This window comes from Schistocerca americana, chromosome 1, assembly GCF_021461395.2.
Source record: "Schistocerca americana isolate TAMUIC-IGC-003095 chromosome 1, iqSchAmer2.1, whole genome shotgun sequence".
In the NCBI taxonomy this organism is placed as follows: Eukaryota; Metazoa; Arthropoda; class Insecta; order Orthoptera; family Acrididae; genus Schistocerca; species Schistocerca americana.
In genome coordinates, this window is record NC_060119.1 from 36,726,106 (window position 1) to 36,870,284 (window position 144,179).

The 144,179-nt window shown below is 42.6% G+C and overlaps 1 long non-coding RNA gene across 1 annotated transcript; it reads right to left on the minus strand.

The window, feature by feature from the left end:
• Positions 1 to 399: 399 nt before the first annotated feature.
• Positions 400 to 71,658, minus strand: LOC124623212. Its single transcript, XR_006980685.1, has 3 exons — positions 71,550 to 71,658; positions 6,469 to 6,762; positions 400 to 972 (listed from the first exon to the last, which is right to left on the minus strand). It is a non-coding gene; the product is annotated as an uncharacterized LOC124623212 (long non-coding RNA).
• Positions 71,659 to 144,179: the final 72,521 nt, after the last annotated feature.

Here is a 144,179-nt window from a genome sequence, read left to right on the forward strand (position 1 = left end):
TCTGCGACGTAGCGATGAAGTGCGGATTTTCCCTTACGACCATTTCACGAGTGTACCATGAATATCAGGAATCCGGTAAAACATCAAATCTCCGCATCGCTGCAGCCAGAAGAAGATCCTGCAAGAACAGGACTGACAACTGAAGAGTATCGTTCAATGTGACAGAAGTGCAACCCTTCCGCTCACTGCTGCAGATTTCACTGCTACGCCATCAGCAAGTGTCAGCGTGCGAACCATTCAACGAAACATCATCCATATGGTCCTTTGAAGCCGAAGACCCATTCGTGTACACTTGATGAATTCATGACACAAAGCTTTACACCTCTCCTGGGCAAGTCAACACCAGTGCTGTAACTAACAATTCGAACGTTTTTACAACACAACTTTTATTTACGTGAGTCTACGTGGAAATGACTGAATAACAACGAAAAGTCACAATCACAAAGCCAGTAAGAACTTCCTACTAGAGGCAACAAAAGATAACTTCTATGTTTCCCATAAGACTCCGTTGTAATACACACAGACACTTAAATTCCAAGTCCTATTCCGATGGCGAAGATGTAGTCTTCCGTGGAGACATCACTGAGGTCGGTATTTGGCATGAACTGATGTTCAGTGCTGGTTCTAGCCTTTAAATAGTATTGGTCAGCCAATCAGATGTTGGTGTAGTAATACTTTCTGCAGGCCATCTCGAACTCCCTGTGCAGTAAATAGTACACGGAATGTCTGTTTCCAAAACAGCTGATGTTTACCATTGCTTACGCCTTTGGGCATAGGCAACCTCGAACCTGTATCGTCTTAGATGTGTTGCCGGCCCACAGGGGCTACCTTGGCGATAGCGTAACACCCCTCCCCCCTTCGAAGAGCTGGAGTAGCACGGGCAAGTGCGGGGGAGAGAGCACCAATGTAGTCCGGTGCTGTAGGCCGATCGGCAGCTAAGCCGTCCTGAAGGAGGCAGTGGAAACCGGCTGCCTGTGAGTAAGAAAGAATTAACTATTAAATTCAATGGACAGGCTGATGAACACATATTTCGGAGCGACAATTAATAAAATAAACAGAAAAGTAGTGAAGAGTAGCAGTCATCAGAACAACACACAGATAAATATGAGGTACATCCTTTGGGAAATGTGATAAAGTTCTGCTGTACAGGATGGATAAATGAACAAAGCGTGTGAGAGTAAACACTTGTTAACAATTCTAAATTATATCCTTACTACTGCCTTCACGGTGAACAACGGCAAGGGTTTCATTGTAACTCTTGGTAGGCGCACTTTATTTCATTGGTTGGAAGGTCACTTGAATGTGCAACAAGGCTTCCGGCCGAGCGAAGTGCACACTGGTAAGACACGTTAGTTCTATCCGGGAGGGACCGCGGTTCAAAGCCCCATACGGACACCTGTGGGTTCACCAAATGGCTCAACGCAAATTCCGGCCGATTTCCTTCCCTTTCCTTCTCAAATGCTGCGTTTCTACTGACCTCGCTGCCGTCGATGGGACGTTAAACCCTAAAGTCTCGTCTATACGGAGACACTCAGTTGCGAAACTCGCTTCACAAACTACAATTGCGTAACTAGTTTCGCAAATGGCTATGTACATGGCGCCATCAGTTTCAACATTCTATGAGTACCGAAGCAGCAGTGTCAACTCTGAAATGAAACTTGTGGCAATAACATTAGAAGATACCATGTTCAGGCTTGTCTACTTGAAATCAGTACAAAAGAAAAGGAACAAACATGTTTAATTTCGTGACTGGGTAAACAGAAGACGCCAGGTCGGGTGGCTAGAGACGAAGCAGCTTACTCCAGAAGCAGCTTCAACCACCTAAGAATGAAGTCAGACCAATTCACGGATCTTAACAGAGCTAAAGATGCTTAAGGAAAGAAGATACACTAATGCATGAAAATTCGGAATTGAAACTGGATTGCACACACCGTGTTTTTTTTTTTTTTAGAGAAGAGGATATTTTTATTCCTCGTCACGTCGCGTTCCAAAAACTACAATTTGTCAAGTTTTGTTCCACATATTTGTGATGCTACCTATTTGCGGGAGCTTCCTGTTTTCGACTTCTGACACTGAACTTTTCGGTTTGCGCATATTAAGTTTTCTATTTGTACAGTTAGCTGAACATTGTATTGTTTGGATAAGTTCAGCAGTTGCAGGCATGTGCTTTAGGTAAAGTCAGTCTCTTCAGAACGGCTTCTTATTGAACCAGGAGCTCCTCTAGAAGTTTCCAAATGCTGGAAGGTATCGTCATGACTCTTAGATCTCTTGTTTTTTTCTTGTAGAACGTATTTTGGTCTGTAGCTCCGATGTCGTCAATCACTTAGATATTTATATCACGAAGAATTGTCACAAATTGTGTTGCATTTTTTTCTTATTGTGATTATCATTAACTCCGCTAAACAACCTACGCATAGCGTAACTGCTGAAAGATAGTTTTCTCAATTCCCTACTCCATGTCGCATCTACTGAATCGCCACCAAACCTAAAAACACGCGCAAAACCTGGGCTTTTATTCAGAAATGAAGAGGTAATCGGCAAAGCAGACGAAAAAAGTAGACCCCGGGAATGTGAAGGCTAGAAATTTCGGGTGGACTGGCACTATGCGCAAATTGCACTGCAAAATAACTTTGTCAGACGTATTTTAGAAACGACCTTCTACAAAATATTTGGTGAAGTACTGGAGTGCCTTTATTAGATCCTTTGTAAAAGTTGGAATGTGGTCGTAGCTTTCATAAGACAGCTGCATAGGGTAGCTGACCATCTAAGTACAAGCCAAATGGACAGGTACAGGACAATGAAACAGGCAAATAATCGCAAAAAAACATAGGTCCCAAATCCAGTGTTTCCCCCTTTATGACTTATGCACAACTACAGTCACGCCAGTGCTACAACAATGTTCATGTCAGGGCTACATTCTGGATGAAGGTCCTTATGTTAAAAGAATGTACGCGCTTGATTGTGCACTGGCACATTTTCGTGTGGCTGTTCGGGAATATGCAGTACGAAATTTCGAAAACAAGTATGTTGGTCGTGACTCGCCAGTACTATGGTGACTTCAACCCGTCGGATTTTTCGTGTGGTGATATTTAAAAGCTTTGATGTATTCGAACTCTCACTGATAGCGCTGATGAACACTGAAAACGCGGTGTGCGTGGTTGTCAATGCATTTGTGACACGCGTGAGGTTTTCAAACGTGTATAGGTATCGCTGAGTAGTCATGCTGAAGACTACCTTCACATCCACGTTGACCATTTGGAGCACTTGCAGTGTATTCGTCCTCAAGTGCAAAAGTGCAATTTGGATCCTTGCAGACCGAAAGATGTAAATGTACTCCGTCGTAATATACTGAAACGCCAAAGAAACTGGTATAGGCATGCGCATTCAAATACAGAGATATGCAAACAGGCAGAACACGGCGCTGCGGTCGGCAACGCCTATATTCGACAACAAGTGTCTGGCGCAGTTGTTAAATCGGTTACTGCTGCTACAATTGCACGTTATCAAGGTTTATGTGAGTTTGAACGTGGTGTTATAGTCGGCGCATGAGCGACGGGACACAGCATCCCCGAGGTAGTGATGAAGTGGGGATTTTCCCTCACGACCGTTTCGCGAGTGTACGCTGGATATCAGGAATTCGGTAAAACATCAAATTCCGACATCGCTGCGGCCGGAAGAAGATCCTCCAAGAACGGGACCAACGATGACTGAAGAGAAGTGCATCCCTCCCGCAAATTGCTGTAGATTTCAATGCTGAGCCATCAACAAGTGTCAACATGCGAACAATTCAACGAAACATCGCCGATATTGGCTTTCGGAGCCGAAGGCCCACTCGTGAACCATTGAGGACTGCACGACGCAAAGCTTTACACCTCACCAGGGCCCGTCAAACCTTTTGTGGCGGCGTTCGTAGCGACAAGCAATTCGCTGTAGAAACGGCTTACGAAGTCACCGCCACGCTTTTAATAGCGGGCCGACCGGTCCGCTGGAACAGTGAACAGAAAGATGAAAACCCAAACACTCTGATTAAATTAAAGTCGGTACTTATCTTTATTAACGAAGATACAGAAACACAGTGTCTACAGAAATCTGTCTAGTTCGAGTCGGAGCGGCTAGGTCAGCGTCGGCTGACGACAAACAACAACTCTGCTGCGATGAACACCCAACTGACTAGCAAGTACACAATTCGGTGGCGAGTATACAACTGAGCGGCGAATACAGAACTGTCCTAGCGCTCGCGACTCCAGCGCTTAAGAAGCCAGAAGCCAGCGGTGGCGCGCGCAGACTTGCGGCGATTTGCTGTCTCGCTGGCGCTGCTTATGCGGACGGCGTCCGGACTTTGATGCTGCCAACCTTTTGGCAGCGGGCTCGGGTGGCATTACTGGCTAGGATATAACAAAACCGACATAGGACTGCTGATGACTGGAAACATGTTATCCGATTGGACGAGTATTGTTTCAAATTGTATCAAGGGGATGTACGTGTACGAGTATGGAGACAACCTGATGAATCCATGAACCCTGCATAGCAGCAGGGCATTGTTGAAGCTGGTGGAGGTTCTGTAATGGTGTGGGGCATGTGCAGTTGGAGGGTTATGGGACCCCTGATACGTCTAGATACGACTCTGACAGGTGACACGTACGTAAGCATACTGTCTGATCACCTGCATCCATTCATGTCCATTGTGCATTCCAACGGACTTGGACAATTCCAGCAGGACAAGGACCCACCCCACAAGTCCAGAATTGCTACAGCGTGGCTCCAGGAACAGTCCTCTGATCTTAAACACTTCGCTGGCCACTAAACTCTCCTGATATGAACATTATTGAACATAATTGGGGTGCCTTGCAACGTGTTGTTCGGAAGAGATCTCCATCTCCTCGTACAGTTACGCATTTATGGACAGCCCTGCAGGATTCATGATGTCAGTTTCCTCCAGCACTACTTCAGCCATTAGTCGAGTCCATGCCACGTCAATTTGCGGCATTTCTGCGTGCTAGCTGGTGCCCTGCACGATATTAAGCAGCTGTACAAGTTTCTTTGGCTCTTCAGTGTACAACGTATAGGCGAAACCGTTGCTTTGCTGTCCTATGTTTATTAGGATTATTTCTTTGTTTCATTGTCGTCTACTCCCCCTTTTTAAAAGCCAGCACCGGTCTAAAGTGCACTCGGCAAGTTAATTCGTCCCAAAGGGAGTATGTAATGCCACTTCCCCGGACGCGAAATGAAAATAAATAATTAGCTCCAAAATTCCCAAATATTTCCCCAAAACGAGTTCCAGATTCCATGAAAAATGAACAAGCACACAAATTTCCAGTTAACACTATTATTTGGATATTAACCAGTAATTGAATCAGGAATCTAATACTTAGTAATTTATTAACATACGAAAGAAAGATAGAATTTCAGTAAAATCAAACTCAAAATTCAAAATCATAGCAAATCGCAAAATCATAATTAAAATTCGCAAATTAGGCTCAACGTTCCCAAAGAATACTCCGTGTGAGTACCCTTTGAGATTCGTGAGCAATGGCTAAGGATAATTGAATCCATTGTCACTACGTTACGAGAGTTAGCCGAAGCAGGTCGTACTTTTGAATGCTCGTATGTGCAGGCGCAATCATATTGTTTTTTTCTCAGAATTGATTATTGCGATCTACTATGACGCAGTGAAACGATACTTTGACTTCAAATATTACGTTATTTAGAATTCAGATAGAGCACTTGCATATATTAGACAGAAGTGACTTTATTAGATAACCTGCAGTTAACACTATTTAGGAAGTGCACACAGATAGACAATTTCATTCGTAATAACTAATGGACTGTAGAACTTGGCAATAGTTACGAAGCATATAATTTATAATTCCCCCAACACCTGGGAAAGCTTCTTCCTCACGGCTCTGTTAGGAAGTGACTAATATTGTGTAATAAACCAGCATATCGTGTCAATTCAAGCATTTATCATTCACGTTTTACAGTTTTATTTATAGAGATAATGTGCTGCCATATTATTTGATTGAAGCGCTCGGCGCTTATATAGAAACTCCTTGACGTTAGGAATTAATAACACTGCTACGACTGATTAAAGATTTGAGATTACAACCAGTCTATAGGGAATTTGGTGTCGCTGGAACTAATTTGAACTTATTATTAATATTTAAATAGCAACTGACAAACCATCGATTATAAACGATTTAATTACGACATTTGGTGAAGTAAATATCTCGCACAAGTCGCGAGTTCAGTTCATCAATGTTCTGTTTGTAACGTCGATACCGATACATAAGAAATAACAATCTCATTGCTCTGAGTGTTAGCCAAGACCGAAGATCTGAGAAGACGTTACAAGTACCAGAAGGAAATACATGTAGGTATCACTGATGTAGGACGGAAGGGACGTTAGATGGCACCAGCTTTGACTCTAGAACAAAAAAACAAAAAAATACTGTCACTTGCTTCGCTCACCGTGAAATAGCGGCGGTGCGACAAGCGCGCGGTTGCTCAACGAACGCGCGTGGACCCCCCGGCGGCTGCGGCGGTGACGTCACTGGAGAACGCGGCAGATAGGCGGCGGTTGCTAGGGGCTCGGCGCCGCGGGCCGCCGCTCCGGCAGGTCACGGTGACGCGACAGCAGGGGTCAGCCGCCGCGCCGCCACGAGCCGAGTCACGTCGCCCGGCTCCGGGAGCGACCCCGGCCGTGCAACGGACCGAAAAGGGCGTTCTCTTCCCGTTATGGCGTAGCAACCCGACAGCGAAGACCTGCACGGAAAGGTCAATAATGACGATCGTACTGCTCAGATATGTAAACTTCTTAAAAACAAGAGCCTGATTTAAACTCATGTGTGCGATCATTTATGATGGCCACACAGTAATTATAAAACCTACCACAAAATCTGAGTGCATTCTTAAGTGGTTCAGGGAGCGCCGATCGTTAAACGTATTTCCAGTTACCACATTTTTCGTAAAGTCCAGAAGGTCATGCGGGCGATTCGCTCTGAATCCCGGAAAGTGTGGAATGTTATACCGAACACGCGACTGGAGTCACGTTTTCCTATCAGACAGGACCTTGTGAGTCATCCTGAATCAGGAGACGTCCTCAGAGGCGAAAGTAAAATGAGCCGTTGTAAGATGCCCTAACCGAGAGCTGGAAAGCATCTGGACATAACGTTCCTATTAATTTCACGGTCGCTACCAGCCTAAGCCCTTCCTCAAGTTTAAAAAAAGTGAAGTGGAAAATTTTGAGGATTAAGTTTTTTAAAGACTAAATGCGAGAATAATTATTTAAGAATGAAAAAATTAGCCCCTTTACTGTCCTTAAGGAGACTCCCAGACCCAGTTAACTTTTTAATGAATCAGGGCGTCAAATATTAACTTTTAAAAATATAATAAGCAAGGTACTAAATTAGAGTGCGATAAATAACGTTGGCAGGCACAATGTGATCATTTACGAAACAATTTCTGTTCACACTTATATTAAGTGAGGAAATAATTTAACTACCAGGTGCCTGATCATCAAATTAAATTACTGTGTCTTGCATCAGTGAGATATCGCAAGATAATTTAATATGGAATGAATGAAAAAAAAATCTGGAATGAATGTGGAAAGCGTACACCCTATCTTTCACACTGGATTCATACAACATAAAATTAAAGACTGAGAAGAACAAAACACTACCATTCCTGACATGAGCTACTGTGCAGAAAATTTTATGCCGTTTGTGGAATTCTAAGCAGTAAATACTCGCAATGGCCAATCATGTACCCAGCGTGCACAGAAACTGAGTGACCACGTGGTGAAATCGATTACGCGCGAGTCCAATGAAAGAAAAGAAAGATTTCTCAAGCTACAAAGTAGGCGAAATTCCTAGTCAAAATCACAATAGCAAATGAAACAGAACAATTCAGAATTAAATCACCAAGGCTAAGGGCCTCCGATCATCCAAGGCACACGTGGCATCCACCGAACTAAACCGTTACAAAAGTTACCGTTTGAATCGCTAAGCTCGGGTAACTCTACAAATATAGCGCGCAGAAAACAAATTAAATGAGCAAGAAAGAAGACGCATTACGGTGCACTGGTATAATGTGGGGCTCTTTGATCGCAGGTACAAATTACAACCTGAAGATTAAAGCACACGAAAGATCGGTTCGAAAAATCGCAAAAGAACAGAGAAATAAAATCACACCCATACCAAGATTTAGTTACACTCACATTCACACTACAGACAGGTTCGCTAGATCAATCTAATCATGCTTGTGGTGGATCCTGCCCACCACGTGGTTCCAAAGGAACAAAGGAAGGTACGATCAATACAACTATCGAACGTAGTCATTAGCCTATACTGCAAATTCGTAGCCGGCCGGTGTGGCCAGGCGGTTCTAGGCGCTTCAGTCTGGAACCGCGCGACCGCTACCGTCGCAGGTGCGAATCCTGCCTCGGGCATGGATGTGTGTGATGTCCTTAGGTTAGTTAGGTTTAAGTAGTTCTAAGTTCTAGGGGACTGATGACCACAGATGTTAAGTCCCATAGTGCTCAGAGCCATTTTTTGAAAATTCGTAGCACAAACTGACTGTGAAATCACGAGGCTTCAGTTAAGCTGAAGAACTCAAGCGTTTCACCGAAATTTATCTTAGGCAACAGTGCCCGTTCCCCACCGAGCTTTCCGTAACTCCTGGTGCAACGGAAACTACCAGAGGGGCTCACTTCCTCTACATCAACATCTACATCTACATGGATATCTGCAAATCATATTTAAGTACCTGGCTGAGGGTTCATCGAACCACCTTCACAATTCTCTATTATTCCGATCTCGTATAGCGCGCGGAAAGAACGAATACCTTTATATCTTCGTACGAGCTCTGATTTCCCTTATGTTATCGTGGTGGTCATTTCTCCCTATGTAGCCAGCCGCGGTGGTCTAGCGGTTCTAGGCGCTCAGTCCGGAAGCACGGGACTGCTGCGGTCGCAGGTTCGAATCCTGCCTCGGGCATGGATGTGTGTGATGTCCTTAGGTTAGTCAGGTTTAAGTAGTTCTAAGCTCTAGGGGACTGATTACCACAGATGTTAAGTCCCATAGTGCTCAGAGCCATTTGAACCATTTTTTTCTCCCTATGTAGGTCGGTGTCAACAAAATATTGTCGCATTCGGAGGAAAAAGTTGGGGATTGGAATTTCGTGAGAAGATTCCATCGCAACGAAAAACGCCTATCTTTTAAGGATTTCCATCCCAAATCCTGTATCATTTCTGTGACACTGTCTTCCATATTTCGCGATAATACAAAACGTGCTGCCCTTCTTTGAACTTTTTCGATGTACTACGTCAGTCCTATCTGGTAAGAATGCCACCCCGCGCAGCAGTATTTTAGAAGAGGATGGACAAGCGTAGTGTAGGCAGTCTGCTTAGTAGGTCTGTTACATTTTCCATATGTCCTGCCAACAGAACACAGTCTTTGGTTAGCCTTCCCCACAACATTTTCTGTGTGTTCCTTCCAATTTTTGTTCGTAATTTTGATACCTAAGTATTTACTGGACTTTATGGCTTTTAGATTAGACTGATTTAGCCTGTAACCGAAGTTTAACAGAATCCTTTTAGCACTCGTGTGGATGGTCTCACACTTTTCGTTATTTAGGGTCAACTGCCAATTTTCGTACGATTCAGATATCTTTTCTAAACCGTTTTCCAATTTGTGACTATTAGTCGATAAACGACAGTGTCATCTGCAAACAACTTAAGACGGTTGCTCAGATTGACTCCCAAATCTTTTTTATAGATAAGGAACAGAAAAGGGCCTGTAACACTACATTGGGAAACGCCAGAAATCACTTCTGTTTTCTTCGATGACTTTCCGTCAATTACGACGAACTGTGACCTTTCTGACAGGAAATCACAAATCCAGTCACACAACTGAGACGCTATTCCATAAGCACGCAATTTCACTACAAGCTGCTTGTGTGGTACAGTGTCAAAAGCCTTCTGGAAATCTAGAAATACGGAATCGATCTAAAATCCCTTGTCAATATCACTCAACACTTCATGTGAATAAAGAGCTAGTTGTGTTTCACAGGAACGATGTTTTCTAAACCCATGTTGACTGTATGTCATGTTTTCTAAACCCATGTTGACTGTATGTCAAGAGACCGTTTTCTTTGACGTAATTCATGATGCTGGAATACAATATATGTTCCAAAATACTACTGCATGTCGACGTTAACGATATGGGCCTGTAATTTAGTGGATTACAACTACTACCTTCATTGAATATTCGTGTGACCTATGCAACTTTCCAGTCTTTGGGTACGGATCTTTCGTCGAGCGAACGATTGTATATGGTTGTTAAGTATGGAGCTAATGCATCAGCATACTCCGAAAGGAACCTAATTGGTATACAGTCTGGACCAGAATTTCTTGCTTTTATTAAGTGATTTAAGTTGCTTTGTTACTCCAAGGATATTTACTTCTATGGTACTCATGTTGGCAGCTGTTCTCGATTCGAATTCTGGAATATTTACTTCGTCTTCTTTTGTGAAGGCATTTCGGAAGGCTGTGTTTAGTAACTCTGCTTTGGCAGCACTCTCTTCGATAGTATCTCCATTGCTATCGGGCAGAGAAGGCATTGATTGTTTCTTGTTGCTAACATACTTCACATACGACCAGAATCTCTTTGGATTTTCTGCCCGGTTTCGACACAAAGTTTCAGTGTGGAAACTGTTATAAGCATCTCGCATTGAAGTCACCGCTAAATTTCGAGCTTCTGTAAAAGATCGCCGATCTTGGGGATTTTGCATCTGTTTAAATTTGGTGTGTTTGTTTCATTGTTTCTGCAGCAGTGTTCTAACCTGTTTTGTGTACCAAGGAGGATCAGCTCCGTCGTTTGTTAATTTATTTGGTATCAATCTCTCAATTTCTGGCAAACCATGCGAAATTACGTATGTTCTTGTAATCCCAGTGTCTGGAGATGGGTGTAGAAAAACAAGCAAGCAAGGACGTTGGGACCAGAAACAGTAGCGCGTTTTTGCTGAGTGGAGCTGACCCCGAATTTGTGCAACAGTTCTGAGAGTGCCTTCAGTTCACTGAGGGCGCTCTAGTCACGTGTTGGGGGTGGATGACTGCCCGACCTCGCGGGAAATATCTAATGCAGCGAGGAGTATATCTACGGTGCACGTGCTTATGGTTTCTGTCTTTGCGGTATATGTACTACTGTTTGGTGGTCGATAGCTGTATCAATGATATAAAAGGGGTGATTATGTATTGTGCAGGACAGGAATTGTATGTTTACTACATTGACATGGGACACAGTGATAAATTGCTGGGTTGCAGATCGGTTTCATGCTCTAATATTCAAGCTCCCACCCTCAGTGACAGAACGGTGTAATTTAATGAGTCTTTCCATATTTGACGATCTGCAGGCCACTTTGCAGGGTTTAATTGTCGGTGCAATATGGTGATCTGTAATAAATAGTTTTCTGCTGCTGAAAGTCACGTCTGCAGAAAGAAAAAAAAATGTCGACAGTGCTTCCACACCAGCGGCATCAGCGGGTAAATTCAATAAGAGCCAATCATAATGCTCCATTCATTCATTAGCCATCCTTTGTGCTGGGACGTAGGAGCCTCTACATAGTGGCGAGAACGTTTGCGTTTTGGAGATGTTTGTTGAAAGCAGGACTTAACGTTTTCCAGGAAGGATAATACATGATGGATGGAGTGTCACATTAGGACCATCAGGAGGAATGCATTCGGCGTTATTCTGTGCTATTTTCGTAAACAGGTTCTGTTAGGACAAGAATTTCCATGCCAACAAGCTGGGACATCGCGAAATCTACAAAAGCGACAGTTAACTTTTTCTGGGACACTGTGCAATTTCTGGGAGGACGACTTGGCTCTTATTTTACAGAGCCATGTGACATCAGTATGATATTGAAACCTTCTAGATGGTCTTTCGGATGCTCTTGCAATGGTGTGTAGCTACAGAAGCATTTTGCGGAAATGTGTCAGCCATGCTTGGCTGGTAAATGCGTGCATGGCTAGATGCAGCTTGCATGTCCTGTTAGGATCGCTAGGAACAATGCAGCCTTTGCTATTCTGGGAAGCAATGGTTCAAATGGCTCTGAGCACTATGGGACTCAACTGCTGTGGTTATCAGTCCCCTAGAACTTAGAACTACTTAAACCTAACTAACCTAAGGACATCACACACATCCATGCCCGAGGCAGGATTCGAACCTGCGACCGTAGGGGAAGCAATGGAACAGATTTCTGCAGTGTCTGAGAGGGTGAGTCGCTCGGCAATTAGGTCTTCATTGGATCGCAGGTAGAGAGAGGGCTCACACCAGCGATGGTGAACACATACTTGCAGTGTAGAAGGTGACGGTACTTATTTACATAGAGATGTGATGTCAGTATAACACTCGAAGAACTCTTAAGAGTATACCCGAAAATAAACGCGACTTTCACCTCTGTCGGCAGCAGCGTGTTAGCAACAGCTCGCGCTTCAACACTGGCTTGCATCTGGCTGGCCCTGCAAAGTGCATGTGCACATTGGAACTCTTTGCTGATACGTTATATTTTTTATGTGCACTGAGTGTTTGTGCATTACATTATTTTCGGGTGTTTAAGTGTTGTAAGTGTGTTTGAATAGTGTTATGCATGCATTATTTTTTGACAATTTTCGAGTTGTTTTCATGTCTGCTGCTTTATTTTGTGAACAGGTGTGCAGTCTTTGCAGTGCATGATTTGGACAGTTGACAATTAAGCAAGTGTGTTTGGAGAGCCTTATACATACATTATTTCGACAATTTAGGAGTTGTTTGCGTCCCTGTACTGCATTATTTCGGTGATCTACGAGTAGTTTGCAGGTCTGTAGACAGACAAGAGTAAGAGTTTTGTACCAATGTAATAAATAAACTATGTGAAATCCGTCCCTAAATAAATTGTATGGATTATTTCAACACTTTATAATTAGTGAGGGTATCTGCACATCACTGCACTGCATTATTTACAAGTAATTTGTTGGTCTGTACACTGTGTATTGTGACATCAAGTACATCACAGCGAGTGTTTTGTATCAGTTTAATAAATATACTATGTCAAATCTGTCCCTAAATAAATTGCTTCTCTCTCCAGCAGGCCAGAGCAGGCTGAGTCCTTTTCCCCACCACTTTTCTCCTCCAGACCACCCTGTTGGATTACATCATAGGAGCGACGACTGTGCCCTCTGGTGGCAGTACTGTGTACTATGTCAGTTGGACTCCAGACCTCATGGTAAACACACGGGATGGAGCTACTGCCTCAAATTGTTAAAAATAAAGACTGTTTAAATAAAGACTTATGTCCATGCTACCCAGCACAGGCTGAGTCCTGTTCCCACCAATTTCTAGGAAGAGTTGGCGGTCGGATGACATAGGTTAGTTGAGGTAACCCAAGTGACCTATTTTCCTGCCATTTTCTTAGGTTAGTGGAGGTAACCTTGATGTGTTGCATTGTCCTGCTTGAATTAGAACTTCCTGACACTTTCTCAGAGTGGGGGGGGAGGGGGTTAGGTTAGTGGAGATAGCCCATTTGACCTATCTTCCCACCAAAATTTGAACTTCCTGCCATGACGTCATTGCGATGTTGCCATATCTATGGCCGCCATCTTGTGTCCACTATCTTGAAAAAATTTAGCAACAATGGAGAAGGGGCAGAACATAGTCTGTTCTTCTAGTGACGATGACGGGGTTTCCATTTTGTGTATAAAAACAAATGGTTCAAATGGCTCTGAGCACTATGGGACATAACATCTGTGGTCATCAGTCCCCTAGAACTTAGAACTACTTAAACCTAACTAACCTAAGGACATCACACACATCCATGCCCCAGGCAGGATTCGAACCTGTGACCGTAGCAGTCGCGCGGTTCCGGACTGAGCGCCTAGAACCACTAGACCACCGCGGCCGGCTGTGTACCTCAACTTCCCATTTTCTTACCTTAAAAATGAGTCAGCATCCTCCTATAATGAATGAGATATTGAGCTCAGAAAGAGAATAAGACAATGGAATTATTCACTGCACAGCTTTGGTGTAAGGTTTTTCTAGAAAATAAAAGATAAACATTATAGTGCCAATGTTTCAAGGAGATGACGAGAAATGTGTTATTATTATATACTTTTGCTACATTTTTACCAAAACGATACTGTGTGTTATCTAAGCCATCATTTGCTGTATGGGAGGTATAGCTGTGCAGTACATTTTAACGATAATTTTTAACCGCCATTTTACGAGGGCGTGCTGAAAATAGCACCGCCGAATTTTTTATGAGAAAACTCTTAAGGAATTTTAAATACAAGTAATGTTATTAACATTCTGCATCTTTATTCTTCACGTCTATAAACTGGGTGGGGCAAATAAAAGTGGTCCAGAAGAGTGGATACAATTGGACGTGAATGTATGCCTATAACCTCACCCCGTAACGTGCGCATCTCATGTACGCACATCAAGTGATCCACACCGGTTCAGAGTGCAGTGATGGGGTGTCAGTTTGAATGGAGCAATGCAAAGGGGATGAAGGTATTCACAGTAGAGCAGCAGGTGTTCGTAGTGGAATGTTAGGTGACAACAATGTCGTGGAAAAAGGCGTGGTCAGACGTTTGCTGAGAAGTTTAATGGTGTCAAAGTACCAGCGAAGAGTGCTGTTCAATGCTTAGTCAGAAAATGGGGTCAAATAGGATATGTTGTTAACAAGTCAAAAAACATTCCGAAATGTACCTGCTCACCAGAAAATGTGGCTGCAGTTCACCAGAAAATGCTTCAGTCCTACCAGATCATCGGGACGCCTGTCGCAAGAGACCAGCATATCACGTTGATAATGCTACGAGTAGTCCACCTGGTGTTGAAACTTGGTCGCTGCCCTAGGTGGCCACCTAGAGCAGTGTGCGATTACTTTGTGGGGGGAGCCCTCAAGTCTAAGGCGTATCGGAACAACCTTTATAGTCTTCAAGAATTGCAGCACAACATTGTGGTTGAAATTGTAGCAATTCCAGCAGTTCAGCTTCGATCCGCCTTCAGTTACTTGCTAACCAGGGCCTGAAAATGCCAAGAGATGAACTGCGGTCACTTCCGACATCTGCTATAGTCAGGTTAGTACTGTATTTCGTTTCCTCTGCTGCGTTTCTTTGCACCCTGGAACTCGGCTCTCCGAACGACTTTTATTTGTCCCACCTTGTATTTGCAGCCATCTGCTGCTAGAGGGCTACGAATCGTAGCGTGTAGCGTGGCGATGTGTAACATACTCGTAGCTATGTCGGTGAAAATGTTCCTTTTCTTACAATGCAGTTTTACGTAAAAGTTAGCTAATAATACAGAGGTTAGTGCTACACTGTTAATTCATTTCTCACTTCCCATCACTGCACACACTACACACAGTAGACCCACTTTATTTCATAACATAACACTACACAAACTATCAGCTGATGTCAGGGTCATAGCGACAACGTCTGTTTTCATTTTGTATACCACAAAAAGTTCAAATGGCGCTGAGCACTATGGGACTTGACATCTGAGGTCATTAAACCTAACTAACCTAAGGACATCACACACATCCATGCCCGAGGCAGGATTCGAACCTGCGACCGTAGCAGTCGCGCGGTTCCGAACTGAAGCGCCTAGAACCGCTCGGCCACCGCGGCCGGCTGTATACCACAGCTTCCCATTTGCTAGCCTGAAAAAACTAAGTCAGCATCCCTCTATAATGAGTGAGATCTTGAGCACAGAAAGGGGATAGATAAGCAGTTAGTGTTATACGGGACCAGTCCCAGGCTCCTACAGTCGTCAGAGAGAGCTGGACAGGATGCAGTGGTGAGGACCTAGGTACGCTCGAGAGCACCAAGAAAATACTATTGACAATAACACATTCATTAGGCAGTAATGCAGGATTGTCTCCTGACGCCCCGCGCCACAGTTGGGCGGCCTCGTCAACAGGGGCAGGCTGGCATGCGCACTACTTGGCAGTTTCACTGGTGCTGCAAGGCGTCGCGTGGCAGTGGTCACGTCGCTGGGTGGACGTCGGCCTGTGGACGCCAGTGGCCTTCAGCTCTAGGTATCGATCTCTAGAGTGCTCAACTGATGGCGAAGATTCGCACTCGGAAGACACGCCTCGAGGTCCACCTGGAAACTCACTGTATGCAGAGGTCAGTCCGTAGCCCCCATTTAGGGGACTGAAGTCGGCAAGATAAATATCTGTCACAGGACCAGCATTAGCAACAGCAGCGGCCCTCCCTCGCAACACAGATGTCAGACAGCATCCAAGTCACGCAGGTCAAGCCTCCGGCACGCCTGCAGGGTGATGACAGTCCCCACGCCCCATCAGCCCTTCCGTCGGGACTGGTCACTCCACAGACAATCACAGACGCCTGGTGTACCTAGGGTCTACTGCCATAGCTTTCCCTCTCCCTATATAGCTGTAACTGAGATGTGGGCTGAGACTAGGCACTAGGCAGTCAGCAATCAGCACTCAGCGAATGAGATATTTGTTAAGAAGGGTGGGATATGTACGTTCGTGATTTTCATGTACTCTATGGCGGCGGGGGAGGCAATGTCACAAAGAGTCCTGGTTTAAAGTCGTTGTCAGCTCTCCTAGTGGTTTTAGGCTTTAAAAATTGCACTGTTCAGAGGCTACTTTCCGCTGATTAGGCATCTGAATACTTACTGTCGCGTTGTGCGTAAGCCTTCCTTATTACACTTTGCTTTGCCACCAGTATAAGGCGTCTATTGGGTACCACGATAACATTATTGCTTCTCTTGTAGACTTAGGTGCTCGGTGCTGCAAAAGTTCCATCTTTATCGCAACTCGCTCAGCATTTCCCCCCCTAGCTGGCAGTCTGCTGGTCACTCACACAAGTGGCTCAGCTTCTGGGAGTTGCCCCGCTAGAACTTGGACTAAATTTCAGGGTCTACTGAGGATATTATCCAAGGGCGTAACATTGTTATACATTGCATAGTTGGTATCCCTGGCCTCATTGCTTGGTGCCCTGTCCCGAATCAGCCAACTATTGCACAGATTTGGGAGTAAGGTTTTAAAGAAAAGAAAACGAGGAAAGAAAAAATAGTGTGAAAGTGGTATCTGAAATGATATATGTTTTACTATTGTCGTTTTTACATGTGCTGCATTTTTCCCAAACCTCTACTCCGTTAAAGCACTCCGTCTTCAGGCCACGAGTGGCCTACCGGGACCATCCGACCGCCGTGTCATCCTCAGTGGAGGATGCGGATAGGAGCGGCGTGGGGTCAGCACACCGCACTCCAGGCCTTTATGATGGTACTCTTGACCGAAGCCGCTACCATTCGGTCGAGTAGCTCCTCAATTGGCATCACGAGGCTGAGTGCACCCCGAAAAATGGCAACAGCGCATGGTGGCCTGGATGGTCACCCATCCAAGACTCTGTTATCTAAAGAATCCTTAAATGTACATATACTGCTTAACAGATACTTTTCAACTTATGTCGTAAATAAATTTGTTTTAGAATGTATTATAATCTCTTTGGGAAATTTATTATACTGTCTTATTTCTTGGTAGAAAATTCTGTTTTGAGTGTTACGTTTATTCTCTCTTGCTAAACATAAGTTCAGTCTAGCTCCTGTTCCAGCTGACCTGTTTGAGCAGGAATTATCAACGTTATTCTGATATCTACACCTGACTGACAAACGTATTCTACATCCATACTCCGCAAGCCACCTGACGGTGTGTGGCGGAGTGTACTTTGAGTACCTCTATCGGTTCTTCCTTCTATTCCACTCTCGTATCGTTCGTGGAAAGAAAGATTGTCGGTATGCTTCTATGTGGGCTCTAATCTCTCTGATTTTATCCTCATGGTCTCTCCGCGAGATATACATAGGAGGGAGCAATATACTGCTTGACTCCTCGGTCAAGGTATGTTCTCGAAACTTCAACAAAAGCCCGTACCGAGCTACTGAGCCTCTCTCCTGCAGAGTCTTCCACTGGAGTCTATCTATCGTCTCCGTAACGCTTTCGCGATTACTAAATGATCCTGTAACGAAGCGCGCTGCTCTCCGTTGGTCTTCTCTATCTCTCCTAACAACCCTATCTGGTACAGATCCCACGCCGGTGAGCAGTATTCAAGCAGTGGGCAAACAAGTGTACTGTAACCTTCTTCCTTTGTTTTCGAATTGCATTTCCTTAGGATTCTTCCAATGAATCTCAGTCTGGCATCTGCTTTACCGACGATTAATTTTATATGGTACTCAATTTTAAATCACTCCTAATGCCTACTCCCAGATAATTTATGGAATTAACTGATTCCAATCGCTGACCTGCTATATTGTAGCTAAATGATAAGGGATCTTTCTTTTATGTGTTCGCAGCACATTACACTTGTCTACATTGAGATTCAATTGCCATTCCTTGCACCATGCGTCAATTCGTTGCAGATCCTCCTGCATTTCAGTACAATTTTCCATTGTTAGAACCTCTCGATATACTACAGCATCATCCGCTAAAAGCCCCAGTGGACTTCCGATGTTATTCACCAGGTCATTTATGTATATTGTGAATAGCAACGGTCCTACGACACTTCCCTGCGGCACATCTGAAATCACTCTTACTTCGGAAGACTTCTCTCCATTGAGAATGACATGCTGCGTTCTGTTATCTAGGAACTCTTCAATCCAATCACACAATTGGTCTGATAGTCCCTATGCTCTTACTTTGTTCATTAAACGACTATGGGGAACTGTATCAAACGCCTTGCGGAAGTCAAGAAACACGGCATGTACCTGGGAACCAGTGTCTATGGCCCTCTGAGTCTCGTGGACGAATAACGCGAGCTGGGTTTCACACCATCGTCTTTTTCGAAACCCATGCTGATTCCTACAGAGTAGATTTCTAGTCTCCAGAAAAGTCATTATACTCAAACATAATACGTGTTCCAAAATTCTACAACTGATCGACGTTAGAGATGTAGGTATTGACATGGTGTATTTAAAATCCCCAGTACTTTGAACAGATATTTACAATGTGCGCGACTAATATTTTTGCTAAAGGCCCTATCATTCTATGGCGCCTTCCGTAGTCTGAAAACTGTTTTCATATTTTGTACGTTTGTTCCCTGTAAAGTAATTCCATAGCTAGGAACTGAACGTATGTTCAGCAGCTAACTAAAAGACACTGGATATTACACACCCATGAAAAGACTCTAAAAAAAAGGCCGTGACTTGCTGATGTCGTTTTGTTAGCAAGCATCTTTATGTGTACACACACCACTTCACCTGAGAATAAATATTCATTCCTAGAAATTTTGTGTTTCTTACGCATCCTATAGAGGTTCCATCTGCATTTAGTTTAACAGTGTCGCTTTTCCTATTGAACCTGCAATTCACTGCATTTGTTTTTCACCTTCACCGTCACTTTTTTGCGTATTGCTCAATTGTAAAATTCCTTGTGTTTCTCATTCACGTTCTCTGCAAGGAGCTCTCCTGTTTTCGCAGCGACTGTAAATCTGTGTCTATGGCGTAATATGACATCGAATCTTGCAAGTATGTGACTGTTAACAGACTGCAGATTTGTTGTACATACGGTTTTTCTCATGTTATAAGTCTGTTAGTACATTGTATTATATCTTTGTAGATGCTTCACAATGACACATAAATCGAAATTGTAATAGAACACTAAAAACAGTTGTAGCAAAATGCAGCAGATGACGTCATTTGAACAATTTCTAGAGGCTGTCTAGCAGCCTTACGAGAAGTAATATTTTATTTTGGTTGCATGTTTTGACGACCGATTCTCAAGCACGTGCATTGTCCAATGTAGCCTGCCCCAATGATTTCTTTTTGTTAATGAGCTCTAGTAAGTGTGCCTTTTGGAATAACGGAATGTACCTTCTGAGTATTTACTGAAGAGGTTTTTAAAACGATGGTGAAATTGTTTGGACAGACGAAGGTGTTATCCGAATTTATCCTAATAAACAGACGTTGCTCCTATCCACGATAACACGTGTTTGACCACGCATGGGCCGAGATCCACCCCCTGCACCTTCATGAATCTGCTGTACCAGTCTTCCCTTGCCAGTTAAAAGTGACCGTCCATTAAAAGTGACCGAGATAAGTATTCCCCGAATAAAGAGACGGGTCTGTATGGTTGACAACAATGACAGACAAGAGGCTGGCTGAAATCTGACACAGGCACACAGCGTATCCTCTCAAACAGCACCAAGGTGGCTGGCGAGCTTAATGTCCCCACACAACAAACCCTTGAGACACGGAGCACAGAAAACTCCTGCTCCCTGATGATTAGATTCTAGTGTTGCAAACATTCTGTATAAAATGGTGCAATGACTTGGTGCTGGTGGCCAATACGTAATATGAAGAAACCAGATTCAAAACCGAACTGAATATTTCCAATTTCATGTTGCACAACTCACATGATGTTTCTAGCACTGTATTCGATTGTGGTCCACTTACAGGACTGCACAATTTCTCGCACAACATCTTATTGCCACGGTTCCAAACAGCAACTAGGATGACGATCCAAGAAATAGTTATGTCCTGTCCGCATTGCGTAATAGGTGTATAAATAGCGGAGTGTTATCGGTTCTTACAGTTTCACTCTTGTGTGGGTTGTGACGTCTTGTAACAGATAAGATTTCATAATGGCAGTGTCAATGGTGAATGATAGCTAGAGTGGGACACTCCACTTCGTAAGTTGTCTGCAAATACGATATCGCTTGCTTAGCAGTCTCAAGAAGCTACAGGGTGTTCTTGCAGGCACCGCCCACAACGACAGGCAACGCAGAGGCCAATCATATTGCGTAACAACCGAAACCGCCGATGACTGAGAAGAAACGTAGCTTTAACACAAAACCTTGCGTTCTACACAGAGGAGGAACCTACGGAAGTCAAGGAGATAGTAACACTGTAGTGATATTTGGCGTCGGTGGTTTGTGTCAGCAGAAGACTGATGACAAAACCCAGACAGAAAGCCGGCAAAATCAGAGTCTCTGTTGCATGAAACCATTCCTGGAATCGCAAAATTGTGTACATGGCTGCACGTTCAGAGACCGTGAATAGTTACAATTGAAAGAAAAACAGCCCTCGGTCACTATTTTTAACGAATTAACCGGGATTCGACACTGCTAGGAGCGTCTTCCTCAGAATTTAAATCAAAGAATGGTCTATATTCTGTAACATGGTCACAGAATTATAACTAAAAACGTATGATACAGAGTATAAGTACAGAATCATCGTGAAAGACTGGCAGTACTTATATGTCATTTATAAAATAATAAATATGCCAAAAGGGCATTAGTCACAAAGATATTTAAGATAAAGAAAACTGTGATGGCGAGCCAGTAAGGGCTAAGAGTCCGTTTTGCAACCTGCACCACGCAAGTAACGAGCAGCCCTTAGTGGCTCGCCATCACAGTTTTCTTTATCTTAAATATCTTTGTGACTAATGCCCTTTTGGCATATTTATTATTTTATAAATGACATATAAGTACTGCCAGTCTTTCACGATGATTCTGTACTTATACTCTGTATCATACATTTTTAGTTATAATTCTGTGACCATGTTACAGAATATAGACCATTCTTTGATTTAAATTCTGAGGAAGACGCTCCTAGCAGTGTTGAATCACGGTTAATTCGTTAAAAATAGTGACCGAGGGCTGTTTTTCTTTCAATTCTCATTCCTTGGATCCTGGTGGCTGGAGGAAAACAACTGTAGTGTTTTTTGAAGTATTTTGAAAACATGTCGTATATTTTTGTTCCAATCTTTTACATTTGAATTCTGCCTCTCTCTCAAGATGTGGCCCTTAGATTACTTAAATTTTTCTAATTTTCTTTCACTCTTCGATCGAAATAAGGCTATGATTAAGTCAATGAACTCGCGTTCCGGGGAAAAGGAGTTCGAACCCCATCCCGGCCATGCAGATACAGGTTTTCCTGAATAGTTTAAGACAAACTGTTGAGTGGTACCTTTGAAAAGGTCACGGTCAGTTTCCAGCGCCATCTTTGTGCAATTCCCTTCTCTAATGACCTCGTCGTCCTCAGGACGTCAAAACCCAATCGACTTTTGTTTTCTTTCTGCCACAGAATCTCCATTGTGTTGAATAGTATCTCGATCACACTGAAGTGTGTTCTCAACAAGGAACTAATAAAGTTTACAATACCACAATACATTGGACTAGTGAAGTACGTGATACTTACTTATTTCATAGTTAAAAGCTTGTGCCGTCGATAAGTTTAGTATTTTAATGTGTTGTTGAGCACTGGGGTAACGTTTTTATTCGAATATATCTGAGAAGTTTTTGCCTATTTTGCAATTTCTGTTATTGGGAACTACAAGATTGTACACCATAATATACCTAAAAATCAATACTAGGATGATTGCGGGTATTGTCGAAGGCTCAGATAATGATCGAAATAATGTAACACCAGTCTACTGTAGTTTCACCTTTTTATACAAAAAAGATTATTATTTTCATAAAAGATTCTACATCATTAACTAATGATGGCCAGATTACATAATTTATCACAAAAATCTTTCGTAAAATTGTTCATTTGTAATAAACGCAATTGTAATTGAGTTCATAATAATCAAGTATTTTGAGTAATTGTTCAAGGATTATCAATAATCTCACGGGCGTGACTACATGGCTTTTTTTGTTGTTTAGTTTTAGTCAAGGTTGGTCATTATGCTACTGTAATTGATGCAGAGGAGTCTTTCGTGTGCGAAAAATAAATGGGGATGGATCAGTTTTATGCCTTGTTAATCATACGTTAAACCGTGGACCTGGCCGGTAGCCGTGGCCGAGCGGTTCTAGGCGCTACAGCCTGGAACCACGCGACCGCTACGGTCGCAGGTTCGAATCCTGCCTCGGGCTTGGATGTGTGTGATGTCCTTAGGTTAGTTAGGTTTAAGTAGTTCTAAGTTCTAGGGGACTGATGATCTCAGATGTTAAGTCCCATAGTGCTCAGAGCCATTTTTTGAACCCTGGACCTGAGGAAGGGAAGACACACACAAATGTTTACCTTCCTTTCCACATACATTGCGTGTAGTGTTCTGGTATCTTATGCACTTACAGTTTAATTTCAGTACTCACTGTTACTGAAGATTTTGGTGGGATAGATGCGTCAAAACACCCATCACCGGACACATTGTCCGTAAGTTGTTCTCTACCTGGAGGTATGAATTGTCATTCCGTACTTCCTTTCTTCATTGTTGCCAGGCATTGCATGTCGTGTCATCACACATGTAATTCTTATAATTAGTCAGTGAAGACCAACGACTTCTACAAAATATCGCCGTTCAAGGGTAATTTTTTTCAGCGAAGTTTCCCATATTCACAGAGCAAGCTATACTACTCTGAAGACCTGCGACGGGGCGTAGTAACCATGAATTTAGCTCAATGTATTTACTATGTATTACGATTTGACTATCCGACGAAAACTGAGTGATGTGAAACGAAGAACTGCCATAATTTTTCGAAACTAGCTGTTCTGCCTTAACTAAATTGACTGTGTCTGCCTCACGGACAGATTTAAGGCAACATTTTTAACCAGTAAAACATGTGTCAATAAAGAGCAATATTTTTAAAAAATGGTTGAAAATCTGGGTCTCGTCGATGATTGATATTTATGAAACTGCCTCCTGCCATCAAGGGTCAGTCTGATATTCTGAAACGTGTTCCAGCAGTAATAAACGCTTGTGAAACATATGTAAGTATTTTTCAGACGTTTCTGTGGCAAACTGATGAATGTTGTGGGAGATTCGGATAAGTGGTCTAGGATGTGATCATTATGGTAACCAAATTTTCACATCCATCCACAGCGATGTGAAAGTTAGAGGGCATTCAAACGAAGATTCAGCACTCTCGTTGTGACGTCAAAAGCCTGTCATCAAAACGTGTGTAGCCAGACTTCGTTTGCGGGCAACGTTAATACCCGTCGGCTACTCGGATGACCATAAACAGCTCGCGCTCCTTAGAATATTCAGACTGATAACCTGTCAGAAGCAAACTGTTTTAAACAATCGGTTAGCCGAGGTCTTGAAGAGACTGCCATCAGCAGAGCATCATTTCACGTAATTCTGAAAGCTGATGTGCAAAAGCATCATTATAAATCTCTATTTGTTCAGAGATTAGTGCTCACTGTTAAACCAGAATGCTTAGAGCAAGCATGTCAGATTCAAAGGCAAACGCCGGCCAAATAAACGAGGAGTAGTTTTGACTGGTCTACAGAAAAAAATGGAACTTTAATTGAATATACAGTGAACAAAAGGGGAAGACCAACGGTGAAATTAATGTTTGCCTCCTGACGCTTCGTACCACCTCTCTGGAACTAACTATCTTTCCTGCCCTGTGAGAAATTTTGTTTGCTGTGATTACCTTCCAGATTTACCCAATTTCTCTTCACGAATCTGAATAGCCGTTCACACCGATGCTTCCACGCATGGATTTAGGCAAATATTTGTAAAATCTAGGCAGCTCGGCTTCATAAAATTTTGCCTCTGAATCCTACTGAATCTCAGTTACCTCGATTTGTTTTTTATCAGTCATTGTTTCGATATTTGAGGAAAAAATCAAAGAACGTACAGAAAATTAGTTTAATAAAATTCTAAAATCTGCAAACCCTGTTTGCAATTCAGTTCTCGGTCTTACTATTCTTTTTCTGCAAACGGATATTGCAATGCATATGAGATATATCATAAATTGTACTTCGTTTATTTTGCAGAAATGACACGAGATCGTGCTCGTCCAAGTCATAGACCGACCTAATGATGGGACAGAGTTATGAGACATATTTCACTTCAGGAGAATGTGTACAGTTCACGTTAGAAAGTGGCATGACTTGTAAGGAAGGCGTCCCCAGTCAGAATTAGATTCAGCACGTTGTGTTCTAGAGGAAACCACTGAGTCACAATGAAGAGCACATTAAACATGCTTCAGATATTACATTGTCATTATGTCCGTGAATTTCAGAAGATGTCGCGTGGCGTTGGCGAATGGCATTTTCAGCACTTTAAATGAGAAATTTAGTACTGCAAATGTAACAAGCAAACGTCACATGACAACACGTGAAATTGCCGCACATTATCACAATGTGATATCTGAAGCACGAAAAATTCTTGCAATAACAACAAGAATTTTTTTTTTCAAACTTCAGCTAGACGCAGCTTACATGCCCCAGCAGGTTGCGATGAGCACGATACATTGTTGTTATGGTCTTTGCATCTCTCCATGCTATTCTATCCTGTGCGACCAATTTCATTTGCTCCTGACCACTGTAATAAGCACTATAACAGACATCCATTTCAACCTTCTTACTGTATTCGACCATTGGTTTACCTCGACGATCTCCTCCTCCTTCCCCTCCTCCCCCTCCCCCCACCCCTCGATGATATCTTCATGCCTTAGGTTGTACACTATAATCTGACTCTTTCTCTCAGTGAAGTTGTGCCACGAATTTCTTTCCTCCCCGTTGGATTCAGTATCTAATTAGTTATCTAACCTTCCACTATAATCTTCGGCATTCTTCTGTGGCATCACTTTTAAGAAGCTTCTAACCTCATCTCGTCTGAACTGTTTATCGTCCACACATCACTTCCGTATAAGGCCGCATTACAGGCAAATGCCTTTAGAAAACACTTCCAAACACTTAAATTTATTTTAGATGGCACTTCCTGTCTGCATTTTGTATCCTCTTTAGTTCAGCTTTCATCTACTACTTTCCGTTTCTCATATCCTATCCTAACTCCCTCAGCATCGCCTCGCCTGATTTAATTCGACTACATTCCGTCGCCCCTGTTTGATTTTTGTTGGTATTAATCTTATAACCTCTTTGCAAGAGGCTAGCCGTTTAATTCAACTGCTCTTCCAAGTCTCTTGCCATCTTTAACAGAGTTACAGTGTCTTCACCAAACCGCAAACTTTTTATTTGTTCTCCCCGAATTTTATTTGATTTCATTTCAAAAGTTTCCCTTACTGCAGTACAGGCTGAATAACACTGGGAACAGGCTACAACCCCGCTTCACTACCTTCCCAACTACTGCTTCATTTTGAGTTCCGTCAACACTTTTATCTGCACTGTGGTTTCTGTACAGTTGTAGCTCCCTGCATTTTATACGTGTTACCTTCAGAATTTGAAACGCTGTATTCCACTCAACATTGTCAAAAACTTTCTGTAAATATGAAAATGCTATTAACGCAGGTTCGCTGTTTATCAATCTACCGACTACGATAAGTCGTAAGGTCAGTATTGCTTCGCACGTTCCTACATTTCACTGGAACCCAAGCTGATCTTCCCCAAGGTCGGCTATTTACCAGCTTTTCTATTCTCCTGTAAATAACTGGTGTCAATATTTGCGTGAAACCATGATTTATTAAACTGATATTTCCGTAATTCTCGGCTGTCTGTACCTGCCTACTTTGACAATGGAGTTATTACATTCGTCTTGGAGTCTGAAGGCATTTTTGCCTGACTCATATATCTTGCATATCAGGTAGAACAGTTTTGTCCTGGCTGGCTCTCTTCTGAGGGCTGTCGCCTCCTTCTGCTGCCTTGTTCCGACCAGTGTTATACAGGGTGTTTATTTCAACCTCAACCAACTAAATAACTCGAAAACGACGCATCGTACGAAAAGAAATGTTCTAGTTCAAAAGTTAATATCAGTAAAGGGGACAAGTGTCTGTGCTACAGCTGGCCGCTTCCTAACCATCCCTCCTGCCAGGGCAGGGTCAACTTTGTATTTTCAAATGTGAGCTCTCCATTTTAGTGCATATTCTGATTCTACGCCAAAAAATGGGTACGGTTTACTCAAACCATTTTTTCCATTCACAGTAGATGGTGTTGTAACCGACAAGGGTCAAATGTGGTACTTTTTGCAATTAAGAACCGATACATTAGATTATACATTTCATTTACGATGTAAATGTAAACCTTCGTGTTGTAACAGTCGAGTTCAAGCGGTACTTGAGTGTTGCGATTGTACAGTACAAATAATATGGCTACAGACTGACATTTCTGACAAATAAGCTCCTTGTACGATAACGTAGTTTCCTGATCCCTACAGGGTTGATTGTGGTGAACCCCCAAACCATCTAAATGCGTGATTTCGGTGGCCGCCTTCGAACTCCTCCAGCAGGGTTACTGATCGCACCGTGTGTTTTCATCCAAAGCCGTAATCCTCGGGCTGATCGCTAAGCTGCTACCGGCGGAATACGAACCACAACCATTCTGATAAGGTAAGCTGTCCATGAAGCGAACTGCCACAGATACTCACCGAAATTCAGCGTCACAGTGGTGAGAGGTAAATGGCCCCACCGAAATCAAGCACTCCAATGGTGAGACGCAAGGGGACTCACCGATATCGCAAACAGAGCCGATGTCAAGCACCATGATGGGAACAGAAAACTATTGCATCCATGTCGTTGTTCCTGGAACACGCTAAACGTAGTTCCTAATCAGACATTGGAACGGCTATCCATATTGTGCTGTACAATCAAATTTCCAACGCTGAAGTAAATTTTGATCAGAAATGTCAGCCATTAGTGAATAAAGGTTTACATTGACATCGTAAATGAAATGTAGAATCAAATGCGTCGGATCTTAATTGCAAAAACAGGCACATTTTATATTTGCCGATTACAGCGCCATCTACCAGGAGTGAAAAAAAATGATTTGAGTAAATCGCACGTATTTTTTGGCATAGAATCGGAATATGCAATAAAAATGGGGTTTCGCTTTTGGAAATGCAAAGCTGACGCCGCCCACGCAGGAGGGATGGTTAAGAAATGGCCAGTTGGTGCACAGACCGATGTCCCCTTTAGTAATGACAACTTTTCACGTAGAATATTTTTTCGTACGATGCGTCGTTTTCGAGCTATTTAGTTGTCTGAAGTTAAAACAAACACGCTGTATAACACTGGTCGGAAGAAGGTAGCAGAAGGAGGCGACATCCCTCAGAATTATTGAGCTCCTTCGGAGAGCCACCCAGGACAAAACTATTATCTCTGATATTTAAGGTGCAGGGTGAGAATTATTGGACTGTATGAAAAAAAAGCGTAAATTAGTTACGAACTATGGCGTGCACACACTTTATTCAACATGTAAACATTACAGATATTCGGGTTTAGGTTATATCTGCCATTATTGGAGATGATGTGAAGCAGACGAATAGCGAAATTCTTTATGACCCACAGAAGTGTCGGAACATCGATGCTGTCGATGACCTCCTGAATGACTGTTTTCAGCTCTCAGATCCGGAAAATATGGCGGCCAATCAAGACTCATGCCAGTGGTCTCCGGGTACCACGTAGCGAGAATGCGGTCCCCAAAGTGCTGCTCCAGAACGTCAAACACTCTCCTGCTTTGATGGGGTCGAGCTCCGTCTTGCATGAACTACATGTTGTCGAAATCAGGGTCACTTTGGATTACGGGGATGAAATCATCTTCCAAAACCGTCACGTACCTTTCTGTAGTCACCGTGGCATCAAGGAATATTGCACTGGACGTTGCACACCTCACAGTCACCTGTTCAGGGTGAAGAGACTTCTAGACCGCAAAATTGGGATTCTCAGTCCCCCAAATACAACAATTTTGCTTATTCACGAATCCATCCGAATGAAAATGGGCTTCGTCACTAAACCAAACCGTGCATGCGTACACTAATTCCCATCATGGCCCGCAACCAACCGTGCAGTTTGGACATCCTAACGCAAAATGCTCAGAAGTTATGACGATTTTATTTCTTATAGTTTAATAATTGTTATCCTATATGTAAGTCAGGCAAAATGCTCTCAGACTCCAAGAAGAATGCATTGTCAAAGAAGGCAGCTACTGGGAGCCGAGAATTACCGAACTAACAGTTTAAAAAGTTATGGTTTCCAAATATTGGTACAACCTACTTACAGAAGAATGCAAAACCGATCTCGTGAAAAGGTTTTATCTTGTAATGGATCATGTAGTCCTGAATCAGACTTCATTGCGTTTACTGTACTCTCCAAAAACGTTACTGTTTCCGCCGTTACCTACAGACATGTTGTACGAGAACAATATTTTACGTCGCTGTGAAGTCTGTATGAGTTTTTTTTTTTAATGTCTGTGATAGTTTGCTGTGAGATAATGCATACCCGTGTGAAAGATCCCCCCTCATACTAAAGCCTCATAAATCTTTGTCATTATAGCTACTAGCCCGTAGAACGCAACACTGATCGATCCTGTTCACCCGGGATTGCATAAATAGAGATAATTTTACTGGGAAAGAATGGGTGCGCAGGACTTCCCCGTAACTGTTCTGTGCACAGTACTAGCCACCGCTGCTGGCGTCAGCTGTCGTAAAATATTGCCTCTGTGGTGAGGTACATGCTGTATGGAAGGCCTTCACCGCACAAACACCAGATAAACGCTTTCCCGTGTGCAGTGCCTTCTCCCAGGTCGCAGCTCGTAGAACCTCTTCCTTTGCTGCGAAGGAGACCCATTGTGAGACAGGTAAGCAGCCGCGTCCCTCAAACCATTTTTTGCTCTCAGCTTCTATTCGCAGCCCGTAGCAACGGAACTTCGCTGAACCCTTGGCTACGATATACCTGCGCTTTGAAGCGTAACCATGTAAATACCAGACGACGCCGTGACAAAGAAATGCTGTCAGCGGCTCTGTGAACACCAGCCCCTACGCACAGCCTACTCTACACACTACTGTGTGTGGATTCTCGTCCTCTCTTTTCCTCAGTCCTGCAGACTTCCACTTTTTTGTTGAAGCCACTACTGCGTAAGACATGTGTTACTTCTTACTTCAGTTGTCGCAACTATGGCAGAGCGGTTCTAGGCGCTTCAGTCCGGAACCGCGCTACTGCTACAGTCGCAGGTTCGAATTCTGCCTCGGGCATGGATGTGTGTGATGTCCTTAGGTTACTTAGGTTTAAGTACTTCTAAGTCTGGGGGACTGATAACCTCAGGTGTTAAGTCCCATAGTGCTTAGAGCCATTTGAACCTTTTTTTTTGTGGCAACTAGCTGACCATATTTTGTTATGTCTACGACTACTGAGCGAATCGCCACATTGGTTTACATCTACATCTGCATTTATACTCCGCAAGCCACCCAATGGTGTGTGGCGGAGGGCACTTTACGTGCCAGTGTCATTACCTCCCTTTCCTGTTCCAGTCGCGTATAGTTCGCGGGAAGAACGACTGCCGGAAAGCCTCCGTGTGCGCTCGAATCTCTCTAATTTTACATTCGTGATCTCCTCGGGAGGTATAAGTAGGGAGAAGCAATATAATCGATACCTCATCCAGAAACACACCCTCTCGAAACCTGAACAGCAAGCTACACCGCGATGCAGAGCGCCTCTCTTGCAGAGTCTGCCACTTGAGTTTGCTAAACATCTCCGTAACGCTATCACGCTTACCAAATAGCCCTGTGATGAAACGTGTCGCCCTTCTTTGGATCTTCTCTATCTCCTCTGTCAACCCGACCTGGTACGGATCCCACACTGATGAGCAATACTCAAGTATAGGTCGAACAAGTGTTTTGTAAGCCACCTCCTTTGTTGATGGACTACATCTTCTAAGGACTCTCCCAATGAATCTCAGCCTGGTACCCGCCTTACCAACAATTAATTTTATATGATCATTCCACTTCAAATCGATCCGTACGCATACTCCCAGATATTTTACAAAAGTATTTGTTCCACTATCATATAATCATACAATAAAGGATCCTTCTTTCTATATATTCGCAATACATTAGATTTGTCTATGATAAGTGCCTATCCGCTGCAGATATTCCTGCATTTCGCTGCAATTTTCTGATGCTGCAACTTCTCTGTATATTACAGCATCATCCTCCGCAAAAAGCCGCATGGAACTTCCGACACTATCTACTAGGTCATTTATATACAGTATATTGTGAAAAGCAATGGTCCCATAACACTCCCCTGACGCACGCCAGAGGTTACTTTAACGTCTCCAGACGTCTCTCCATTGATAACAACATGCTGTGTAATCATTGCCAATATATTGTACAAAATCTGTGTAAGTGAAGGAAATTAAATTTACAATAAATGATTATCAACAATTTATAATAATGAATTTCATTAGTTCTTAAAAAATCAAATATGTAACATCAAGTAAAAACTCGCAAAAAAAATTGAAATTTGTATCTGGGTACAAGGTAACTGAGCTATTTTTCTAAATGCTATGACCACAAATTATACATCAGAACATGTATTTTTGAGACACCTTTCCTTTATGTTCAGTCAGAAAAAAGCAAAAATTTATGAACACGGTGGATTAAACCGAAAACTGAAGTATGGTGAAAGGGGTCAGCATTTAACATTGGGGGTGTGTGTTTTCCTTCTGTAGCCCATGGCAATTTATTTCGTTTGAGTAGACTTCACAACATGTATCTAGGGTACATCAAATCCTGGTGCCGACCAAGTAAGCCACTTGGTTGGCTTCGGATCTGCAGCTCTCATCATTTCTAGGTGGCAGAGAGTGAAAGCTTATACATTCGCAAATGACAAGGACCTACTCAATTCATTCTGCGCTTTTACGAGGCGTGGACATTCAAACACTGACTAGCCTACGTGGTTTACCTAGTTCACTGTGACAGTTCATCAACAAGGCCACACTCGATTCAGCCGGGCATTAAACAGCTTCGTCCCTTCTTATTCCTCTTAAAGTCTTCTCCGGTGCTACAGTTTCCCGTGTGTGAGTGGTTTACTAATTCTACGGTATATGCATTATCTGGTACCCACCATGATCATAAAGATGCACCCCCATCAAGAGATCTTCCTATATCTACATACACAGGGAATGGACAAAAATACGGAAACACCGAATGAGACCCGTGCGTGAACATACAAGGGGCACTCAAATGAAAACGAGACAGGTGGGAAGAAAGTAAATAAACTGTTTACCATTTCTAAAGTAATCACCATAATCACTGTGATGTAAGTCGGTCATTACCTTCATGGAAAAATAGTTGCGGTTGCCTACGGAACAGTGACCAGGCGTATACCTCTTCGTTCGAAGTAAATCGATGTCCACGAACATCTTTCTGCAGGTCACGAGAAACATGGAAATGGCGTGAGGGAGGGATCGGAACTGTATCGACCATGCGTAAGAGCTTCCCAGAGAAACTTCTGCAGTGTAGATGAAGAGTTGCACAGATGGATAAAATCATATTTCCGTAGTCGACCGCAAACATTTTTCAATAAAAGCCTGATAGTCTTGTCTCTCAGTGGGACAAATATACTAACAGTTATGCTGATTGCACTTGTAATAATAAACAGTTTATTTCCTTTTCTCAATCAGTCTCGTTTTCATTTGACTGCCCATTAAAAATGCAACTGCTAGGGATCCCTGCAGGTTGTGCCGTTGTATTTGACGACCTCAACACATTTCAATTGTCAGTCGTACTCACAACAGTGTCGTGTATAGCTGCGAGTGCGTTATGTCGGAGCTGAGCGGTTCAGAATGTGGGAAAATCGTTGGTGCTCGTATGGTGTGTGGTTCCATAACAACTGAAGTGTTTGGTGTTCCAAGAGGCACCGGTTTGAAGAATGTTACTGCACACGGGGAAAACGGAAAAACATCATCCGCAAAGTCACAAGGCGGACGTAAGTATGTGTTGAGTCATCGTGACACAAGGTCACTGAAGAGGATTGTGACAAAAAATAAGAGGACGACAGCTGCGAAAGCCACTGCAGAACTGAATGTCGCACTCGCGAACTCTGTAAGCACCAAAACAACACGAGGGGAGCTCCGTTAGTAGGGAAATGTGGGGCGCGTTGAAATTCCAAAACCACTCGTCAGTGACGCAACTCCTCGTAGCGCGAAAACGTGGCGCAGAAGCCATAAAACCCGGACAGTGGAGCAACGGAGGAAAGTCTTTTAGTCGGATGTCTCGTTTCACACTGTTTCCAATTTCTCGCCGTGTTTACGTCCTAAGATTGAGATATGGCGGAGATTCGGTGATGATTTGGGCAGCAATGTCATGGTACTGCACGGGGCCCGTGGTTACACTGCAACGTCGCATTACTGCCAAGGATTATGTGACCATTTTGGATGATCGGGTCCATCCCACGGTACAACGTTTGTTCCCCAGTGGTGGTGCTGCTGTGTTCGGAGACGGCAGGGTCCCTGTTCTCACATCTCGCATCGTCGAAGACTGGTTTTGTGAACACGAGGATGAATCGTAGCATCTCTCCTGGCCATCACAGTCAGAACATCTCTATGTTTTTGAGTCTTTGTGATCTACTTTGGTGAAAGGGGTAACTGATCGCTATCCACCTCCATCAATGTTACCTGAAATTTCCACTATTTTGCAGGAAGAATGGTGAAAGATTCCCTTGAAAATCATACAGCATCTGTATTTATCCATTCCGAGACGACTGCAAGGTGTTTTGAATAACAGCGTGTTTCCTACAACTTATTCATCTACATCTACATGGATACACAACAAATCACATTTAAGTACCTAGCAGAAGGTTCAGCGAACCACATACGCAATAATTCTCTATTACTCCAATCTCGAACAGCGCGAACTTACTCTTATTTTATTATGTTGATCGTTCTCCCTATGTAGCTCAACAAAATACACTACTGGCCATTAAAATTGCTACACCAAGAAGAAATGCAGATGATAAACGGGTATTCATTGGACAAATATACTACACTACAACTGACATGTGATTACATTTTCACGCAATTTGAGCGCATAGATCCTCAGAAATCAGTACCCAGAACAGCCACCTCTGGCCGTAATGACGGCCTTGATACGCCTGGGCATTGAGTCAAATAGAGCTTGGATGGCGTGTACGGGTACAGCTGCCCATGCAGCTTCAACACGATACCACAGTTCATCAAGAGTAGTGACTGGCGTATTGTGACGAGCCAGTTGCTCGGCCACCATTGACCAGACGTTTTCAATTGGTGAGAGATCCGGAGAATGTGCTGGCCAGGGCAGCAGTCGAACATTTTCTGTATCCAGAAAGGCTCGTACAGGACCTGCAACATGCGGTCGTGCATTATTCTCCTCAAATGTATGGTTTCGCAGGGATCGAATTAGGGGAAGAGCCACGGGTCGTAACACATCTGAAATGTAACGTCCACTGTTCAAAGTGTCGTCAATGCAAACGAGAGGTGACCGAGACGTGTAACCAATGGCACCCCATACCACCACGCCGGGTGATACGCCAGTATGGCGATGACGAATACACCCTTCCAATGCGCGTTCACCGCGATGTTGCCAAACACGGATGCGACCATCATCATGCTGTAAACAGAACCTGGATTTATCCGAAAAAAATGACGTTTTGCCATTCGTGCACCCCGGTTCGTCGTTGACTACACCATCGCAGGCGCTCCTGTCTGTGATGCAGCGTCAAGGGTAACCGCAGTCATGGTCTCCGAGCTGATAGTCCATGCTGCTTCAAACGTCGTCGAACTGTTCCTGCAGATGGTTGTTGTGTTGCAGTCCCCATCTGTTGACTCGTGGATCGAGACGTGGCTGCACGATCCGTTACAGCCATGCGGATAAGATGCCTGTCATCTCGACTGCTAGTGATAGGAGGCCATTGGGATCCAGCACGGCATTCCGTATTACCCTGCTCAACCCAGCGATTCCATATTCTACTAACAGTCATTGCATCTCGACCATCGCGAGCAGCAATATCGCGATACGATAAACCGTAATCGCAATAGGCTCCAATCCGACCTTTATCAAAGTCGGAAACGCGATGGTACGCATTTCTCCTCCTTACACGGGGCATCACAACAACGTATTACCAGGCAACGCCGGTCAACTGCTATTTGTGTATGAGAAATTGGTTGGAAACTTTCCTCATGTCAGCACGTTGTAGGTGTCGCCACCGGCGCCAACCTAATAGAATGCTCCGAAAAGCTAATCATTTGCATATCACAGCATCTTCTTCCTGTCGGTTAAATTTCGCGTCTGTAGCACGTCATCTTCGTGGTGTAGCAATTTTAATGGCCAGTAGTGTATTTTCGCATTCGGAGGAGATAGTTGGTGACTGAAATTTCGTGAGAAGATTCCGCCGCAACGTAAAACGCCTATCTTTTAGTTATGACTACCCTAAATCCAGTATCACGTCAGTGACATTCTCTCCTCTCTTTCGCGATAATACAAAACGTGCTGCTCTTGTTTTAACTTTGTCGATGTACTCCGTTAATCCTATCTGGTACGGATCCCAGACCGCGGAGCAGTAATCCAAAAGAGGACGGACAAGTGTAGTGTAGGTAGTCTCTTTAGTAGCTCTGTTACATTTTCTAAGTGTGCCAATAAAACGCAGTGTTTGGATTTCCTTCCCCACAATATTTTCGGTGTGTTCTTTTTAGTTTAAACTGTTGGTAATTCTAATTCCTAGGTATTTAGATGAATTTACTGCCTTTAGATTTGACTGATTCATCGACTAACACAAGTTTAACGGATTCCTTTTGACACTCATGTGGATGACCTCACACTTTTCGTTATTTAGGGTCAACTGCTACTTTTCGCACCGTACAGATATCTTTCCTAATCGTTTTGAATTTTTTTTATCTTCTGACGATTTTACTAGACGATAAACGACAGCGTCATCTGCAAACAACCTAAGATGGCTGCTCAGATTGTCTCCTATATCGTTTATATAGTTAAGCCACAGAAGAATACCCATAACACTACCTCGTGGAACGCCAGAAATCATTTCCGTTTTACTCGACTTTCTTGAATTACTACGAATTATTACTCTGACAGTAAATCACGAATCCAGTCATATAACTGAGACGATATTCCATAAGCACGCAATTTCACTACAAGCCACTTGTGTGGTACAGTATTAGACATGTTGATGTGTTGTGTTCTTGCTGTTTCAAGATTTTTGTCCATCACGTGTACATTTATACTCTGCAAACGACTCTGAAGTGCACAGCAGAGTGTAAGTCTCATTGTACCACACAGTAGGGTTTCTTTCCGTTCCATTGCCGTATGCATCGCGGGAAGAAAGACTGTTTGAACATCTCTGTGGGCGCTGTTGTAATTACTTCAGCCTCATCTTTGCAGTACTTGTGGGAGCGATACGTAGGGGGCATTAACATATTTCAAGATTTCTCATCAAATACTGGTTATGGAAACGATTCGTGGGGTTCTTTACGTCTATGTATGCATTGTATGTGTTCAGTATTCTCCTGTGAGTCATGTTTGGTGTGGATGCCACACAACATGAGCAATATTGGATCTCACAAATGATTTGTGAGCAGTCCCCTTTTTAGACTAACTGCATTTTCTCAGTTCCTTACCAATGGACCGAAGTTTTGGCTCCTCTTCATCCAGGTCTCTGTTCCTCTCCAACTACGCCGGATCAACATTAAAAATTCTCCTGAATGTGTGATTCTCAGTCGGAATCTAATTTAAACCACGTATTGTTTTCGTGTCCCAAATCTGACTGTGAAAGGTGGGACATTTGCAAACATTGCGGAGTGTGGGATATCACGTTCCTCAAGCAACTTCTCTTTTATTTAGTAAGGACATTCGCATTTGTAAAGTAATTGACACTTTCCTTACAAGTGCTGGAAAAAATCTATAGTTTGTAATGGTATGTGTTTGTGCTTGTGATGAAATTTCCGTAATGGTGCGCACTGATGAACCACACCTGTATAATTTACTTCTAAATCTCTTTGTTATCGATTTATGGTGGACAAAACTGTAAGATTTTGAACTCTTATATCTATAAATATGAGTTTACGTATTTGTCTCATACAGTTAAGTGTACATTTTAACGATGTGTTTCCGATAGCTGTAAGCCAAATAAATAGAAAACTGTGAACCGAAGTATGCTATCTGCGCCGGCCGTAGTGGCGCGGTAACTCAGCATGTTCGGTCAGAAGGGTAAGCTGCCCTCAGTAACAAAAAAAAAAAAAACTGAGTTAATGGATCAACGACGAACTGAAACGGATGTCTTGCGACGTCCGCCAAAATGAGATTAATCGAGGAGGAAAAAAAAGCGGTTCTAGGCGCTTCAGTTTGGAACCGCGCGACCGCTACGGTCGCAGGTTCGAATCCTGCCTCGGGCATGGATGTGTGTGCTGTCCTTAGGTTAGTTAGGTTTAAGTAGTTCTAAGTTCTAGGGGACTAATGACCTCAGAAGTTAAGTCCCATAGTGCTCACAGCCATTTGAACCATTTTATGCCATCTGCTTTACCATCGTTTGGGACTAGTTGATAATTCCATTTCATATCCACACAGATCGTTACATCTTCGTATGAGATGACCGAGTCCAGCTGTGACTCGTTGATATTATAGTCATGGGATACCAAGTTATTTTCGTTTTGTGAAGTGCACATTCTTTCGTACACAGGGTGTTTCACAATTCATGTCACACACTTCTAAAGTTTGTAGATCAAGTTTTACATATGAACGGGAACGTCATCCAACGGCGCTGCAGAGCCTCGAAGCTATAGGCGCCGGCGCCTGTAAGTGTGTGTACATACATGGTGATACCGTGATGATGTTGCGAACTTGTAAGGATGATGGAGACGGATGAATGTATCAATCTGTGGTAAGAGTCCCTGGTTCGGAAACGAACAAGCTGAAAGTTACAAGCGAACATCTTTCTGATACATCTGTCAGTGGAATTCATGTGCCGGTACTGTCGTTGCTAAGACTGCAGGGAATGCATCTGTCAGTGGTCATAGTACAGAGCAAGTCAAGGAAAGATGTCTCGTTCTAATGGACTCTACCTGAGGAGCTATGAGTACTTGTTCATTTTCGCTAGTGTGAAATACATCTCCTCTGTTAACAAGTGCTTATAACCCTTAAGGTATGCATTCTAGAATCCATGTTTACGGAACAGTTTTATCTTGTTTTGATCCATATTACCATCTCTGAAAGTTAGCAACAACAGCACCGGTACATTATTCTAGTATAAGAGCTAGCAGAACGATTTTCGCTTATAACTATCGACATGTTAGTTTCCGATACAGGGACCCTTTCCTCAAATTGATACAATTTATCCTTCTCCATCATCCTAAGAATTTCGTAACATCATGACGGGCTCAGCCTGTATATACATACATTTACAGGTGCCGCGGCCTGTAACTTTGACATTCTGTAGCGACGTTTGATAACGTTTCCGGACATGAGTCTCTGTGTAAAATTTGATCTACTCAGTCCCCTCTGCAACATCTAGAAATGTGTAACATGAATTGTGAAACAACCTGTATGTCAAACTGTCAATATTTGTACCACTTTCAAATGTTATCAAGAGATGACTAAATGTCTGTGCAGTCTTTTTTTTCTTGTGGGGCACAACATGAGGCACAACATGAACACTATGGGTACATTTTCCTGGTGCACTCCTGAAGTTACTTTTGCATTTATTCGTGATCCTCCTTACAAAAGAAAAGGCTTAATCCAGTCACAAATTTCGTTTGATGCGCCGTTATGAATGTACTTTCGTTAATAAACATTGGTGTGGCCCAGAGTCAAAACAGCGCTGGAATCAAGAAATACTGCATCTACTTGTTCGCCTCGATCCACGGAATTCAGGATGTCACGCGTGTTTTGCACTTCGGTGTTTTCGGAATCCACCATGATTTGCATGGAGAAATTCTTTCCGTTCGAGTAGCTCATTACGTTCGAGCTCAGAATATGTTCGAAGTTTCTACAACAAACAGATGTCAACGACATTGGTCACTAGTAAACTTGCACACCTTTTCCCGTGCAACAAACCTTTCTTAAGAGGGGTGTGCGGTACATTATTACTCAGTTGTAAACGCTGTAAAGAATCTGACAGGAGTCACACCCGTCCCTGTGGCCTTATTCGATTTTAGCAATTTCAGCTGTTTCTTAATGCCACAGGACTAGTATCACCACTAACAGGATGAGAGAATTAAACCGGAACTGTAATCCTGTGTTCGTTTACACAGGAACATCTGGAAACGGTGTTTCGCATTTCTACTTTTGATTTGCTACCCTCAGTTTCAGTTCCTGTGTCATCCGTAAGTGTCTGGATGCTAAATTTAGTGCAACTAACAGCCTTTGGCCAACGACCTTGCCGCAGTGGTATGACACTGGTTCCCGTCAGATCACCGTTGTTAAGCGCTGTCGGGGTGGGCTAGCACTTGGATGGGTGACCATCCGGGCTGCCGGGCGCTGTTGGCAAGCGGGGTGCACTCAGCCCTCGCGAGGCAAACTGAGGAGATACTTGATTGAGAAGTAGCGGCTCCGCTCTCGTAAACTGACATACAGCAACCGGCCTCTGGTGGCCGAGCGGTTCTAGGCGCTTCAGTCCGGAACCGCGCGACTGCTACGGTCGCAGGTTCGAATCCTTCCTCGGGCATGGATGTGTGTGATGTCCCTAGGTTAGTTAGGTTTAAGTAGTTCTAAGTTCTAGGGGACTGATGACCTCAGATGTTTTTCAAGAGCCAACAAAGGTAAAAATCGCATGGCGTCTTATCGGTAACAACGTCGTTAAACCAATCGCGCAGTGAATTATGCCACAGAGGAGGCTCACCATCGAGCTGAAGGATGAAGTTATGTGGTTCAGCTTCTTCAAATTCAGAAAAGAGCTATAGTTCTAGTGCATCAACATAAGAACCCCCAGTAACACTTACTCCACCGAAGTAGATAGGCTCATAAACTTTCCACCGGGATATGACACGAAAAACATTCACTTTAGATTAGTCTCCCTGCTTCCAATTATGTGAACTGAAGAGGACACGATCCAGAAAATCATCGTCATGTAGCAACTTTCCGTTTGCAAAGTTCGCACGTAAAACGTAATCTGTAGGCTTTAGAGGTTGCAACAACTGCAAACGATAAGGACGTAGTTGTAGGAGTCTCCTCAAAACTCTCCATACAGACGTCACTGGAACTCCTCGTTCAACAGTAGCCCTCCGACCTGATTTCTTGGGGCTAAGCATGAAAGACTCCGTTCAACACGTTCTTCAGTCACACATGCTGCTCTCGTACTCTTCCCTTTGCAAATCGCACGTGCACAGGTATACAAACAAAACTGTTTGGGTTCAAAGGGTTCAAATGGCTCTGAGCGCTATGCGACTTAGAAGTTAAGTCATCAGTCGCCTAGAACTTAGAACTAATTAAACCTAGCTAGCGACATCACACACATCCATGCCCGAGGCAGGATTCGAACCTGCGACCGTGGCGGTCGCTCGGTTCCAGACTGTAGCGCCTAGAACCGCACGGCCACTCCGGCCGGCAAAACTGTTTGGGTTGCTCTTTCATTTGATGTATTATTTATAAGCTGAATGTAATAAATACTGCAAAGCCTTAAAACCCCAATATTCATTTTGAAACATGCGGTATATCTTTACAGTTATTAAAAGTATTTAAATTTGTCTGTACAACCACTAGGAGTTGCAAGGAACAGGTTTACATATCTTTAATAACTGTAAAACGAATCTTTATAACGGTTTTAGGTAATATCTGGCAAAATTTTTCGCAAAAAGGACCGAAGGGTATACTGCGCTTGTAGACCGAAATAGCAGATACAGATGATTTCTTCTGATCTGCTCTGCAAAATCAGGCAACGGGAGGAAAGCGTGCTGTGCTGGCAGTCTTCTTAGCACACTTGTCACTACATCTGCGTCAGTTTTGACCTCGAACTTTCCGAAGCAACATAATATTTTTTAAAGGATTCTAGAAGGCTGTGAAACGAGGACTATAGTCCACTTACGTACGGATCTCGTCACTTCGCTATCACGATAGTTGAAAAAGTTATGTGCAGTGACCTTGTGGCAAACTACGCATCCCAATTTGCGTACTGTCATTCTGGGAAACCGCGTTTCGGTGTTTTAGTCTTAAGGGGCTCACACACGGTGAATAATATTATCAAACCATCGATATATTTACCGTTTGAGGATGCGTACTGATGTACAGTCAGTAAGTGCTGAGAGGTGTGAGGTCGAGTATCGATGTTTTGCAGCATTCGTCGTTCAGATGCTGATACAGCTTCATGAACCAGCCACACGTCTTTGGTATGCACTGTTCTAAATTTTAACAGGCCTATGCAGCGGTAACCATTGCATTTCTTCCTGTAGAATGGTCGATGGATTCTCTAGGGCAATGCTTTCTTTATTACCAACTTATTACGAGTGTAAAAAATGTTTTACGTTAATTACCTGTCTATCAGCCGGCCGAGCGATTCTAGGCGCTACAGTCTGGAACAGCGCAACCGCTACGGTCGCAGGCTCGAATCCTGCCTTGGGCATGGATGTGTGTGATGTCCTTAGGTTAGTTAGGTTTAAATAGCTCTAAGTTCTATGGGACTGATGACCTCAGAAGTTAAGTCCCATAGTGCTCAGAGCCATTTGAACCATTTTTGAACCTGTCTATATCCTTGCGGGGAAGGTATAGTTGCCTTACGGATTACCATATCAATTTTTTAATTTTTTTTTGTTGGTATTACAGCTCTAAAACACAAGCATCCGAATGAGCTGCCTGTTGCCAGAAATCTCAAGTAATTCCCAATCTGTCGTCGACTGCGACTGCCTCTCATTAATAAATTTCTTTTCTCTATTTTATGTCGTATCAGCATTTATAATATGTTCTATGATGCACTCATCCGAAAATAGTTTATGAAACCTTTCGAGTACATACCCTGATTTCAGTCAGTAAATTGACAGACAACAAGTATCTCCTTTTTTCAGTCATTCTCGGATTCATTTTCTCTGTTTCCTTGTTTTCTGTTGCCTCTAGCAAATTATATCGGCACGCGCTTTCTTTTGGCTGTTGGGCATCTTAATTTTGTAAAAGTGTGATTCCAACTGAGAATGTTATTGATAATGTGAGGATTGCTTAAATATACTGAAGATCTGGCAACCTAGTATTGTCAATAAAGACTGATCGTGTGCGGAACGTTGAGAGGGGCGTCCATAGTGCACCCGTGGCACCAATAAGCGTTTGCCAGCCACAAACATAGGCGGCGTCGCAGCGCTGCTTCTGTCTGTTACTCATAGATGTCGCGGCGGTACGCTACACGTTGGAGAGCCTATGCACAGGTTCTCGCTACACAGTACACACGTACGGCTCTCCAGCCCATTGGATGTACGTTAAAACCGGCAGGCGCCCACGGAAACATAAAACACAAGTTATCGAAGAAGGTCTTGCAGATATGCCTGTAGTAAGCTGTTTCGCAACTGCGATTACCTGGAGAAGTATTACGCAGTACATGAATCGAAAGGAAATGTCTCGACGTGAACGTTTTTTGAGACTGAGTATCAGCACGGTTCATATAGGAAGAAAGAAGGAATGGACTATGTAGATACACTTTATGCGTTTCTATGTCAATTAATTCTCTCTACACATTCATCAACAAGTATACTTTCACGTCATTGGTTGGCCGAGGTTTTTTTTAAGTCTATAGACTGGTTTCAGGCAGCTCCCCACACTAGACTGTACTATGTTGTCCCTTCGTCTCAAACTATTCCATCCTAATTTCTTTCGAACCCGTGTACTGTATCGAAGTCTAACTCTCCCTCTACAATTTATGTCTCGCACACTTCCCTCGGCGATTCCTTGACGTGCCCCACAAATTGGTCCCTAAATTTCTTTTTCCTTAATTCGATTTAGTGCCGCCTGATATACCTAACGAACCCTCAGAATTCTTCTACAGGAGCAAATTTTAAGTGCTTACATTCTCTCTTTGTCGAAACTCCTTATCGTCCACGTTTCACTTTCGTACAACGCTACTCTCCAGATTAAAATAATTCCAAAAAGGAACTTCCCAACATTTAAATTTGTACTAGATGTTAACAAATTTCTTTTTTCCAGAAATGTTTTTCTTACTATTGCCAGTCTGCATTTTATGTCCACCCTACTGCAACCATCGTCAATTATTTTGCTGCCCAAATAATAGAACTCATATACTCCTGTAAGGTGCTCTATTTTCGGTTGGTTAAAAGTCAGCTGAAAGCTTCCGAAAATGAATGACATATATAACACAATAGATTTTGGTTATACACAACCTTTTATAGCGAAAGTCAACAGGTTACATTACATAATTTATGTCAAAGAAACTTGTGCATATAGGAATGTGTACTAGAAGTGTGCACATTTTCAGATGTTGTGACTTCTACTTATGGGTAGGGTTATTTCATATGGGAAATTCAAGATTTCATACCTGTAGACATATTGTTGTATTACAAAAACTACAAAAAGTAATGTTGAGACTTTCCAGTTTGATTACAATAATGGTACTTGTATACACTTATAACTACAATGAGGCTATCATTTTCAGTTTTCACATTTATTCGTCTCGCAGTTATGTTTCTCAGTCCCTGCACACTGTTCATCTACCCAACACAAACATCATAAACACCTTATCTAATCTTCTGTGTACATCATTTGTCGGGACAAGGAAACAAACTTTCAGAATCCTCAGCAGATAATAACTCACATGTCGATTTTCTTTGTCGCCTACTTATTTTAGCCACCTTTGTGTTTTCTGACTGGCCTTTTGGGTACTTTGATGTTTTCCCTTTTTTGAAGGTTCCCCTAGTTCTCGTAAATTGTCCTCTTGCATTTTAGCTTCTTTTGAGCTGAAGGTTGCGGACTTTCCATAGCACGCTATTCGTGATATGTTGAGGATGTGAACACGTTGGCTTTCCCCTTTGTAGAAGACTGAGATAAGAGCGGCGGTCAGAGCATTTGAAATAGTGAAACAACGGCAGCAGAATAATTTTCTACATTTTCGCAGCAGTCACCTTCATCTGTTTTTTTTTTCTGCATTGGCTTCCTGTGGGAGGAAACATGCGTTGTCAAAAATGTTTGGGTTGAATGGAATTATTCGACTTTTCTTCAAAACATTTATGGCTGTCTGCATATTTGCGGCTAGCACGCAGGCTCTCCTAAATACAGGGTGATTCAAAAAGAATACCACAACTTTAGGAATTTAAAACTCTGCAACGACAAAAGGCAGAGCTAAGCACTATCTGTCGGCGAATTAAGGGAGCTATAAAGTTTTATTTAGTTGTACATTTGTTCGCTTGAGGCGCTGTTGACTAGGCGTCAGCGTCAGTTGATGCTAAGATGGCGACCGCTCAACAGAAAGCTTTTTGTGTTATTGAGTACGGCAGAAGTGAATCGACGACAGTTGTTCAGCGTGCATTTCGAACGAAGTATGGTGTTAAACCTCCTTATAGGTGGTGTATTAAACGTTGGTATAAACAGTTTACAGAGAATGGGTGTTTGTGCAAAGGGAAAAGTTCTGGACGGCCGAGAACGAGTGATGAAAATGTAGCACGCATCCAGCAAGCATTTGTTCGCAGCCCTGGAAAATCGACTCGCAGAGCTAGCAGAGAGCTGCAAATTCCACAATCAACTGTATGGAGAGTCCACATTGGCACTTATCTGTCCGTAACTACCTGAACGTCAACTACCCGAGGCGATGGATCGGCCGCCAGGCAGCCCGTGACAGAGCACTTCATCACTGGCCTCCAAGAAGCCCTGATCTTACCCCCTGCGATTTTTTCTTATGGGGGGTATGTTAAGGATATGGTGTTTTGGCCACTTCTCCCAGCCACCATTGATGATTTGAAACGAGAAATAACAGCAGCTATCCAAACTGTTGCGCCTGATATGCTACAGAGAGTGTGGAACGAGTTGGAGTATCGGGTTGATATTGCTCGAGTGTCTGGAGGGGGCCATATTGAACATCTCTGAACTTGTTTTTGAGTGAAAGAGAACCTTTTTAAATACTCTTTGTAATGATGTATAACAGAAGGTTATATTATGTTCCTTTCATTAAATACACATTTTTAAAGTTGTGGTATTCTTTTTGAATCACCTGTATTTCTCCAACTTCAGTCATGGTCACAGCTTGAAATGGATGGTTGTCAAGCCGGAGATCAATTGTCTGTGAGTAAATCCTTCCGAATGGCCCCATGCAGCTGACTAGTGGCTCTAGCTCAGGGCTAGCTACAGTAGGGTGACAGGCACACCAGTATTACTCTGTGCCGTCTTCCTAATTGAATAATGTCCAGATTCCTTGCATGCACAACTCGATCCTGGCAGGATGGTTTCAAAGTTCCCATGAAATGCTGCAACCACTGTGTGAAGATGTGACCCTGTGTCCACCCAGATGAAAGGCAGGCCATTAGTGTCCCTGCTGATATGGCTTTCAAAGGTTCTGCCTTTATTCTCACTCGTATAAATACGATAAGTGGTGGAACAAGTGTCCCTACAGCATTGTTACAGGTAACAACTGAAATCAAGGAGTCCCTGTCTGCTGACAATAGCGTAGCAACTTGTGTTTTATCTTCCACTCTCAGTACTTCAGACTGAGTTCCCTGTACTACATGTATGCCGGTTTCATCCACACGATAAACCTATAAAGGGTCAAAGTTTACTATTTGTCCAGGGAGCAAACATCTGCCTATCCGGAAATAGGCCACCATTCGACAATAGGACATCTTACCCTACTTGTAGTGTATCTCTTCTTAACCTAATTCGACCACATTCCATTACCCTCGTTTTACAGCTGTTGATACTGATCTTACATACTCTTTTCAGGGCTGTCTCCATTACGTTCAACTAATCTTCCAAGTCCTTTGCAGTCTCCGATAAAATTACGAAGTTTGTTCATATATCCATCTTAAAATGGATAGTGGGACAGCAGCTGATAAATATATGTGAACCGACAACTGTGTGCCTGTATTTACTATTTTTTTAATTGCGACAGGTTTCGGTTGTCGACTCCACCGTCATAACGCCTATCCACGGCAAATAGTGGCCATGTAACCAACGGCAGTCAACGCTACAAAATCTAATAGCTATCAGTAATTGGTTGATGGGTTGGACGAGAGGCACCATACATGAATAGGTTTTTCGGACGCCGATGAAACTATATGATGAAGCGCACTAGACGTTCGCGGCCTCTCGCAAAATAACATTCGCGAAGGATAGTCAGATTTAATTCCTCGTAAAATATTATACACTACTTCGATTTCTGGCATTCGAACATTGAGTGCTACTGCAGCCGTGTATATTACATATATGTAATCAACCAACGACACGACATAAAAGTTTTCTGGGCATGGTACCGCGTCATAATGAATGTACCATACCCAGAAAACTTTTATGTCGACTGACTGGCCGCGGAAGCGTATGCAGTTATAATAAGCAGCGACTTGCGTACTCGCTGCACTCTAAAGAAATACCTGTTCTGCAAGTCACTTTTCCTTCTAACCGATATTCTTTCACTTCTCACCTTTTTGGTCAATGCACATAACGTCCCCTATTCAGATGAGACACCGCTAACAATCCCTGTTAATGACCCCCTACACAGCGGGTACAAAATTTGGAGAATAGCCTCGCACTCGATGTTAAGGGCTTTCACTTCTCTCTGTAGCTGCACCGAAAACCAAAGAAAGGTCACCAATAATTGCAAACTATCAACAGAGAAAAATTTTACCCTCTAGAGTATGCTTAGGAGGAATTTAGCAACTTCGCAAATACATTAGACGCACCACCAACGCTTCGTCTTCTAGCCCCAGGAGACTCACCAACATAACACTTGACATCCGTTCGTCCTGTCTAACTCAGTGTGTGAACGTATGTCTGGTCCGTAGAAGCTGGGTTTATTCTTAATGATTTCACCGTCTAGGACAACCTGAGAGCTGGCCTCAGTTGCAGTACACGATTTCCACAACGTTATTCACTACTTTTAAATTTGCGCTGACGCCAAAACTGAAGAAATCACATAGGAATCAAACAAGTGATGTTTCAATGAATGTATTTGTATTAGCCCAAAGTTCCATTATTCGACGAAGCCCACAACAGAAGCAAAATTAAACAGATATACAGGGTGAACATAAATAAAATCGACAGACCGCAGGGAAGGATTCCTGACAGGAAATGGAGGAAAACGTTTCTATGAACGGAAATGGACGGTGAGCATACAGCGACAACAAATCTTCCCGGAACACATTACAGAGATGTATTGTATCCTCGTCGCAACAGACATTCAAAAGTAGCCTCCGTGGGATTACTGGTGATAGTGGTATAGTTGCGGTTGTCATGGAGGATACACACAATGTTGGCGGGCCCCTTTCCTGGAGCTTCTACTAGGGTTCGTCTTAAAATCCTGTAGCACCTGGTCCCCCAAATTTAGTGCACCCACAGTCCGCCGCCTCCCTGCACGTTCGTCTCTCTGAGAGGACCCGTGATCGAAAAGGGCTTGAAATGTTGTGTGATGCGGTTGGTGTCTGCGAGGGTACTAGTTTTGGTTTAGCCACGCTTCCTGTCGACCGTTTCCATCTAACCGGCCGGAAACAATCACCGTCTCGCCTTGTACTCGACATGAATACCGGACCATTCTGCTTGAAATCTGCTATCGCAGGACAGAGCGGATCAGGTTGCGGAAAGGAGCTAAGATCAGTTACTGTTAGTTACACAAGAACACACAACTTTATTCCTCGAAAACACAATGCACAGTTATCTCTTTAAAACAACAAGGATCAATTCACGGCTGAGGACCCAAGTAACTTCTCAATAGTAAGGTTTAAATAATTCCTTTTAAAACACAAAGATTTAGAGAAACGGCTGAAGGCCTTACTTAAGTAAAACTAAAATATCTACTCGGCTAAAGTCCCAAATAATATTTTAGATCAACAAAGGAAATTCTTTAAAAGGCAAGCATTTACCAATTCTGGATAAAAGCCATATTAAGGAAAATTTAAATTAATTCCTCGGCTGAAAGACCAATAATATTTGAACATAATAAATGACAACCTTTAAAGACAAGGACTTACACAGTACAGCAGAAAACCATGTTAAGAAACTTGAAATATATTGACGGGTCAAGACCCAAACAATTATTCAAAATAATTAAAGACAAACCTTGTTGTTGTAGTCTTCAGTCCTGAGACTGGTTTGATGCAGCTCTCCATGCTACTCTATCCTGTGCAAGCTTCTTCATCTCCCAGTACTAACTGCAACCTACATCCTTTTGAATTTGCTTAGTGTAGATAAACCTTAAGATGAGCACTTACAGAGTACGGCTGAAGTCCATATTAAGAATTCAAGATAATTAAAGAGAAACCTTACAGACAGGATTTTGCACATTACGGCTCAAAGCCGCAAATTTCAAAACAAACTCGGCTGAAGGGCTAATTTCAATCAGTTAAAACACTATTAATACACTAGAGAAGGCTAAGCACAGTACTCAGAAAATTAAAAAAAGGGGAAAACATAAATTAAAACAACGTCAAGTGGTGTTCAGAAAACACTGCAGGATCGGCCTGAGAAGGTCCCTTGAGGATGTAGTGAAGTGGGACAGGCAGGCAAGGCTTAAGAGAAGGCAGGACAACCCAGGGACGGTTCACGACCGACCGACAATCTGACCGATTTCCAACCGTCACATCCAACTGCACAAATAATAGAAAATATCGGCCGATGACGAGCAAACCAAGATACCTGTAACTTTGGACACGACCTCACCGAGATCAAGGCATCAAACATCACTCAAGACAAGTTTAACCCTAGGATGCATGGTGCCGAAAACACACATGAATGCATATGCAGGGCCTCCAAGGCCCTGCCTTAATTTAAGGTTTTCCTCCCTTCATGTTATCATTATTTGGAGTTAAATTTATTTTTGTCAAATTTTTTGTCATTGAAAGATTCCTAAGATACAGTAACAGGATCTGGTGGGCCTGATTAACATTTTATTAATTTTTTAAAAAAGCTCTGAGTGTGAATTTTTATTAGTTACATCCATTTACATACAACATATACAAATAATTTTATTAATTTAGCTATAATTTGCAGTTTACATTTTATAACATTTATTACAACCAATTTCTTCAATTAAAACATACTCATTATTCACAATATTATGTATATAGGCAATATTTTCACAAAAAGTCTTTATTCATTGTTCACATAAAATTGCATTTTTCTTAGTTTTCAACATGTGACAAGAAGCACAAAGAACGCCACTACGTTCCTTACAAATGTTGGTTTTACACTTAATGCATGTCATAGCACTTTTCCTGTGTTTATTATATGGGCAATAGTTGCATCTTCTTTTTCCTGAAACAGGTATATGGTTCGGCAATATGACATCTTTTTGAACACCACATCTTTGCATGGCATCAACAATTTTCTTTGGAAGATTAGGGATCTGAATACGAAGTTCCATTAGTGGTCTTACCATTTCCTCTGCTAAATCTCTTAGGAACAAACACCTTTTATCACTTCTTCCACTATGGTATGTCAGATGTTGGGCGGAAAATAAAATTTCACTGTTCATTGCTGCGACGTTCATCATATTCATCCATAGTGCAAATGGACATCATCTTGTTTGTCTCTTGCAAGTGTAATAACGAATTTTCTGGTCCATTTGGTCTACTCCACCGTTCGCAGAGTTATAGAACTTTATTATATCTGGTTTCTTTTTTGCATGAGTTTCATCAATGTTTCTGTCGTGATGCGTTGTGCTAATGAGAACTACAGACTTTTTCTTTTTGGGAACATAACTCACCATTGTAATGTCACCTCTAAATGCAAACAAAGAGGAATGAATCGCTCTTGAGGCAGATGGTTTCATCTCATTAGGAATTTCTGGTTTATTTTGTTTGATTGTTCCCACCACTGTAATTTGCTTCCGAAGCATCTCTTCTGCCAGTTGCACAGTAGTAAAGAAGTTGTCAACAGTAATATTTTTTGATGATCCTTCAATGCTTTTAGCAGGATCTTTCACCACATTCAATCAAAGATTTTTCTGAATAGGTTCGTGGGGCTTCCTTCCCGTGTAAACAATTCCGTCTAAAGCATATGCAGATGTAGCATCACGTAACCAAAATATTTTTATGCCATACTTGGCTGGTTTAGAGGGCATATACTGGGTGAAGCTGCATCTTCCACGGAATGGGACTAGCTGTTCGTAAATTGTGAGCAAAACACTGGGAATCATTCTATTTCGACACTTGTCAAGAAATAGTTCCCATACATAGCGAACAGCTACAAGTTTGTCATCTGCAGATCAGGCTTCACAAGTACGCCTGTCATCAAATCTAATCAGTCTCCTTATATCCTCGAAACTAGTTACTGACATGGTGGCCTTATATGTAGGATTTGCCTTTTCATCCAAGAATAATTCTCTAATAGGGACAGCAGCTTCTGCAGCACTAAACGAGTCATACTCGTAACAATATTGTTGAATTAATAACTGCTCCCAAACAAATGTTGAAGACAATATAGGCTGAACAACATTTATAAATGTGTGAGGGCTTCTGAAGCCCTGCTTATGCATTCACGGTGTATGGGTAAACATATTGAATTATACAAAAAACTTAAAAAGGTATCTCGTTCAGACTTGATAGGAGGAATGTCACAGTGTTAGTGAAAGAGTACTGGAGAGCAGTTTGAAATCAAACAAAAAATTACAGAATTTTTAAAAATGAAGACAGACAAGGGCCTCAGAGGCCCTGTATATGCATCCTAGGGTTAAAAGAATACAGAAAACAGAAGTCACAACTGTCAAATCACTACGGAAGAAGGCTGCGGGTTCTAGGCAACAACATACACCACTTGTTATCACACGCGTCAACGGCTGAGGAAAGAACAATCCACAAAAGCGAAGAAATCGTAACAGTCGAGTTTTAAGAACAGGCAACTAATTACTCAACTTGAGGATCCTGCTTCGGAGGAAAACTAAAAGTCGCTCACATAGCTAGCGCCTCCAAATGCAACAGAGCGTGCCCGCCGCCAAAAGCCTCCTTCTGGCTTCGCGCTGTGGACACTACGTCGCTACTGAGTTCCAACTAACCAACAAGGTCCAACCACATCCCAACTCGGAATATGGTGTCCGTCCTGAGGATCCAAGACATTGTCGAGACAGACGACCGGCCGAGCAAACGACCAACGGCAGCCCACTTTCTCCAACAGCGGTCCTGGCGAATGCTAATACCATACGGATCCGACCGTTGCTGGCTGCCAACTCTTCCCCGATTGATATTGGTGTCAGTGCTCAGCAGACCACATGTCGCCATCCAACGACCAGCCGGCCGACCGACCAACCAACGGCCTTCCGTCTGCGTTGACCACGATCCCGGCGCGTACTTGCACCGTGCGGACCTGCTTGCTACTGACTGCCAACTCGTCCGACAGAAAAGTAACGACGAACCCGACGCAGTCCACAACCCAAAGGGGACTCAGACTCAGAGCCGACTGACTAACATTCGACAGTCTGCCTTCCGAGCCACTCTGCCGACTCACTGCACCGACTCACTCCATCGACTCCGTCACATCGCCTCGTTCCTGTCAGAGCAGAACCCAGAAATACTCGCGGTCGCTCCACAGATAGTAACACGAACCTACTATCGATAATGTTGGTGCTGCCAGTCACGGTCAGCGAAGGTGAGCAAGGTTAGTGGCGCCAGAAGACATTAACAGAAAATTAAAAAAATATTCTCCCGTTTCAGAATTGCACGAAGGACAGGTCACAATCGTGAGCCAAGCATGGCTCACTGCTTCTTACAGTAAGCTATTTCAGTCACACAGTCTGCAACACACAAGGAACCCACGACAAGTGGTCAGAGGAACTGTTATTCGCCAGCGCCATCTAACGTGGCAACTATCCATTTCCGGGTACACGTACATAGGACCTTTTTTCCTCCATATCCAATCAGGAACCTGTCCCTGCAGTTTGTCGGTTATATTAACGTTCACCATGTAGAGGTATTTTTGTGAACTTTGTACCAGTATGTCCAGCCAGGAGTCACGACTAGAAACTGCACAGCTGCACTGAGCTCAGCTCCAACGAACGCACATCACGTGGAAGCCAGTGAGGCTCCTGACGACTTTCCACTGCAATAAGTCGGTTCCAAGTGCCCAGCAAAGTGAACCCAGTTTAAGCACGACGCTTTGTGGAGAGTAGTGTTATGACCAGACGAAACTGCGATCATACGGCTGTAACTGCGGGTTCTTTGTTTGCTCTGGGAGATGGTTTATCTTAACTACAACATATATAATATTACTTGACTTTATTACATGAATGACAAAAAGATCCACTTAAGTTGATATTATCCTTTGCCATAAGAGGGCTTGATAATTGTCAGCGACTATTAAGGCCACGTTCTCGTTCAAAATGATCCAAAATTCGATTTTTTATTGCATTTTTCGAAAGGTATATGTGTCTAGAATGTTGGGACGAAAACATATTTTAATCCGTGCGTCACAAAAGTTTTACAGCTTATTGTTCGAAGCTGCCTCACGGCCGCCATGGGACGCAATCAGCCGGAGACGCCCAGCTCAGGTAGAAAACATGTCGTGCCGTGACGCAGGTTCACAAAATGATCTGTTATGCAGTATGCATGCAAACGTATTCGCCGAGAAAGCTGACGAACAACGTGTGCATGCTGCCGAAAGCAGCATACCCAGCTCAGACACATCGGCTTCTCTCGTTAAGGAGAACGAGGGAATTGCTCTCCAGAAACAATTCGAGTTAGAGGAAGGGTTGGTATAGGTCCCGGAATTGCAGACTAAACGAAAGTCACGAAAACACTAATTTTTGGACAAATTTTGGTCAAAATTGGTCAAAACATAAGTTTTGGTCCGCCATATTCGATTAGCCATTTTGAATTTTGAAAACGTCATTTCAGATTTGTTTCAGCGATATCAAAAATATATAATAACATGTAGTTTTTATGCATATTGAACTAATACAGTAATACACACAAAATTTTCCCCTAAACGATAAACAGGTTTTTCTCGAGAAACGATTTTTCAAAACCTGCGTGCAGTATAAAATAGAAACAGTTCAGCCTATTAACTTCTACCTTTGACCCCCCGAAAGGGGAGCTTATGCCTATAATAAATGAAATTTGTTAATATTAACTATTTTTTGTAAAGCCATAAAGAGTGTAACAAATCCCCAAAAATCGAACTCAAAGTTCGCGTTAGCACCAAATCGTTAAATTTAAGGTAATTTCATCGTGGTTAGGTATTCACTTTCATAAATTTAATGTAGCATCGACTGATGTTATACATTTTTGATTTCAGGTAACTCCTGTGGGGATACACCACATGCAATCTGCTTGCTTCAAATTCGCAAACCGTAAGTACGGGAGCCATTTTGTATTTTCGTATTGAAAATCTAAAATAAAGTTAAAAGTATGGTCAATCATAATACCGAAACATATCCTTTGTAGGACTTTTCATTATCTCAAAAAAATTTCCATACTTTGGCTATTTTTTGCTCATTTGAATGAGATCCTGGCCTTAAAGCATTACAGATTCTTCTCTTGAAGTACAGTGTTCAGCATTTACAAAAGTACATTTCCATCTGAGACATGAATAACTCTTTATTCCTACTCCATGTTGTTGACTGCTTCAGCTGACATTAAGAACTGAGGCAGAGCACGTCTATTCTCTGCTCTATATTGACCTCTGTGCGAGGGTGCTGCCGCGTTGAGAGAGGGCGTTTCTTCTTCAGCCTCTCCCATTCGTCGTTGCGGATTGTAGCGAGACGTCGCTAATGTCTGTGGTACAGATGTGCGCTGCCGACTTTGGTGAACACCGCAATCTCTGTGCAATACCACAAGCACTACTGCACCAGCAGTTACTGTAGACCAGCCCTGTCATAATTAACGTGTGACAGAAATCGAAATTTCGAACCCAGAGTTCAGTCGTAAAACGTCTTGGAGACCAGCGGTCGACGCTTTCAGCAGTTCATTCCAGCCACAGTTCTTGCTGTAAGTTGTAAGCTGCGAATTCCAGTTTTTAAAAAAAATCTGAGCTTTCCTGTTTGAAGATTAGGTCTCCATCTCGAAGTAGTCACTTTACATTCTCGACCGTCTGTATAATCTTCGCCCTGTATGTTTATCAGACGCTGTAGAATCTGGAATTCAACTCAACTCAACAGACGTCTGTTCTGCCGTCCAAAAACTATTGACAGTACCTCAACTTCCTTGCTAGCCAATACGTATTGACAGTAAGGAAAAAACACTCGTAAGTCTGCACAAGCTGCGAAATCTGACAGAAATGAGCATTATTTTTTCCCCACATATGGCATAGCCAAGCACTGTTGAATTGTGTGTTTTATGTTGCCACTGCAGACTAGTATTTTTGACCGTGAACTAAATACGGACAGCAGTTATCTAAGAAACGCAAACGGGTCTCCTAAATGTTATCACGGCGTTGCTTCCGTTAGATGTAGGCGTACAGTGAACGTAGAAGGGTTCCGTCTCTCGCAGCAAAACTGGCCGTAGTTACCTTACAATCAATAACTTTAATTATTTTTTTGAGTCGTCGATCTTCTGACTGGTTTGATAGTGTCCGACAAGAATTCATCTCAAAGTAGCACTTGTCTCCTACGTCCTCAATTATTTCTTGGATATATTCCAATGTCTATCTTTACGTGCAGTTTTTTTTTCTTTTTCTTTTTTCCACTTTACAGATCCCTCTAGTACCATGTAAATTATTCCCTGCAGTCTTACCAGATGTTCTGTCGTCCTGTCCCTTCTTAGTGTCAGCATTCTGCATAAGCTCCTTTCCTCACCGATTCTGCTCGGTGCCTTCTCATATTTTATCAGTTCACCCAATTTTCAACTGTCTTTCATAGCATGACATATCAAGCGCTTCGATTCTCATCTTGTCTGACTTCCCACAGTCCATTGTTCACTACCGTATAATTCTGCGCTCCAAACGCACATTCTCAGAAATTTCTTCCTCAGATTAAGTTGATACCTGTAGACCTCTTTTGGCCAGGAATGCTCTGTGTGCCAGTACTAGTCGATTTTTACGTCCTCTTTGCCTTGTGCTCCGTGTATTATTTTGCTTCATCGGTAGCAGAATTCCTTAACTTTGTCCAGTTCGTCGCCTCCAATTTTTATGCTAAGTTTATCGCTAATTTTATTTCTGCTACTCCTAATTGCTTTTATCTTTCTTCGGTTTAGTTGCAATCTATATCCCGTACTAATTAGATTGTTCATTCTATTTTAAGAACTCCTGTATTCTTCTCCCCTTTCTCTGAGGATAACAGTGTCATCAGCGAATCTTGTAATTTATATTCTTTCACTTTGAATTTTAATCCCGGTCTTGAACCTTTCTTGTACATCAGACATTGATTCTTCGATCTATGAATGAACAGTAGGGGCGAAAGACTACATTCCTATCTTACCTTTTTTTATTCGAGAACTTTCTTGGTCTTTCAGTCTTCTTGTTTCCTCATGGTTCTTGTATATATAGTATATCATCCGTCTCTCCCTTATAACTCAGTCCTATTTTTCTAAATATTGTGAACGTCTTTCACCAGTTTGCGAAGGTGTGATGCAAAGTAATGCCTCCGAATTTTGTATCTGAAAACTCTAATGATTTTTAAATGAAACATGTGTTATTAACTTTCTGTTCTTCACGTCTGTGTATTTCACAGTATAGTATAGTGTTTTAAGATGCATCGTGACAAACACTGATAGGTTCCGGTGAGCGACGCCAGACAAGCAGGAATATATGTTGTAATTTTGTATTATAGATTGTATGTGAGTTGCTGTACTGAAAATATTGGTTTTATATTTGTTTCGTGACTCACGACTGAGCTCGACGCGGCAGCGTGTGTACCGGACGCTCTTGGGGTCCAACCGACGGCCAGCGGGCGGCAGGCGACTTAGAAGACATTGTCGAAACTGTATTTAATTATTGAAGATTCCTTGCAAATAAATGAACATAAAATTGTATACTGGATGTCCGACATGCTGTTTGATTTCTGCGTAGTAAGTGCTGAAAAGACATATTAAGATAGTTCAGTTGCTAGAAATGTTTGGTATGGCAATCTTTAATTTGAGATTTTTCTAATTGCATGAAGATTAGCAATGCAACTTTAGATGACTATACTTATAAGTCGGAGGAAATCATTAGGAGCTTAAACTGACAGTTAAATGACAGAGCTCTTACGCACTGAACAGGCTCGGAAGTGTAACAATGTCTCTGACAGTTATTATTCGAAGATTTAGATTGATTATTTTGCACTTCAGTATTCATTGCGTACTGAATTCTGATTAAGTTTTGCGAACTGTTAATGCTTGTTTAGCCAGCTTAATAGTGACCTGACGGTCAGAGGAATTGAATGCATGCCAGTTACGCCGAGTAAACCGAATAAAATTATTAATTGCACTTAGGCGGTGTTGAAGAAGTACGATCTAATTATGACTTTTGGTGGAGTGCTGGTGCCTTGTAATCCATTTATAATTCATATCGGAGTAAGATTTGATAATCTGATTATTAGCAGGAGCCTTATCTTTGCCGGCCGTGGTGGCCAAGCGGTTAAAGGCGCTACAGTCTGGAACCGCGACGGTCGCAGGTCCGAATCCTGCCTCGGGCATGGATGTGTGTGATGTCCTTAGGTTAGTTAGGTTTAAGTAGTTCTAAGTTCTAGGGGACTGATGACCTCAGAAGTTAAGTCCCATAGTGCTCAGGGCCATTTGAACCATTTGAACCTTATCTTTGACTGCGATCCATAGCTGATGTGTACTGTATTCACGAGGCGGAGTTAATGGTATCATTTGAAGTGAGTTATTTCAAGACTTTTCGTACTCACGAAAAGGCATAACGTTGAATACTTTCACTACAAAAGTACGTGAAAGAGGACATTGACACCAGCGATTTTAGTGTTGTTCAAACGTCGATATACAGAGTCTTCGTTTGTTTCACAAAATTTCAAACTTTTCCCACGAACGAAATTCGACATTATACGTCCAAATTGTTCATAAGTCTACTTCTGGCTAGCGAAAAGGATCTGCTCTAGAAGAATCGTATTTAAACAGAAGAAGAATTGATTTATATAGGTATTATTGGGGGTTTATCTGGCTCCTGGTTATACTACGATTTGCATCTGTGGCGTCGCGACAAACGGTCACACCAGCAACTATACTACAAATAGGAGACAGTATCCATTAATTAATTTATACCACTCCAAAATACGCACACACACACCACACACACACACACACACACACACACACACACACACACACACACGAACAGATCACAGATACTTCAATAATTACACTCGAAAGTTTGGCAATAACATTCGATCTTTGGTAAAAACATTTGACAGTCGGCAACAGAAACCAAAACATTGCATTGAGACAAGCGTTCAGTTCATAGTGCTGTGGAATGGGGAAAAAACCGCAAATTGGCATTCATAAGAAGGAGAATAACACCAATAATGCAACAGGAGCGTAATATGTAAGAAATTGTCCACGCAACCTGTAAGTACAGTTCAAGACATTACTACTGAATAGGAAATACCAACCACCAGAACTGTTTATAACCTCTCGGCAGAGTGACAAAAATGTAAATTAAATAGCTAACATATGTACATATTCCAGGCCACTGATGATGCCATGCAGAAAATAAAGGTGAAACGCGTATGGCACTAAAATGGTGTTTTATTCAGTTGCTGTCAGACGGTCCATAAGTAAAAATTATTAATATACGGTTGTTAATTAATTACTCGCAGGCAGACTGTAGTTTACGTCACGAGAGGAGGGACAGCGCAATAGTCACGCTGGCGACGAACACATTTCTCCCAAGAGACCAGTTAGTTGGTACTGTCACTGTAGAATGCTTGACTTCATTGACGGAGTCAGAAACTCACTTCTACTTGGACCTCTTCATCACTATCAAGGTAAAGTCCTCGAAGGTGTTATATAACTTTTGGAAATGATGAAAATCGGAGGGGGCCAAATCGGGACCACAGTCGCGACACTCCGTCTTGTCTTTGTTAACCAAGCGACACTTCTGAATACGGTATCGGATGAGTGCGAATACTAACGTTTATATTGATCTGCAACATAGTTTTTACTATAGGGAGTGTGTACAGCGCCATCGGCATCGACAATAACTAAAACATGGCACCACATTTGTCATTGTTTAATTTCCTAACGACTCTGCGACGTACGAAACTGTACATTATGGTACAGTTTACTCATAATTCTCTTGTCACATACAGATATGTACTGAATAAAGTTGTTTCCCTTTAGTAAGAAAAAATTGCTAGTAAGCGCTAGAAGACCTGACCTTTTGCGGAAAAACGTCAAATATGTACCCAACAAAGCAGAGTTTTGTTCGCTACATTTTCAGCGTGTCGCTACATCTGTGAAACGGCAGTAACTTCTGCACCAGAGAGGGTCGTGACTACGCGTATTAGACTGTGATTGTACAGAGGATGATCGATGACAACAAAGCCAAAGGGTCGGTTGTTGCAGACGTCGCAGCGGTCGTGTGTCCGACTCTGTCATGCTGAAAGAGACGGCTTTCGGTTTCCTGAGGGTCTCTCATGCGCCGACATAGTTACGTTACACACAGCCATGTTACCACGCTACAATTCGGTGGCCCCTGGCGGCAGAGGGTTCCAAATATGTAGACACGAATAAAGGTGTAGAATGTTAATGCTTTGTTTAAAATGCTTAAAGAGTTTTCACATAAAAAAAATTCGGAGGAATTACCTTCCAGCACGCCCTCGAACACTTTTTTCCAGGTCGACAGATCTTACGAGCGTGTCTCGACTTTTCCTGAGCCTTGCTACTATTATCAAGCGCAACGTCCGAGCTACCTCTTTGGCTGCCTGCTCGGCCCGCAAACGGGGAGTCCCTCCCTGTCGGTGTAGCAGAGGCAGCGCGTCGCGGGCTCGCTCGGTCGATAGTCGCCGGACTCTTGCCAGTAAACCAATTACACCCAAAAGGAAGAGCCAGCCGCGTGTTAAGCCAATAGTCAGGCGCTTAGGCGCGTAATCGACCGCCTTCTTGCGCCACGGGCTGTTGCTCCCAGAGTCGCCGTAGTCCCACAGCAACACGTGCCGTCTGACTGCGTCTGTTATGGCGACGGAGACTGCTTCCAGCAGCAGCACACTTCCGTGTCGAGCGGCGGCCCGTGTTACCGACCTCTACTGCAGAGGCGGGCGGACTGTGTGGCCTCCGGGTTACAGAGTCTATCGTAACCGGTTCGCCGCTTAGTTGAGTCGCCTCAGCTAAGTAGAAAGCCATGCGGCACGGAGCAGTGACCGACCCGTGCGAAACAGAAACGAATAGACCGTCCCTCCTGTATAGGACTGCAGAGTATTAATGACCGATGAGACTATTTCCACGGCTACTAATATTATATAATGCGTAGAAAAAACTATGTACACATTTTAAAGAGTTTAGAGGAGACAAGAAGAACCCCCTTTCATGTGACAATACTGACGCAGGAGCATAGAAAGTTTTGACACTACTGATGTTCACTGATGGTATTCAGACTGACGTGTGATCAGTATTGTTTTAGAGATGTTGCTGACATCATATGGATTTCTCTTTGTGGGTGAAGAAGAAGCGTTTGCTGTATGAGACGACAGTAGATACTTCAAAATGGCTCTGAGCACTATGGGACTCAACAGCTGAGGTCATAAGTCCCCTAGAACTTAGAACTACTTAAACCTAACTAACCTAAGGACATCACACACACCCATGCCCGAGGCAGGATTCGAACCTGCGACCGAAGCAGTCGCGCGGTTCCAGACTGAAGTGCCTAGAACCGTAGATACTTCTGAAGAGTTTGTGACGACTGGACGGGGATGGAATATGTCGACATTTTCACGGCGCTCGAGACACTTGAGCTTGTAGTACCTCGGAACGAGCTGCTGCAGAAGCAGGGACTGTCACCTACCACCTGCAGTCCGCTAACTGCTTTAAGAACACTGCCCGCGCCTCAGTTTACTGACATACTAAAAAGGTTGTGAGGAGTGGCTTTCTTCCAGAGTTCAGTACTGTAGTTGATCTCTGACTGGCAAGTAGTGTTCCGTGCTCTTAATGTTGGCATCGGAGTTCACCGTGACTACCAACGGAGTTTATTGATATTCAACGGGCATCAGCATTTTGTGAACTATACTAACAAAGAAGATGTAACATATTGGCTTTGTGAAAACTATACAAACAGTAAGTGCAAAGGAAGAATATCCACTTAAAGGACCATACATTTAGGCGAAGTTAGCCATGGTGGTCTTCCAGACGAAACGACAAATGAAGTGTGGAAACATTTTGCAATTGCAGAGAAGCTTGTAAAAGAAACAGATACTATGATTTCATCAATTTAAGCTGAAGACGAGGGACAGCTGTTTAACCGAGGATAGGAGTTAATAACATCGTTACCGTCACACAGAAGTGCGAAACGACTGCTGCATAGCATTAGGCGAAAATATATGGCACCCACACAAGATCTGATTGATGCTGGAGGAATATCTTTTAAAAAAAATATTTACTGATGAACGATGGCAGCAAACTTTTACTTAAAAATGACAATAGAGGATCGAGTGAAAGAATATTGGTATTTGCCAGCGAAAACAGAACATGATGTTTATTAACCTGTGAATCATTCTTTGTGATGGGGACGTTCCAGAGTTCGAGCAAGCAGTTTGTACAGTTGTTTGTACTTGACGCTGATCTTAGAAATACTTGGGAGGAAACAAACACTGGGTCAGCTATCTATGCTTTGCTCCCGAACCCAAACCGAGAAACATGTAATCGTTTTTTAAGAGTTATTAAATCCAAGATCCCTGCAATGAATCCAGCGTCTCTTATGGAGGATTTCGCAATTGCTATCGTCCAATCAACAACAAATTTCTTTCCTGAAACAGAGATTGCGGGTTGCAATTATCGTTTTAGTCAGCGTATGTGGAAACAAATTTAGTACTGCGGCCTTGTTCGGGCTTAGAAAATGAAGAGATTCGCTGTCATAAGAATGTATTCAACTCTAGCACACCTTCCTCTGGGAATGTAAGATAGTGGTGGCTGTGTATTCAGGAGAACACACCTGGAAACCAAAAGCTTCAGGACTTGTACGACTATTTTGTGGATGAATGGCTGGATAACGAGCACCTGCCAAGAAATAGGCGCCATCGCACTAACAACGTCTCGGAAGGATGTAACCGAGGAAAAAACACATTCATATCAAAAGCCCTTGCAAATGTTCCCTTTAGTACAAAAGCATCGAGAAGACGCAGAGTTCCCTGGCCGCCAGTTTGGCCAATTAATTTTAAATATCGATTGGAAAACGAGGAAGAAGACAGGAATTAAAACTGACGACGCCACTGCAAAGGTTTTCAAAACAGTCAAAATTGACAGTAACATGACGGTTTCTAATTCGTGTGTCCTACGCACAGAAATTACAGTGATGAAGAAAATGTCACAATCACTGGAAATTGTAGATGTATGGAAAAGAATGTAATACTCGTCATACTAATCGGCATCTTTTAAATAACGTAAATATTGTAAAAAAAAATTAATTGTGTTCCCTGGTAACGGCAAGAAATTGGCTAAATGTCTCTTGTAATTTGAAAACTACATTATTTTATCCCTGTTGGATGTTGGAAGTGTTGATATAACTAGAGATCCCAGAGGCAACAATTTGGACAAAAATGATGTCCTTACATGTAAATTTTTTTGAATGAATAAACCTCCATTTGGCTTTATTACTTTATTTATTTCGGATTTTATGCCATTATCAAGTACAATGCTAAAAGTTCTTACACATATCATATCTGTTAAGGCAGTCCAAAGCCGTAACAGGTACGACATATTCGTTGTCTAGGAACTTCCAGTATTCTATTTGATAACGGCATGAAAGTCGAAATCTAGATAGCACATAAGGTAAATACAGTAACACAGTCAAATGGTGGATTATTCATTCAAAAAATATTTCATGCTGTGGCTCAAAACCATCGAAAACTTTTCAAATGTAAATGGTCATATGTAACTTGCTCAAATGGCTCTGAGCATTATGGGACTTAACTTCTGAGGTCATTAGTCCCCTAGAACTTAGAACTACTTAAACCTAACTAACCTATGGACATTACACACATCCATGCCCGAGGCAGGATTCGAACCTGCGACCGTAGTGCAGTTCCAGACTGGAGCGCCTATAATCGCTTGGCCACACCGGCCGGCTATGTAACTTGCCTCTGAATAGGGTCGAAACAGTCTTCTTTAACATTTCATCGTATATCGAAACTAGTGCCTAATGACATATGTCGTAGATTACAGCACACTGTGCCACACCGACAACCAGGAAGCAAATTCTTAGGGTGCTTGTACTCGCCTGTACCTGAAGAGCCCCAGGCTCCGTGCAAGTGGTCCAACCCCCTTCAGAAAAGCTGATTGCTTAGTTGCGGCTACAACCATTATTCGTGAAACACCTCGCTGTTTTGACGGTGTTAGACAATCATTAGAACGCAGGTTCCAGTTGTGCGTTAGTGCGAATGGACGATATTTTCAGCAACATCTCTAAACAATACTCATCACAAGGCAGTTTGTTCACCATCTCTAAACATCACTACCGTAAACATTTCTGACGCTAGGCGTGTGTAGCGCAAATCATTGCCAGTTAAGTGCCGCCTGTGTTATGCTGATAAGGTTAAATGAACAACGTACAGCTGTGAAATTTTGTTTTACTCGGTGAAAATGCTGCTAAAACTATTGAAAACAGCATACCAAGATGACGGTATCGGAAAAAAGTTGTGTACGAGTGGTTTGCACGATTTAAAAATGGCGACATGTCGATTGATGACAAACCCCGTTCTGGACGTCCATCAGCTACCCAAATTGACAAAAATATTGAAAAAAAATTGAGAGTTTGTGCTCACAGACCATCGACAGACAATTTAACAACTGTCAGAGTCTATTGGTTTGTCTTGGAGCTCGGTTCAGTGAATTTTAACCTAAGATTTGGGAATGAAAATCGTTGCTGTCAAAGTCGTTCCTCGGCTGCTGACTGACAATCATAAGGAACGTCGAGTTGAAACATGTCGTGCCTTGAAACAACAGCTTGAAACAGATCCAGATTTCTGTCAAAGGTAATGAACGAGTCATGGTGCTATGGTTACGATCCAGAAACAGAGCAACAGTCAAATCAGTGAAGACGTCATCGACACTATAACAATACGTTTACTTTTGTGCGTTAACATACAACTATAAACGGCGGTGAACATATATTTGCAGAGAAATGCACATAATCATAGATATTGTATTTTAGGCCAATAGACATAACTAGTTATTGTAGTGGTCAGGGGTAAATGACTATTGAAAATATAATTTTTTTCTTTTCTTTTTTTTTTTTTTTTTTTTGATAGATCAATATGAATTTTCTAAGGGACCGAAGTTTATCATGCATTTACCAGTAGGATAAGGTGCGGAGAAAATATTTCGCCGTATTCAACTTCTGTCCGATTTTGACGACACAATTTGTGACTGAACCATCAAAATTTGCAGAAACATAAAAGAAAATTAAATACGTATGGTCATGAAGTAGCGAGACATAGGTTCTATACTAAATAATTAGTCCATACCTCCTTTACAAGTTAACGCCTTACTAATATGTTTGTCGTATGCCTTCTTGCGTAAATTGGCTTGGGTGGTCAATGTTATTCTGGCGTCTAAACTAGCGCTTGTTTTGTTACACTTAGGAACTGAATTGACCCATTCATTTTTCTCTTGGTCAGAAGACATCAACTCACTCAGAGTGAAACCAGTAGGCAGGTGCGGTAGATTATTCACAATCTCCTCGATAGGTAACTCAAAGTCAACCCAGCGAGTCTGCTGATTTGGTCCATACCTACAAATGAAACGATTAAACTCCTTGAAGTCGGGTTCGACTGGGGCCTAAGTTTTGAGAAGGATTTGCCTAATTTGACGACGAGCAAGGAAAAGTCTCCATCTTTTGCAAACAAAGTTAGACTCATGTCTGAGAGAATCGATTCAGGTCTTCCGAAACTAGGAAAGTAGTCACGTTCTAAACGATTGATCATTGGTTGAGTGTTTGCAGATCTCATAGCGTACAATCTCAAATGTTTGGTAAATAGATCGATGACAGCTACGAGGTACCTTAGCCCTCCACGGCCTCGTGGGAGTGGTCCTGCCAAATCTATGCCTAGGATTTGTCTTGGTTTCTCTGTGATGATAGGACTCTAAGGCAGTATATTCGAAAGATTAAAAGATTTTGCCTTTTGACAAATGACACAGTGTTTCAAGAGCTTATGAATTCTGCTATGAAGGGTAAGGATGTAGCAGTACTTTGCTATTTTATGCTTACACTTTCCTGGACCAGTGTCCCTATGTGTATGCCAGAGTAAATGTTCTACATATTCCTGCGGAATGGATACTAGCCAATTTCCTGATGGCAATGATGTTCGGTGGAAAAGAACTTGATTATGCAATTTGTAATATCTGCACATGTGATGGGTACGATTAGTTTCGACGATCTATTTCACACCCTCCTACTTTGGATCAGTTCCTGCAATTCGACAAACTGGTTACAAAGATCAAGAAAATATTTCCGATGTATTGGATCCTTCATCAAAGGAATTCTGTAATTTGACATTTGTTCCAAAATTTAAGTACTATCAGAAGAGCCTTCAGGCATGCGAGGTAGAGCATCTGCAATAATGATATCTTTGCCATTTATATAGATTGTTTCGAAATCATATTCCTGCAAAAAAAGACACCACCCCGTAAAGTGAGGATGTAGGAGTTTACACGTCAGAAGAAAACTAAGAGCCTGATGATCAGAATAAACTTTGATTTTCTTGCCATTGATGTAGTAGTTGAAAATCTTGAAAGCCCAAATTACTGCAAGAGCTTCCAATTCGGTAACAGAGTAGGATCTTTCAGTTTCTGTAAGAACCCTACTAGCAAAACTAATTATTCTGATTTCTGGTTTTCCATTGGCTTCATGGATCTGAAAGAAATGCGCTTAACCCCTGAAAACTTGCATGAGATGGCACACAACATTCCTTTTCCATACCTGGTTGATGAAGAATGTTGCTATTTGACAAAGCTTCTTTGATATCGAGGAATGTCCCTAAACAGTCGTCAGTCCACTTCCACTGAGTATTTTTATTTAACAGTTTCAATAAATGAGGGTTGTTCATCACTTTCTTTCGTAAGAATCTTCTGAAGAACGAAGTGAGTCCGAGATAACCTTTAAGATGTCGTTTTGAAGACAGAACAGGAGAATTTTTAATTGCGCTTAGCTTAGCCGGATCAGGACGGATTCCGTCAGATTAAATGACGTGTCCGAAATGCCTGGTTGAATCCTCGGGACAGAACAGGTAGTTGGAATTGTGGAAAGGGGCCAAAAATGAGCGGCTGTTAGTTACACTCGAACACACAACTTTATTTGGTTGCCCAAACATTACAGCGCAAATTTCCGAGCTTAACTATCGACTGAATATGTCACACAACCTTATGGCTTAAGGGCACAACCTCTTTAATTTTTAAAACGGCTGAAGTCCGATTATTTAAAACACAACTACAATAGATCCAGAATGAGATTTTCAAAAGGCAGAAAGCGCAAGGTTTTATCCTTAAATAATATTTCAAATGAGGCTGAAGACTCAAACAAACGAAGATTGGATAAGTAAGAAATTTTAATTTTAAAACGGCTGAAGGCCCATGATTTAAAAACATAACTGCAATAAATTTTCAAAGGTAGAAGGCCCAATGCTTTATCCTTAAATAATTTTAAAAATGGAGGCTGAAGGCCAAAACAATCCAAGACTTAGCAAGTAAGGAACTTTAATTTTAAGACGGCATGATTGAAAAACCACAACTACGATAAATTTTTAAAAGGCCCAAAGCTTTATCCAAAGTATTTTAAATGAGGCAGGAAGCCCAAACAATGCAAGACTTCACAAGTAAGGAACTTTCGATTTTAAAGCGGCTGAAGGCCCATTATTTAAAACCCAACTAAAAATATCCAAATTCCAACCACCGGCTATGAGCCTTTAAAATACACAATCAAGCACCAATAAGAAAAGGCAGTACAGCCAGCGGCGCTCAGAAGTTCCTGGGGGTTGGTCTGCACTTGAAATATTAACGTTCACTTAGAGGAGACAGGTAGTCGGCCCAACTATATCCGATCCGTCGGCAACCCAACCAAGAGACAGTCAACGGGCCCACCTCAAGACGACTTGCTTTCCACTCGACCAGTACACAAGGAATTGCAAAGCCAAAACATAAAAGGCGTAGCCACCCACAACCAAGTATGCATACGCTGTCAAAACTACACACACGTGTTGGACAGCGACAACACGGTGTGGAAAGCACATCGCCTGAATTTTTCGTCACCGGCCAGAGCAGGTAACCGGAACGCTAACGGCTACAAGGCAGGAAATTCCGCTGGTGCACTCGGACTTCAAATAACCAAAATACAGTTAAACTCCACCGGATGGTGACCAAACCTTCGCCAACTCGAACACTCGCTGTTGCTCACGGTATACGCCCAATAGCCAACCATGAAAACCAACGGCACAGTGTGAAGAGACTGGCTTTGGTAATTAAATAACCACTCAACTTTGATGTCCTGGATCGGTGAGCCACGAACCTCGTAGCAATCGGAACAGCTCCCACACACTCCGACGCTGCGTAGGGACCGCCAGCGGGCCCAGCCCATTGCGCAGCGCGGAGACTTCCTGGCTGATCCACACCAACCGACCGACCGCCACACATCAGTACGGAGACAGCACTAGAGTAACTGAGCAGTTGAGATCACAAGCTACACACAATTTCACGAACACTTGCACGAAGGACTAGACAATACTAACGGCAGCGACTGAGCAATAACAAGGACGAATCACGAGTTGGCACACGCTGGCAACCCATAAGCAATCGCCTGCCGACATACACGTCTTCCGACAAGACGACCGACCACGACCAACCAAGATGGTCCGCACTCGAGTGAGGCATCGGTGAGTCATGGCTGTCCGGACCTCACTGCAGCCGCGCCCCGACTCAACTTCTGCCGCGTCGTTAATCAAACACTGCCAGGTCCGAACTGCACTGCTAGTGCCTACCAACCCACTGGCACATCCGAACTAACCCGAACACACGACAACCGGGGAGTAATAGCAGTCAGCAAAGATAATACGCCAGGGCTTATATCGATAAGCGCCGCTGCTGCCGCTCACGGGCAGGCAAGGCGGCAACTCAGTGACACCAGTAATTGAAATTAACATAACGAGGTGGTGGTAGTACAGTAAAAACAGGATGTCAAATGAGATATGGCACGAACACTAGCCATGCGCGACTCAGTGTCCTAAGAATTTCATTTCGGCTCGTCCAAAGTGTGGCTTTTGCAAGTTGGAAGTGACTCCGTATTCCAGGAATCGCTGAAACACTTTCTGTATTAGTTCAACGTGGCCTTCCCAAGCTTTAGTAGCAATTCAAAGATCATCGACGTAGAGAGTGACTTCATCAAGAAGATCTTGACCAAGAACATTAACTAGGTTCAAAATGGCTCTGAGCACTATGGGACTTAACATCGGTGGTCATCAGTCCCCTAGAACTTAGAGCTACTTAAACCTAACTATCCTAAGGACATCACGCACATCCATGCCCGAGGCAGGATTCGAACCTGCGACCGTAGCGGTCACGCGGTTCCAGACACATTAACTAGGGCAGAGATGAATACTCCAGAACTAACATTCAATCCAAAAAGCATGACCCGAAATTGATAAGATCTGCCGGCGAAGATAAATGCCATATACTTTCGTGAGTTAGGATTTAGTCTCATTTGCCAATATGACATCTTCAAATCAATGCTACTCAAATAGGCCTATTTAATTCCAAAAAATCTCTGCAGGTGTTCTTCAATCGCTTCAGGTCTCGTTCGTACTGGTACAATTATTTTATTTATGTTTCACGCGTCAGTACGAGTCGTACTATGTTATCCTGTTTCAAAATCGTCAATGGCGAATTAGAAGACTCTATTATGGCTATCCAGCTCAGCATCTTCTTAATTTCATTGCGAACTGCTTCCCTCCTTGCAAACGAAATGGGGTATGTCGTCCGACAGAAAGTTTAGTGCGGCACCACTTCCATAGTATATTCATAGTCCTTTATAATACCAGGTCGTTTGGAAAACAGTTCGATATATTGTGACAACAAACTGAATAATTCCTGTCGCTGAGTTTCAGATAACTCTGTTAATTCCGAGGTCTTATTGGTTATTTCCTGCGGGGAGGGTAAGTCACTGACTGTTATTGTATCATTAAATACATCACAGTTACAATAGAACAAGTTGAAATGATTACGACAAGGAGTTCTGCCTATACTTTGTAATCTAATGCTATTACAAGTGCCAAAGTTTTTTACTCTTTCTTTCACTAACTCCAGTGCTACTTCTGTCTGGTGTACCAACAATGTGCAAATGCCAGTATAAAGGTCTGTTCGGGCTCTATATTGTCTTAGAAAATCCATTCCCAAGAGACATGGCACTGCTAAATTCTTGATAACGAGAAAAATACATTTGATTGGTATTGATTGAATCTGAAGTGGTACCCAAGCTTGTATACTGGCCTATTGTGTCTGAGAGCCGATGGCTCCTGTTATTGAACATCCTTGGACCGGTAATGTTGGAATTTTAATTAATGTACTAATTTTCTTATAGAAACATAAGGACACAGCATTAATATTTGCACCTGTATCTAGGATTACAGTCGTCAAAATTCCTGCTATAGTAAGTTTTGTCATAACTTGCACTTAGTCATGTATCGGTTCGTCACCGTCAGTCGTCTCTTCCTCTTGTAATAATTCTTCTCTCATGTCTATTCCGTCATTGTATCGCAGTACAAGTACGTCTGGTTAGTCTCTTTGTCGAAGTGGTCGCCCCCATTCTGTCTCACAGCATCCCTTAAGGAGCTTTCAGATGCTGAAATTAGTTTTCCTGTTTGCGTGGTTTTGATTGGCCTTCATCATTAGGAAGTTCGATCAATCTGACATTATGACAACATTGAGGAACAAAATTACTATTATGTACAAATCTCGTGTCAAAGCGTTGTTGCGTTTGTTCTTGTGTCCAATATGTGTTACTATCTTGCACGTTCGCGAAAAATACAGGGGGATTGTACTGCTTTCGCGGGGTCTGATGATTTTTATTACCATTATGATTTCCGGAATTGTTACTGTGAAATCCACCTTCACACTGTGGCTTGCCGTTAAACTGTGTGTTTCTATACATTCCATGCGCTTGATTTTTACTAGGCATGGAGTTGTGTTGGTGTGAGTGGACGTTATGAGCTGTTCGTTGCTGCCCGTAATCTGAATGTTGGCCGTTCGAGTACGGTGCATTCCATTGCGATCCGCTCTGCTGTTGCCAACCTTATCGACTGAAACCGTTTCCAAACTTCTGCTTGTACGGTTGAGTGCCGTACTGGTTACCAGTCGTGGTATACACGGGATTGAATCGGTTATGTTGATTATGTCTATTCCTTTTGTACAGATGCCCATTGCCTTTGTTTCCGTTTTGCCAATCGTTACTGTTTTTGTAATCATTTCCTGGTTTTTCATAGCCGTTACTCTCGTAATGTTGTGCCCAAGAAAAGTGTGGAGTGTTCCGCGGTTTGTCAACTCTCATGTCCTCGTAGATCAGGTCTAGGGAATCTGATATCGACAGAAAGGTATCTGGATCATCATCTTGTATGGCTATCAGCTTTTCATGAATTTATATGGGTAATTTAGACTTGAAGATCATAATTACATCTTTACTCTTAATGGAGGTATCCCAAAACCGTATTTTGCCAAGATATTTTTCGAAGTACTTTCTCAGGCTACTATTCCTGGGGTCAAATTTTTCCGCGTTATAAACTTCTTTACGAAGGCGCTTCTGAACACTTTCGCTCCAAACTTTGCTGAGCAAACAGTGCTCAAACTCCTCATATGATCGACACTGATCAACCATTTCGATTCCCCATATTGCTGATTCGCCAACCCAACTATATATCCGGTAACAAATTGGATACGCTGTCTGTCGGTCCACCAATTTGGAAAAATACCAAAGAATCCACGAAGAAAAACAACTGGGTGTATATTTCGTTTTCCGGATTAAAAGTTTGAAAAACACGATGTTTTATCATGCTTTCTTCCTTCATCGTTTGTGCTACTGAGTCAGATTCTTGGTTTCGGTGACTAACTGAAATATATGGTGATGAAGTGTGTTCATTAGATACAACAGGTATTCGGAACTGCCGAAATAATTCATCTTCTTCCTCTGAGGCTAGAGAGTTAGGAAAATTCGGTCTCTGTATTCGGGAACTACTACTCACTTGTGCCTTCAGGTTATTTAGCTGTTCCGTTACCTCTTGCTTCCAATTTGGTATTTCTTGCTGAAGGGTACGCCTAATGCTACCGAGTTCTCCGAAGCTTCCAGGAGCTGCCAAGATACTGAGAGTGGTTGCTTTCACTGTCTCTACTAGGTCTTTGTTCATTTTATTTTCGACAAATTTGTCCTTTCCAGCAATCCAGTTCTCATACTTTTCTCTAAATTCTCTCTCATGCCTATCTAGCCTCTCTTTTACTTTTGTTTCAGTTTACAGAGTCAAATTTGACATTCCCTCGGTTAGTTTTTCTAACTGCGTAGTTACTCTGTCTAATCTATGAGTAACCGTGATTACAGAGGAGTCAAGATTCTTGCTTATGTCTCGGATGTCAGCTGTCTCCCTTTGCATGGTAGCTAAAGTGTCATTCAGTTAGGAAATTATTCCACTTCGCATTTGAAAAACTGCATCCTTAACATGATTTGCTACTTCGTTGGCTACGTCTTCTCTAACATTTTTATTTCGTCGCTTACTGTGGAAAGTTTATCTTCAAGCGAGCCTAATATTTGTCTATTTCCCTCCATCAAATCTTCTTTCATTTTACCCTTTTCGTCTTTCAAATCCTTTTGAATGGAATTCACCATTTGGCGATTTTCTTCTTTTAAATCATTTTTAATGGAATTCACCATTTGGCGATTTCCTTCTCTTAAATCATTTTTAATGGAATTTTCTTCCTCCATCATTTGACTTATTTGATTGAGTAGATGTTTGAATACATCGGCCGTCAGTACCCTTGGATTACTTTCACCTGCCTACTTTGTAACCGGTATATGGCTACTAGTACTAGTGGCAGAAACAGTGCTGACATTGTCTAGTTCAGTAACATTATGGTGTGAGACATCAAAGTCCAATTCCTACTTCACTTTCTACAATTGTTTCGATTGGTGTCTCAGCCCTACCAATTATCCTGCGGGACCGTAAGCGACGCGACACTTCACTCGTTTCATTTTGTTCATTTGAATCTAGAGATGACATTTTATCGTTTGTCATAGGTCCCTTATTTACAAACAGTAAGTCAATGAAGTTCGTTTGAGCTACAGCCGTCTGCTGTCGACAGAGATGTAATTTATTGGCAGCGAGTCGACCGTCACTGCTACGTCACAAGATCGGAATGTCGGGTTGCATGTCACGAGAACAAGTGACTATTCTGGACCGTTAAGAAAGTATGGCTGCACACGGATCAAAATAAATGGAAACTAATACTGGTCAGCTCCGTGAACAGGCAGTGGACATTCAAAAAATCTGATATACAATTCACGACAATGGAATTTAAGCAATCGTTAAAGAAATGGCCAATCTATTAAATGCAAACTACTGGCTTTGAAGTAAATTTTCTACTGTAACTACTAAAAATCGTCACAGATTGATTAATGACGGCTGAAACTAAGGAAGCTTGGCTACGGCTGACAAAATTTTAACTTACGTTGCTGATGATTGCCTTCGGCGACGCAACAAGATTTTCGCACAAATTCTGTTCCAAAAATCTCTTTTCCGTAAATTTCTCTGCCTTATCTCGGTTGTTCGCTGGATGGATATTGGGTGGTGTTTGATGCATGAAACAAATCAAAAGCACAAGATTAGCTACAATTCTTTATGAAAATTTCCACACTGCCTATCTTACTAAAAAAAGTTTTATTCCTTTGAGCAGTACACGAGTTTTTTAATTCGTGTCTCTGTTTGGGCGCCAATTATAACAATATGTTTACTTTTGTGCGTTAACATACAGCTATAATCGGCAGTGAAAATATACTTGCAGAGAATACCTATTGTGTTTTAGGCCAATAAACATAACTAGTTATTGTAGTGGTTTTGAATACCTTTACTGGTGAGGGGTAAATGAATATATATATATATATATATATATATATATATATTTGATTGCTCAAAATGAATTTCCTAAGGGACCGAAGTTTATCATGCATGTACCAGTAGAATAAGGTGCAGAGAAAATATTTCGCCGTATGCAACTTCCGTCCGATTTCGACGAAACAATTAGTGACAGTGAACCATCAAAATTTGAAGAAACATAAAAGAAAATTAAATACGTATGGTCATGAAGTAGTGAGACATAGGTTCTGTACTAAATAATTAGTCAATACAGAAGTTCCATTCAACTTTGAATTTATGGCCATCAATAAATAACGAACTTACATCCTTCGACATTTCCAAATACACGTCGCACAATACAGCTTCTCACATAAATCTACTGCTATGCAGTATGGCACTTTCACATGGCATTAAAATAATATTTTTTGTAAACAACAATGATACAGTGGTAAGACATGCGTGTCCGACACAAATTACAAAAGACAGAAGAGTGAGTAACTGTTCATCGAGAATATCTCGTACATCAAAAGAATGTGTTAAAACGTTCTTCTTTTGTCCGCCTTTCGCGCAGCGGCTTTCAAAGTCAATAGTTCACTGTCTCTCTGACGGCGCTTCAACAATAAACACGTCACGTCACAGGACGTTCGTTTTTTTACATTCTCGCAACGTTATTTGCTAACTGTAGCTGTTGTCGAGTGACTGCTCGGTTAGTGAATGATTTAAAATGGTAGAGCAATCACATAATGTTCAACACTCCATCCAAAAATATGTCGTAAAGTCAAATCAAGCATCAAAACAATGCTGATTTTGTTTTTTTGATGCCAAGTGCGTAGTTTTTTTTATTTATTTATTTATTTTTTTTATACTCCGCAAGCCACCCAAAGGTGTGTGGCGGAGGGCATTTTACGTGCCACTGTCATTACCTCCCTTTCCTGTTCCAGTCGCGTATGGTTCGCGGGAAGAATGACTGTCTGAAAGCCTCCGTGCGCGCTCTAATCTCTCTAATTTTACATTCGTGATCTCCTCGGGAGGTATAAGTAGGGGGAAGCAATATATTCGATACCTCATCCAGAAACGCACCCTCTCGAAACCTGGCGAGCAATCTACACCGCGATGCAGAGCGCCTCTCTTGCAGAGTCTGCCACTTGAGTTTATTAAACATCTCCGTAACGCTATCACGGTTACCAAATAACCCTGTGACGAAACGCGCCGCTCTTCTTTGGATCTTCTCTATCTCCTCCGTCAAACCGATCTGGTACGGATCCCACACTGATGAGCAATACTCAAGTATAGGTCGAACGAGAGTTTTGTAAGCCACCTCCTTTGTTGATGGACTACATTTTCTAAGCACTCTCCCAATGAATCTCAACCTGGTACCCGCCTTACCAACAATTAATTTTATATGATCATTCCACTTCAAATCGTTCCGCACGCATACTCCCAGATATTTTACAGAAGTAACTGCTACCAGTGTTTGTTCCGCTATCATATAATCATACAATAAAGGATCCTTCTTTCTATGTATTCGCAATACATTACATTTGTCTATGTTAAGAGACAGTTGCCACTCCCTGCACCAAGTGCCTATCCGCTGCAGACCTTCCTGCATTTCGCTACAATTTTCTAATGCTGCAACTTCTCTGTATACTACAGCATCATCCGCGAAAAGCCGCATGGAACTTCCGACACTATCTACTAGGTCATTTATATATATTGTGAAAAGCAATGGTCCCATAACACTCCCCTGTGGCACGCCAGAGGTTACTTTAACGTCTGTAGACGTCTCTCCATTGATAACAACATGCTGTGTTCTGTTTGCTAAAAACTCCTCAATCCAGCCACACAGCTGGTCTGATATTCCGTAGGCTCTTACTTTGTTTATCAGGCGACAGTGCGGAACTGTATCGAACGCCTTCCGGAAGTCAAGAAAAATAGCATCTACCTGGGAGCCTGTATCTAATATTTTCTGGGTCTCATGAACAAATAAAGCGAGTTGGGTCTCACGCGATCGCTGTTTCCGGAATCCATGTTGATTTCTACATAGTAGATTCTGGGTTTCCAAAAACGACATGATGCTCGAGCAAAAAACATGTTCTACAATTCTACAACAGATCAACGTCAGAGATATAGGTCGATAGTTTTGCGCATCTGCTCGACGACCCTTCTTGAAGACTGGGACTATCTGTGCTCTTTTCCAATCATTTGGAACCCTCCATTCCTCTAGAGACTTGCGGTACACGGCTGTTAGAAGGGGGGCGAGTTCTTTCGCGTACTCTGTGTAGAATCGAATTGGTATCGCGTCAGGTCCAGTGGACTTTCCTCTATTGAGTGATTCCAGTTGCTTTTCTATTCCTTGGACACTTATTTCGATGTCAGCCATTTTTTCGTTTGTGCGAGGATTTAGAGAAGGAACTGCAGTGCGGTCTTCCTCTGTGAAACAGCTTTGGAAAAAGGTGTTTAGTATTTCAGCTTTACGCGTGTCATCCTCTGTTTCAATGCCATCATCATCCCGGAGTGTCTGGATATGCTGTTTCGAGCCAGTTACTTATTTAACGTAAGACCAGAACTTCCTAGGATTTTCTGTCAAGTCGGTACATAGAATTTTACTTTCGAATTCACTGAACGCTTCACGCATAGCCCTCCTTACGCTAACTTTGACATCGTTTAGCTTCTGTTTGTCTGAGAGGTTTTGGCTGCGTTTAAACTTGGAGTGAAGCTCTCTTTGCTTTCGCAGTAGCTTCCTAACTTTGTTGTTGTACCACGGTGGGTTTTTCCCGTCCCTCACAGTTTTACTCGGCCCGTACCTGTCTAAAACGCATTTTACGATTGCCTTGAACTTTTTCCATAAACACTCAACATTGTCAGTGTCGGAACAGAAATTTTCGTTTTGATCTGTTAGGTAGTCTGAAATCTGCCTTCTATTACTCTTGCTAAACAGATAAACCTTCCTCCCTTCTTTTTATATTCCTATTAACTTCCATATTCAGGGATGCTGCAACGGCCTTATGATCACTGATTCCCTGTTCTGCACTTACAGAGTCGAAAAGTTCGGGTCTGTTTGTTATCAGTAGGTCCAAGATGTTATCTCCACGAGTCGGTTCTGTGTTTAATTGCTCGAGGTAATTTTCGGATAGTGCACTCAGTATAATGTCACTCGATGCTCTGTCCCTACCACCCGTCCTAAACATCTGAGTGTCCCAGTCTATATCTGGTAAATTGAAATCTCCACCTAAGACTATAACATGCTGAGAAAATTTATGTGAAATGTATTCCAAATTTTCTCTCAGTTGTTCTGCCACTAATGCTGCTGAGTCGGGAGGTCGGTAAAAGGAGCCAATTATTAACCTAGCTCGGTTGTTGAGTGTAGCCTCCACCCATAATAATTCACAGGACCTATCCACTTCTACTTCACTACAGGATAAACTACTACTAACAGCGACGAACACTCCACCACCTGTTGCATGCAATCTATCCTTTCTAAACACCGTCTGTACCTTTGTAAAAATTTCGGCAGAATTTATCTCTGGCTTAAGCCAGCTTTCTGTACCTATAACGATTTCAGCTTCGGTGCTTTCTATCAGCGCTTGAAGTTCCGGTACTTTACCAACGCAGCTTCGACAGTTGACAATTACAATTGCGATTGCTGCTTGGTCCCCGCATGTCCTGACTTTGCCCCGCACCCGTTGAGGCTGTTGCCCTTTCTGTACTTCTCCAAGGCCATCTAACCTAAAAAACCGCCCAGCCCACGCCACACAACCCCTGCTACCCGTGTAGCCGCTTGTTGCGTGTAGTGGACTCCTGACCTATCCAGCGGAACCCGAAACCCCACCACCCTATGGCGCAAGTCGAGGAATCTGCAGCCCACACGGTCGCAGAACCGTCTCAGCCCCTGATTCAGACCCTCCACTCGGCTCTGTACCAAAGGTCCGCAGTCAGTCCTGTCGACGATGCTGCAGATGGTGAGCTCTGCTTTCATCCCACTAGCGAGACTGGCAGTCTTCACCAAATCAGATAGCCGCCGGAAGCCAGAGAGGATTTCCTCCGATCCATAGCGACACACATCATTGGTGCCGACATGAGCGACCACCTGCAGATGGGTGCACCCTGTACCCTCCATGGCATCCGGAAGGACCCTTTCCACATCTGGAATGACTCCCCCCGGTATGCACACGGAGTGCACATTGGTTTTCTTCCCCTCTCTTGCTGCCATTTCCCTAAGGGGCCCCATTACGCGCCTGACGTTGGAGCTCCCAACTACCAGTAAGCCCACCCTCTGCGACCGCCCGGATCTTGCAGACTGAGGGGCAACATCTGGAACAGGACAAGCAGCCATGTCAGGCCGAAGATCAGTATCAGCCTGAGACAGACCCTGAAACCGGTTCGTCAGACAAACTGGAGAGGCCTTCCGTTCAGCCCTCCGGAATGTCTTTCGCCCCCTGCCACACCTTGAGACGACCTCCCACTCTACCACAGGTGAGGGATCAGCCTCAATGCGGGCAGTATCCCGGGCAACCACAGTCGTAGTCCGATCGGGGGATGCGTGGGACGAGCTGGCCGTCCCCGACAAATCCCCATCCGGACCCCCACAGTGATGCCCATTGGCAACAGCCTCAAGCTGTGTGACCGAAGCCAACACTGCCTGAAGCTGGGAGCGAAGGGATGCCAACTCAGCCTGCATCCGAACACAGCAGTTGCAGTCCCTATCGATGCTAAAAACTGTTTTGCAAAGAACGTCTGAACTAATCTACAGAGAGCGCAAACAAATCGACAAAATTTAAACGGTTATTAAAATACAAGATTGCCTAGTAAATGCAGTAACGCTGCTACTTGCGCACTGCTGACACTGCTCGGCGGCGGAAGGAAACTACGCGAATTTACACTATTCAGGTACTAAAACGCGATGCTACAACTCTCAAATACTATAATACGCCCGAAATTTATGAATTAAACAATGCAAGTACCAAAAACACGCAAAGAAATTAAGAATTAAACTATGTAACAAATGAGTGAGCTAGGAGTATACGACTTGCTGCTGCAGCTGCTTATCCAAAGGCGGCAGGGAGCACACTGACTGTGACCAACCGACACTGGCCGTTCAAAACAAAAACAGAAGACAAACGACTACGCGAATTTACACTATTCAGGTACTAAAACGCGATGCTACAACTCTCAAATACTATAATACGCCCGAAATTTATGAATTAAACAATGCAAGTACCAAAAACACGCAAAGAAATTAAGAATTAAACTATGTAACAAATGAGTGAGCTAGGAGTATACGACTTGCTGCTGCAGCTGCTTATCCAACGGCGGCAGGGAGCACACTGAGTTCATACAGAGCTTGTTGCCACAGGGCAGACTGTCAATCAAACCTTTTATTTGGAAGTTCCAAGAACATTGTGCAACAGTGTTCGTCAAAAAAGACCCGATTTGGGGCAGACAGGAAACTGGTTCTTTCACAGCGACAACGCACCTGTTAGACAGTTTTTGGTTAAAAATGGCGTGGTTCCGCTGCCCCACGCACCTTACCTTACCTGAATCGGTGCAACTTTTTCTTATTTCCATGAACGAAAAGTGTCATGAAAGGACGCCGATTTGACAACATTGAAGAAAAAAGCGAGGAAGGAGCTGTTAGCCATTCCTAAGGATCACTACAAAAAATGTTTCAAGCAGTGGAAGCACCGGAGGGACAAATGTATCTGATGTAATGGAGAGTATTTTGAAGGGAATAAGGTTGTTTTATAAGCAGTTTGAAAGTATATGGCTCTTAAAAATAATTTCGGTTATTTTGGGTACCCCCTCGTATATAGACCTGCCTTTGCAGCTTAGGTCGCTAACACACGCCCGTGCGGTGGCGCTCGACTCGAAGGTAAGCTGGTTCGAATCCTGGTGGTGGAAAAAGTTTTCACTTCCAGTATTTGGCCGGCATTGTGAGGAGATGTCGCGACGTAGAGTTTCTGACCACCAGACTCTGCGCCATTGTCCTGGTTTCAAATTCCAAACCTCTCTGCTTTGTCTCATGAAGTGAGCCCTTGTGGCACTGTTAATGGTGATCCATCTGTCGTAATGGGACGTTAAGCATGGTGGCCCCGTTGGTGCTGTTAGAGAGCAGGAAGCCGTGTGCTGGGACCATGCTTCACCCTTTCCCTTCATCCGCGACAGCACAAATCCTCGTGCAACAGGAGAGAGTCCGACGAGATTAGGTTAGCTTTTGATGTTAGCATTTCCGCATATGTGCAGTCTGCAGCATGCCCAGGAGTAGTAATTGGCGTCACTGAGCAATTCGCGACGTGGTTGGCAAGTGTCACTCACCACGAGTATTCGATTTTGATCTCGAAGTCGCTCTTGTAGCACGGGCTGAAGGGGGCGTTTTCGGGAAAACCGCATGACCCTGTTTTGGAAAAGTGTGGTAGGACCATCATGGCAAAGGAACTTGACGTCATATTCCCTGGACAACCGCCATAGATTCATTTATTTATTAATCCGTGGTACAATGGACAATGAATGGTGAATGTTAAGGTACACATTACATGTTCAGGGATAGCAAACGGCTATCTAGGGCTATTTTAAATATTCATTTATAATGTAATAACTGTTACTTAATAAATGTTTCTAAGCCTTTTGCTAAATGTGCTCGTATCATTTACTTCTTTAATTTTCTGTGACAGGCTGTTGTGACAAACTCATTTGTGTCTTAGACTTGCTTTTCCTGTTTGGATGTAAACAGTCACACAATCTCGTTCCATTCTCATTTATTCAACTATTTGTGGCACACAGATATTTTCCTAATTTCCATTATACTCTGAAAGATACATCCACATGGGACAGTCAGACTTTCTAGTATCCCAAGTAACTCAACACAATGATCCCTATTTCTCCTACTTGTTACTATTCGTGCGGCCCTTTTTTGTACCTTGAAGACATTCAGTACATTCCCAGTATTTATTCCCCACAAACATGATCCCGTAGCCAAGGAGTGAATTTTTATGTCCAGACTAAGTCATTTTGAAGTATGAAATGTTGCACACTGGGGCAAGGATTCGAAGGCGTAACATATTGTAGATGTTTTCATTGCCAAAACGTTCATATTTTCTCTCCATGTCAATTATCAGCGTACATTAATCACCAACAATTTCGTCTCTATTAGACATTCCAACACAGCGCAGTTGACTAAGTCCAGCAGCATTTTTTTATTCAACGATAAGTTACTCATTACATTTAGTGTTACTCTGCAAAATAGGACTCCAAATGTGCCACGAACTTGATTAGATATTAGCCTCGCCCGCTGAACTTTCTTCGTCGCTCATGCGACCTACTCCAAGCGAATGCCAAGATAATTCTTTCATTATCGTCACCACATATTCCTTTCGCTGCCCCGATCCTAAATGAGTAATTTTCTCATCTGTACACAATACCCGCACTCCATCAACGATGCGCGGTCTAGTCACATTAGCGTGACCGCCGCCTATGTTCGACGTCAACGTGCAAGAACATCCCACGGGCGTCAGATGGCAGCACTAACAGTAGAGGGTATGTGAAGCATGTTGGGGAGATGCGGAGAACAAGAATTTGGCCCTGGACTACTTGCGCCGCATTTTTCGTGCGTTTGACGAAGTCCTGATCGGTGGAGACATTAACGCTAAGAATACCGCATGGCATTCTACTGCCACCGACCCCAAAGGTGCATTACTGTGGGAGCTTGAATAAGTCCTTGAACCAACTGCCCGTGGGCCGCTGCCGCCTACGTGGATACCATATTTTAACACCAGGCGTCCCCAATTTACAATTTACAATTGAAGACTGTCAACGACCTCTCTTCTGACCTCTTCCAGACATAAGGCTCGTCGACGTTATCGGTCAGTTGGGACCAGTCCAGTGCATGTCTTAACAACATTCGCCCTACGATGAATGTATCCACCACTCCTCGTGTCGATGCCGTCATTCAGGCCATTCAACTGCTTACCGACAAGACCCAGACTGCCAGCAAACAGCCTTCCACCGTCATTCTCATGTCTGATCCTATTTATGAACCACCTCCACCTCTTCTCCGAGAGTTGAAGATCCGATGGAATCGAAGCAGAAAGCTGTGTAAGCACTACCGTAATCCAGTCGACCGCCATGACATGAATCGTCTGTCGCGGGAATTACGACGGCGTATGAAGGAATGGCGGCAGGGCTGCTGCGGAGACAAGATGATACAACTTCTCCTTTCAACCAAAGATGAGTGGCAGCTTCTAAGGCGATTTCGAAACTCCACTCCTGCGAAACGTGCTCAAATTGAACTTCTTTATGACCTTCTTTCTAAGGCATTATTATACGCCACCGTTTACGAACCTCAGATGGACATTCGTCTGCCGCCAGCCGGCCATGAACAGCACCTACAGCAGGAAGAAGATCGTCTCACTAGACTTTTAGCTGACTTTCGTCGTAGCCCGCTACAGTACCGACCAGTGTTGGCGATGCAGCAAGAAGTAAAGAAAATTATCCGTCGGGCTAAAGTCAACTCGCCCGGGCGGGACTTCATAAGCAACGTCGAATTGAAATCTGCCCCGTAAACTTCTTGTTCTCCTCACGTGCACCATTAATAGTTGACTGTGCCTCCTCTATTTTCCGGCGGCGAGAAACGTAGCCAAAATGATCCCTACCCCCAACCCTGGGAAGGACCTTTCAGAAGCAGCCAACTATCGACTAGTTAGTTTATTGCCGGCGGTGGCTAAGGTGCTGTGTCCTTCTCGCCAGACTCACCGATCGCCTTGAACAACATAACATAATCCGCTCAGAACAGTTTGGTTTTCAGGCAAGACTTTCCACCAAACTACAACTGCTCCGCATAACGGAATCCATATAGGCCAACTTTTAACGTTTTTAAACCGACGATTGGAGTATTTGTCGATATTGAAATGGCTTGTGACGGAGTACGGCGTCCCAAGTTGTTTGAAAAGTTACTACACTCCTGGAAATGGAAAAAAGAACACATTGACACCGGTGTGTCAGACCCACCATACTTGCTCCGGACACTGCGAGAGGGCTGTACAAGCAATGATCACACGCACGGCACAGCGGACACACCAGGAACCGCGGTGTTGGCCGTCGAATGGCGGGCGCTAGCTGCGCAGCATTTGTGCACCGCTGCCGTCAGTGTCAGCCAGTTTGCCGTGGCATACGGAGCTCCATCGCAGTCTTTAACACTGGTAGCATGCCGCGACAGCGTGGACGTGAACCGTATGTGCAGTTGACGGACTTTGAGCGAGGGCGTATAGTGGGCATGCGGGAGGCCGGGTGGACGTACCGCCGAATTGCTCAACACGTGGGGCGTGAGGTCTCCACAGTACATCGATGTTGTCGCCAGTGGTCGGCGGAAGGTGCACGTGCCCGTCGACCTGGGACCGGACCGCAGCGACGCACGGATGCACGCCAAGACCGTAGGATCCCACGCAGTGCCGTAGGGGACTGCACCGCCACTTCCCAGCAAATTAGGGACACTGTTGCTCCTGGGGTATCGGCGAGGACCATTCGCAACCGTCTCCATGAAGCTGGGCTACGGTCCCGCACACCGTTAGGCCGTCTTCCGCTCACGCCCCAACATCGTGCAGCCCGCCTCCAGTGGTGTCGCGACAGGCGTGAATGGAGGGACGAATGGAGGCGTGTCGTCTTCAGCGATGAGAGTCGCTTCTGCCTTGGTGCCAATGATGGTCGTATGCGTGTTTGGCGCCGTGCAGGTGAGCGCCACAATCAGGACTGCATACGACCGAGGCACACAGGGCCAACACCCGGCATCATGGTGTGGGGAGCGATCTCCTACACTGGCCGTACACCACTGGTGATCGTCGAGGGGACACTGAATAGTGCACGGTACATCCAAACCGTCATCGAACCCATCGTTCTACCATTCCTAGACCGGCAAGGGAACTTGCTGTTCCAACAGGACAATGCACGTCCGCATGTATCTCGTGCCACCCAACGTGCTCTAGAAGGTTAAGTCAACTACCCTGGCCAGCAAGATCTCCGGATCTGTCCCCCATTGAGCATGTTTGGGACTGGATGAAGCGTCGTTTCACGCGGTCTGCACGTCCAGCACGAACGCTGGTCCAACTGAGGCGCCAGGTGGAAATGGCATGGCAAGCCGTTCCACAGGACTACATCCAGCATCTCTACGATCGTCTCCATGGGAGAATAGCAGCCTGCATTGCTGCGAAAGGTGGATATACACTGTACTAGTGCCGACATTGTGCATGCTCTGTTGCCTGTGTCTATGTGCCTGTGGTTCTGTCAGTGTGATCATGTGATGTATCTGACCCCAGGAATGTGTCAATAAAGTTTCCCCTTCCTGGGACAATGAATTCAAGGTGTTCTTATTTCAATTTCCAGGAGTGTATTTAACACTAACCTTCAAGACTGTTATGTTAAACTGATCGATAGCTACTTACATGACAGACAGCTATTTTTCAAATAGAAGGAAAGAGGTCTGCAATAAAGCGTCCTGCCGCCGGAATTCCTCAAGGCTCCGTTTTATTGCCGCTGTTATTTAACATTTACATAAACGACCTGCTATTGGAATAACATGTCTCCGCCAGCCTTTATGCCAATGATACAGCGTTCTTAACATCGGGACGCAATATGCAGTGGCAGATTGAGTGATGGGAATCCTGGGCGATGATGAATAAAATTACCATTAATCCTGCGAGGACGGCAGCAGTGCCGCTTACGAAGGAGTGGCGTCTCCTGGATATTCGGATCGCCCTCACCCTCTTGTTGCCCAATGTTGGACTTAGCGATGTTTGGTGTAAGTCAGTAATTTGGGAGTCTGGTCGCATTTTCACAGTACTTGCCACACTGAGAAGTGACACACAGCAGCGAGTGACAGGGTCAGTCGAATCTTAATGACCAGTTCTGTTAATAACAAAAATACTCATGTTTTTACTGCTCTTCTCTGTTGTATGTTGATGGTTCGTTGCTCTCTTCCTTTCTGTGGTTCATCTTTCTGTAATTGTCTAGAGGATGATCGACGTACTACTTCAGTAACAATGTGAAATCTGGTGGACTTTCTGCAGTACCACACATGTACTTTCAGACATTTCACTTCACAGTACAAATCAATAAAACACATAAATCGTTCTCCATCTTCACACTTCCGACTCGTACAACCGATTGCCGAAAAGAATAAAGATTTTCATCTAACAACATGTACAAAAGAAATTACTATCATATATCGACGTGTTTCTGCAAACTAATGTTTACGACATATGTTTCATAAATAAAATAAATTAACTATCTATCTTTTTTGAGAAGCCCATGATCATCGTTGTAATTATATTAAGTACTTATAAACACCGACATTCAAACTCTTTCGCATAGCTTTGTAGTAGTGGATTTTTGATTTTTTCGTCTTCACTGCGGTATCGTTCACTTCATGTGATGCATGATCGGCTAGTACATTTATCTGCCTATAACCAGTTTCATTACAACGTGCACTTAACGGTGAATGACATGCTGATCCCTTGATCGGCAACTGCCAAATACCTAGGTGTGTGGATGGATGAAGGCCTGCCCTGTACACATCGCGTTCGGGGGAAGAAACAGTCGACGCTCAAGATGGTCCGAGCCTTAACTCTGCTGTTTCTCAGCAAGGATATGAATCTATCGACTAAGATCAGACCCTGTAAAGCGACCGTACAACCCACCCCACTCTATGGAAGTGTCGCATGGGGGACAACGTGGCCTGCTAATATAGGATGAATGTTTAACTGGACTCGTCCGTGAATACCAGGAGAAACCGTGAAAGAATTGTCAGGTTACGAAACAAAGTAACTCAAAGAATAAGATTTGTAAGCCCATATAATGGTTACCATCTTTTAAGATTTCTTTTGGGAACATTTTCATTTGTTTGAATTTTTTGTTGCAAGTGAAATAAGCCCTGCTAATTATTTATGTACATAATAGGTACACATTACTCAAAATACAAGCAAAGTGGAAGGTTTATACAGTTGTATACAGTATTATCTCTAAAGCAGACTACTGAAAAGATGGTGCTGTCATAAATTGTGGAACAAAAATTTTGAGTATGATTATCAAACATTTTGTATTTTATTTTCAAAGTTAAGCCATAAGAGTAGTGTTCTTTCTAGTTAAACGTGTTTTAAGGCAGTATACAAAATTTCAGCTCTCTATCTTTAATAGTTTTTAGCCGAAGTGTATCAGAACATGAAATAATTTAACTTTCGAGAACTTCAAGTTAAAATTGAAGCTTACTTTTTCAATTAAACTTGAATGACACTAATGCATCCCAGGTCCATACTAATCTCATTTCCTGTGTTGTTCTTTCTCCCTTCTCTTTTTCACACTTCTTCTTCTTGCTTCTGTGGTGGGTTCCAACACTGATTTTTCTGCTTCGAAGAGTCTCCTTCAGCAAAGGTTATTAGAGCTCTATGCATATTTAGTCCACCAGGTATTCCCATTAGTTCCATAACATAAGCCTTGATACTGCACCGTCACTGAAACATAGAACAGCATCTAGCACAACTGTTTTCAAAGTTTTTAGTTCTAATAGAACAGTCTTTGGTATCCGTTCCCACATACAATTTTTGAAATTTTCATTTGGATTTTGAGTCCTACCAGGTAACCATTTCTCTAAAAATTTTGTCTCATTAAGATCCCTATATATAGTTTTTATAACTTCTATTACAGCAAATGGCAAAGAATGTTTATGGATGTAACAGCCCTTTCGTAGCCACACCATGAATCACTGCTACGTGGTCAGAGTGCATGACATGGGCTGTCATCTGTGGAGGATTTATGAATGAAAGCCCATAATGCCTTTTTCATTGCCTCAAGAGCATTTTTATCTCCTAGGAAATATGTATACATCACACCATATTTCTCCACTTACCTGTGAAATATCTTCACAACACCTTCAGATTCCATCCCTGCACTAAACCACTAAAGTTAATCAAACTAGTACAGCAATGACAGTATTTGGTAATACATTCCAAGTCAATGTTACCATTGTCCAACGAGGTAGCTGTTACTACACCATTTAGGGAACTGTGGCCTCTTCATTGCCACGATTCATCTAGGGCTGCAGACATACATGTATTGTCTACACTTTCCTGAACAGCATTTTTCATACTGTCATTTGCTACTTCTAAAGTAGAGTAATTTTATTGTACCTGTCAAATCTTGTAGCAGGAGATAAGTCCATAAGAGGACAGAAAAGTTGTCCACTTCTGTACCCTTCGCCTATACATCTCATAGCATAAGCAAGTTTAATATTTGCCTTATACACTCTCTGTTTAGTTACACCACAACTATTACCATATTCGCTTAAATCACAAAAATTACAAACAATTCTTAATTTTGTTGAATGATCTCTTCTAGCACGTATCTTCTCAACTACCTTCACAGCACTATTGTCACATTCTTTACACTGCAAAACTTTATTTATTAGTTCAGATAGAGCAGAGAGACCAACAATAATACAACCTGAATCAGTAGTTGGTGTCTATATCATCAGCATTAATCCTGTCAAGCTCGTTGAGAAAATATTTCAGTTTTAGATTCGAAGCACTTGGAGTAGTTGAAGCTGATTCAAGTGTTGTATCACATTTCATTTCAGTATTAGCAGAGTTAATCCGTTTGATGAACCGATTTCCATAAAATTTACTTTGTTTAACACCGAACTTCTTAATTCTTTCCATTGCTTTCATGTGGAGTAAGACAAGCATAGAATAAGAAACTCACGCACACAGTTACTTCGCTGTAAACAAAATATTCGCGCCAAAGCAACAGTAAACAATGACTAAACTCTCTGTACAAACAAAAGATAATCAACTGTAAAGCTTTCCCATGTTAGCCAACTCAACTAAAAACTCATAAAAACGAAAAAAATGAGAATAAAACTTGATTTTAACATATCTGACTATTTGGCATATGGACGTCGTGGTGCGTGCAGCGACTTTTAAATTCCTCTAATTTTGATACTTTCTGTGGTCCATTTTCCTGGAAGTAAACTTTTTTCTCGTTCAGAAAACTACAGATATTTTTTTAAGACAAAAATTAAAAAATCGATTTTTTGACAGTTATTCACGTACAAGTCCCCTTAAAGTGGAGCTTGGGCCTTCGCTGTTGGGCGAGTGCAAGAGAGATTTACCAGTTACTTCGTGAGGGAAATGCAACTGTCATTTTCTCCCAGATTGACGACTTACGCCATGTTGCTCGACAATCGGAAACTGTTGGTACTGCCCACACAAGGCAAGTAATGGTTAATTCAGTGGTGTTTTACATAATGTTGGTAGTTTAGTTCTCCAAATACTGTAAACCTAGTACACTATGTGCACGTGACCGTTCCAGAGGTGAAACCCACCTTTTGTGCCCACTCTCATTTGAAAGCGTTAACCAAAGTGTAAATTTTCTCTTAATTGCCACCCTAGAAGCATAGGCAGCAGTCAGCAGTAATAGCTTAGAAGGGATTGGAGCGGTGAGGGGGGGGGGGGGGGGGGGGGGGAAGGAAACGGGCAAATTATCTGACGTCCAAAAAGGGTATGATATTTGTTTTCAGGCTAAGGGTGGAAGCATTTCGAAACATCTGAGTTTGTAAGTCGTTCGAATGCCGCCGTGGTTAAAGTATACCGCACATGGCAAAATGGCGCTATCCAAAACCGGCGGCGAGGCAACCATGGTGCACCACGGGGCATAGATGGCGGGGGTCAACAACGGCTGTGGTCTCCAGGCGAATTGACGTGCAACTGTTGAGCAACCGACAGCCCAGATGAAACAAGGGACTACCACCAGCGTCTCTTCAATGACTGTTCAGCGAAAGCTGCTGCGTATGGACCTCGGCAGCTGGCGCCTGGTTCGTGCACCCACTCTGAGCGCTGTTCATCGGCAACGGAGGCTGGAATCTGCACGCCAATACCGCAACTGGACGTCTAGCCCTTTCAGATGAATCACGTTCTATGCCCCATCGGAACGATGGCCCGTGTTGGCCTGTAAGGCCATCTGAAAGCAAACACTCTGCAACAATCGTCGCAAGTGTCCAGGCTGGGAAACGGAGCGTTATGGTCTGGGGAACGTTTTCGTGACACCCCCTGGGCGATCTCGTCATTCTGGAAGGCACGCTGGATGGACGCAGGTACGCATCTTTCCTTGGGGACCAAGCCCACCCTCACGTACAGTTCGTGTTTCCTCGGCACGACGCCATTTTCCAGCAGGACAATGCAGTGTGACACACGTTTCACAGAGTGTGCACCAGGATCAGTTTCCAAACTCCCCTGGACATCACGCACCCCCGTATTTCAAACCAGTCGGGTATCTGTGGGAACACCTCGATCTGGCGGTTCGCACCGTGGATCCTGTCCAGAAACCTGGAGCAGCTGGCGGCGGCACTGGAGTCAGCATGGCTGCAAATGCCTCTCGGTGCCTTCCACAATCTCATCGACTCTCTTACTGCCCGTCTCGCAGCGATACGCACTGCAAAAGGCAGATTAGTCAGGCTTTTGGCGGGTGTTCAAAAGAAATGGTTCAAATGGCTCTGAGCACTGTGGGACTTAACATCTGAGGTCATCAGACCCCTAGAACTTAGAACTACTTAAACCTAACTAACCTAAGGACACCACACACATCCATGCCCGAGGCAGAATTCGAATCTGCGACCGTAGCGGCCGCGCGGTTCTAGACTGAAGCGCCCAGAACCGCTCGGCCCTGCCGCTGGCGACAGGTGTTCATATTAATGTGACTGGACAGTGTATATTCGTCCTCTACAAACATATTTACGCACTGAAAGACGATCAGGTGCTAAACTCTCTTGCCTAGCTAAACACTATTCCTAGAGCTCGTAAAAGTTTTAGCACATGGAAGAAAGAGACCACCCACTACTCCAAATTATTTTTAGAGCTGGGTAAATTCCGAGATTGGCATTTTAAGATACGTTCAATGCGCTCTTCTCCTTCGCCGAAAAGCATCGACGTTGCTTGGGCCACTGGTAAGCAGCCAAGAATAATGGAGAAGTCGCTGGGCGTCGTAGCGTCTGTAGACGGCTGCTCTGACCTGTGAAGCCAAGATTAGCGTTTAATCTGGCGGAAACAAGTCCGACCTTAGCAACATCTGTTGCTCATAACAAGAATACTCCAAGGACAAGTTCTGCGCCTCCAGCTAGTTGGCGCAGCGATTAAAACGTTGGGCTAACGTTCAGGAAAACAGCGGTTCGAATCTCCGTATGGCCATCCATGTATAAGTTTCGCATGGTTTCACTGAATCACTTTAATCTCCGTATGGCCATCAACGTATAAGTTTCGCATGGTTTCACTGAATCACTTTAAAAAATGAGGAGATGTTTTTCTTGGAAAGGATACGTTCCATTTTCTTTCTCCTCATTCCCATATCTAAATTGTACTCCATCTCTAATGGTTTCGTTGTTGACGAGACGTCAAACTCTAATGCTCTCCTTCCTTCCTTCCAAGTTCGGCACGAGACTCATGACCATGACTTGGCAAAAGGCCGTTAGTCCGTTAACTGTTAATTAACGAAGGTAACTCTTTGCGTAACGGGTTAACTTTTAACTTAATTTTAAAAAGTTAATGGACTCTTTAACTTCGGTTAATTTTATCTGAGTTCGTCAATCGTTAGTTAGATACCTTTTAGCCATGAAAACAATGAGGCTGGGCCGCCAGCAGATACCTGGTCAGGTCATGAGGGTATGTGCCTACGCCGGGTGCGCGCGATCGATGTAAAGAATCGAGTGGGGGCGAGAATAACTAGGTGTACATAACACTATCGAATAATTTCCATGACAAGACAGCTTGTTATTCAGTGAATTACACATTATACAGAGCCAGCGCCCATAAAGTTCCATTGGCGAAAAAAACAGTGACTAAAAATATAGTTTGATGACCTCAGAATCTTTACGATGATCCCAGAACCCTTGCCATGTGTTCACTACGTCAGTTAAACTTGCATTTACGCCTGAGGACGGATATGCGTGCATATTTTACATGCATACAGTAAGTACGGTAAATGTAAACCTTTTTATTTCGGACGAAATTTTCTAATGTGTTATACTAAAATGTAAGCGAGGAGCGCACGCCTGAGGACGGATATGCGTGCATATTTTACGTGCATACAGTAAGTACGGTAAATGTAAACCTTTTTATTTTGGACGAAATTTTCTAATGTGTTATACTAAAATGTAAGCGAGGAGCGCTGCTCCTCTCAGCATACTGCACTATTTCTTCTCGTTTCCATGGAACTGAGTGAGTCTCTCTCTCTCGCTCACTCTCTGTTAGAATTAGTTTCGGGTCATAATTAAATAGGTTAATAACGAGTTATAGTTATGTTTTACTTCAAAAGAAACGTACTCCCCGCAGTTATTCAGCGGTACATTATTTATGATTTCTCTTTTTGTTATATTCGTTTCAGAAAGCTACTGCGAGCGCAACTGCGATCTAGCAGGTCACACTAAAGAGACGCAATGTGCCGAATGATGTTCGCCTTCATCCACTGATTTCTCACTGCTACAAGCAAAGAACGTCCCTGAGATTATTTGCGGATCATTTATCAGTGACTTGCAATCATTTAGTGCAAGCACAAATTACTTACGCTCTGGTCATTATCTCTGAACTGTGAATATGCTGCTCTCGTTTCTGTCAGGTTTCCACAGAACTGATGGTGATGTTAAAATACTACGGCTCGTAAATGGTAAAAACTTCATGAGCCACTTTCATGTCGAAATCAATGAATTCTTTTGGTCCGTATGAGACGCAATAGAAAGAATGCACGCCGCCGTCAACAATGGCCTCTGTTCCGTTGCTCAATGAGAAAAAAAGCATTACTCATTTACTAATTGGATTTTTGCAAATTCTGTAATTTTATTGAAGTGCCGGAACCAACAACATGTCAGAGCATATGGTAAATATTTCGACGATTTACCATGAGTAGAAATGACGGAATTGGCTATCCCTACAAGTCTCTGCGATCAATAGAACCCGCGATATGACCCACTGAAAAATCGCATTTTCGTACGCGGCTTTTTCGAACACATTGGTACCGTGGATTGTCGTACACGGACAGATATTAGTAGTTAGAACAGTTTATGATTACATGTATCAATCATTTAGTTTAAGAGCACATTCTTCGTACAGGAGACAGACAAAATAATGTAATGGGATGGTTGTGTTTGACGGTCAACAATGCAGGTGAGGCACGCGTCGCGCTGGACTGTGCGTGTTCAGTACGGACTAGGCATCAGTGCAGATTGTTTATGAGTAGTGCACACTTCGCATTTGCATTCACAGGCCGAAGTCGACGGGCTATGAAAGACCTGACAGAGTTCCAGAAGAGGGCAGATTGTCAGGGCCCGATTAGCTGGAGCATCAGTAACCGAGACAGCCAACTTATTGAATGTTTCAAGAGCAACTGTTTCAACAGTCATGACAGCCAACACAAAATATGGAAAGACATCATCGTGTAAACGTAATAGTGGGCGCAAATCACTGCTAAATGACGGAGACCATCATACGCTAACACGAATGGTGTCAAAACAACACAAAACTAAGCGGCTGCAGAGCTCAATAGCCATCTTCGAGATCCCGTATCTATCGACACTGTGCGCCGAGAACTCCATAAAGCGAAATTCATGAACGAACCGCTACGCCGAAACCATTAGTGATGACAACCAACGCAAAAGAGCGTAAAACATGGTGTCAGGAGCATGAATCCTGGACGGCTGATCAGTGAAAAGACGTCATATGGTCCGACAAGTCAACGTTTTCATTACTTCCAACACAGGATCGGGTTTACGTCTGGAGAACGCCAAAAGAAGCCTACAATCCTGATTGCTTGATTCCAACTGTTAAACGTGGAGGTGTAAATGTGGTGGTGTGGGCAGCCACGTCATGCTATTCTGCTGATCACATCATTACAGCCAACGATTACGTGAACATTTGAAGTGATCAGGGACATCCCATGATTCAAATGTTGTTCCCCATCTATGATGCCATATTTCACGACGATAATGCACCCATTCACATAGCCAGGACGGTACATTCGTGGTATGAGGAGCATGCAGCTGAACTGCAGTGTCTTCCTTGGCCTGCATAGTCCCCAGACTTGAACATTATCGAACCCTTGTGGCCGGTATTGAAGCGAGGACTCCGAGGTAGATTTCCACCTCCCTCTCGACTGCAGGAGTTAGAAGACGTTGTGATTGAAGAGTGGCACAACATTCCACTAGACACTCTACAACCATTTTATGCCAGTGTTCCAACATGAATCACATCTGTATTACGGGAAAATGGGGGTCCAACCGCTTATTAATAAACTGTATTGGTTACAGTCTTGGTTGCAATTTTAATTTTTTTATTTGTCAATGTCGTTTCGCCTTATTTAGGCATCTTCAGGTTATCTACATAGAAAACAGAGAACAGATACATCTATTTAAGAATCGCGATCGCGTTGTGCAGACTTGGATAACCTATAAGCATGTATAAACAGATCACCTATTGAAAGAGGAAATACCTTAATTTGGTATTTCTTGGAAGAACCCTTTAGTCAGCGTAGCCAAAGGGCATCGTCAAATATATCAGGCCAACATCGCCTTCGTTAAACTCAGTAAAAACTAGAAATATAAAATAGTAAAATTATTACCTTTCCTAGATGGACGCAAGAGGCACCAAGATCTGCATAACGCGTTCCAGTTCACAGGAGCGAGTAACGGGGTAAGATGGGGGCTCAGGTAGCAAGCATAATGCGCCACAGCGTCGTGTGCCAGTACTGAAGCCTAATGCAGAAAGAGGCGGCGCTGCGATGCAGTAGTGATAAAAATGAGAGATCGTAAACTGGATATACATACCCACTAAAACTTTATAAATGTGATGCACACAAAACATTGATAAGATGGAATTACTAGGGGCAACACCTGTGCATAACTTATCCTAAAATTTTGACGAAGTAAAATATAAATGAAGGCGGTAAATTTAAAATGAGAAAACAAGATGTATAATACAACACACAGATGCAGTACATAAACAGATTTTTCGTATCATATACCACTAGAACAAGAGCATTAAAAACACAGGACTGTAATTTCAAAGAGGCCGCCCATACAACACTCAATAGTGCGTCATTCGGAGCTAGAAATTTAGCAATAAAACGTTTTTTTATAAAATACAAGTGAAATTATTAGGCTTAAAAAATACACACCAACGTGGAAGACGGACCTTATGCGGGTAAACTCCCCCCCCCCCCCCTCCCCCTTTTTTTTATAGCTACATTTAAATGTGTAAAATGCGTCATCATTTAAAGCGACAAACTCGCAAGTGTCCTTTTTGAGTAAAAAAAAAAAACCCTAATGGCTTGGCTAAAAAGACGACATAAGACCAGAGAGGAAGAGGGCTCATATTTAGGCAGAATTACGAGAGCTCCAGGATTACATTAATAACACCGATTTCATAACTTCTAAAAAGGCCTGATTGGAGCCAAATATTTGGCCGTTAAGGAGAGACAAACCTTTGTCTTCCATATGCCTAAATATTTCAATTTCTTCCAAAATGTTTAACTTCTTACCCTTTTGCGCAAAATGCAAAATCTTAAGATTTTGTACTTGCGGAGGACTATGGCCACTGGCTTTAAGGTGTTCGGCAAAGGCAGAGTTCTGTTTTACCTGTCCCCATCTATTAAGAAGATGTTCTTGCAATCTAATTTTGAAGGTTCTGCCTGTTTGTCCAACATATCCTGCATTACAATCGCGACACTCCAGCAGATATACCCCCAATGCCAAAGGGTGTTCTTTTAGGTGATTCATTATGTACGTACATAAACTGGAGGTTGGTAGCCGCGGAAAATACTATACGAGAGTCCACTCCCCGGAAATTTTGCTGTATGCCACATATGGATTGGAAGAATTTCTATTAATAAACCATTCCCATGTAAGTACAGGTGTTCACATTATTTTGTCTATCCCCTGTACATGACAATTAATTTAATTGTGATTTATTGTGTCAGACCTTTATGTAATGAACATCGATAAAGTAAATATAACTTTGATTTCAGATGATGCTCTTACTCTGGGATGTGTTCCAATGACGACCTCACGAAAAACCCATATTTAACATCTGAATTGTTCCCACAGTAATTCGCAGTATCATGCCTTTGATATTACAATGCAACAAAAACTGTAACTCTAGTTTTGAAGTTAATGTTTGCAAGAACTATCGAAAACAGCATAAGACGGCGAATTTCAGTAATTCCTTTTTTATTTAACCACAGTGATTAATTTTTATTTCTTACTGAGATTATTGTTTGCATCGAAGACGCGGCTATCGTACTGCAGCATTGCAATAGTGCTTCGTTATTTATTTAACGTCTCATTTTTAAATGGAAGAACGTTATCAACAGTATTTGAATATTTGAAAAGATCTGTTTGTTAGAATTCGCAGAAATATGAATTACAGTGACGTCAGGCACCATTATTATTACCGAATTGCCTACAACGACTACTCACAGATTTGTCAGTTTATTGATCTTATTTCTTTATCGCTCTGTCTCAAGTGAACTGACAACCTGGGTTAACGGTGACTACCTTGGAACGTGTCCGTTCATTAGCGAACTGCACCCAGTACATCTGCCTTACATCGTGTAGGGCCCCCGCGAGCACGCACAAGTGCCGTTAACACGACGTGGCCTGGACTCGACTAATGTCAGAAGTAGTGCTGGAGGGAACTGGCATCATGAATCCTGCAGGGCTGTCCATAAATCCGTAAGAGTACGAGGGGGTGGAGATCTCTTCTGAACAGCACTTTGCAAGGCGTTCAAGATATACTCTATAATGTTCTTGTCTGGGGAGTCTAGTGGCCAGTGGAAGTGCTTGAACTCAGAAGAGTGATCCTGGAGCCTCTGTAGCAATTCTGGACGTGTGGGGTGTCGCATTGTCCTGCTGGAATTGCGAAAGTCCGTCGGAATGCACAATGGACATGAATGGATGAATGGTGATAAGAAAGGATGCTTAATTACGTGTCACCTGTCAGAGTCGTATCTAGACGTATCAGAGGTCCCCAACTCTACACGTCCCACACCATTATAGAGCCAACACCAGCTTGAACAGTCCCTTGCTAACATGCGGGGTCATTGGATTCATGAGGTTGTCCCCATACCTATACGCGTCCATCCGGTCCATACCATTTTCAAACGAGACTCGTCCGACTAGGCGACATCTTACCAGTTATCAACAGTCCAATGTCGGTGTTGACTGGCCCGGGTGAGGCGTAAAGCTTTGTGTCGTGCAGTCATCAAGGGTACACGAGTGGACCTTCGGCTCCGAAAGCCCACATCGATGGTGTTTCGTTGAATGGTTCGCACGCAAACACTTGCTGTGGGACCCAGCATTGAAATCTGCAGCAATTTGCGGAAGCGTTGCTCTTCCGTCACGTTGAACGATTCTCTTCAGTCGTCGTTGGCCCCGTTCTTGCAGGATCTTTTTCCTGCCGCTGCGATGTCGGAGATTTGATGTTTTGCACGATTCCTGGTATTCACGGTACACTCGTGAAATGGTCATACCGGAAAGTCGCCACTTCATCGCTACTTCGGAGTTGCTGTGTCCCATCGCTCGTGCCCCGACTACAACACCACGTTCAAACTCACTTACATCTTGATAACCTGCCACTGTAGCAACAGTAACCGATCTAACAACTGCGCCACACGCTTGCTGTCTTATATAGGCGTTGCCGACCGCAGCTCTGCATTCTGCCTGTATCTGCATCTGGGTACGCATACCTATACCAGTTTCTTTGGCCCTTCAGTGTATAACTTTAGCGTATATCGGCGTTATTCCGACAGCAAACACATACGGTTGTATTTAACCCAGGCACATGTCCTAGTCAGAGCCATGTCCTTCTTTAGTCCGAGTGTCCTTTAACGCTTGACACGGCACATATTTGTGGATTTTCAACAGGATTTTCGTTTATTAATTCCCGTATTAAGTAATTCATAATTTTTTTGTTCTAAATCTTGACGTTTTTCAATCCCATAAGTAGAAAATTTGCTTCGGCGTGGGTAGTGACTGAGCTCATCAGGAGGTGTATAACTGATTGGTAGGTTCCAATATTCCAATCGTAATCAATTGGTGCAGAATCGGCTCGTCCGCTTTGGCTCTGGTGAGGTTAATCCTTGACTGTTTTATTAATACTTCATTGAAATACGAATAGCAGTAATCAACCATAGTTTCAGCTGACCAACCTAAATAGAACTTTATAATGATGTATTCCTTCATCGAGTCTTCACTAATACACTAAATTGCCATCCTGATCATTACTACGTACTTCCAGACATCGTGATCGTCAAAGTATTTCCTAACTGATGCTTTTTACCCAGTTACTGTATCTGCATAATCGCGCCGACTTTAGGTAACAGAGCAAAGTGTGTGGGGTGCGCGTCCTGAAGCCCGTATTTATAGTGTAAAGTTTCGAAAGGGAGTAGTAGCCGTTAAGCGTCGGCGACACACAGACTCGCTTTCCATCTCTGGCGGCGGTGGTCCCTTGGCATGTAAAACGTGTTCCGCTGCTGCGCTGACGCAGCAAAGCAAAGCGGGCGTCCCTGAGCGCTGCTCTTATGCTGGACCGCCTCTGCCGGCCGCTCCCTCGAGTCACCTGTTGTGATTACGACCCGCTGCCTCAGGTTGTCACTGCGAGCGACGCTCTGCTCACGACTCTAATCCCGAGTCTCGTACAGGGGCATGTTGCGCCACTCAATAGCCTCCTAGTCCTAGGCCAGTGTTTTCCAACTTTTCTTAGACCGTTACCGCTGAGTACCGTCAGATGGAACGGAATGGAAAGCAAACTGGGCAGACCGTTACAACGACTCTTAGTTCATGAGGGCTAGCCTCCACCCAGATTAAAATACTGTTATAAGAATGTAATGGATCTATTTTGTGTATTGCCATAGTACACAGTGGCATACCTTGGTGTACTATGGCAATACACAAAATAGATCCATTACATTCTTATAACAGTATTTTAATCTGGGTGGAGGCTAGCCCTCTTGAACTAAGAGTCGTTGTAACGGTCTGCCCAGTTTGCTTTCCATTCCGTTCCATCTGACGGTACTCAGCGGTAACGGTCTCAGAAAAGTTGGGTAACACTGGCCTAGGACTAGGAGGCTATTGAGTGGCGCAACATCATATGCAGCCATTCCAAATTAGAGGAAAAACAAGACAATCATAATGGCAGAAACGTAAACAAAGTAACATTCTCCAGCTACTAAATAATGTAATATCTAAATGATTGTGGTATACTAACATATAAAATCCATAAAACTCGACCAGTTAGCAGGAATATTTGAAATTGTCGTATTCTATTTTAATTAACGTGTAATGAAAACGTGTCATGCCGCGTGGCTCATTTTTCTTTGTCGGCGAAGATACGCAAAGCAACGTTCAGCACCTGCTTTTATACATCGTTATGAGCAACGCCTTTATCAGAGCTTACTGATATTCGAAGTGATTAAGTGAGTTTAACGAAATAACGAAACCCAACACCGGCTGGAGTGGCCGAGCGGTTCTAGGCGCTACAGTCTGGAACCGCGTGACCGCTACGGTCGCAGGTTCCAATCCTGCCTCGGGTATTATGTCCTTGGACGATGTCGTCCAGGTTTAAGTAGTTCTAAGTTCTAGGGGACTGATGGCCTCAGAAGTTAAGTCCCATAGTGCTCAGAGCCATTTGAACCATTTGAAACCCAACACGTGTGAACAAATCGTCAAAAGGTGCTTTCTAAGTAAGATACAGTATTACCGAAAATGTTAACTGAAAGATCTGTTAAAAATGTATGTCAAAGTCATCCCACAAACACTATGTTACTATGTAATTAATTAATCTGTCAAAGTCATTGTTTATTCCCCATAAATGAGGTAAATCCAAATGTTATCATTGTTTTCTGACTAATTTGTCTAAATGAAACAAATAGTGATGTTTATACTGTTTCTGTACGTATGTCAAGTTGACTTGATGAAATACTTTTCAATTGAAATTACTGAAAACTGTAAAGTCAGCACTGGCGTAAGTGTTTGAATGTATATAAGGATGTGAGTTGGGGAGTTCCTGTTCACTGTTGAGCTGTTATTTCCCGGCGGACCTCCGGTGTCGCTCTGAGGAATAGCATGTTTCAAAAACATATAAAATAGTACCTGTTATTTCGTTACAATGCGTAACGATGGCAATTCTAGCGATCCTTTTCTTGTCAAGATCACCAGGACATCGAATGAGAAGAAGTGGAGATCTGTTTTAGACAGAGACTTATTAGCAGCAAGTTTATCTCGCTTAACTGAGTGTTTTAAGAAAAGACAGAGACTTATTAGCAGCAAGTTTATCTCACTTAACTCTTGAAAATTTCTTGAATGTTTTAAGAAGCAACTATTTCGGTAATGCACAAGACAATTCTGAAAGAAGCAGGAAAAGACATTATCTCATGCACAATCTCATATGTTTGCACAGTTCTAGTTGCGTTGTACCATTGCAAATAGCCTAACTGTTAGAAAGAGTTCTACCCTGTTAATGCACTTGATATGCTATGAAATTCTATTAATTACTTTTCTTAAGGAATGCTGGCACTGTTTTTCTGACTTTACCCACATGTATTTAATACTTAAAGCTTGTGGTTTCAAACGATGTGAAAGGAAGATGGTAGCTGCGTGATAATCTCTGAAAGTGTCGATGTGGCTCACCTTCGGTCGTAGTTCTTTGTTGCCTTTACTGCTCTTGATCTCTTGTCAGTTATAAAATTAATTACTGAAATTCAAATAAATATTCACCGCTCCTCTAGTTCGTCGGTTTGTAGATGAAAACACTGTAAAATTTCGAAAAAAAATATTTTGGCATATGATGCGGGACTTCATTACGTCGGGCGAATATTACAAACACAGCTTCGTATTTTCAATAATAAAGACTGCTGGACTATTACGTGTTTAAATGTCGAGCCGTCACTTTTATTATAAATAACGGCTGTTTCCGTTATCGGAATCTTTGGCCCTTACATTGCTAAACTCTCTTTTGAAACCAGTTCTCATTTCAACACACAGAACAATAACTGTTACGCTCGTTATACAGTCCATATATAGGTAAAATACACAGGCTTTTCTGTCCAGTGAAAGACGATAAATAACTCCTTGAATTGATCGAAGAAATAACGGGTATTTCAGTTCGCCTCACGTGACTGCTTTTGCTTCTAAGTTGTTCTAGGTGTTGTCTGCTTCTTCTTCTTATTCTTCTTCTCCTCGATATCTTCTGCAGTTATCTTGAAATAAATCTTCTCTCTTGAAATTCTTCTTTTCTTCAATGCTCTTCAACTCTTGCGAAATCCTCTCTTCGGAATGAATCATCTTCTCGAAATTTGGGAAGCTATAGCAACAATAGTGCAGCGATCGCTTTCAGGAAGATGCTCTGTCTCAATACACTCTCCCTGAAGTCTTCCAAGCTTCTTAACTTTCCATCGTGACTAAAAGCAATTATGCCTTCCACAAAATAATTACTTTTGCAGACACGCCATCCACCTGAGTCCCGCTGTAGACTTCTGTTCATCAATATTGTTACTTCTTCACCGACTTTCTTTTATTTTACGTAGGTAAAAGTTTCCTATCCGATGAAAGCTCTCAACAAAACGCATCTAGCAGATTTGACGCAGCCCATCACGGCTTCCTTTCCTGTTCCAAACCCTTCATGTCAGAGTAACACTTGCACTCTATGTACTCAACTATTTGTTGTATTTATTCCAGTGTCTGCATTCCTCTACAATTTATCCTCTGCATTTCTATCTAGTACAATGGAAGTTGTTTCCTGACGTCTGAATACATGTCCCACCAGCCTGTCCCTTTTTCTTGTCGGTGTTTTCCCATAACTTCCTTTCTTGGCCGATTCTGCTGAGGATCTCATCGTTCCCCGCCTTATCAGTCCACCTAATTTCCAACATTCTTCTCTTGCATGCTGTTAAATGCTTCGATTCTCTTCTGTTTCGGGTTTCCCACTGTTCATGATTCACTATCATACAATGCTGTGTTTCAAATGTAGATTTTCAGAAATTTCTTCCTCAAATTAAGATTTATGTTTGATATCAATAGATTACTGTTGGCCAGGAATGCCCTTTTTGCCTGAGCTAGTCTGCTTTTTATGTCCTCCATGCTTTGCCGCCATGGGCTATTTTACTTGCAAGATAACAGAACTGCTTAACTTCTCCTACTTCGTTATCATCAATTTTGATGTTAAGTTTCTCGCTGTCGTCATTACTTCTATCTTTCTTCTGTTTAGTTTCAATCCGTAACCTCTACTAATTAGACTGTTCATTCTGCTCAACAGATCCTGTAATTCTTCTTCGCTTTCACTGATGGTAGCAATGTCATTAGCGAATATTATCATTGATACACTTTCACCCTGAATTGTAATCCCACTGTTGAAACTGGCGCAGTGGTTGAAACACCTCACTCCATCCGCTGAGGACTGCATTTCATTTCACTGTCTGGGCACCCAGAGTTAATGAAATTTAAAGTGATGAAATTGTGGAGCAAACGACTGTGCATGGCAAATTGTGATTTAGAAAACTGACGTAGCGACTATATGGGCCAAAGATTAACGACGAAATGCTGCTGAAACCGACTGCTTTGCATGATGAAAGTAGACATTGTAATAATTTTCGATAGGATCCCTAAATCGCCTACAGCAAAGACCGTGGTAACTGCTCTGAAATGGACACGATCGACTTCTTTCCCTTCCCATCCCAAATCACAGCTATGCATTGATTATCTGTTTCTGGCAGTCAGAAAAAGTTAATAGCGTGAAGGAATGGTTCAAATGGCTCTGAGCACTATTGAACTTAACTTCTGAGGTCATCAGTCCCCTAGAACTTTGAACTACTTAAACCTAACTAACCTAAAAACATCACATACATCCATGCTCGAGGTAAGATTCGAACCTGCGACCGTAGCGGTCGTGTGGTTCCAGACTGAAGCGCCTAGAACCGCTCGGCCACTCCGGCCGAGGTGAAGGAATGGGAACTGTACATTGCACTCTACCGTGAAACTAGTCTGTTGCCATATCTTTGCTACAATTAAGGCTCTTATTTCGTTACCTCTGACTTTCGTCTTCGTTTTCTAAATTAGAAGTACCTTGCTCTTCCGCGGGTACTCAAAAATTTGAAATAACACATGGTAACGTCGCAAATAGGTCGCTTCTGATGATAAGCACTGAACGTTTTCCAATGTATCGAACAGTTCTAAATTTGCTTAAATATACTGAATCATCTGCAACACCCGATTCGATTTGTCGTATGCCGTCGAGTACTGAAAAGTAAAATTTCAGTCAATTTTTCAATTGCACACTTCCAGGTCTTCAGAATGAAGGTTAAGATTCGCAGATATATAAAAGGGTCAGTTTTCAACCCTAATACGTGATTAGAAAGGAATTTCACAGCTTGATCAGAGGATAACGCAGTTATGTGTAAAAACCGCAGTGGATTAATTGGGATGGAGAAGTATCTTCGGGGAGTCCCTCCTAAGAGTGGTCAGGGACATTTTCTGTGGTGTTTCGGCAGATATTTGCAATTTCCTTTATCGCTATGTGAAGCTGGAGTAAGCCCAAATAAATACTGCTCATCTCGTGTGTCATGCGACGTCCAAGTCGACGGAAAATGTCGGTTTGTTTCCCGTTGCGATTAAAGTATTCTTTAAAGTGGAATTTTACTTGTCCAATCGGTAAAGCGGTCCGAAAATAGTCTTTACGATATTCGTTTTATCGGTACGTATTACCAGCGACAGTAAAACTCGAGGAACAGCCGGATCCCTAGCAGTCCACCGTGGGCCGCACTGACTGCTGCCGCCATGCAGCATCGCTGCTCAGTCGCTGTTGGAGTACCGGTCATTTTTCGTGTTTTACTGTCGCTGTTAATACGTACGGATAAAACGAACATCGCACAGACTAATTTGGGACCGCTCTGTCCAACGGTCAGATAAAATTTCACGTTAAAAATAATTTTGCTTGCAATGGGAAACAACGCGACACTCTCCGTCGACACTAGGCCTCGCATGAAAGACGGGAGAGCAGTATTTGTTTGGACTGACTCCAGCTACCATTAGCAAAAACCAAATTGCGAACATCTGGCGAAACACCAGAGAAAATACACTGACGATTCTTACGAGGGACACCCAGTATAATCTCTGGATCATTCTAAAGTCTATCGGAGAGGGCACTTTCGTTGAATCACATGTTACGTTTTCTCCCTGGTATAATTGCACATAGAACTCGCAAGGAATGACGGGATATGGACCTTACGTGAGTGATGTGTTACTTGCCTAATAATAATCTCTACTGGAGAGATACTTAAGAGGGCTGAAGTATAAAGGGTGGTCCATTGATAGTGACCGGGCCAAATATCTCACGAAACAAGCGTCAAACGAAAAAACTACAAAGAGCGAAACTCGTCTAGCTTGAAGGGGGAAACCAGATGGCGCTATGGTTGGCGCGCTAGATGGCGCTGCCATAGGTCAAACGGATATCAACTGCGTTTTTTAAAATAGGAACACCCATTTTTTATTACATATTCGTGTAGTACGTAAAGAAATGTGAATGTTTTAATTGGACCACTTTTTTCGCTTTGTGATAGATGGCGCTGTGATAGTCACAAACATATGGCTCACAATTTTAGACGAACAGTTGGTAACAGGTGGGTTTTTAAATTAGAATACAGAACGTAGGTACGTTTGAACATTTTATTTCGGTTGTTCCAATGTGATACATGTACCTTTGTGAACTTATCATTTCTGAGAACGCATGCTGTTACAGCGTGATTACCTGTAAATAACACATTAATGCAATAAATGCTCAAAATGGTGTCCGTCAACCTCAATGCATTTGGCAATACGTATAACGACATTCCTCTCAACAGCGAGTAGTTCGCCTTCCGTAATGTTCGCACATGCATTGACAATGCGCTGACGCATGTTGTCAGGCGTTGTCGGTGGATCACGATAGCAAATATCCTTCAACTTTCCCCACAGAAAGAAATCCGGGGACGTCAGATCCGGTAAACGTGCGGGCCATGGTATGGTGCTTCGACGACCAACCCACCTGTCATGAAATATGCTTTTCAATACCGCTTCAACCGCACGCGAGCTATGTGCCGGACATCCATCATGTTGGAAGTACATCGCCATTCTGTCATGCAGTGAAACATCTTGTAATAACATCGGTAGAACATTACGTGGGAAATCAGCATACATGGCACAATTTAGACTGACATCGATAAAATGGGGGCCAATTATCCTTCCTCCCATAATGCCGCACCATGCATTAACCCGCCAAGGTCGCTGATTTTGCACTTGTCGCAGCCATCGTGGATTTTCAATTGCCCAATAGTGCATATTATGCCGGTTTACGTTACCGCTGTTGGTGAACGACGCCTCGTCGCTAAATAGAACGCGTGCAAAAAAACTGTCATCATCCCGTAATTTCTCTTGTGCCCAGTGGCAGAACTGTACACGATGTTCAAAGTCGTCGCCATGCAATTCCTGGTGCATAGAAACATGGTACGGGTGCAATCGATGTTGATGTAGCACTCTCAACACCGACGTTTTTGAGATTCACGATTCTCTCGCAATTTGTCTGCTACTGATGTGCGGATTAGCCGCGACAGCAGCCTAAACACCTACTTGGGCATCATCATTTGTTGCAGGTCGTGGTTGACGTTTCACATGTGGCTGAACACTTCCTGTTTCCTTAAATAACGTAACTATCCTATGAACGGTCCGGACACTTGGATGATGTCGTCCAGGATACCGAGCAGCATATATAGCTCACGCCCGTTGGGCATTTTGATCACAATAGCCATACATCAACATGATGTCGAGCTTTTCCGCAATTGGTAAACGGTCCATTATAACACGGGTAATCTATCGCGAAGCAAATACCGTCCGCACTGGCGGAATGTTACGTGATACCACAAACTTATACGTTTGTGACTATTACAGCGCCAACTATCACAAAGTGAAAAAGGGGTCCAACTAAAACATTCATATTTCTTTACGTACTACGCGAATATGTGATAAAAATGTGGGTTCCTATTTAAAAAAAAAAACAAAAAAAAACGCAGTTGATATCCGTTTGACCTGTGGGAGTGCCATCTAGCGGGCCAACCATAGCGCCATCTGGTTTCCCCCTTCAAGCTAGACGAGTTTCGTTCTTTTTAGTTTTTTCATTTGATGCTTATTTCGTGAGATATTTGGCCCCGTCACTATCAATGAACCACCCTGTATTCGCACTTCGTGCCCTGGAAGACGTGTATTAAGCGGTTACTCTTGAGATGTGCAGTGCCTTTCTTCGACTGTATGCCTGTTAATATGTTTTAACGTTTCTTTCATGCTCTCCAATTTGTAAAACGAGGCGATCATAATTCAGACCACCCTTGTTTGTATACAGCGGATATCAAATGATAGCTCAACTTGATATGGGTGAAGCACATTTTACCAGTACTCCAGTAAGGGTAATGTAAGGGTTTACTATGAAATCTCTGTTACAGTCAACTTGTAATTTCCCGGTATCCTACTAATAACAACAGCCTGGCATTTGCTTTACCTGCAAATGAGCCTACGCCATCGTTCAACTTCGTATCTCCACACACAGTTGTTCCAAAAAATTTGTATGATAGACTGATACCAGCAGTGTCTCACTAACACTGTAGACAAATGCCAGCACGTTTTTAGAGTTTGTAAAGTCCACAATCTTGCGTTTCTCTACGTTGCAGCTATAATAGTTGCCAATACAGTTTGTGCTCCTACTGCATGGCTGCCGCCGCCTTGTTTGCGTCAACAGCTTTCGTTTATCAGTGACACATACATCAGTTTCTTCCTGTTATCGTTTTCTGACGCTGAAGCAGTTAATATTGTGAAAAACAATATTATCAGAAAATTTCGTAATTTAACTAAGGAAATTGCGCTGATTACAGATCTCGTAATTTAACTTAAGGAACTGCGCTGATTACAGGCTAGTGATTCTGATAACTGATAGAATATCATCACAGGTTTACTTATCTCAGAAAAGAGCCGTCGAAGGGCAAGATTCGAGAATAATGGTGACAGGACAGAAAGCTCAGTCTGTAATACAGGCTGTAATACAGGTACTGTGTAATTCAGAAGAACTAAAGCAATTTAATACACAAGGAATTCTTTTTCAAAATACTTATATGGAGCCGTCCTCATGCGAGGCAAGTGCTGCGTCCAGTTTTGCACGAGAACCAGTGTTCCTGGAGGTCGGTTGATCAGGTATCAATAGGACATCCTCAAAGACGTCGAAGATGTCATAAAAAGGCGTTATCTGACGTGGAATAAGTAAAGACATGTGAATCACATTTTCCTTTAAGACGTAGGAACAAAACTGTTTACAAACACAGACACGCACGTACACGCAAATGTGTAAGGCAATTCTCACGCTATTGCAGCCACACATCATCAAACAGCAATCAATTTACAACTCTCATTTAAAATTATGTACTGAAGACGAGGCGAAGTCGGACTTAACGTATCATTCACGTTATCTGATGTTATTAGATCAATAGGACATCCTCAAACACGTAGAAGATGTAATGAAAAGGCGTTATCTAATGTGGAATAAGTAAAGACATGTGAATCACATTTTCCTTTAAGACGAAAGAACAAAACTGTTCACAAACGCATACATGTACGTACACGCAAATGCGGGTAATTCTCAGGCTATTGCAGTCACACATCATCAAACAGCAACCAATTTACAACTCTCATTTAAAATTATGTACTGATGACGTGCCGAAGTCGGACTTAACGTATCATTCACACTATCTAATGTTATTAATAACACATGCACCCAGCCACTGGCTCTGCGAAGCAATTCGTTAGTGGATTGGAAGAATTTTGCAACCCATAAATTCTTTAGTACTCTCTTAAGGTCAGGTTCTCATTCAGGATGGACGAACATTCGATTTTTTATTGCACTTTTGAAAGGTATATATGTCTAGATTGAAGGACGGAAAGGTTTTTTAATCCGTGCGTTACAGAAGTTTCTACAGTTTCTAAAGTTCAAAAAGTTCGAATCAGCGTCACGGCAGCCGTGGGGCGCTCGCAGCCGAAGACGCGTGGTTCAGGTAGAAAACTTGTCGTGCCGTGACGCACGTTCACAAAATGATTTGTACTGCAGTATGCATGCAAACGTATACGCCGAAAATGTTGACAAACAATGTGTGCAGGCTGCTGAACGCCACACATACAACTCAGTCAAATCGGCTTTTCTCGCCAAGATGAACGAGGGAAATGCTCTCCAGGAATAATTCGAGTATAAGGAAAGGTTGATATACAATCCTGAAACTGCAGACTAAACATAAGTAACGAAAACCCTTTTTTTTGGGTCAAAACATACTAATAATTTATGGTGCGCCATATTGGATTAGTCCTTTTGAATTTGAAAAATATAACTTCAGATTTGTGTTCAGCGACATCAAAAAATGTAATAACCTGTAGTTTGAATGCAAATTGAACTAACAATAATGTAAAAGTTTTCCCTAAACTTAAAACAGATTTTTCTCGAGAAACGATTTTTTAAAACTGCGTGGAACGTAAAAACGGTTCAACCTACATTAACTTCTCCTTTTGGCCCCCGAAAAGTAACCACTTTTTCTGGGAGCTTATACCTATATCATATGAAATCTGTTGATATTAACTATTTTTTGTGAAGAAAGAGTGAAACAAATCCCCAAAAACTGAACTCAAAGTTCGAATTAGCACCATATCGTTAAAAAGGTTATTTAATTGTAGCTCGGCGTAACCTCCCATACATTTAGTCGGCTGATGTTATCCATTTTTGATTTAAGATAACTCCTGAGGGGCCAGTCTGCGTACTTCATACTCGAGGCCCTTGATCAGACTATGATTACGGGCGCAATTTTTTTTTGTACTGTAAATCTAAAATAAAGTTCAAAGTATGACCAGTCGTAATCGCCAACAGATTCTTTGTCTGTCTATCCATTGTCTCAAAAAAAATTTCCCAAGTTTGCCTATTTTTTGCTCATTTGAATGAGAACCTGGAATTAGATTGGACTTAATTAGTTTGAATGCAGGCAAGTTATTGGAAATCTGTGATCCTGAATAATGGACGCCTTTTTGAACGAAGGTAAGTCTTTATGCAAATTATTCTTATTACTAGTATTGAATAATTAAGTGAGCTGCTGGTTTCAAAATGAGATACGTTATTTGTGAGAAATGTCGTTAAGGAATAAATACTTTGCCCAGAGAAATGTCGTTAAGGAATAAATACTTTGGCCAGCAGTAGTTGAGTATATCTAGTTCTTTGAACAGGTCTCTGCTGGATGCTTTTGAGTTCATACCACAAACAATTCGTATACACGTTTTTGGACCCTGAAAACTTCGGCTTGGCTTGATGAGTTGCCCGAGAAAAAATTACCTGCAAGACACCATACAATGACAGTAATCGAACTACTCCAAACTGGAACACTCTCCTCATAAAAAATCCGTATACGGTGTCAGCTTGGATATTCTGTTAAACTCTGCAATAGATAAATGAGAACTAGATGAAACCTGACGCAAAGAGCAGCTGAATCGTAATACAGCGGGAGCTGTTGATTACTGCAGAAAGTATGTCGCAAGTTTACGAAATGATGCCTTCAATGTTTGCTAAAATTATTGACAAGGCAAGGCTATGTGTATAGAGATACATGATCATTTCATTTCACATAATTTGCTCTCAGATGTACAGTTTTGTTATATAAGTGGTTTAACAACTGAAAATCCTACATTCGATTTTTTCTGTGCGGTACTGGAAGGATTAAATAAAATGTTTCGAACGTTAGGCATCTTTCTTGATTTAACTAAGGCGTTTGATTGCGTTGATCACAAAATTTGCTCCATAAGTTTGACCATTACGGAATATGAGGAGTAGCTCACAATTGGTTCACGTCTTACTTTAAGAACAAACAGCAAAAGGTCGGTCTCCACAGTATTGAGAATGGCTATGACGGGGGTCCGAGTGGGGCACGGCTAAACGTGGGGTGCCCCAGGGATCAGTGCTGGAGCCACTCGTGTTCCTTATTTATACACTCCTGGAAATTGAAATAAGAACACCGTGAATGCATTGTCCCAGGAAGGGGAAACTTTATTGACACATTCCTGGGGTCAGATACATCACATGATCACACTGACAGAACCACAGGCACATAGACACAGGCAACAGAGCATGCACAATGTCGGCACTAGTACAGTGTATATCCACCTTTCGCAGCGATGCAGGCTGCTATTCTCCCATGGAGACGATCGTAGAGATGCTGGATGTAGTCCTGTGGAACGGCTTGCCATGCCATTTCCACCTGGCGCCTCAGTTGGACCAGCGTTCGTGCTGGACGTGCAGACCGCGTGAGACGACGCTTCATCCAGTCCCAAACATGCTCAATGGGGGACAGATCCGGAGATCTTGCTGGCCAGGGTAGTTGACTTACACCTTCTAGAGCACGTTGGGTGGCACGGGATACATGCGGACGTGCATTGTCCTGTTGGAACAGCAAGTTCCCTTGCCGGTCTAGGAATGGTAGAACGATGGGCTCGATGACGGTTTGGATGTACCGTGCACTATTCAGTGTCCCCTCGACGATCACCAGTGGTGTACGGCCAGTGTAGGAGATCGCTCCCCACACCATGATGCCGGGTGTTGGCCCTGTGTGCCTCGGTCGTATGCAGTCCTGATTGTGGCGCTCACCTGCACGGCGCCAAACACGCATACGACCATCATTGGCACCAAGGCAGAAGCGACTCTCATCGCTGAAGACGACACGTCTCCATTCGTCCCTCCATTCACGCCTGTCGCGACACCACTGGAGGCGGGCTGCACGATGTTGGGGCGTGAGCGGAAGACGGCCTAACGGTGTGCGGGACCGTAGCCCAGCTTCGTGGAGACGGTTGCGAATGGTCCTCGCCGATACCCCAGGAGCAACAGTGTCCCTAATTTGCTGGGAAGTGGCGGTGCAGTCCCCTACGGCACTGCGTAGGATCCTACGGTCTTGGCGTGCATCCGTGCGTCGCTGCGGTCCGGTCCCAGGTCGACGGGCACGTGCACCTTCCGCCGACCACTGGCGACAACATCGATGTACTGTGGAGACCTCACGCCCCACGTGTTGAGCAATTCGGCGGTACGTCCACCCGGCCTCCCGCATGCCCACTATACGCCCTCGCTCAAAGTCCGTCAACTGCACATACGGTTCACGTCCACGCTGTCGCGGCATGCTACCAGTGTTAAAGACTGCGATGGAGCTCCGTATGCCACGGCAAACTGGCTGACACTGACGGCGGCGGTGCACAAATGCTGCGCAGCTAGCGCCATTCTACGGCCAACACCGCGGTTCCTGGTGTGTCCGCTGTGCCGTGCGTGTGATCATTGCTTGTACAGCCCTCTCGCAGTGTCCGGAGCAAGTATGGTGGGTCTGACACACCGGTGTCAATGTGTTCTTTTTTCCATTTCCAGGAGTGTATAAATTATATGTTACAGGTGATACTAAAGTATTTTTGTTTGATGATAACACTAGCTTGGTAGTCAAGCATGTTGTGTGCAACATTGGCGTTGTTTCAAATAGCGCAGTTCAAGACATAAGTTCATGGCTTGTAGAAAATAAATTAACGCTAAATCGAAGTAAGACTCAGTTTTTGCAGTTTCTAACACACGGATCAACAAAACGCGCCTTTCTAACTGCACAGAATGGGCATGTAACTAGTAAGACTGAACAATTCAAATTGCTAGGTGTTAAGATAGATAGTAAACTGTCATGGAAAGCTAATGTTCAGGTTCTTGTTCATAGACCTAATGCTGCCATTTTTACTATTGGAACAGTATCTGAAGTAAGTGATAGTTCGACACGAAAAGCAATCTACTTTGCTTATTTTCATTCGCTTACGACGTATGGTATTACATTTTGGGGTACCTCTTCCCATACTAGAAGAGTATTTCTGGCTCACAAACGGGCGATTCGGGCAATAAGTGGTGTAACTTCACGAACCTCTTGTCGACGCTTGCTCAATAGTTTGGGTGTTCTGATATTGGCCACTTCTGATACATGTTCTTTACTGTCGTTTCTGGTTAACAATATCAGCTTATTCCCAAGAATTAGCAGCTTTCACTCAGTTAATACTGGGTATAAATCCAGTCTGCATTTGGATCGCAGCTCTTTGACTTTTGTCCAGAAAGGCGTGCAGTATTCTGCTGCATCCATTTTCAATAAGCTACGAAAAGAATTGAAAAGTTTCAGCAATGATCCATGTGCTTCCAAATCTTTCGTTATGGATGACTCCTTCTGTTCTGTTGAGGAGTTCCTTGAACAATTGAGCTAAACATTATTCATTACGTTTCTGTAAACTTATAGTTTCTCGTGTTTTTAGAATTAATAAACATTTTATATTCTCTATTATTACTTTTTTGTTGTAATTGCATGACTGACATGTTCCATTACCACGATGATTCGCTCCTCAGTTTGGTCCTACGTAACTAGAAGTGTAAAATAAAAAAATGCAATAAAAATGCTTTCAGTTTTCCCGTTCAGCGACAAAAGGACGCCTGTCACGAGCTGAACTTTTTTTGCAAGCATGTCTAAATCATTCAACAAGCTCCAACAAGGGGTGAGTTTAACGAGTGCTGAGAACACTGTGGCATGAGTCACAATGACTCTCCATGTCATACTTTCAACGCCTCGGCGAATACTAATAATCACGACGAATGAGGCAAAACAATGTTGACCCACATGTAATGTATAGGACCTACTGCGGCTACCTACAGAACTTGAAACCTCCCTGGATTGCAATCTGGAACTGAACGACATTTGTCAGCCAAACTACGAGGTCGTCCAGGTAGCAAATTCCGGTGGATGATAAAGAAAGCCAAAAACATCAGTACGTGAGAAATATTTATTTTAGTATTTACAGAGATTCACTGGTTACTGCACAACATAATCACCAATTTTACTGAAGCTTCTATCATATCGATGCACCAACATTTGCTGAGCCGTGTTACGGGACTCTGCCGCCAACCGTCTGTTTGGCATGACTCACTCGCCGCTGCCTGTACCTTGAACTGGAACTGGAACTGGTCAGTGAGGCACTTTCACTACGTGCTGAACAATTCCAGAGATTCTATAAATTTACAGTCCAAGCCAATAAAGTTCAAATAGTAATCACACATTCCTTGCCGACACAAATAAAATAGCTTTGTGCACTTCTATGCAACATGTGCGTTTGGACAGAAAGATAATACTTAACTTAGTAATACTTATAATTTTTCAAAAACTTGAATTATTGTTGATAGCTTCAATTTATTTGTGAAAAAATGTTGCCACACTAGAAGTTATTTACATTGAAATTGTTAATTAATACTTCGAGACTAACTTCAGAAGGGAGACCGATAAGTAATTGATTTGTTCATGTAAAAAGACGTATGTTTCATCTTTGTCCTTTTTGGCAGATGAGAGGACGTTGTTGTTGCTGTCGAGAAGCGAAAGATGGAAGCCAATTTTAGTATTGCTATTAGCTCAAATTATATGTTTTGAAAATGTGCATTAAAAGTGTAAATACTGAATGTAAACATCTGCATTTTTTTATTATTAATGTTAACACACAGAAAGAACTGCATGCAAGATGACTGTGTCATTGCTAAGAAGAAGATATAATGGACATCGTGAAACAAGATAAGTCTAATAATTATGTACCACTTCCTCATTGAAATTAAGGTTCAAGTTCTAATCGGTCAGGGTCAGGGATTTTCTCTGCCTCGTGATGACTGGGTGTTGTGTGCTGTCCTTAGGTTAGTTAGGTTTAAGTAGTTCTAAGTTCTAGAGGACTGATGACCGTAGATGTTAAGTCCCATAGTGCTCACAGAGAGTCTAAACGGTCACCTTCTGACATGAGATCATTAAGCCGCTGAAGAACAGTGAGTCAAACCAATTGTTAAAGTGAGGTTTGCAACAAACATGGGAATATTACATCGTCTAAAGATATAATAGGATTAGCGTCTCAACATGAGTGTGGAAACGTTTTCGTTGCAGAAAGTGCTTCAGAAGGCGAAATAGATGATAGTTACAACGCATGACGTTTGGGCTGCAGATCAGGCAGTAAAATCGAAAGCGGAGCAACTGAGTCCGTGTGACCAGAACTGCATGGGGTCGTGCATTGTCGTGCTGGAACGTAATGCCCCCACTCAGTATTCTAAGTCTCTTATTCTGGGTCGCACATTGTAAATGTTTTACAAGAGCGATTAGCTTTTATGGCATGACACAAATGCGGTTAGGAGAACATGAAGTCGGTCCCTGGAGACAATTCACATGATTTCTTGATGGAGATTGTCTGCATTAATTTGGTCTTCAAATATGAACCGGTATGCTGCCACTGTATGGATTCCTTTGTTTCCATGTGATATGGGGCATTGCAGATGGCAATATGAACACTGCAGATGGTAATATGAACAAGAGATTCGTCACCTTTCTGATTATGTGGCTGTGGGAATGTCAATGTTGCCGTCATACATCGGGTTTGCGTTTCTCTGTCAGCTGCCTTGTGAACCATCTTGCACACATTTTGTGAAAACAACGTTATCGCGTAATTATTTATTGAAGTAGTGAGATTTAGGGGTATTGATTATAGAGTTCAGAAACTCAGAAACACTGTTTCTGTGAAATAGCTTCCACTATACTGTGTTCCTCATAAGAATAACCCTGATGTAAACACTGCACCATATATTTTTCCGCGTTTGTATGAATCTCATTCAATTTCGTTTTACGTGGAGCAGATGCCAAGCTGTGTCCAGTACCGTCAAGTACGATCATAAGGATACCTTTCATGCTGTGTTACACGCACGTAGACTAAGCGATACTGCGGGGCAACAGCATTACCGACGCATTTAACATGGACAGCACTGGCAAGTCAACGATGTGAGCCGTTGCAGTTCAGACGTAAAAGGAGGAGCAGAGAAACAATACAGCTTCGAATGTCATTTAATTTTTAAAGGGATGAAATAATATTCGCCAAAACTCCAGCACTACCTCACTCTTCTTAGGTGAACAGACGGAAAGCATAAAATTCTCTAGTTCTCGCCCAACATAGTATTCTAAATACAAAGAAGAGTGATGAAAATTCCTAACTGAAACACAGGGTAATTTTTCTGAGTCAGCTATATGTGAATGTGTGATACAAAAGCATACTACATGGATTTCACTGTATTGTTGAATACTGAAGCCACTGAAGGTATCAATCACAGTCAGTCGTCTGGTAACGTCTTAGCTCCATCCTTGCCCGAATCCGAGAAATGTTTTTCAGTTCTGGAAGTGTTATCTGCTACGTTGATAACGAGTCGATCAATGACAGAATCCACGAAGCCTCCAAGGCTCCCCATTTTCTTCTCCTCTTTTATAACGTGCCGTTCTATACTTCAACAGTCGGCCGGAGTGGCCTTGCGGTTCTAGACGCTACAGTCTGGAGCCGAGCGACTGCTACGGTCGCAGGTTCGAATCCTGCCTCGGGCATGCATGTGTGTGATGTCCTCAGGTTAGTTAGGTTTAATTAGTTCTAAGTACTAGGCGACTGATGACCTCAGAAGTTAAGTCGCATAGTGCTCAGAGCCATTTCTACTTCACCAGCGTTTGGCAGTGACACAAGCAGTGTGCGTTAGTTCCATCCAGTACGTCTTCATGTTTCTACGACACTTACCACTCTGGTTCGTGTGAGAACACATCTGTAGTATGACACGATGGACATAGTACAAATAAAGAGTATTTGGTTTTTCATTTTTGCCCTTAAATATTAAATGGTTGCCCGCATCTCGTGGTCGTGCGGTAGCGTTCTCGCTTCCCACGCCCAGGTTCCCGGGTTCGATTCCCGGCGGGGTCAGAGATTTTCTCTGCCTCGTGATGGCTGGGTGTTGTGTGCTGTCCTTAGGTTAGTTAGGTTTAAGTAGTTCTAAGTTCTAGGGGACTGATGACCATAGATGTTAAGTCCCATAGTGCTCAGAGCCATTTGAACCATTTATTAAATGGTTATGTTTTCTTAATTTAAGCAAACTTTATTAACAATCCTTCATAAAATACGGATACTTAAGAATTTAAATATGAAATGAAGACTGGATTTTCGAGTGCGATATGTAATTAAAAACAATAAGACGTGCATTATACATAAAAATGACGATGAATTTAACAATCACGAGAAATGCATATTTTAAACTGAACGAACAGGAAAAGGATGACTTAGGCAAGACCTGAACCAGCGAGCCATGAACTGTATTACATTATCAATCTACTAACGATTCCGCAGTAGATTCAGTATATATTTATATCTCAACAGTATCAAACACACTACTCCAAAAACTTCAAAACCCATTTTTTCTGTAAATTTGTGAAAAATGTTAAGATCAAGCTATTTCTTGACACTTTTTAACCGTGTTCTATCCGCGTGTTTCAGTGCGAAGATAGAACAGCCTCAGCGATTTTCCTACTGCGTATCAACAGCGCAAGAATGGAAAAACTGGTGGAAACCGACCTCGGCGAAGATCACTTTGGATTCCGGAGAAATGTAGGAACAAGCGAGGTAATACTGGCCCTACGACTTGCCTTAGAAGACAGGTTAAGGAAAGACAAACTTCGGTTTATGGAATTTGCAGAGAAAGCTTTTGAAAATGTTGACCGGAATACTCTCTTTCAAATTTAGTTAAAGGTGGTAGGGGTAAAATACAGGGAGTGAAAGGCTGTTTACAATTTGTACAGAAACCAGATGGCGGTTATGAGAGTCGAGGGGCACGAAAGGGAAGCAGTGGTTGAGAAGGGAGTGGGATAGGTTTCTAGACTATCCCTGATATTATTCAATCTGTATATCGGGCAAGCAGTAAAGAAACAAAAGAAAAATTTGGAATAGGAATTAAAGTCCAGGGAGAAGAAATAAAAACTTTGAGGTTTGCCGATGACATTGTAATTCTGTCAGAGACAGCAAAGGGCTTGGAAGAACAGCTCAACGAAATGATCAGTGTCCTGAAAGGAAGAAATAAGATGAACATCACCAAAAGCAAAACGATGATAATGAAGTGCAGTCCGATTAAATCAGTTGATGTTACAGGGAATGAGATTAGGAAATGAGACGCTTAAAGTAGTAAATGAGTGTTGCTCTTTGGGAAGCAAAATAACTGATGACGGTCGAAGTAGGGAGGACATAAAATGTAGGCTGATAATGGCAAGAAAAGCATTTATAAAGAAGAGAAATTTATTAATATCGAGCATAGATCTAAGCGTCAGGAAGTCCTTACTGAAAGAATTTGTATGGAGTGTAGCCATGCATGGAAGTGAAACATGGACGATAAACAGTTCAGACAAGAAGAGAATAGAAGATTTTGAAATGTGGTGCTATAGAAGAATGCTGAAGATTAGATGGGTAGATGACGTAACTAATGAGGCGGTACTGAACAGAAATGGGGAGAAGAGAAATTTGTTGTACAATCTGACTAAAAGAAGGGATCGGTTGCTAGGACACATTTTGAGGCATCAAGGGATCACCAATTTAGCACTGGAGGGAAGTGTGTGTGGGGGGAGGGGGAGGGGGGGAGGGGTAAAATCGTAGAGGGAGACAAAGAGATGAATACAGTAAGCAGTTTCAAAGGGACGTAGGTTGCAGTAGTTACTCGGAAATGAAGAGGCCTGCACAGATAGAGTAGCATGGAGACCTGCATCAAACCAGTCTTTGGACTGCACACCACAACAACAACAACATTTACAGCGCGAAAATCGGAGCACAACAGTACAGAGACTGTGGCTGTACACAACTTCTGAAATAAACACTGCGTAGCTAAAGCGTGATTATGAAAAACGTTGATGGCTGTTAATACATTAGACTGTCTTAAAGTTACATATACCGTAACTTAGTATTAGGATATTTAATACACAAGCAGGACCTACATCCAAGAGCGTAAGAACACCAGTGTATGTGGGTTTCGGCTTCTGACCAATCATCGCGTTTGTGTTTTTTTACATCAGATGTGTTCTAATGATGAGCGAAGTGTAGTTCTGGCGTCACTAGGAGCTGTTAGAAAGTACGCGCACATTGGTTGGGCCTTCAGTGAATTGCCTACATGTTCATCTGATGGTACTGCCGCTCTTAATATCGGATCCATAAGCATCGCACAATATGCAATCCCTGCTCCAGTTGCTTCACAGCGTGAGGCGATTAAAACTGAGCGTTTGAGAAAACACACAGTACTGGCTGTACTGGCAACAGGTGGTGTTTTGGGACGATTTATAACCTTCAGTACAAATGTTATACCCTAAAGAATTCCGTGTCTTCTTCGAATGCAGTGGTATCTAAACATGTGTTAGAAGAGCCAGAGTACATCTTGTGCCATCTCTGAGATTAACTACCTCTATCGTAATCCTGTTGACGCCTATATTTTGACCCGTAACACTGATCATTCGATTCTATATGACAGAATGTTCGTTTACGGAAACTGTTACCTCGGGTGGTTATCAATCCACCGTTATCGAAGACAACGTCAGTGGGGCAACCGATGCTGACAAGGTCACACCGACGTGCAAGAGACTGAAAAACAAGCAAGCGTGATACTTTACTACTTCTGACGTTAACTAACCTTGGGCAAACAGAACATCAATGTAGCGACGTTGTAAGAGACCAGATATACTGCTGAAGCAGTCCTCGAATCAAAGGGATAACGGATTCTGAATGGATAGCCAGGGAGAAAAGTAACGGAGAGTGTACCTTATCTCGGCGCCTGGGAATAGTCACTGATTTCAGCTGCAGGGACATAGCCTCTTCTGCATTAGCGAGATTGGGACAAGTGGAAAATGTATAGACTCTGCTCTGATAGTAAAAGAAGCTATGGCAGCACGAGTAAACAAGATGCAAATTTACTATGAACATCTACAAGAACAAGAATCTCTCGTTCAACACAAAATTAAGACATAACCAGACAGCAGTCCACCCTATAAACAGCAGAAAGTCTGAGACTTGCAAGAATGGGATTACTTAGAAGGCTAGAACTAGTGAAACGAAGGATTTTCAGGAGGATATTTCGATCTTCAAACTTTACTCTACCAAAATATAATTTTATAACAAACCTCGGAAATCACTTATCTGCGTATGTTAGCCTAATGTGCTCTGCCACAGAAAACAAACAAAAAACGAAAAAAAAAACGAGTACATGTAGAATTATTCTTAAAGTAGTTATGCTATAAAAATTTAGCAGTCTTTTACTTAGCTTGTTATCTTCATTCGATGTATTTCGACGTCTTTATGGTTCTTAAATAGGTGTATGATATTTCTGTTTGCAGGAAGATTTTCAGATTTTAGTTTAAAATGTATACTGTACGTGAAATACGTAAATTGTTACAGATGCTTTATTATTCACGCAGAATATTGTATTCTCATCCATTTGATACAGTACCATTTCAATATCCACGCATGTCTCAACCTCAGAATATGACATGGCACACACACACACACACACACACAGGAGCAACTTCTAGCCAACTTGCGACTAATTAAGAAGGAAGAAGATATCTGGTGGGTGCTAGGAGAAACCACAACCATTGGACTGAGGATCCTTGAAGGAGGACATTCAAAAATCCAAGTTGGCGCAAAGCGAAAAATAAAAAAAAAATCTTGCAATAAATTCAAAATAGACCAACTGACTTATGTTGATTGGTTGGTTGACCAGGGGGAGGGGGGTTGGGGGAGACCAAACAGCGAGGTCATCGGATCGCATTGGATTAGGGAAAGATGGAGAAGCAAGTCGGCCGTGCCATTTCACAGGAACCCGATATTTACCTGAAGCGATTTAGGGAAATCACGGAAAACCTGAATCAGGATGACCAGATGCGGATTTGAACCGTGCTCCTCCTGAATAGGAGTCTAGTGTGCTAACCATTGCGCCACCTCAGTTGATATATGTATAAAATCGTGGGCAGATTAAAAATGGGGAGGGTATTTAAATCAAAGACAGAGGTGGTGGAAAATTAAAAAAAATAGTGGGAAATTGAAAAATCGAAGATGACATTGGTGGGAGATTAAAAAAATTGGTGGTAAATGTAAAAATTCAAGATGCTGAAACTATGTCAAGTGTACTTTATGCCCTAATGTCTCCTCGTCTTCCAGCCTGTCACAATGAAGTGTTAAATGGAGGTATCCAATCAGAATAAAATAAATTTTAAAAATCAAACTAGCACAGTTGTAATTTGTACCCTGTTCCTCCCCCTCCTTTTCTCTAGTCAACCACATCACAGTATTAAAAACGAAACAGCCAATCAAAAATTCAGGACTGGCAAACTAGCTTAAGTGTGCTTTTATGTCCCACCGCCCTCCTCCTCTTTCCAACCAATCTCAGTGAAGTATTGACAGGCTACATCCAACGTGTACGTAGTTTCAATAGATAAACAAAAAATCAAACTAGCTTAATTGAGCTTTATAGACCTGCACCACCTCCCCCTCCTTTTTTTCGAACTAATCAGAGAACAGCATTGATCCTAGGGTGGGTGTGCTCTTTATTGTTACAGGAGCAGCTGTGCGATGTGTTATTTGGACACTCATAATAAGTGGCATTTGCATTATCATTTATTGCAACAGTTCACATTACGTCAATAGTAATTACGAGTAACATTCACGCTTATGCTTGACAATAGTTCCATACATACACTCCTGGAATGGAAAAAAGAACACATTGACACCGGTGTGTCAGACCCACCATACTTGCTCCGGACACTGCGAGAGGGCTGTACAAGCAATGATCACACGCACGGCACAGCGGACACACCAGGAACCGCGGTGTTGGCCGTAGAATGGCGCTAGCTGCGCAGCATTTGTGCACCGCCGCCGTCAGTGTCAGCCAGTTTGCCGTGGCATACGGAGCTCCATCGCAGTCTTTAACACTGGTAGCATGCCGCGACAGCGTGGACGTGAACCGTATGTGCAGTTGACGGACTTTGAGCGAGGGCGTATAGTGGGCATGCGGGAGGCCGGGTGGACGTACCGCCGAATTGCTCAACACGTGGGGCGTGAGGTCTCCACAGTACATCGATGTTGCCGCCAGTGGTCGGCGGAAGGTGCACGTGCCCGTCGACCTGGGACCGGACCGCAGCGACGCACGGATGCACGCCAAGACCGTAGGATCCTACGCAGTGCCGTAGGGGACCGCACCGCCACTTCCCAGCAAATTAGGGACACTGTTGCTCCTGGGGTATCGGCGAGGACCATTCGCAACCGTCTCCATGAAGCTGGGCTACGGTCCCGCACACCGTTAGGCCGTCTTCCGCTCACGCCCCAACATCGTGCAGCCCGCCTCCAGTGGTGTCGCGACAGGCGTGAATGGAGGGACGAATGGAGACGTGTCGCCTTCAGCGATGAGAGTCGCTTCTGCCTTGGTGCCAATGATGGTCGTATGCGTGTTTGGCGCCGTGCAGGTGAGCGCCACAATCAGGACTGCATACGACCGAGGCACACAGGGCCAACACCCGGCATCATGGTGTGGGGAGCGATCTCCTACACTGGCCGTACACCACTGGTGATCGTCGAGGGGACACTGAATAGTGCACGGTACATCCAAACCGTCATCGAGCCCATCGTTCTACCATTCCTAGACCGGCAAGGGAACTTGCTGTTCCAACAGGACAATGCACGTCCGCATGTATCCCGTGCCACCCAACGTGCTCTATAAGGTGTAAGTCAACTACCCTGGCCAGCAAGATCTCCGGATCTGTCCCCCATTGAGCATGTTTGGGACTGGATGAAGCGTCGTCTCACGCGGTCTGCACGTCCAGCACGAACGCTGGTCCAACTGAGGCGCCAGGTGGAAATGGCATGGCAAGCCGTTCCACAGGACTACATCCAGCATCTCTACGATCGTCTCCATTGGAGAATAGCAGCCTGCATTGCTGCGAAAGGTGGATGTACACTGTACTAGTGCCGACATTGTGCATGCTCTGTTGCCTGTGTCTATGTGCCTGTGGTTCTGTCAGTGTGATCATGTGATGTATCTGACCCCAGGAATGTGTCAATAAAGTTTCCCCTTCCTGGGACAATGAATTCACGGTGTTCTTATTTCAATTTCCAGGAGCGTATTATAAATGCTAATTTGTTACACTGGAATTATTAACTTGCAAATTAATTGTCTTCTTCCTCGAGTAAATGCACACTACATTTTTGCAGAGAGCTGTTGTTTGAGAATGATTTTTGTAAACGAAACCTTTACAAACGCTACATTTTATTGTTGTGGAGCTGTTCTCTGACCTTCCACAAATTTAACATCTACCTCTTTTCTTCATACTACATTCGGTTCATACCGAATGTCGCTCAGATTGTGGCTCCATTGCATCGGTTGCGTCGCAAAAATGTACCTTTTACGTGGACTAAAGGTTGGCAAGACGCATTTAGAAACTAAAAAATTCTTTCCTTAGTGACAGGCGTATAGTCCATTTTGACCATCCCAAACCTGTAGTTTTGCAAGTCGACGCTTCTTCTACGGAATCGGCGCTATTCTTTCGCACAGACTTGGTGCTCAAGACAGACCCACTGCTTTTGCGTCACAGTTGCTCACTCAAATTCAGCGCAGTTACTCACAAACTGAATAAGAAGCTCTCGCTATTGTGTATGGTGTGACAAAATTCCATGGTCGCAAGTTCTTTTTGGTGACAGATCATAAGACTTCCCACACGCACTGCTTAAAAATTGCGGTGTTGGGATTTGTTGCTTTCGCAGTCTCAGTACGAAATTGTGTACAGGCCTACGGCAAAGCATGGCAACGCAGATTCCCTATCTCGCCTACAGATTGGCCCAGAGTCTGATTTTGATGCATCTGTCGCATCTTGTTGCCAAATCGATGCATAGGACTCTTAATTGTTGGAATCCTTTCCCTTGCACTGCAGGAAAATAGCACAGGCCACGGAAGCAAAACCCTGATCTCAAGATTTGGGTGCATTATTCGAACGTCTTGGCCTCGTTCATTGACCAGTATCAAAAATTCAGTTGTGCACTGATATTTTGCACGTCGGCATAGGATTTCAGTTCGACAAGGTACGATTCTAGTTCAAAATGACAGTGGACAATCGCTCGTGCTTATTTCCAAAGTGTTGGCAAAAGGATGTGTTGCGGTTGCTCCACCATTGGGGAATTGATCTCACTAAACAGTTAGTGCGACGGCACTGTACTTGAAAGGTCATGAATGCACACATTGAACAGATGACATGACAGTGTCGCGCATGCGCGGGAAACCAATCCGCTCCACCACAGACGTTTTGGACCAATTTGGAACACTCGTTGGCTCATAGTTCTAGACTCTTTTAGCAAGTTCTCATTTGTGGTGCCTTTGAACTCTACCACGTAACATAGCACCATTCAAGCGTTGACCTCAAAATTTTGCATCGAAGGTTTGCCAGAATTACTTGTGTCGGATAACGGACCACAGTTCACTTCACGTGACTTTGAACAGTTTTGTGAACGCAACGGCATTCGTCATCTAACTGGTGCTCTGTTTCACAGGCAGTCCAGTGGACAAGCAGAACGCTTCGTACTCACTTTCAAACAACAGATGGCCGAGCTTAACACCACATGGGAATGGGCGCTGCTACCCTTTCTCGCCTCTTATCGCTCCCACCCACGAGACGGACCATCACCGGCAGAACTTGTGCATGGCTAAAATGTTTCAAATGGCTCTGAGCACTATAGGACTTAACTTCTGAGGTCATCAGTCCCCTAGAACTTAGAACTACTTAAACCTAACTAACCTAGGGACATCACAGACATCCATGGCCGAGGCAGGATTCGAACCTGCGACCGTAGCGGACGCGCGGCTCCAGACTGTAGCGCCTAGAACCGCTTGGTCACCACGGCCGGCTGACTTGTGCATGGCCGCCGCCATCGGACGCTGCTATACTTGCTACACCCACTGTAGCATCCGGCGCCGCCAATAGTCTGCAAGTGTCGCTTTGCGCTGTGCGGTCTTATTCTTTTCGGTGTTTATGGCAACTGTGGATGCTGGGAAAGAGGCGTGATCCAGGGACACATTGGCTCTTCTATGTATTTGATTGCAGGACCTGATGGTTTTTGCAACGCCGCTACCAGAACCAAATTCGCTTATGCCACTTGCCCCGTGATTCTGTTGCTTTTCTTCCCCCAGATTCACGGCCTCACGGAACCGCGCGGCCTTCGCATCTGCCCACTGGTGCTACCGGGGCACCCCAGCTGGAGCGGATGGATGATGTACCCTCGACCCCATCGTCCTCACTCGCCGATACTGTGGGCCTGGACCCACCGTGCTGCTGTCGCCGTCGTCGCCCCAACAAACGCCCTCAGGCCTGGATGTGTGCCCTGGCAGCAGTTTTCTGGAGGATGTTCCTGTGGGCCACGCAAGCCAGATGGCGGGGGACAGTGGGTGTAAGCTGTCCCCCACAGCTACGGCTCCCGGCTCATCTCTACATTCAGTGTCCTGCCTCCTTCCCAATGGTCGTTTGCAGCCTCACTACATGGCAATGGTGAGACATTTCGGGGGAGAGAAATGTTCTGGTGAAGCTGTCACCAGCACACGAGGCAGCAAACAGGTTCCGAGGAGGTCGTAGAGGCCAAAGACAGACTCGCAAGAAACGCGCCGCCGACCTCTCGGCCGCCAGTATTTAGATCGTCAGCGAGGACCGGAGGGCCCAGTCGATCATCCGAGTCGATTCATCAGTCGCAGCCCAGTGGGAGTTGCAGTTAGCTCAGAGTCAGTCAGTACCTGGCGACCGGAGTAGTGTACATAGCGGGACGTGTACTTCACCAACAGTGAGGCTGACGTCGACATTACGGAAGAGCTTGCAGCACAAGAGCTAGCTTAAGTTAAGTAGCTTTCCTATTCTTATGAGTAAAAAACCCAGTTACTACGTGCATGCAGTTTGTGTTATAGAAAGAGGGTACAAGCCACCAAACAACATCCTCTTCTTGCTTCCCGTGGTATAAGCTCATAGTGACAACGACACGACACGAAAACTTTCTAGGGGCTAATCCATTTCATATTAGTGTCCTTGTGTCTGTTCTGGAACCGAAGAATAGAAGATGCTGTACAGGGTGAAATTAAATGTGCATCGTTTATGGTTAAGAAATACATATGTGACTTTTTTGTAAACGAAAACGGAGATTTACATTCTACAGCACATGTCTGCTGTTGCCTTCTTTTATTCTAACTGGGACCGCATTGAGAACTATCCAGATTCCCTGAGGCTTGTGCTCCTGCTATCAAATGATGCGAGGATTGATTGGTGGCTATTAAATTTTATGCAAATGAAATCAATGTCAGCATCGTTGTGATTGTGTTGGAAGAGTTGTGGTATTACAAACAAACTGTGATCTATTGTTTAGGCGTAGGTACAGACCACCCTAGTATGCCCATTGGACAACAAAAGCAGAAAGAAATATGTACCTACTAACAAAGTCTGCCTGGCAATAGCATGAACTACTATTATGTTAAGTCGCTATAACCAAAACAAGATCGTGATTTTGAAACATTACTGATTACTATGGGCATCATAAATTTGTATATGAAGTTACTCTATATAAATGGGCAGTAGAATTATTATTTAAAACAAAAGTTTTGGTGCAGAATAAATGATTTTACTGGTTACTACACTTGCTCAGAAAGAGCCTTTGCTTTCATTTACCACATAAGTTAAGTAGTTTATGGGGTCCTTCAAACTGGTATTGTTTGAAGAACCACCATCACTTGTGAATGGTAACACACAAAATTAAGAAAATGGCAAATATCTTTAATAACAACTTTAGGTATAATGAATAATGCAAAATTAGTTCAACAGTAGACAAGAGGACCAAGCAACTAGTCTCTCATTGGACTCCAAGTCAAACTGGCTTTGTAAATGACTCCGAAACTTGAAAAACTACTTTAAGACAACATATACAAAAAGGAACAAACGATCACCAGATTACAAACCTGTTCAAAGTGAAATGATACTGCTGTCTTTTTGTAGCTTTTGCTTACAGACAGTTATAAGTACTTTATATTTTTGTCATTGGCTATTTTAATAGCAGCTTCTTATTCAATGAAAATCTTTCTTTGTGAACACACTTTAGAAATCTTTAAGATGGAAAATTATGCGGTGTAAATCATATTCTACTGTACAGAAAACTAAATGAACTTCACACTCCTCAAAGTTTATAAAAACTGCAAAATGTTTTCCTGCCAAAATAAGCAGTTTAATAAAAACAGGACACTCAGAATTAATTCGGTTGGAAATGTCTAGGAATGTGACTGGGCTAATCACGGATGCGCACATGCAATTTAGAGGTTCCACAAAAAGTTATTACTCAATACATAATACCTGGCCCATTGGATGTACATATTTAGATAACAGTTCTGCTGAAGGTAGTGGCGCCTGTGGAAAATTACAGTGACTATAAAATTGGCGGTAAAGCAACCATAGTTCTCGATGTTAGCCACGCCCTGATATAGCTCTTCTTGGGGTCGTTAATTTATCCAAACGGGACCAATTATGATATCGCGAACGATAGGCCACTTTACGCTCCATCCGAGGCTAATTTACATGCTCACAAGCTCTTTTTGCTCAATTTATGCTGCAATAGCTGACCAAGGCCGACGCTGACCACTCTGTAACACAAGTCAAAACTCCACTGTATGCTAGTCGCCACAGAGAAATCAAGCACCTTGCGCGCCAGGTCCATCTTTTCCAGTCCAGCCAAACTACTTCCGTAGCGTCGGGGCTTTACTACAGATTTTACATTTAGCTTCCCTTTTTACGAACCAGTAATATATACAGAGTTCTTACAAATTATTACATTCATGGAGTATTACACACAAAACCAGAGGTACAGTTACAACATGATTTTTTAAAACGCCAAATTGATTAACACAATTGTTACATACAACACTTGCCCGCGAAAGGCAAAGGTCCCGAGTTCGAGTCTCGGTCCGGCACACAGTTTTAATCTGCCAGGAAGTTTCATAATTGTTACATATTTACACAACCAAATATCTTGATTGTACAGATACACTTGCGTACAAAGTTAGCAGAGAACTTACACGGATTATACGTAAACCTGTCTATTATTCCAGAATGAGATTTTCACTCTGCAGCTTAGCGTGCGCTGATATGAAACTTCCTGGCAGGTTAAAACTGTGTGTCGGACCGAGACTAGAACTCGGGACCTTTGCCTTTCGCGGGCGAGTGCTCTGCCTCTGAGCTACCCAAGCACGACTTACGACCCATCCTCACAGCATCAATTCTGCCAGTACCTCGTCTCCTACCTTCCAAACTTCACAAAAGCTCTACTGCGAACCTTGCCCGCGAAAGGCAAAGGTCCCGAGTTCGAGTCTCGCTCCGGTACACAGTTTTAATTTGCCAGTAAGTTTCTGTCTATTATTGGTGTTACACACTCACGTTGTGAGCACCACCTATGTTCGAGGTCAGTGTCCAAAAACCACTCACAGACGGCAGGTGACAGCAGTCACCCCTAGAACTTAGAACTGCTTAAACCTAACTAACCTAAGGACATCACACACATCCATGCCCGAGGCAGGATTCGAACCTGCGACCGTAGCGGTCGCGCGCTTCCAGACTGAGAGAGCTGCATCAGTCTCTGGACTGAAGACCGCAACAACATGTCTTACTTTTGTCACTTTTTGTACGGGACAACGCACAAGATTTGTGCGTAGTAGGTGGACCACGTGACGAACCTGTGACCTCCACCGTATTAATGTTGCTAATTGAGAAAAAATAATTTGTATGATCAACATTAGTCTTAAAAAATTGTGATAATAGTAATGATCTTTTGAAAATAATGTAGTTTCGTCACTGAAACAGAATCGAATCGTTTAATTTTTAACCCTCAGAAAGTTTCATTTTACCGCTCAGGGGGTAATTACCCCCAGGTTGGGGACCACCGCTCTAAAGTCTACGCGATGGCATCGCCACGTGACGTTTGTACGGATTGTGGATCATCCTTCGCACCAGGTGCTATGAGAATGTGTTAGCCAGTCACGAATCCGCCCCGAGTCACTGATTCCCCGTAGCAGTCCTTTTACAGGACACCGGAGCGATCCTTTGGTCGCTTAAAGTGTGCTAGACTGCAACAAAAAGTGCGCCTCGGAGGAAGACACGCTGACACCATTCGCTTCGCCGCAGCTCGGCCTCCCGGCGTTACGTAAGTGAGGGCAGGGCCGGCCGCCGATAAACGCGGCCCCCTTCTCGGACGGAGTGTGTTTATCTCGGCCTCCGACTAGACGGGCTGACCCAGCCGTCCGTTCCACGGACACTCTCTCTAGCGTCCCGCAGTTTGCAGTAGCAGTGCTGTTGTGGTATTCAGTCCGAAGATCGGTCGATTCTGCTCTCCACGTCAGTCTATTCTGTGCAAGCCTCTTCATACCTCCAACCTACGTCAATTTGAACTATCTTACTGTATCCAACCTTTGGTCTCCCTCTGCAATTTAATAGCGCCCCCTACTCAACAGGATTCCGAAATTAATATTAACCACATTTTTCAATAAATGAAATTATACACCGCGAAGAAAAATTCTCGCACTTGTACTCCGCAGCGTGATTCCTCATGTACCAGCAATACAAAAATGTCTGTCCCAGAATTTCGTCCTGCGCTCATGTCCGGAAGTAAATAGACAGTAACGATTGGCAATGTGGCAACACTGTACTCACACGTACGGAAACTACTTTTGTCAGCAAACACGCTCATTGCTGTGTAGTCGGTGCAGGGACTAGTGTTTTGGGTTAGTATGCAGGAGGTCAAGGGTTCGATTCGGGTTGAGGTGTATTTGTTTTTATTCGCTAAATGTATTTTGCGTGATACGGTATCTCGTGTCCTAATTGTCATATAGCAATTACAGTAGGTCTTCTACAAAACATTTACACTTAAATGCTACGAATACAAAAATGGAAGTACAATCTTCACTGATCGGCTTGTAAAGAAACCTTTTGCATCTCGTGGACGCGAATTGTTTCACATCACTGCATCTACTAGATTCCAAACTTGCTTTCTGTGTACGCTCCCCAAATGTCCTCATCAAAAAATGGTTCAAATGGCTCTGAGCACTATGGGACTTAACTGCTGAGGTCATCAGTCCCCTAGAACTTAGAACTAGTTAAACCTAACTAACCTACGGACATCACACACATCCGTGCCCGAGGCAGAATTCGAACCTGCGACCGTAGCGGCCGCGTGGTACCAGACTGTAGCGCCTAGAACCGCTCGGCCACTCCGGCCGGCAAGTCCTCATCGATTAGCACCAACGATTATTCTTGCCACGTTCAGGTCCATTACATTTCGTAATGGCCTTACGTCACCAGTAGAGCTAGCTACGTGATTTTCAAATAATTTCCAAATATATACTATCTAAATGTCGGATACATGTGGCTTAAGAAACGGTATAGACTAAGGTATTACATGGAAGAATGAAATTGGCCAATAATAACAAATACACTTCGTCGAAGAACCCTTGACTTCCTGCATAGTAACCCAAAACGCGACCCACAACAGCGGCTGGACAGCAACATTCCCGTCCGCTAACAGAGGAAGTTACCGTACATATGATTACAGTGTTGCCAATTGTCAATCTTTAACGTCCATTTACTGCCGCAAATATTCACAGACGAAATTTCGTGAGAGACATTTTTGTATTGCTAGTATGTGATGAACCGTGCTGCGAAGTTCGAGTGAGCGAATTTTTCTTCACCCTGCATACGTAGAATAAATGCTTTAATTACGAGGGCGTATTGAAAAGTAATGCCTCCGAATTTTTTATGTGAAAACCCTTAATGCTTTTTAAATAAAACAAGTGTTATTAACATTCTACATCTTTATTTTTCACGTCTACGTACTTATTTCCCAACATAGTCAGCCTGGCGACGAACACATTTCTCCCAAACGAGAGATCAGTTTGTCGATACCGTCGCTGTACAATGTTTGACTTTGTTCGGGGAGCCATAACCTCACTTCTGCTTGCACAGCTTCATCGCCACCAAAGTGAAGTCCTCGAAGGTGTTCCTTGGTAATTCTGGAAACAGATGAAAATCGGATAAGACCAAGTTAACTCTTTGGACGATGATCAATGAGAGTAAACCAAGGTGTCGGATTGTTGCAGATGTCGCAGCGCATTGTCATGCTGAAGTAGAGGGTGCTCCGTGTGTGGACGTCAAACGGCTGCAAATATCTAGACATAAAGAATAAGGATGTAGAATGTTAACAACGTTTGTTTTATTTAACAACGTTAAAGCGTTTTCACATAAACAATCAGAAGCATAACTTTCCAGCGCGCCCTCGTACAATACAACTACAATGTGATGTGTGTTTATTTTATTCGTTTATTTATTTATTTATTTTTGTTCATTGTCTGTCCCACTATAGAGTAGAAATCGACTGTTTGAACAGTAGCTTCCATTTGCGTGGTCCTTGGCTTCTTGAATGATAAATCCCGCCGTGGGCGTGTAATTCCGTGGTGTAACACCGTTGTTTACTTAATCAATAAAATTTATGAAAGCGTAATAATAATCAAAAAGTTCTTAAGCAGTAGTTGAACGAAAATGCACAGGGTTCCCACATCGGTCAAAACCAACTTATTATTTTTTTTTATTCCCATGTGGATGTACTACAGTGGCAAGAGGAGCTTCCAAAAGCCGCTTAATCCTAAAGAATTGTTTCTAAAATTAGACTTTTCTAAACTTGTGTTACTAATACTGGAACGCTTGCCAGACAGTACTTTATGAACAGGATGTTCACACAATTTTTTTTAATGTTCGGAGTATCCCGTGTATTCTTTCGAGTTGTTGGCAGCACTGTTCTCTTTTATTTTGCGCCAATTCTATACACGCGCGTTTCAGTAAGATGAGCCAGACGGGTTTCCATATACGATAAAACAGTGCACATTTTTGTAAGTTGGAAACGCAAGTATGCTGCAGATCAACCACAAACGCACCTAAAAAAGGACACAGACCCTTGAAGAAAGTAAAAGAATATTCCTAGAAGATAAATATACTTAGCTATTTTCTTTTTATGTGATATTTCGACGGCCGCATTACTTCTACGTGAAAGCTATGGAAGTGGGTTAGTATCAGAGGTTTTAAATCGTGAAATCTCTAAAAAAAATTTATAAAGTTGGTTTTGTTGAAGTCCGGTGAGTCGGTTACGCTCGTCTTTGTATCTGCCACTGCCTGCACGTTGTTTCGTTGTAGGGATGTACGGTATGTAACGGGGGCTCGACCGTATGTGGCACTAATGTAGTTTCTTTGAGGTGGAACAGCCACCTAAATTAAATGATGGTGATAAGCGAACACATCGAACAAGCTACGCCATGATCTCAGCAATTTCCGAGATAAAGCTGCTTGAAACTTATAATGTGTACACGTGACCCACTGAACTTTTGTTGTCCCATGCTTTTTAAGTTGACAACCTATGGCCAAGCAAACTGTCACCGCAGTCTAATCAAAGAGCTTCAGGAAGGCCGAGCTTACATGACAGAATGTACTAGGGCACTAGAGCAAGGCTAATTACACACATGTCCAGCCTCGATGCCGCTTCCAGGGCTGCAACATTATCGACACAGCAAAGGGGTCAAGCGATCGGTCCGATTCTACCCGTCTTCTTTGACCCATGACGTCCTGGGTGACATCATCAGTTTACGTTGTGAAGGATGGAAGTGGTCCGTTATTAAATTTTATCTTTGGTTGCCTTAGAAACTAGTGTAAATCTATGATGTTTGTGAACAATGCATAATTCAAATGGTCATGAGTGGAACGAGTAGTAATGCTATTTATACTCGTTAGACTTTAACTGTTTACACCTCATCTAACTGAAGAGAAATATCGATTGTGCTGACTAAATCGCAAACTGTAACAGCTGTTTTCTGGGGCCATATTTAATTGGGTTAGCAAATCTGCTCCAGGCCTTGACATGTAAACGTGCCAGCGAAAACAGATTTCAAAATTCGGTTTTCGTCTTCCGGAGGATGTGTCGTAAGTAAACGTAATGCACTTCTTCGTTTTTGCCACAGATACTAGAATACACTGGAGGGAGCGCGAGGTGTATGCGCACTCGCTGACGTCAGAGTGACCCTATACCAGCGCTCAGTCACCAGCAGTTGCCACGACGTACTCTGTTGGAATTGCGTTTATGAGCCAGAACAAGGTTGTTTACGACATGTGCACTTTTGTTAGTGACTGGCGATTAAGTGCAGAGCTACGCTGTAATTATCAGTCTATTTAGGGAGTTTTTAGGGTAGGTTTTTAAGTGAAAAGTGATGGTTTGCTTCGCGATCGCCAGAATTGTACTAACCACAGCAGACAAAAAGTAAGTTACGAGTTAAGTTTCACGAAACGAAATAAATAAATGATTGTAAGCATGTAGATTCGTTTTCAATTGAAAATGCTTATGCCTGCTCAATACATTTAACTGATTAGGATTATGAAAGGGATTTGAAAAGTGAACTGCTGAATAATTCTTCGAAACGCACCTTGAAGACTGGTGCAGTTCCAACTCTAAATATACCAGCCCCCGGTGCTGATTTACGGTGTAGCAATGAGCCAGTTAATGCGAGAAATATTCAAGCACAAAAACGAAGCTACCGCAAAGAAGTAGAAGATATTTCACAGGAAAGTACATTATATTACCAACTAATGCGAGCGGTCTAAGGCGCTGCAGTCATGGGCTGTGCGGCTGGTCCCGGCGGAGGTCCGAGTCCTCCCTCGGGCATGAGTGTGTGTGTTTGTCCTTAGGATAATTTAGGTTAAGTAGTGTGTTAGCTTAGGGACTGATGACCTTAGCAGTTAAGTCCCATAAGATTTCACACATTTGAACATTTTTGAACCAACTAATGTAGAAATTACTACTAGACAAAGCGTTGATCGTGAAAACAAACACTGCTGTGAATGTGACAATGCGTGTTTACTCCAACAACTACAAATTACGGAAGCAGAAATAAAATACCTTAAATTTGCAGGAACGATTGTCTCGATGTACAGCCGAGTTACTGAAATTAAAACATGCTCAAAAAGTGATGTGAAGTTCTTTTTCTGATTTTCAACAACAAATGGTTACGAAAGGCCGGGGTACAAACTGGTCATCCGAAGGTATTGCAAATGCTGCGACTTTGCGTTGCCGATCTCATAAGGCGGTATATTTTGCCATGACTTTGCTGTAATGTGTTTCGTAATGACACGCACTTTCATCAGAATGAAAACCTGGCAAGGAAAAAAAGCAGAGTTAATAAACGGACCGAGAGTGAACGAAAACCAGAAAAAAATGAAAAAATTATAACATAATCTTCCAGTATAGAAAGTGAAAACCTGTTTATATAGCTAAAGAGTTTAAAGTGACATTATAGGGGCTTTCTCAGTACCACAGGTGTATGTGGTGTAAGCCTGAGTGAGCCTCTTCCCACAGAAAAAAAGCAGTGACCTATGAGATGGTGAAAGAGGTTGTCTTTCGGAGGCTTTACACTAGCATTTCACCGACCACAGAAAAATAGTCTAACTAGTATAAAGCTTAATAACAATCGTACACTAACACACGGAAAATCTCGAGTACATTCATACCTGCGTATGAGTTAAACAGGTTGCGCCGTATGCCTAGCTTCAATGCAGTGCGGCATGGTGTGAGGGTTGACGGTGACGTCACAGTTCACAGCCCGCCTGCGTGTTACCCCTGCCGTGCATTCTAGTATCCGTGATTTTAGTTATATAAGTCAAGTGAAACATTTGTCTCCAATCGTGTGTGTGCGCGTGTGTTTAAATTCAATTTATTTCAGAGAGAAATTCGTGTATGCGATTTCTGGATTATGTGGTCCGCCTCCGTAGCGTAACGGTAGCGCTGACACCTCCGAATGGGGGCTCCCGTCCAACAATGTCATACGATCATTTCATTTCTCGATTATGGTTTTTTTTGTGGAGGTACGGTGGGGAGTGAGCGAGGGATCTGGTACCGTCTTAGTTTGAACTACTGAACTCCATAGTGTGATGTTAAAAAATTCAATGGAAAGTTGGAAATTGAGATTTAACTAACTGTTTTATCAATCACAATTGGCGTAAGAATCATGGATTGACCATTGTCATAAAATATTGCATTATGAGATGTGAATAGTTTTTACTTGCGGTTTCGCGTGGCTTGAGGCAGTCACAACTAGCGTGCTATTGATTAAGAAGTTGCGTTATCGTCTTTCTAATTACTTCATGATCGTAGATACGATCATACCCGGTTGTGAAGTTATTGTTACACAAAAAAAATATCCTAAGGGACCAGAAAGTTCTTAAGGGCGCAAAAACAACTGTAACATCACACAAAAGAGAAATTCAATATTAAAGCTGATGCAAGAAGACGATAAAACAGTTTTCTTTTTATCAATGTAACACGCACATTGGACTGCTGATCTTGGAGTCTGTAATATTAGCAAAATGCATAATTAAAATGAAAATAATACTGAGGAGATAATAGAAATGAGCACTGCTAAATGATTCAGTATTCCCAGAACAAATATTTATTATAACTAAAACATATATCGTACCTTAAGCTTAATACAGCAATGACGGTAGATTTTTATGTCCGTATCATGTCCATTTAGCGCTCTTTTATATAGCCATTGTCTTCTTTGAGTCGCTCGTGCGTCGTCACGGTAAGTTATAACAGTTCTTTACACTTCACTCAACTCAGACATACACGTTTTTATACATTTAGTAAAAAATTAGATCAGACTGCCACAAATCTGCGTCCGTCTTACTTCAGAAAAACAGTAAAAGTCTTTTTAACGCTCAAGGCTTCATTTGTTCTCCAGCGAACAAAATAGTGAAGGATCGCATATCCATCCGTACTTTTCTGTTTATATTGCCGCCCAAAGACGACGAATTACATTATCTAGAAAATTCCACCGTCGCCATGCGACGCCTTATTATATATTAATCATTCTTTATAAACAAGTATTTGCCTTCTGGCTGAATTTGCTGTTTTAATTAAGCCAAAAATAGCGAATATCACATTGCCTCCCATGAGGAGAGAGGGAATGCCGAAGGATTACCTCGATCCTCATGTCCTCATGAGATATTCGTGATTTTTGGTGTGACATTTACATAACGTTACTGGCGTACAAAGTACATAAATTGAAATCACATCTATAAACATATATCAGATATTTATCATTTTTCAAAATAAAGTTTTTCATTCTTTGTTCATCAGTCACTTCATTCCATAATACCAAGATTAACATTTATGTGCATATTTAAGTTTGGTCCATATTTGCTTATAACAATAAGTGAACGTTCATTTCGCACTTCAGGGGATAGAATTCAGGAATTACTTTCTCTTGATCTTAACAACTAATACATAAGTACAGTGAGTGCTTATTTTCACTAAACTAGAGTGGACAATGTTCGAGCATCTGTTGACTCCTTGTGGTTCAATTACAGTTTAATAACGTAGCACTACACTTCGTGATGCTTTCACTTTCTGTGTTAGCTGTCTACGGCGTTCATCATGCAGTACATCTGTCCTTTCCACTGTGGTGCCAGGAATTCAAGTGGCTTCCCGGGTTTTTATTTACAATATGAAACAGAAGAAGTGGAAAATTATTAGTATGACTTACAAGCTACTGGATACATTTGTTAAGGATCGGGACTGGTCTGGAGTTTAGGGTCTTCCTATAGTGCACATTCATTTTCTTTGTCCATCAAGAGACAGGATTATAATTCATTTTAGCAGTGTTCAGGAGTGCCGGTATTAATGGCTTTAAGGCCTGAGTAATCTAACAATCTACTTCTCACTCATCTTAACTTCAACTCAAGAAAATTGCTTAATTTACATATGAAAATGTAGTCACACAAGTGTACAAATGTCTTTCCTCCAGTATGTACGATTGAAGTCATGGCGGTTAGCAGTTTAAAGTTTGGATTGTTTCGTCACCCACACGTCAGCCACTCACAGCGGCTGCACAGTGTTGCGTGAGCTCCAATACTTAGTATCCGTTCGCGCTCAGGCTGTAACAGAGCTGCTGGTCGTCGATTGCTCCCTTTTTTTTTTTTGTGAACTTCGTATCACACGAGTGCATCGATACAAACACCTCGCGCGCGTTTCCCATCGGAGGAGCCGGACACTGAAGTTGCCTCCATACTTCTCTGTCAACTGCCTCCCATGAGGCTCACAGGTAAGTGACGACGAATGTTTTAGCTGTCGCTGCACTTAGAACAACACTGAACTTTGCGTTGCACCTGTTGTCGTAGCCTTGACTTCTTTTTTTACACTTGCAGTACAACACTACCACTAGTATACAGTGAACAGTTATTTTTATTATGCACGTCGCACTTTAGTGTGCATCTTCACACAGCATTCGTGCTTAGTTCCTTCGCCGATGGAGTTCATTTACAAAACAATCAATTTTGCACGTTTCCTCCACTGGTATAGAAAGACTTATATTCTACTATTTACAAAATATCACTTACGAGCTAATATTAATGGTCACTCCTTTTGTTAAGTCCAGTGAACAACTGCTTTATGAATGGACTCTTTATATCTCAAGATTTGCTTTCACTAGTGAACCTAAAAATATTCTTTCAAACTTTCTTTTAAGTGCTCATCTCCTCATTATGAAAACTACAGGTTTCGCAACACTCGTTGCATTTATTCTTTAGTGCACCCAAGATCATTTTCTACTGCCACGCAGCATATCTACTACTTAACGAGTACACATTTAACGCTGAATCTTTTTTTTTTTTGTGCTTTCCTTTGTGCTTGCCAAATTTTTTTTTATATTTGAGGGCAGACTGGATAACAATAGTTCTCCCTCTTCGCTTCATGTACTCAGCAATCGTTCTCTGTTAAAAAAAAATAGGGTAACGCGTGTCTACTATTTTTTTTGCATGAATGGAATTACCGACAGTTCACTGGGTTTACGCAACCGGTCCATAACAAGCATTACCAAAGCTAGCGAAGTTCATCACGCTACGTGTCTCATTTCTCATAAGCACTGCTTTGCTTCGAAGCACACGTGCCTTTTACAAGTCGACCCTTGGTCTGGGTTAATGAACCAGGATCAAAAGGAACGGGCACAAGGAAAATGGATTTCGTAAGAGGAGTGTCTTAGGAGACATTTTTACAATAAAATCTGCATGTAAATAAAATTATCATAATAAACATAGGCACGTATATAAATTTCAACGTCTTTCATTACAGCATGCTTTGCTACTTCTACGTCTTACTCTGGTTATAGTCAGTATTAAGTTTAAATATCACTGAATTGCTTGTTCTTTAGATTAGCCTTCAATTAGGGTATTGAATGGTCGCTAGATTACACTACAGATCTTCTGAAGATCTTTACTTGGACTTATTTATGATACAGGGGGCTTGCTGTGTGGTTATTTAGTACCTCGATTCTACTGAAATCAATTCGTCAGCTAACATTCCTCATATACTCTTTACATTGGGCTCAGATCACAGGGAAATAGTTTACTTTCATAGCAATTAGTGGCCTCGTGGAGTACTTACGCTACATTATTGATGCTTCATGGTTTGCCTCTATTTGTACTGTATTTCACCTAACTTAGTTTACTACAGCTTATTGTCTCCTTGCGTGAACACATGTGGGTTACCACTTGTTTTTCCATTTAACAGCACGCTTTAACTGAACTTTAAGCTATTTCTTCTACTCCTGTCCACTGTCTGGAGTGTTTGAACATGTACCTTTTTTTTAAGCAGGTAATTTGGGCTTTTACAACAGAACTTCAAGTACTTACATTACTAAAAATAAATCTATAAATATTCTTGTACCTTGAGAGAAGTGCTTATTTACGCATCCTCCTCCATTTCTCACCTTTACATATTTTATTTAGCTCCGGGCAATCGCCTCGCAAGCACTTTTTTTCTTATTACTAACTTAAAATTAAATTGAAATTCTTGGTGCAACCTCAATTTCCTGCTTCAGCTTGTTGAAGAAATATCAGTTCATGTCCATCACTATAAACAATTTTTCCATACATAGCATTTAATACTTAAAGATGACATGTAGTAGCCGTTACCATGTAGTCAGTGCGCTGTTCAACACAATACTTATCATTAACAGTTCACACAAGGGAATTTCCAGTAAGCAAGAATTCATTTCCACGACAGTATTTAACCACTACCATTATAAAATTTCTTTAAGTCTTGGTGGTGAAATAAGCCTTTTACTCTCCCCGTAGCCGGGTCGGTTAATAAATAACTCCCTATGTGCGGTTTCCTTAAAATAAGGTAAGGACCTTGGTACATGTGTTGCCACTTGCGATTTTTTTTACATATTAAGGATGGCTTGAAATGAGTCTTAAGTAATACCTTTTCACCTACATGGTAATTGACAACTTTGTTTACTTTTTTATCATAGACTTTCTTCCTTAATTGAGCATTGGTGGTAATGGAACTTAAAGCTTCTCGAATTTTGACATCTAGATCTATCTCAGGGGTAGGTATCTTGGGAAGAGGGTCAACCCACTCATTCTGTTCCTTCTTTCGAGATATCAGCTCGTGTGGAGTAAAACCTGTGGAAGTGTGTGGCAAATTATTAACTATCTCCTCAAAAGGTGTCACAAAATCAACCCAACGTGTTTGCTTGTCTGGAATGTACGTCCGAACAAATCTGTTAAACTCCTTGAAGATCCGCTCAGTCAAATTCGACTGAGGCCTAAAACGTGATATTAAGATCTGCTTGACATTGTGATGGGCCAAAAACTCACGCCATCTGCGGCAAGTAAAGTTGGATGCGTTATCTGAAAGTATAGATTCGGGGACTCCGAATCGAGGGAAATAGTCATTTTCAAGACAGCGTATAATAGGCGGAGCACAAGATGTCTTCATAATATACATTCGAACGTATTTAGTGAAGTTGTCGAGAACAGCAACGAGGTATTTGACACCTCCCCTACCCATCGGTAGAGGGCCAGCCTGGTCAATGCTAATGAGCTGATTAGGTCTTTCTGCGATGATCGGATTCAATGGAATTAAAGTAGGAATATTCAGAGCTTTCGCCTTTTGGCAGATGACACAGAATTTTAGCAACTTGTGTATCCGACGATGTAGGTTGGGCACATAACAGTAAGTAGCAATCTTCTTTTTACACTTCTCTGGACCATAGTGGCCCCAAGAAATGTGGGTATACCACAAAAGATGTTCGACAAAACTGCTAGGTATACAAACAAGCCAGTTGTCTGATGACACAGAGGTACGATGAAATAATACCTGATTATGAATCTTGAAGAATTTGGACAACTTATGGTTTGGATTTTCTTGAAGAAGTCTGATTATTTTTCCCCACTTAGGATCTGTGCTCTGTAGTGTCTGGATTTGCTTGCACAGTTCCAAGAAATATTTTCTATGAATGGGATCCTGCATAAGAAGAACTTTGTAATTCGACATCTGTTCTACCAACTCACTTGTCTCAGGCAGACCTTCTGGGGAACGAGAAAGTGCGTCTGCAATAATGTTATCCTTGCCCTTTATATACACAATATCAAAGTCGTATTCTTGCAAAAATAAACACCACCTGGTCAGGCGCGGATGTTGTAATTTACAGGTCAAAAGATACGAAAGTGCTTGATGGTCCGTAAATACTTTTATCTTTCTGCCAAAAATGTAATAATTAAACCTCTTGAAGGCCCAAATAACTGCAAGTGCCTCCAGCTCAGTAACTGAATAGGACTTTTCACATTCTGTTAAGACCCTACTCGCAAAACTAATCACTCTGATCTGCTCTGTTGCGTCTACTAATTCAATCTGAAACAAACAAGATCCAATTCCAACAAACGAAGCGTCTGAGGTGATACAAAATTCTTTGTCCATTTGTGGATGACAGAGAATGTTATTGTTTAAAAGACCATCTTTAATTGCCTGAAAAGCTTTCTGACACTCTGGTGTCCAAATCCAATGCGTACTTTTCTTGAGAAGATTGTGCAAAGCGGGATTGTTCATTACTTGACCAGACAGAAATCGTCGAAAGAAAGACGAAAGACCGAGAAATCCTCTTAGTTGCCTCTTAGTTACCGGTGTAGGGAAATTCTTAATCGCAGACAACTTTTCCGGGTCGGGTTTAATCCCTTCAGGTGTAATCACATGACCTAAAAACTTTACCTCACCTTTTCCAAATTTTGACTTTTTCAGATTTGCTGTAACACCATGTTCTTGAAATCTCTGAAACACCTTTCGTAGAATAGCTAAATGATCTTCCCAGTTCTTAGTGGCTATCAACACGTCATCTACATAAACAGTTACCTCATCCAGAAGTTCAGGTCCTAACACAAAATCGAGAGCAGAAATAAATATTCCTGAGCTCACATTTAAACCAAAAGGCATGACCTTAAACTGATATGAGCGGCCGGCAAATATAAAAGCAGTATATTTTCTGGATTCCTTGGCCAATTTCACCTGCCAATAGCTACTTCTTAAATCGAGTGTACTCAAAAATCTAATGCCATGAAATTTTTGCAAGTGCTCCTCAAGTGCTTCAGGTCGAGTCCTTATCGGTACAATTATTTTGTTTATTGATCTGGCGTCCAGTACTAGTCTGACACTACCGTCCTGTTTAAGTACGGACAACAAGGGACTTGAGTACGGCGAATTCGATAACTCGATAACATCCCAACACAGCATTTTCCTAATCTCATGCTTTACAGCTTCTCGTCGGGCGTAGGGTACTGAATAGCTTGCTTTGCAGAACGTTGAGTGGGGAAGCACTTCCATTTTATACTCGAACCCTTTTATTACTCCTGGTTTCTTTGAAAAGATTTTCTTGTAACTTACTAATAAATGGAACAACTCATATTTCTGCTCCCCCCTGAGTTCAGTCGATTCCTTGGCTTTAGCATCGATCTCGTCTTTGTCAGGAAGTAAGTCTTCATACTCATTGTCATTTATGTCATCCCATTTAGTCAGGTCATTTGTCTGATCAAAGCACGGTTTGCCTGTCCTCTGTCGTCTCCAAACCTGATGCAATGTCAACACTGCCTTCACCTTACTCCTTAACAAGTTAACAACAACTTGTTGTTGATTTACGATAAAGGTACACACTCCAGATTCAATATCTATCACTGCTTTTGTTTGTCGAAGAAACTCCATCCCCAAGAGACATGGAACTGACAAGTTCTTTACTATTAGAAAGTGGCAAAAAACCAAAACAGATTCTATCTGCAGTTGAAGCTGCGTCTGTAAACTAACTCTCTGTTTCAATGGACCAATCGCTCCCGATATGGAGCAACCCTGAATCGGCAATGATAAAACTTTTGAAACAGAAGACACCTGTCTGAAAAGACATGATGACATCACATTGATGTTTGCTCCTGTATCAACAATGGCTGTGACAGGAATGTTAGTAATAGAAATCTTAATCGAAGCCTGGACCTGTTCATCATAAATGTCATTAATGTCTTGAGCTTCTAGGTCAGGTGCAAGGTCATCTCGTAAGTCGGTCTCATGGTCGTACCGTATCGCATTAACATACTCAGAATCAGAGTATTCGTTAGTACCCCCACTGGAACCGGCAGCGACCTCTAGGAGGCTGAAAGGCGCTGCCTCTAATTTTCCGCAGGATGTTTAACCTGTTTGTCATTCATGGCCTTAAGTGTCTGTTCCGTTTCATATTGGTGCTGGTTATGTGGTACAAATGCCGGTGTAAAGGGGTCAAATCCACTGGGTGCATTCACTTGTGAATAGAATACTTGAGAAGGCTGATGTCGCCCGATCTTTTGGTTGCCGGCAACACCATTTCCTTGTGAAGGAAAGTTCGCATTTGGTGCCATTTGAAAATTGTTCCGCGGTCCTCTATCCTGTGAATAGTTGTTCTTATGTTGTGCTGGGTGGCCTCCGCCTTGCCCATGCCACTTGCTATATTTCGACCTATAACTTTGATTGTACACTGGCCCATTTGAAAAATTACCACTAGTTTGTGGAGAATTTCCATACTGCTCAGGCGCAGAATTAAAGGGTGGGTTTCCGTACTGATGTTGTACCTGGTGGTTGTAAATTGGGTGGTATCTCTGCTGATTACTGTAATTGGTTTTCTGCTTCCGTTTAAAGTTATTGCCGTTTGCGTTTTGATAACCGCTGGCAGGTTGGTAACAGCGGTCGCAGTAGCTCGCTCTCTCCTTGGGCGCATTGTTGTCCGCGTGCGATGCATTCTGCTGGCTGCCAGGGAAGAATTTGCCGCTGCCAACCTTGGAGCGCACATCCTCGCTAATTAAATCTAAGGAATCCAGCACAGAAAGGAATACATCCGTGTCTTCTTCGGACACATTTACTAATTTCTCTCTAATAGACACAGGGAGTTTGCTTTTGAGAATCATAATTACGTCCTTGGAAGAAATCGGAGAATCCCAGAATTTAATTTTTGCTAGATACTTCTCAAAGTATCGCCGGAGACTTCCATGCTTCTCATTGAAAATTTCCGCACCATACACCTCCTTCCTTAATCTTTGCTGTACCCCATTACTCCAAAATTTTGCCAAGAACATTTTCTCAAACTCTTCATAATTCCTACACGTGTCTACCATTTCCGTTCCCCATAATGCTGCATCACCAGAAATAAAGCCAGTGACGAACTGAATACGCTGTCTGTCTGTCCAGCTCCTGGGAAATATGTCGGAAAAATTCTTTAGGAACACGATGGGGTGTATTTCTCGCTTCTGCGGATGAAAAACAGGAAAAGTGCGATGCTTAATCACACTTTCCTCTTGCATTAAACTCACAATTGTGGGCGGATCATTTAGTTTCCCTACTCGGGACTCAACAGGACTGTTGTTTTGCATGTAATCAGGCGGTGAACGATAAGGAGTTGACTGACATTCGTCACCGTCTAAAGAGTTGTTCCCTATAGTTTGCGTATGTGTGTGCGGATTTTCTACCCCGTTTCTCAGCATTCTGACTTCGTCCACCACTTGCTGCTTCCACTCGGGAAGATCCCGTGTAAGTGTCCTCCGAATCTGTCCCAATTCAGAAACTACTGTGTCTCCCGACTTACCAGGAGCAGCTAAGATTTCATAAGTTACATCCTTGACAGTCTCCCTAAGCTCCTCCCTGACCTTCTTTTCGATAAAAATATCTTTACCCTTTATCCATTCACTGTAGTGTTCCGACAATGCCTCCGCGTGTGCTTTCACGGTGCTCTTAACCTGTTCTTCGATATTGATTGAGTCTATCTGCCTCGACAGATCCTCTACTACACCTTCAATGTCAGATACTGCATTTCTAACTGAGTTTATTTCTTTGGTAGCTGCCTGAATTTTTGTGTTTAATGTTCCAGATACTTCAGCTATTTCACTTTTCACTTGTTTCTGCATTTTCTGAATTTGATCACTGATCTTAGTTTGCACCTCACCCAAATGGGTATTTAATTCAGCCGTAATTTCTTTATGCAGATCTGTTTTGATTGTGCCTAGCTCTGTTTTTAATGATTCGCTTACAGCATCTAGTCGGGCGTTAACAGTCTCATTTTGTGTTTTTATAGTCTCATTTTGTGTTTTTATATTCTCATTTACTGCGTCAAACTGTTGTTTCAGCATTTCCATTAACGCACCGAGGTCATTTGTAGCTGCAGCGGGACGAGTTTGGACTTCAGGGTCACTTTCCCCTGTTACAGACATGGTTAGTTCAGTTTCCACGCGGGAACCTACCGTTCGCGATCGTAAAGGGTATGGAATACTATTAACGTCTTCACTCCCGTCTCCTGTTGTCACCTGTCTGTTTACTATCTGCCATTTTCGTCAGTAAATCAGGTGCTACGCAAGGCTTTTGTCAGTGACGTGGTGAGTCCGCTAAGAGCACCACTCTCGCGTGAGCAACAAATGAAATTCTATCTGGCGAGAAGACAAGATGGAACCTAAACGTTTCAGACAAATGAATGAAGATGCTCTTCACTGCAAATTGCACACACTATCCACCATGTTGAAAATGTAATACAGCTATACTAACAATGGGGAGAAATAATTTCTATTATCAGACTACGAAGAATTTTACTTTGAAAGATAAAATAAAGCAGATTTTCTGCAGCGGGAAGGAGATAGAAAGGATGTGGATCGACTTGGAAAAGCAACGTTGCTACTGAAGCACTACACTGCGTATGCAAAATTCTGACTTACTTTTTGATGGCTTGAATACCGCTATGTTGTCTCAGCAAATTCACGTCTCTTTTCTTTTCTTTTCTCTCGGTAATTAAACTGCATTATTGACCGTTATTCTCACAGAGAGACGATGTGTACATGAAACGACAGAACATTTATTAACACAAGCACATAGAAAATTTTCCAAGAATTTGAACTAATTTTTGGTCAAGTCCCTGTTCGGGCGCCAAGTGTGATGTTAAAAAATAGAATTGATGTTGCTATTCAATGGAAAGTTGGAAATTGAGATTTAACTAACTGTTTTATCAATCACAATTGGCGTAAGAATCATGGATTGACCATTGTCATAAAATATTGCATTATGAGATGTGAATAGTTTTTACTTGCGGTTTCGCGTGGCTTGAGGCAGTCACAACTAGCGTGCTATTGATTAAGAAGTTGCGTTATCGTCTTTCTAATTACTTCATGATCGTAGATACGATCATACCCGGTTGTGAAGTTATTGTTACACAAAAAAAATTTCCTAAGGGACCAGAAAGTTCTTAAGGGCGCAAAAACAACTGTAACATCACACAAAAGAGAAATTCAATATTAAAGCTGATGCAAGAAGACGATAAAACAGTTTTCTTTTTATCAATGTAACACGCACATTGGACTGCTGATCTTGGAGTCTGTAATATTACCAAAATGCATAATTAAAATGAAAATAATACTGAGGAGATAATAGAAATGAGCACTGCTAAATGATTCAGTATTCCCAGAACAAATATTTATTATAACTAAAACATATATCGTACCTTAAGCTTAATACAACAATGACGGTAGATTTTTATGTCCGTATCATGTCCATTTAGCGCTCTTTTGTATAGCCATTGTCTTCTTTGAGTCGCTCGTGCGTCGTCACGGTAAGTTATAACAGTTCTTTACACTTCACTCAACTCAGACATACACGTTTTTATACATTTAGTAAAAAATTAGATCAGACTGCCACAAATCTGCGTCCGTCTTACTTCAGAAAAACAGTGAAAGTCTTTTTAGCGCTCAAGGCTTCATTTGTTCTCCAGCGAGCAAAATAGTGAAGGATCGCATATCCATCCGTACTTTTCTGTTTATATTGCCGCCCAAAGACGACAAATTACATTATCTAGAAAATTCCACCGTCGCCATGCGACGCCTTATTATATATTAATCATTCTTTATAAACAAGTATTTGCCTTCTGGCTGAATTTGCTGTTTTAATTAAGCCAAAAATAGCGAATGTCACAATAGGTACGCTGCAATTCCACTTGTGCGTTTTCTCAATATTTTCTCTTGTTTTATTCTGGAGGAAGTTTTGTGTGTTACTTTTCGATTATGTCATTGTTTTGAGTGGGTGTGTCTCGTATCGTGTCTTCGTTTGAGCTATATAGGTCAAGCAAAATATTCGACTTTACCACCATGCACTGCTATTCCCCTTGTGTGTTTTTTGTATATTTCCGTTCCGTTCATTTTGGAGAGATTTGTTTGTGTTTTTTCGATTATGTTGTACTTCTGTGAGGCTTCGGTTCAGCTATGTAAGTCAAGCGAACTATTCCATTCCCTAGCGAAAAATTCGATTCCAGTTGTGTGATTTTTGCGTTTTTTGTTGGGTTTATTCTAGTGAAATACTTGTGTGTTATTTTTCGATTGACTCCTTGTCTTTTGAGAGGGGCGTCTGGAATCGCTGTCTTTGTTTGATCTATACAGGTCAAGGGAATTATTCGATTCAAATTACGTCTTTTCCGTATAATTTCTTTTGGTTTATTCTAAAGGAATTCGTGCGCTGTGTTTTTCGACTTTTTGACAGCTTTGGGATGATATTAGCTGAGTTAACTTTCTTTTTTAAGTTTGCTCCTACTTAACACCCCCTCATTCCCACATCTGTCCGGTAAATTTCACTTTATTTAATTTTTTATTTTATGGCCTTCACTTGACCATTCTAGTCAATTATCCAAATGTGTATAACAGTTGTTGTTATTCAGTAGTACAATACAGTTCAATAATAATTCAATAAGACAGTTCAATAGTACAATGGCTATACAAGGATAATTGTAATTTAGTATTATTTGAAGGGGGTTTTATTATTCTGTCTGCCCAATCCTTCATTCTTTCAGGTATTTTCTTTCTTTCTTCGTCTGAGATCACACTTCCTGTAATCCTTTTCCTTAATTTCTGTAATCCATTTAATGTTGCTTTCACTACCCCACAATTTTTGTATTACTTGCTTACTAATTCTGTTTTCATCAAAATGTGCGAAGAATGAGATACATTTCTTTCCGATCGAGCTCATGACTGGTTCTATTTTCTTGTATCCTGTTTCATTTGAAGCTGTTCTCCAATACCGATCGATATTGTTTATTGTTATTGGGCATATATATATATATATATATATATATATATATATATATATATAAATATATATATATATATATATATATATATAGAGAGAGAGAGAGAGAGAGAGAGAGCAGCCACTAGGAATTAAGACATGATGAAATTCCATACATTGGCTGCTAGTGGGCATTGATTTAAATCAGTGGGGAAGGTTGAAAATTTGAACTGGACCGGGGCTCGAACCCGAGTATCCTGCTTACTAGGCACATGTCCTGACCACTATGACCTCCCTTCACAGTGGTCATTGCAACTCTATGGACTACCCTAGCGCGCCTCCCATCAGACCCAAATTCTCAACCTATCCAAACACAACTGATGTAGTGCCCCTTGCCCATTATCCTCATTACTCGCAGCATTTCGCCGATTCCCGTAAGAGTTACAGCATTGTGTGCACCTGCACTGAAGAGCTCACTGGTCGTCCTCGCCTTAATTACATATGTGTAGTGTCTGTTGTTTAGGGCATGGTTTGCATGCATTCACGTGAATTACTTAATGTAGCCCCTGTGTACATGAACTAGGAAGACAAGCCTAATGACTGATTCGCAAGTACGTTTGCGGTGTCGCAACTCTGCGGATAACAGTACAACCTACTTTGGTGCCACGGACATTTTTCTCGTGTTGTGGAGGCATCCAGGCGCTTGTGTATATGTGTACAAACCGTTTCGGAAAGCAAGTGAACTGCGTAGATATATAG